Source organism: Helicoverpa zea, chromosome 2 (genome assembly GCF_022581195.2).
Source record: "Helicoverpa zea isolate HzStark_Cry1AcR chromosome 2, ilHelZeax1.1, whole genome shotgun sequence".
NCBI lineage: Eukaryota > Metazoa > Arthropoda > Insecta > Lepidoptera > Noctuidae > Helicoverpa > Helicoverpa zea.
The window spans coordinates 10682957-10790750 of NC_061453.1; the positions used below are offsets into that span (position 1 = coordinate 10682957).

General features: G+C 35.6%; 8 protein-coding genes across 9 annotated transcripts; 6 read left to right on the top strand and 2 right to left on the bottom strand.

Annotated features, from left to right (window-relative positions):
• The first annotated feature begins 4398 nt into the window (after positions 1–4398).
• Positions 4399–12600, top strand: LOC124644796. Its single transcript, XM_047184362.1, has 6 exons — positions 4399–4557; positions 8672–8814; positions 9203–9297; positions 10445–10578; positions 11298–11447; positions 12121–12600. Exons 1-6 carry the CDS (start codon positions 4479–4481, stop codon positions 12273–12275), a joined length of 756 nt encoding a protein of 251 aa, XP_047040318.1. The 5' UTR covers positions 4399–4478; the 3' UTR covers positions 12276–12600.
• A 7255-nt stretch (positions 12601–19855) lies between these two features.
• LOC124644810 (protein takeout-like) lies at positions 19856–35927 on the top strand. The gene is made up of 5 exons (XM_047184403.1): positions 19856–20026; positions 22660–22751; positions 29156–29304; positions 31200–31333; positions 34698–35927. The coding sequence occupies exons 1-5, from the start codon at positions 19972–19974 to the stop codon at positions 34994–34996; spliced, it is 729 nt and encodes a 242-aa protein (XP_047040359.1). The 5' UTR covers positions 19856–19971; the 3' UTR covers positions 34997–35927.
• LOC124644766 (polysialoglycoprotein-like) lies at positions 24198–26779 on the bottom strand. Its single transcript, XM_047184300.1, has 2 exons — positions 26606–26779; positions 24198–26200 (listed from the first exon to the last, which is right to left on the bottom strand). The coding sequence occupies exons 1-2, from the start codon at positions 26654–26656 to the stop codon at positions 24716–24718; spliced, it is 1536 nt and encodes a 511-aa protein (XP_047040256.1). The 5' UTR covers positions 26657–26779; the 3' UTR covers positions 24198–24715.
• Positions 35928–43141: 7214 nt separating the features above from the next.
• On the top strand, positions 43142–49965 carry LOC124644800. Its single transcript, XM_047184378.1, has 5 exons — positions 43142–43272; positions 46470–46710; positions 47420–47559; positions 48726–48869; positions 49281–49965. Exons 1-5 carry the CDS (start codon positions 43215–43217, stop codon positions 49445–49447), a joined length of 750 nt encoding a protein of 249 aa, XP_047040334.1. The 5' UTR covers positions 43142–43214; the 3' UTR covers positions 49448–49965.
• A 2610-nt stretch (positions 49966–52575) lies between these two features.
• Positions 52576–54928, top strand: LOC124644816. Its single transcript, XM_047184413.1, has 5 exons — positions 52576–52684; positions 53098–53341; positions 53681–53814; positions 54152–54292; positions 54777–54928. The coding sequence occupies exons 1-5, from the start codon at positions 52576–52578 to the stop codon at positions 54926–54928; spliced, it is 780 nt and encodes a 259-aa protein (XP_047040369.1).
• Positions 54929–57799: 2871 nt separating this feature from the next.
• LOC124644823 (protein takeout-like) lies at positions 57800–61234 on the top strand. The gene is made up of 6 exons (XM_047184424.1): positions 57800–57875; positions 58497–58586; positions 59348–59495; positions 59653–59786; positions 59955–60107; positions 60952–61234. Exons 1-6 carry the CDS (start codon positions 57800–57802, stop codon positions 61101–61103), a joined length of 753 nt encoding a protein of 250 aa, XP_047040380.1. The 3' UTR covers positions 61104–61234.
• A 142-nt stretch (positions 61235–61376) lies between these two features.
• On the bottom strand, positions 61377–77205 carry LOC124644789 (protein takeout-like). Its single transcript, XM_047184348.1, has 5 exons — positions 76721–77205; positions 66234–66474; positions 64606–64739; positions 62809–62958; positions 61377–62482 (listed from the first exon to the last, which is right to left on the bottom strand). The coding sequence occupies exons 1-5, from the start codon at positions 76821–76823 to the stop codon at positions 62331–62333; spliced, it is 780 nt and encodes a 259-aa protein (XP_047040304.1). The 5' UTR covers positions 76824–77205; the 3' UTR covers positions 61377–62330.
• A 1892-nt stretch (positions 77206–79097) lies between these two features.
• LOC124640182 (MFS-type transporter SLC18B1-like) lies at positions 79098–90290 on the top strand. 2 transcript variants are annotated; one of them, XM_047177852.1, is made up of 11 exons: positions 79098–79234; positions 82507–82676; positions 83237–83384; positions 85010–85196; positions 85606–85721; positions 86077–86270; positions 86595–86690; positions 87707–87875; positions 88274–88425; positions 89050–89133; positions 89519–90290. In XM_047177852.1, exons 1-11 carry the CDS (start codon positions 79121–79123, stop codon positions 89685–89687), a joined length of 1599 nt encoding a protein of 532 aa, XP_047033808.1. In that variant the 5' UTR covers positions 79098–79120; the 3' UTR covers positions 89688–90290. The 2 variants fall into 2 exon arrangements, with proteins under 2 accessions (XP_047033808.1, XP_047033815.1); XM_047177859.1 differs by lacking the exon at positions 89050–89133.
• Positions 90291–107794: the final 17504 nt, after the last annotated feature.

A 107794-nucleotide genomic window follows, 5' to 3' on the forward strand; every position in this document is an offset into this window, starting at 1 on the left:
GGCGCGGTTTTTGTTATTATGTTTTTGTTAGAAATAGGTAATTGTAACTTGCTGTGGTAAAGTGTTGGATCCATTCGTGTTTTTTCATGTGTGATGGGATTTCTAGAATATCTGGTGGGTGTGGAGCATAGAATTCTAAATAGGAGTTCCTTTATGAGGCCGGCAAAGGATTACATGAGCGAAAATAAGTAACAGAAAAAGCAGAGCAAGTTTTTTAATTTAGTCACACAGTGCGAGTGACTAATCAGTTTATATGGTAATTATTTTTAATTTTATTGCAGGATTTTGATTGCGAAATAATTTTTTTAAATGCTTTCTAGATATTTGTATATCTATTTAACGTGTGGAATGTACCCAGAGAATTGTTCTTTGGAATCAAAACTGCTTAACCGTTTCCCAACTTTGTAGCCAGATGCATCTGAGTACCATAGTTTTACAAGTTAATGTCTGATCTGACCTGTTCAACTCAGTTATCCGGGTAACCCTACCAAAAGGCTAGTTATCAGATATCGCCTCTGATGTTCATCATCGTCTAAAAAATCAATCATAGACAGTCATAGATTAAGGCATAGATGTGATGTGTTGTTTATATTTACGAGTACATCAGTTTCAGGAAACGTGTACTTAAAAGATCCGAGGTGTTTACAGCTAATTCAGTAATTATTCCAACTTTACGCTGTACCTATACAATCATTAAAGTTGTTGTTTTTCATGGTTTTTCATGAGGGCCTGGAAATTTTCACAAAAATAAAATGAACAAAGTTTTTGTTGCCTGTAAACTTGATTGTCCCTTCAAAATGATTTCAGAGATAAGACAAAGATTTAATAATTTCTTAATTCACAAAAAAACTAAGCAAAAAAGTGGGATTATGACGAGAGGAGATTAAGGGGCTGTAGGCAATAGAATAGAAGGACATATCTAGTATAGTGTATAGTTATTATAGTTGCTATGTCTATTAAAAGCAATGAATTATCAATTCACATCCAGTTTGATCTATCACACGTCACTATAGTGATTCGTGCAAGGACTTACAAAAGGAAACCGCGAATAAAATTATTATTATGATCGATTATACGCCATTTAATATTCAAATAAAAAAACTAAACATGTTTTTTTGTAATCGCGTAAAAAGTTGCATCTTAATTCGTTGTCTAGTAATCAAATCGAGACAAGGAATAGGTTTCATTATATGACCTTAGAGTGTAATAAATATAAATAATCGTTTATAATCTTCGGCCATAAAATATAAAAATAGATTTGAGAATTTTGTACGGATACGAAAACTACGTTTCAAATGATTTTATTTGAAAACCGGTGACTTGCTCTGGCTTCCTAATAAACCACTCTACCTGTTGGTGAAATGTGTTTTAAACTAGTTTTGACTGAATGAGTACTTATGTTTTTATTTTGGGATCTTTTCTTTTTGAAATTCATTATGGATACCGGTATCCGACTTTCCTTTCGACTTTATCTTCGTCACTTATTTTCCCATTTATTTTTATTCTCGCGATGCTATGGGTACTATACCTACCTCAACATTAGCCCAGCTTGTTTCCAACTATGTTGGGGTCGGTTTCCAATCTCACCTGATGCAGCGGAGTACCAGTGTTTTACACCGAACTGTGTAACTCAGTTGGTTTGAAGAGGCCCGGGCAATCTGATACCCCTTGGTAAGGTTGGGTGCGGATGGCGGGTCCAGAAAAAAAATGACTTTGATATCATGTAAATTGTTTAGACATACCTAGCATACTATTTTTATATACAGACCTGTAATGTGCTAAGAATTTATATCATTATATCATGGCTAGGAATTTTATAATTACATCCAGCTAATTAAGATGCTTATCAACAAGAGCAGTTACTATGTGATATTCATGAAGACCATGAATATCTGTAAAGTATCGAAAACTGGCAATGTAAATAGCGATGAAACTATAGTTCGGCCATTCAGAGAATGCGTTCCTGACACGTCGCGATTGAACTGACGACGTAACTTTGCAATGGCGTTGCAGTTACGATAAAAATATTTTTGCTGGTTGTTTACCGTTTTAACAATTGAGGAGCATTAAAACAACATTATTATATCAATAATCAATGAATGTTATAATTTTGTGCCAAACTGAGTGTCAAATAACTTGGTAAACAATATTTTTCTAAATCTATACTGCGCTATTACAAGGTTATGTCAGCGGTTTATATTTTGTAGTGCTGTGCTAAAAATAACAGGCAAGTATCGTAATCTGTTCTTATACAGTTATAATATAAAATAATACGTTTTGATTTTCTTTTTAAGAATTGGAAAATAATGGACTATAAGACTTAATTATAACTTTTATGAAATATAAAAATAAAACTATGACCAAACCGCATTTTTATACTTAGATTAAAAATGGTAACCCCAAATGGCGTTATGGGCCGCCATTTTGTGACGCTAAAACAGTCGTCCGTTGTCGTTTCGTGCGCATAGACCACGTTTTTCAAGTGTTTTCGATCTGTTTTTATTTGATTACCCGGCTTTTGTTAGACCGAGATATCAGGATTGATTCTGTTATTGATAATAATATAATTATACATGTAGGCGAAGATGATGATGAAGACACCACCTCCTCAAGCAAATCGGAGTCTGATTAATATTCTGTTCGCACATTCAATTCAATGTACTTGTAACAAAGAATAAATAAAACAATTTTATTATATGAATATTACCTTTTTTTGGTTTCCACTTAAATAACTAAAATATAAAACAAATGATTCCGCCAATTTAAAACGAAAATAATCTTAAAATAATGCGGCGGTTCATTTTGAAGGAACGGTAACGAACTCAGTGTTATGTTGTGCCCATCACTAGTCGTGACTAACTGATAGGTGTCAGGAACGCATTCTCTGAACGGCCGAAGTATAACATAGGTTTATTTCACGAAAAGGTTTTGAAGTTGAGGTCTGTCTGAAGACCGGGTTACATGATAAATGTTTAGGTAGGCCCATATATGTTGATAATTAATTGGTTTATACTGGAGCGCTACGAAGGCTTGGCAGATGATTATAACCTTTTAATCAGGCGTCAGGCAGGAGTTAATGATGCAATTTTCATAAACTCAAATGAAATGAAATGGCAAAATTCAGTTACGTTTTAATGATTTAAATGTTTAGATTGAAATGATCCGATTAATAGACATTTTCGATGTTCGTTATATAATTAAAATAATAATTCATCATTGGGTGAGGTGGAAATCCCTCCTGTATAATTCTTTATAGATAAGCAAGTACGACAATGGATCTTATTGATAAAGAAACAAAGTTCATATTAGTTAAGCTCGAACTTTTAGCACAATTTTGTACTTTACACTTTATTTATTATGAATTAAAGTTCCAAACTGATTAATTAAACGTGAATTTTAAGTCAGTGCAAAGTTTAGTCACGTGGCCATCGAATAGTGAACTTGATTTTTTAAAAGTTGTTCATCGATATTATTAACGGCCAGTTTCTTCATCAATAGTAAAAGTCAAAGTAATGTCTAAAGTAAAAGTAACGGTCAAATTAGTTTTTTCAAGGCTAAAGTGACAGCAAAACTAATAGAAAAAATGAATTTGACCGTTACTTTTACTTTGGCTTTTACTTTTGATGAAGAAACTGGCTGTAAATAAGCTTTGAAGGCTAGATACAATGCTTATTAAGAAAATATTCTTTGTGTTCGCAGGTAGGATGCAAAGAAAAACAAAAATTTTGAGAAGGGAATCAAAATAATATTTTTAGGTAAAATGAACCGCTTTTTGTGAAAACATGAGTTTATGTGATGAAATGATTAATGGGTTAAAGTATGAAAAGGTTCTGTTACACTCATAGTTAAAGCGATTCGTGTACGTCAGTCACTGAAATTCAGACAGACGCAACGGAACCGAGCGATACGAATAAATAGAAAAATGTGACTTCTCCACTTTAACGAATGTTTAATAAATCTAACATCAAAAAGTTTATATTGTGATTTAATACTGGTATGACTCAATTGAAAAAGCTTTGTACGAATGTCACATAATAGAATTTTAAAATATTTATGCATTCAGAAATCAAAACCTCGTTGGTGAGCATTGACATCTTTGCTTATCATTTGGTTGCACGTGTGTTAACTTAATTATACTTTATTTCGAAAAACAATGAAGAAGTTTTGTACCTAATGTAATTAAACCCAAAGTTGGTCCTATTACACAACGTTAAAGGACCAGTTCCCAAAGCAGTAAACACGTCAATATTTATTCCAAGTTTTTACGTGTAGGATTTTTTCGGCAATTTTTTATGTTGCTAGGTATTTTATAGTTACGTTTCTAAGTCTGGTCACCTTGATTTTCGCAGCCGGTGGCGCTTGAATCTTCGTTCGTAACCGAGGTATATAATATCTTTGGTCTTCGTGCAAGGGTTAGTGAGGTCCGAGACTTCAGACGCGCTAAATAGAACTTTGTGTTAAATCCTCCTTAGTGAATCATGGCGTCTTTACATACATTTTTGACGTCTTCTTTTGTTTTCTTTTGCGTGATAAATGGCGGCTTATTTAAAGAAATTCGTGAGTATTTTATGTTTTATTTATCAGTCATTAAATTATAGTTGAAATCATTTAATTATTTCGTTACTATAATTGTACAAAAGGAGATTAAACAAAGAATGATTTATTTAATAATTTAAGTAGAAAAGGTTACCTATTAAGAAATTGAAATAAGGAATTCGTTAGTTTTTAATTAGAATGTTCGGACTTCAGGTTAAAAGTCTGTATTGATTTAGAACTGTCTACGGTTTCCCAAACAAATTCAAATCCGTATTAAAATTATTAATTCGATAAAAAATATGAATAAGTAAGTCATTTGAAAAATATTAAAATATTGTCCTATTATATTGTCCTACATATAATTTACCTATTTCGAAATATGACACACTGATTAAGCATTATTATTTCTGATTGCGTTTGAAAAGCATTATGAGTAGGTAGGTACTATGGTAGTTTAGATGTTCATTATTAATTTTAGTTTGTTTGTGGTATTCATCAAAAAGTTTTAGTTAGAACAAAACACGAGCGAAGAATGTTTGTAATATTTTTGTATATGTCTATCAAATCTATCCCTTTATTTTGTAAATCTTATTATATTTTCGCATTAATACTGTACCGGGAAAACTGTAATATTTCAAGGTAGGATAACATAAACATTTCTAATATAACTAAATTGTAAAAACAAAAAGTTTACACCAAGTTACGCCAATAAATGGCATTGTCAACAAACCCACTGTACCTAATGGTACCTATAGTTATTTCAATCCATAATACCAACACCATTATAACAACAAATGTTCATAATGTTTATTATTATTATATATCACGACCTATTCCAAGAAAATTCATCATAAGCTCATTGTATCATATTGATATTACGATTCTATGTAAATTTTATATCATAGTGATGGAGTATATGCGTTGATAAATGCTTCCGTATGAGAATGAAATAAAGTTAAAACTTAATACAGTCGACTCTCGTTAATTCGAAACTCGAGGGACTCTTAAAATATTACGAATTATCGAGTTTTTGAAATATTAAATGGTTCGAAATTTGTGAGAGAAAATAAACAAAACTTCGAATTACTAAGTATTGATCAATTATTATTTGTTAACTGCTATTTTATAACAATGTCAAAAGTTTAAAGACACATTTGTGTGCATACATGTATTCATAATGTAATTAATCTTTCGAAACAGCTCCGTCATACTGCTTCAAGAAAAGGTTGCTGCTACTCAGACTGCTCTCTGACTCCTGACTTAGAATCTTTCCGCCTCATTCTCTCTGCAACTTTGAATTCTCGACTGTTGGACGACTAAGAATTCGAATTAACGCGTCGTTTTGTTATAAAGCAATGCTATTTTCGTTCGAATTACTAAGTGCATAAAAATGTATTGATTTAGTTCGAAATATAAAGAGATTTTGTAGGGAACTTGTGGTAACTTTGAATTAACGAGAGGTTCGAAATATCGCAGGTTTGAATTAACAAGAGTCGACTGTAATGAATACGTACATAGTGCAAATTGTACTATAAATAAATAATGTTTTAGCTACTGCCAATGGTTTCACCAGCGTCCCCAGGAAACTTCTACGGGGATTCAGATAAAATAGTAGCCTAAACAGCCTTCCCGATGTATGGGCTATTTTGCAACGACGAAGGGCAGATCTTGTGATTAACACGGTTAAGAAAATATGCAACCAAACTCTTAGTAACTCTTCACTTTCATCCTACTAATATTATAAACGCGAAAGTTTGTATGTATGTATGTTTGTTACTCTTTCACGCAAAAACTACTGAATGGATTTTAATAAAACTTTACAATAATATAGCTTATACATCAGAATAACACATAGGCTACAATTTGTAAACATATTGTTCTAAATACTAAACCTGCGCAGACGAAGTCGCGGGCACCAGCTAGTAATTAATAATTATTTAGCCTTTCCCCTAACTAGCCCCTCTCCCCCCCATAACTCCTAACCGTTTCGCACAAAAATCGAAATCTGTTACCAAAATAACCTATTACTAAACAAAGTAACTTCCGTCTATTGACCCTAAACATAAATAAATAAATTTTCCATTCGATAAAAAACCGTTTATTTTTTAAGTTCAAGTTCACAGATGGATGAGAACAATTATTTTATTCAAATCAATAAGGTTCCGGGCGTTAATATATTCATATAGGTAGATAAAAATATAAATGCTTCTAGCATAATCCTTGCTGACATTGAAAGAATTTAACTTGTTGTGTGCTTGTGCTAAACGGGTTATCTCCGAAACTGCTGAAATATTTTCATTCAACGAAAGCCTGAAATATGAATGCCTCGTAGCATATAATGTCAGCAGCGATAAAAATATTTAGGTATACCATTCAGTATTGTGAACGATACATATAGATATTACTTGCGGGATTCAACATAGCCATTTATTCATTGAATAAGGAAGTAGATCCTACTAAAAAATCGACACGAAATTCCCATTTCTTATTTACAATGTATCATAACAATATTAAGACTGGAAGCCGACCCCAATATAGTTGGGAAAAAGGCTCGGAGGATGATCATAACAATACAATCTAATACCAGACTTTAGGAAACACAGCTACGAATAGTGACCATATCCGTACAATATATAATAATAAGCCATTGTCGTATATAATGTGCGGCTTGACGCGAGTAGTACAGCATTAGACGTTGTGAAGTGCAATTACCGCACAAGTCATTTCATTGTATGTGTCATAAGTACATGGACGTTGCAATGTTGTCAAGTTTAAGGTCTATGGTGTCTGTATTAAGAGCCTACCTATAGAGCCTTTTTAGCCTTTTTTTTTTTTTTTTTTTTTTTGTTGTCGCTGGGCTAAAAATGCTATTACGCATCCCCTTCCCGTCGGGGGACGGGAGAGGGGTATGTGGGACTCCCCGGTAAAATCGTTTCCGGTATACCCACTAAAAAGGCCCAGCGGCACTCCGACCTCGCCTGAGTGGAGGGGGTCTGGGAATCTATGGCGTCCAGTCCCCCACCATCTATATTTAGAGCCTGCTTTTACAACTATGGTATCTATACATATATTAATATCCGTTTGCATGGCCGTATTTACATCGCGTTTGGAGTTTTTACGCTCGCGGTTGGCGTATTTTTTACGCCCGTGTTTTGATGCGAGGTTTGGTATGTTCTATTTTCAATTCTTCCTTTTACCGTCCAATGCCCGATGCTCAAACAAAATAGAACGCTAAGGCTTTTCTGTGAATAGGCACTTGGAAATACATTTGTCTTAATTCAGCGTATTTTACGGGCGAAAAAATCGCACACTTTAAACTTTTAGTCGGCCGACAGTTAGTATGGGTTCATAAATAAGTGTGGAAATTAATATTAGTATAAGCAAATAAGTAAATACCTGGTATCAGCCCGACTAAAAATTTTTCAACTATCGGGCCAGCTATCGCCCGACTGTTCAGACTCCAGTGGGTGGGTTCTCTTAGTGACATAATCACGCATGTGTTAATTGATGAGTAGCCGTTTAATGAGTTTAGTCACTTGGTATACAGGTTAATAATACGCTAGAGTTACTTAGGTTTCTGTTGTCGCATCGCATTTCGTAATCGTGATTTTTTTAGTCATTTTGCTCGTAAGATTGTGGTGCTGTACATACGTATTGCTGTGCCGTATGTAGATATTAAATAGAGATTAACCTTCCCCAAAATTTGAGATATCTCTATCCATGATAGGTCAAACAATATATTTTTATCGAGATCTCTAGATCGAGAGCTCGGGTCGCAGCATTATGCTGAGCGAGGGCCGTATTGCGCGCTTTGGGACGCATATTTTCCCTTAAATTTGTTCTATTGTTCTTTTTTATCTTTTTATTTATGTTATGCTCATTTTGTTAAGGGCATTTATGCGTCTTATATTCTGCGCAATAAAACTTATTTTCTTTTCTTTCTTCTTCTTTTTCTCTACCTACACAACCTTAAACTTAACCTTTAAAACACAAAAGAATTATACAACGTCGTGAGATTGGGATAACATTTTTAGGGATGAATGTAAAAGAGCATTTTTTTTTTATCCAATAGATACGCATATGTAGTGATACCATAAACAACTACATATCTATATGCAATGTTATCTTTTTTCAGCGAGTTACATCCAAGTGTGCAAGCGAGACCCTGCCACAATCAACGATTGCGTGAAGAAGTCCATCGAAGCGCTGAGACCACAGATATCAACTGGAATCCCCGAGCTGGATGTGCCTAGCCTGGAACCCTTCTTTATTCCTGAGGTGAGTAGGTCATATGAAGTACAGCAATTCTTCATATTCAAAGGAGACTGTTAAACATGAGCTTAATGGGTTTCAAAAGAAGTACCTATCAATTTTTTGGTATTAGTGGCAAATGAAAACGAAGCACTTTGAAGTGAAAGTGTATCGTGCCACTCTTCCAATTTCTTTTCATTCATCTGCAAGGTTATAAATGATGGGTGTCATAAAAGATGAAAGAATAACATTGTCGCGTACGTTTAGTAGGTAGCCTAGTGATTTTCTTCAGCAACTGACGATCGCTTGTGAAAAGTAAAACTTTTACTACTTTGTGCTTTATTATCATCGCCATCTTAGGACCTCATAACCCTGAAGATTCAATATTATTCATCTACTACTGTTGACGTTTCAGATCAAAGCCCTGACAGCTGACAACACGCCTCTTCGTGCCACAGGTCACAACATCAAGGTCACTGGTGCTGGCAGCTTCGTTATCAAGAGTTTGACGTAAGTACTCCTTTAAACATTTTTAGAAACAATGTGAATAAAGAGCCCTGGTGACCTGTGTAATGTATAATGATTGTGCTGGTGCATCAACGTCAGGCACCAATCTCTCGCAAAGTTAGCAATGTCAAATGATTACATTCTTGGCATATATTAAAACTTGTATATTAAATAGGAATTGTTTTGGTGAGAAATAAATGTGATAGTAAGAGGGCTTTCTACCTGCGGTGGATTTCAATAACCTATCTATGTGAGGACTTGCTTACTACGGACAAGAAATTGACATTACTCGTATGGAGTGTTTTTCATGTCAAAATTCTATCTCTAATAAGCACTAGTAACTCCACAGATAGTTTGTTGAAATCCGCAGTAAGACAAACAATTTATAGACGTAGTAGATACCGTTGTGATTACGAGATTCCGATGTTTCTAGTATAGACACAATGACGGAATACTGCAATTATTTTAAATTATTAGGCAAGGTTGTGCAGTCATGATTGTCATATCCGACTCCCACAACCAAGATTTGCATACCGTGAAAAAATAATGACGTAAAGATACATGTAGGATTAAGTATTTTGGGGTGATTTTTTCTTTGTTGAGGATGTTTCTGATTCTGTGAAAGATAACAAAAAAATAATCATCTTAATTCTTAATTAAGCTTTTGATGATGATAATATTTCTAACATAGCCAGCGCCATCTAGTAACAGAAGCGTTAAACAAGAGCATTCGTGTTGCGTAGCGCACGCGCTTGAATAAGATTTATGATCAAGACCAGGTTGATTTAATTTACAAGTTTTAATCATTTAAGACAGATGGCATTTAAGTTAATAATAAAAATAGCAGAATATTATTTGAAAGTCATTGATAGAGCCTGATAAAATAGTTTTAGTAATAACGCTCTGAAGCGTATTGCCAGAGCAGTAGTAAGGTCTAATAGCAATAAACTTCGGCCAGTACATATTTTGCTATGCGTGTAATACACGTAAATGACTACTTTGCAAAGAGAAAACTTCACAAAATTCTTGCATGCTATCAATAACCATCTCAAACCTGGTTTCATTTTTTACAAGGCCAATTAGTTCAGCCCTCTCTTATCCAAGATTCTTTTCAGCACGAAATATTATATTTTCCTATAACTATTTTCAGGGTGGATCTCGACACGTTGAAGATTAAGGCTCGCGTCCGCTTCCCCAAGCTGCACTTCGAAGGCCAGTACAAACTGGACGGTCAGGTCCTCATCGTGCCCCTGAAGGGAGAAGGAAACCTTAATGCTGATGCTGGTGAGGACTTTATGAATAATCTATTTTATATATACATAGATCATATATACATAGATCGGATTAAGATGAAAACTGGAGAGGAGGTAGTTTACTCCCGGGAGAAGGACAAAGGATAGTTTTTGTAGGTAACAATCCGGCTACGGGGAAGCAGTTATCTCGGGACGCAGGCGAAACCGCGGGAGGAAGCTAGTTTTATATATTATTTCTTGCTTGCGTCATTGGTATTAAGTGTGTGTGTATTAAGTGTTTTTGGCAATTTGAACGTGTTAGACATCTTAATTTGCTCTCGGTGGATAGGAATACGTATGACGTGATTGGTTATGTACGGAAAATCGGAGTCACATGGTACTCGCTCGTCAGCACGTCAGTACAGAACATTTGCCAACACCTATAATAAATGAGGAAAATTTGCTTTACGATGAATACCAAATGATTTACATCTGCCAAAGATTTCCCACACCCTTGACGACGTAAAGATTTCTATTGAGTATCAAAAACGATGTCCGAGCAAACATAAAAATGAATTGTATAATAAGCATTCAAATTGAGTACCTCCTTCTTGGGATCGATCAAAAAGAAGAAATAGTCTAAAAGAAACTCTAAAATAGCTATCAAATCTTACATTCTCCTATTCTCTATAACTCTAAAAGAGATCAAGGTAATTATAACTCCCAACCATCTATATATTCTGCATAACATGATCGTTCTCCATGTTCCAGTGAAATGCGACGCTGAGCTGGTCCTCCACACGCAGATTGTCAACAAGGACGGAGTAGACTACGTGAAGTTCAAGAAGATTGACACCGACATCAACATCAAGGATTACAGGGTCAAGCTCGACGGACTCTTCAACGGAGACAAGAACTTAGGTTAGTTTGTGGGAGTTTTTACTTTTATATGATTATTTATTGAAATAGGAATGTTTAATTAAAGGAATGCTCGTCTTTTCCATGTCACTGTATCAACCCTCATGATTATTTTTTCTTAAAGTATAAGTCTTCTTGGCAGTTGGTTGAAAAGGCTTCCTCAATTAGAAGTTGTGTTATAAATCGACATATTCCTTAAAAGAGGTTATGACAGGGATTTTAACATATACAATTTTTTTTTTGTGGAAATAAGGAATTAGTTATTACACTGACTTTATATATGTTTATTGCTGATGTGTAACATTCATTGTAGATATTGATTTAAATTATTACTTCAGTTAAAGTTACGATTACATAACCTCGTTCGTGCTCGGCCCCCTATGCCACACAAAAATTTTGATTAATTACGTGCCATGGTCAAAAACTTGTCATTTCAAAATTATTATGGCAAAATTCTACAAACTATTGATTTCAAAAGTTTTGTTTTTGTAAATCATCACCCTATGTTATGCCTTATAACGACCTTCCTCATGGGTTTAAAATTCTATTTCACCAGTAGTTTTTGAGTTTTTCGCAAACAAACTTACTGCCGTGACCGAGAACTTCATTATGATAAAATTTAAATAAATATCGTATTAAATAAACGGACTGATAAAACTTATTTTTACTTCTCTAGGTGAGGCTGCAAACCAAGCCATTAACCAGAACCGTGGCGAAATCCTGAGGGCCACCAAACCTCATTTAGAGAAGACTGTCTCAACGAATCTTCTGGAAGCCGCCAACAACGTGGTCGAAGGTCTAACGTTAGACCAGCTGCTGCCCAAACCTTAGACTAGTTCCTAAAGTACGTCTAACTTAGATTTATGAGCTCACTGTGATTTTTACTCGTTGATAAAAGTGTTTATATTATTCTTTTTCTACATTTGTGAACATGTACTTAAAGTCCTATTATTAAAAGAAACTTCAGAAGTCATTTTGCCTATTAATGTGTTAGCCGAAATGAGTAAAGACGTCTTTGAAAAGTGGTTTAGACATGTCATTCGCAGTTTGGTAGAAAGAGATTAATGTATTAAAAATACTATTTCATTGAAGTTGTAGCGCAATTTGTATTTCGTTATTTTTTATGACAAATAAATTATATTTGAAGTAAAATTGATTTGGTAATTTTATTTTTGATAACACTCCCATGGTATAACTTGCATAAATAACTATCTTTATAACGAACTATATATTACGTAGGCTGGCTTTATATATTATAGTTAGACTAGTTTGTAGTAAACTTCTAGCGGTTTGGCCCCAGTTAAACCTTACAATAGGTATATCATTATATTTTTAAATTATGACAGGTTATATGATCTAACCTAGAAATTAACGTCCATAATGTATATTATTAGCCACAGGTCAATGCAATGGCCTTTTCTTATACTTAAAGTAATATTAGATATACCAGCAAAGTCAAGAAACTCTTGATAAATAGTTGAGTAGATAATTAATTAATGGTAGTCAGAAGCTCGAAAGTCTGACCAATCTTTCGTCTTACCAAGGGGTTATTGGGTTGCCCGGGTAACTGGGTTGAGGAGGTCAGATAGGCAGTCGCTCCTTGTAAAATACTTGTACCCTACAGCTGCATCTGGATAGACTGGAAGCCGACACCAAAATAATTTGGAAAAAGGCTAGTTATTTATTTCTCAACATATTACTACTTTTAAATAAAACTACTTTTACGGATTTTATCGCGTTATATTAATAATATTATTTAATCCCGACGTTTCGGATCCTTTACAGCATCCATGGTCACGGGCAGACTAAGGTGTTGGTCGTCTTGATATATTAGTTACAAACAGCTACCCTACATTTTGTGTTTGTCGCCGTTCCAGACAGTCAGCAGTTTGTGAACACACACTAGACAAGGCCCAGCATTACATCAGATTTGATAAACCACAAGTCCTTGCAAGAGAAAACCGATTCCTACCTAGGATGATTCGCGAGGCTATTGAACTTAAAAAACATCCAAATTTCAATAGAGAAGATGGCTGGTGCATACCTCCTGCTTGGAATCCCATCATAGAAACTATTAAATCAAAATCCAAGCCTACAACTGCTCGACCTATGGATACAGTGAGCTCGTTTTGCGTGAATCGGATTGTCAATAATAATCAACAAAATGTAGGGTAGCTGTTTGTAACTAATATATCAAGACGACCAACACCTTAGGCTGCCCGTGACCATGGATGCTGTAAAGGATCCGAAACGTCGGCATTAAATAATATTAATATAACGCGATAAAATCCGTAAAAGTAGTTTTATTTAAATGTCTAATATTCGCGTAAGTGTCAGAAATCAATATATTACTACTTTACAAAAAATCTTATTATAAAAGCTTTATACAACAGCTTTTATTATTACTTGAACCCACAGAACAGAATATACTTGGTTTCAGTACTGAACATGTCTAACAGTGCCTTTAATAATGACCGACTTCTTCTAAGTGTGCGTGACATAGTCCATTAGTGTTACATACTTGATATAATTTCAATATGATGGTGGTTAAATGAACCTACAGACGACATAATACATATTATAAAATAGCTTTTACATATTTATTTCAGGTTCTATTTGAATTTTGTTGCTGCTTGGGATGAATGAAAATTGTATTCTGTGAATGGATTTTCAATTTTCCAAACATGTTGCCTAGGTGTGGTAAACAAGTTCGTTTTTCATATGAAATTGCTCGAAGTCTGGAAGTTGGTGGTTGATGCACCCGTGCATCGGAGAGCACGTAAATGTCGGTATTACCGATCTCTCTCCGGTCGTGTTGGATGTCCGTCCCAACGTGCTGTTTTTTTGCAGCTGGGAATGTTAATGTAAGCTGCTGTGACCGCCAATAGGTCTTCACGCCATTTTATCGCCAGTAACGTGGTTTATTCCCAGTCCCAGTATAACCGAACCCAAACATTACTCACCAGCAATTATAAAAAAAAAACACTTGTTTTAATTTGATTATCGGTTGCAAATAGCGGAAGATAGAAACTGGTATAATCGTAGGTTGCGCACACGCAGTTCCTAGAAATTGGCATCCTCTGTCCGGCTGCGGCGGCGGGGGAACAACCTGAGGAACCTTGGTTTGGTTTAGCTAATGATAAATATGATAGACTCAAGACTGTATTTTCTAGACGCCTGACTAAAAATAATTATTCAGAGTTGGCCAAAAGCTAATACAAATAATTAAAATTAAATAATCACTTTTCCGCTTACCAATTTAATGTACTAATTTCTATACTGTCCTGATTTCATAGTCTTATCTCATAAATGATTCGTCTTTGCAAATTGTTTACCTTACACTTTCAATGTCTAGAGTTGCTCGTGTGAGTAAGTTGGTCTTTCTTAGAAGAATCAAGTTGGTATAGTGGATACCATGTAGTTTACAAATCTTTAACCGAACCACTCAACTCAATTGTGGACCTAACATGCATGTCGTCTGTCCAAAATAAAATAATTGTTAAGATTGTCAAGGGTACGCTTTTAATTAATAAAATATTCGATGGAAACATCCAGAAAAGTATCATTTACTATAGTATTTCATAAAGTATTGCCACTCTATCACATGCCAGCCGGTAGATTGACGACCCGGTGAAGGTCACTAGTATTTATTATCAATTAACAAGCTCTGCTTCTTATGGGGTCGGCAGTTCCAAGGTGTCTCCGCTTACAGAGGGGTTATTAGAGATCGTGCAAGCGGTAATAGGTACCTGGTACCTAATGGCCATTTTTAGTACCTAACAATCTTCATAGGTATTTCGGTGGAGGGACGGTGCACCAGCACCAGCCATTCAGGTAGGAGATAATTTGTAAAGTTATCATAAAGTAAGTCGCCCAGATAAGCCAGTTTTCATACTTGGGCTGTGCGTCTTGTCAAAACTTTTTTTTTCTGAATAAAAAAGCATCTTTGAACCTAACTGGACAAACATTTGATTCAAGTGTTGTTCATAATGGTTCTGGCTGCCGGGCGGTGTCGAAATATGGTTCATATTACTAAAGACAACACTTCTGAACCTTTTGTGGAAATCAGTAGTGATGCTGCATTATATCTCATTTCGCAAATGGATCCTTCATAGATATTTGTGTGTTGGCAATTCGTGCGATATGTCAAGAGGTGCAGATCGCCTTGACCAATGATGGTTGCTCAACTCTCGCGCAGCGCCCCTATACCTCTCTCACCTTTTAGTGTTTGTCATGCTGTTACCCGACTGCGGGAGAGTTGAGAGATATTTTAGGTTATGGAGAGATGGGATAAGTCGACTTGCATGGAAGAAAGAATGTTCAATTTTTTTTTGCAAAAGCTACTGTGGGATTAATTTAAAATTGGAAAATCCCATTTGGAAATATCCCTTTTTGGATCATAATCGAAACAACGCGTTTCGAAACGTATAAGATGTATAGAACTGTAGATAAGAATGTCTAACATCTAATTAGCAAGGCATTTACCAGCAAGTAGGTTTGTTAAAAAAACATTAATTTTCATGTATAGCAATTACAGAATAATTAAAAATAATGATGTCTTGATTGATTTGCAATTAGTCTCACACGTATGTATTTTAAAGTAAAACGCCTTAATTAAAAGATTTAATCACAAATCAATCTTGTTGTAATGTTACGTGATTAAAAAATTATAAGCTTATTAGTCTAGTATTTTTTTTAATTGTCTACATGTTTGTATTAATAACAAATCTATAGCAATATATTCAACAGAAGAGTTTGTTTATTTGTCTGAACGCACTAAGCCCATGAATTGCTGAACTGAATGTTTTTTTTTCAGTTTTAGATGTCAATCTCGATTTATCAATAAGAATCGAAGAAATGACTCATTAGACTAGCAAAGTTATTAGACAAGAGCTAGACTTAGTGCTTTGTTTGAATTTACTAACGTGAAGTTGCTATAGCAGCAAGCTTCAGAGGGGCAAAGTTTGTAAGAGAGAGCACCATACAATGTGCAAACTGCATTTCATCGAATAACCTTGCCGAACAAATTGTTTGTCTGTGTTTCGGACAAGCGTATTTTTTTTTTAACATTAGGTGAACGACTTCATTATCTCTGCCATCAAATTGTTTTGAGTGTCTGAGCCAAGCTACGAACTGACTTTAGATTTTGTGGCCCGTTTCCTTAAGATGGTTATCAGTTCTAGTGACTCAGTTACTAGTGTCCAAGATCCATTTAGATATAAAAAATAACTTACATAACATACCTTTATACTTGCCTGACCTGAAATCGAGAACTAAGAACTTTAACCCACCACAGAATCGGAAACCACAATATCGGAACATGATAAGTATTTTTTATCTCAACTAGCTTAGGACGTGGGTGAAACCGGGAAACAGCTAAATAAGTACAAAGAAAACAAATCGAACTAATTTTTTCAACATAAATGTTACTTAACTGTGGTTTTGTTGAACATAATGATCTAAGAATAAGTTTGTTGTGTCATACGCTGTAGTTGAGTCAAATTATATTTTAATGCAGTGTTATGCAAGACTTGTATGATAGAATGTGCATAATCATTATAAGTAGTAATTTCACAGTTCCGGTCAAGGACAGATTTGTTCTTATTTTGATAATAATTTTATGGGTTTTTCTTTACCAAACTACTAGTATCTTTTATAACAACCCTTGTAATAAAAACGCGTCTAAATAAATGGCCGAAAATAATAAGTTTATAAACTTTCCTGACATTTATTTAGATCACTCTATATGTGATGTTGTTTATTTAAACGAGTAAGTATATTAAATAGTTATTGCATTAATTGTATCTTAACACCATTCAAGTATCAACGGATAAAAACACACACAATAATATTAATATAAAAGATCAACAACCTATTTGGAAACATTTCGGGACGTCTGGCAACGCATTTCATCTTGCGCATTGAGAAATCATCGATGGTGTTGCAATATCAAAATTATGTATAAATAATGCACAAGTAACCTTCTACAGCCCGAAGCACTTTAATAATAATAATAGATACTGTATTTATACAGTGTTTACGTTGCAATGCAACACTCGCTGTTCATTCAATGTTTTCGTTTTCACGCTTCGAAAGTACGATAATTATATTTTAAATGTTAAATTACTGAGCAACTGTTATGTTACAAAATATGTGTTTTATTATTCACATTCCTGTACTTAACGATGTCGCTGGAAATAATGTCACTTGTCAGAAAAAAAAGCATGCAGCCCCGACTCTAAATAAAATTAGAATAGAGGCAGGTGAATGATGCCCATATGATGCGTCGAAAATGCTTCCTCCATGTAATGTGTTAAAGACAACTTAACATTGCCGTTGCAAAGTTATTGCGCCCACGTATTGTTATATATGTCGCAGGGATATGATAAAACCAGGGATTTGATCAATTCCCTAAGGGATTTGATCAAATTACGGAAGATGTTAAAATAACAACACGATTGTATCTTTTCACTAAACAAATCTAGTGAATTGAACAAATCCCTAAATTGGTTCAGTGAAATGACAAAAATAATTTTGCATTGATATTAATTATTAAGATATTATGATTGCGTAGATATTAAAGGTTTATTTGGTAAGATATACCTACATAATTATGAAAATCAGGTGTGTGTGTAATACAAGGAAATATTGATATAAAAATTCACCATTAGGTACTCGGAACAATTTTTTTTTAAGAGTGAACAAAAATTTCTTTAAAAAATAAAAAATATTCTAGTTGCGTATGATATGCCTATTTGTAATAATCACTTATTAAAACATGTAGCTGATTTGTGACAACGTGAATTACATAAAGGAATTTCTTACAGGCACAAGACAAGAACTGACATGTTTTTTGTCATTTCACTGAACCAGTTTAGGGATTTGTTCAATTCACTAGATTTGTTTAGAGAAAAGATAAAATCGTGTTGTTATTTTAACATCTTCCGTGATTTGATCAAATCCCTTAGGGAATTGATCAAATCCCCGTTTTTATCATATCCCTGCGACATATAGATCTCGGCTAGAGCGGAAAAGAGATTAGACCTGACTCAGCACATCGAAGGAAAAAAGAAAGGTACATTAAGACGTTCTTACCCCAGAATGGCATTATTTTGCAAACATTGTTTTTTCGCTACAATGCGTAAGCGTTGTGCCTACTTAGTGCGTAGAGTGCGGGCCAGCTCCAACAGCATGTTGGCCGTGATTGCAGACAGACTGGACTGTCCTTACCTGAGCCGTTGCTGTAAAGTCTCGCATGGGGTTGAGCAGCGATGACTCGGGTTTTATAATATGTATATAATATGTTGAGTGTGATATTGTGTTCCTAGGATATATAACTACTAACATAGGGTAAGCATTTTGTATTACTAACAAATTTGAGTCTTGTTACTTGAATAAATGAAGTTTATTATTTATTATTATTACACTTCCTAGATTTTCACGATTTTGACGATAGCCTAGGAACTTACTTCAACACAATCCAATTAATAAAACTGGAGCACAACACTTAGATGTTCAAAGAGGAAGGTGAACTAATGTAATCACGTGAGGCAGCGGAACGCCGCGCATCCAGGAAGACCAGCTCGCCCGAACATCCCCGCAATGGCGCAACCGCGGAACTGTGTTATCATGTGTTGTGATAGACTGGCTTCCACCCGTGGCTTCTACCGAGAATGAGTTCCCGCACCCGGGTATAAGGCAGCCTACCTATTTATATGTTATTCTGAATACTGTAAAGTTTTATCAAAGTTCATTCAGGGGTTTAATAGGGCAACAAACATCTTCATATGCATCCGTACACTCAAACTTTTACGTTTATAATATTAGTGGGGTTGTTATACAGTATTGGTTTGATCGATCTGCCCAGCTCTTTCCAAGTGTGTTGGGGATGTTGGGGTCGACTTACAGTTTAGCCAGATGTAACTGAGTGCCATTGTTTTATATGAAGCCTATCTGCCTTCCTCAGCAATCTCAGCATTTCCTGTTTTGGACACTTAAGAGGTTAAATTGAAAGCCGGGATATTTTTCTTTGTTGTTAGGTGTATATTGGAGGCGTGACCTTGTCATAGCAAAACTATCAGCTGTAAAATGGTATTTATTATCGGTCATTCGTAAAATATTCACATGTCACTAAAATAGGAAGAAGAAAAGCCACTTATCATAGTTAAATGATCCTTATTCTGAAGTCAAATCAATTACAAATTAAAAAGCAAGAAAGACGAAAAAAAAAAATCTCTTCCTAACTGAGAAAAACGTCAAAACACGAAGCCTGCACAAACAACCCTCAAACATTTTTACAAGGAAAGGAAGAATTGTTAACTTCAGATGGTCAAAGGACAAGCTTATAGTACAGAATAGGGCTGATGCATTCACACGTCCTTAGTAGCCGAGTGGTGGTGGAGTAGCGAGGCTCGCCAGTGCCGGCCGACACCGCGACCCGGCTGGCCGATACCACGGCTCTTCAACCGTTTCCACACCAGTGCGATTTGCGAAACATTTCTACGTACATTGTGCAAGCTCTATCGAAATGTTGCCTACTACGGTGCTCCTGTTTGTGCTGCATTTTGTCGCCGCTGATATTCGTAAGTTCGATTTTTGAAATTGGCGCCTTTTTCACTTTTGTTGATGGCCTTTTTGGATAGCGTTTGTCTATGTTTACTTTTAAATAACGGTCATTATGAGTTCCAAATTCATTTTGGTATTTCACGAAATGAAATAAGAATACTTTTGAATTTATTGTGATTATTCAACCTACACTTAACAGTACGCTGCAATTTCGAGACCTGTTCAATTTTGAATTGAATTTAATACCTCATTAACCCAGATACTCCTAGTATTATTGGCACAGACACGTTATAAGTTATCCAACCTGCATGCTTGCAAAACAAATTCCATCTTAAACAAACCATTTTCAACGTACTGATTCTGCAATACTGCAGAGTGGTCATTTTCAATAAATGTTGACGCAAAAGTAATTTTATCGTACGTATAAAAAGTGCGTGTACTTAACGTAGATCGTGGTTGGTCGAGTTGGGACATTATTGCAGAACACAGTTGCGATAAACGACGGTTTTACTGACATAGATGCTGCTTGAGTAAAACTACACGTTACTATTGCTCAGATTTACTTGTATTCCTATAAAAGTACTTATTTCTATCTTGTTTTGAATTATGTTTCTGCGTGAGTCGGTAACGAGGTTTTTCCAACTTTGGGTTAATTAATTTTTACTACTAACTACAACTACTGATATGTGATGTTCAATTGTTTTCTTCCCAAAATTGCTAACATGGCTCAGGGATAGAAGAATTCTGCCAGGGGCTTTACCCGGGTCTTGTAAGAACTACTCAAGGCATTCGAGTAAAAAGTAATCAGTTTAATACAGCCTGAGATAAGCAGATTCAAAAATTTAAACAAACATCTATATAAAGTTAGTACAGATGATTTTTTATTGGTGACTTCAAGAAAGTAAATATTATGTGGATATTTCTTATGGCTAGGGTCATTATGAAATGTCAAAGTGTCAATGTGTGTATTGTCATCTATGAAAGAAGAAAACCATTTTCTCGAAATCGCATTTTCGTAATGTTTGGGATGATAAGCTTGATCTGTGGTTAGCACATTACTATCTACCAACATTTTTGTTTGCATAATGATTTAATATTCTGAACTGTGACCCCTTATTAGTTCATATCATTTAATATATACATACCTAGATATTCATCATCATCGTCATAATGCGACATATACATAGATATTCATCATCTGATGAATATCTATGTATATGTCGTATTCATCATCTAACTGCCTCGTTGGTCTAGTTGTCGCAAGTGTGGCTGCTGAGCACGAGGTCTCGGGTTCGATTCCCGAGTCGGGCCGAAATCGCTTTGCGGGTTTTAGAAGACTTTCACAAAGCAGCCCGAAGCCTGGAAGTTGGTGATTGATTCACCCGTGCATCGGAGAGCACGTAAATGTCGGTCCTGCGCCTGATCTCTTTCCGGTCGTGTCGGATTCCCGTCCCATCGGGCTATGAGAGTGAAGGAATAGGGAGTGCACCTGTGTCTGCGCAAATGCTTGTGCACTATAATATGTCCTGCGCAGTTGGCTAATCTCCTTACATGAGAACAGCCGCCGTAGCCGATAATCGGCTAGGAGGACATCATCATCATCATCATTCATCATCTGCTTAGTCTTTTCTTAATAATGTTGGTAGCTTCCAGTCTTACCTAATGACCTCTGGTCTCCTCAACTCAGTAACCTAGACAACGCCATACAGGATCCACAATACAACAGAAACAGGGAGGAACGATGAAAAAATAAATATTATATGATTTTTTACAATTCCAACGGGAACCGCGTGAACTTCTGGTCACAGTACATAATAACTCATTGCTGTGATGCATACTAAATAAATGAAAGTTTTTGATCCGCAGTTACATTAAAAATCTCATTTTAGGGTAAATTTGTACAAATGTTTGCTTTAATACTCTATGGGAGACATTTATATAGGTTCTGTGGTCCCCAAACTAGGCGCTGCCTGTATCTTGGGGACGTTGGTTGTAATGACATAAAGCTTCTTATAAAGGTTCTTAAGTTTATCGTTAGGTCCGATAATGATATTGTATTAACGAATATAAAATAAGATCAGAAACTCCACAACATAGTAATTAGGTTCCAGGTTTTTCGAAGGTGGGTGTTTAAAAGTAACCTAGTGCAGTACTCGAACGCGCGTGCGCCTTTTTCCGAGCGGCGCAGTCTATGACAAGCGATGTAACTCGGTGACATAACTCAGCCTATACCTGTTCTCAATTCACGAAAGCGGGATATCTAGACTTTAACTTCTACTAATCAATTAACAAAAATAAAAAGTGTAATATAACATCACGAAGTCAATGACCTTTTTCATACAAAGTAGGCAGGAAAATTTGACCATCACATTGTATTTTAAAAAGAAGCGTATTTAGAAAATTGTTCTATCCAGCCACATTATTGGTGAGTGACCTAGGCTAGACTTCCTTGGAATGTAGATCCCTACAGATTTGGGTAAAATCGCGGAAAGCAGCAAAGCCGAGACCTATGAGAATAAACCCTGAAAACTGGGAACTTGTTTTACTTGCATAATCATCTAAAGTAGAGTAACAAGAGATGCTACATATTGTCGTAAATACACAATATATGTTTTTCAAGATATTGATCAACGTGTTTGTTTTATTACAGCGTCATATATAAAAGTATGTCAGCGGAACGACCCCCAAGTTGACAAGTGCATCATGAATTCCGTGGATTTGTTGAGGCCAAAGATGATTGAGGTAAGTGTACTTCGCACCTAAAGATACCCTTAACTGCTTGTATTTTGCTAATTATAAAATAATCGAATATCAATTGTGTCTCACGGATACAACGGCATACAACGGGTTAATCTTAAATATTAGATACGATTTGATTGGTTCCTACTACACCATAATTTTCCTAGACTTTTCCTAAACACATTAATGTCATGATCGGATGCTAGACTCGCCGACTGTACCTATATTTTACATGTAGTGACTCTGATCTCCACGACCCAGTTACCAAGTAACATGATATCCCTTGATAACAGCGTAGACTTTTGGATTCTGGCTGCTCATGATATACAAATGATAGCTTTGACTGACTTGAAACGTTAAAGTTTCGCCTGGTGCCCGATTCTCCTAATTTTACTTAAGCAACGTACGATTCACATTCGACTGCGATCCAATCCCGACTCGATTACGATTGAAGCGTATGTGGCATTCCGCTATTTTTTCTTTGAAAAAAAAACGTTTTTATCCTTTTCTGTCATTCAATAATGAATCATTTTGTCTGCAAATGATTTACGATTGCAATATGATGGTAGAGCAAACTACCGTGTAGACCAAAATCACAAAAATTGCAGACCAATCGTATACCAATCGAATGTCGTTAGAATACGATTGGTCTTATATTAGTAGCAGAATGCCCGATATGGCTAAAACTGCTATTGCGATCATATTGCGATTCGATTTCTATTCGATTTTGACATTATTAACTTAGGAGAATCGGGCCCCTGTCCGTCCGTCCGTCCGCGCTTTATCTCAGTAACCGTACACACTAGAAAGCTGTTTGGTACCAACATGTAGGTATATCAATCACGTCGACATTAAGTTACTGTGTTTTTTTTTTCATTCCAACCCCAATCCTTGAATAGGTATTTAAAAACTTTGGGCTACTTCCCGCTAATAAGATTGTTTCTGAGTTGATTATTTCGGGATAGGTGCAATCGGTAAACTACAGCCGGTCTTGGCCGTTTTTCCTTCTATTAATCGAATCGTGTAACGCTCCTCCTTATTTGAAAATGTGCGTTTCCATATTTTGAATTCACACTATAGGTCTGTATAGGTGTACTTACCAAGTTTTCTCCCATTAATATTGAAGCCAAAATTATGCTATCCGATCTTATAAAACATAAACGTACCCTGTTCACCGAGCCGTGAGCCAGAATGTAAACAAAGAATGACACTTTTTCAAGATAGCGGGTATAACCCCCCCGACCGATGACAAAACGTCACATTTTTATGTCACAATGTGTTGCATAGATGCATCGAGCTTCATAGATGTAATGTGTTGTCACAAACGTCACATAAAATGTTCGCAGTATCTGTGGTCTACAATTTAGTAGGGTTCTATGTTTGACAGTCAAGTCTTTTAGGTTCTTTTACATGTAAACGATTTAATACACATTTAATTAAAATAAAGAAAATAATTTACGGCATTTATTGTATTTGACTTCAAATAAGTCTGAAAGGATAACATAAGTTCTGCAGACATAGTTCTAAAATATCATTCTAACGTTGTCAGTGTATTACTTCCGAAGTTATTTTTAGAAAATATATTCACTACTTCAATCGTGACTTATAAAGAACCCTTTTTATGGTTTGATTACTCATGGCCTTTGGCTCATGGTTCCGTGAATAGGGTATAGGTTCATACCCAATAGACCAAATGAATAAACTTCGGGAACACGCAATTCTTCAGGGAAAATGTTCCAATTATAAAAATCTTAATTTATTGTCCAGAAAAGGTTATGTTTTGTGCTTATAATACTAGCCTAGTTAGGTTCTTTCAAATGTGAACAATTTTATGGTTTAACAACTTTATGTTTAATAGGTTACATTATATTTTTCATATCCTTAATATTCTACACATACAATAAGTTATGATCACAGGCAGGGAATGTGGTATATCTTACTCATCTCCAGGTTTTTCCGGAGGGTTATCAATCATCATTTGGCCGGTTAGCTCGGCCGCGGTTACCATTTCCGGCATCGTCTTCTTTAGCTGGCTCGTTGGCATCATTTCCGGCATCGTCTTTTTTAGCTGGCTCGTTGGCATCATTTGCAGCAGCGTCATCTTCAGCTGGCTCGTTGGTATCATTTGCAGCAGCGTCATCTTCAGCTGGCTCGTTGGCATCATTTGCAGCAGCGTCATCTTTAGCTGGCTCGTTGGCATCATTTGCAGCAGCGTCATCTTTAGCTGGCTCGTTGGCATCATTTGCAGCAGCGTCTTCTTTAGCTGGCTCGTTGGCATCATTTGCAGCAGCGTCTTCTTTAGCTGGCTCGTTGGCATCATTTGCAGCAGCGTCTTCTTTAGCTGGCTCGTTGGCATCATTTGCAGCAGTGTCTTCTTTAGCTGGCTCGTTGGCATCATTTGCAGCAGCGTCTTCTTCAGCTGGCTCGTTGGCATCATTTGCAGCAGCGTCTTCTTTAGCTGGCTCGTTGGCATCATTTTCAGCAGCGTCTTCTTTAGCTGGCTCGTTGGCATCATTTGCATCAGCATCTTCTTCAGCCGGCTCGTTGGCATCATTTGCAGCAGCGTCTTCTTTAGCTGGTTCGTTGGCATCATTTGCAGCAGCGTCTTCTTCAGCTGGCTCGTTGGCATCATTTGCAGCAGCGTCTTCTTTAGCTGGCTCGTTGGCATCATTTGCAGCAGCGTCTTCTTTAGCTGGTTCGTTGGCATCATTTGCAGCAGCGTCTTCTTTAGCTGGCTCGTTGGCATCATTTGCAGCAGCGTCTTCTTTAGCTGGCTCGTTGGCATCATTTGCAGCAGCGTCATCTTCAGCAGGGTCATTGGCCTCATTTGCGGCATCGTCTTCTTTAGCTGGATAGTTGGTATCTTCAACTTTAGCATCGCTTTCAGCTCTTGCATCATTGTCATCATCTGCGGCATAACCGACACCAGTCACTTCTGGTTTATTTCCGTCATTATTTTCATTATTATTAGGTTCTCTAACGTGAACGTTAACTTTGAGCTTGTTCTGTGAATATTTTGCTATGACTATAGACTTCATTTCTTTACCATTTTTACTCTTAGTTGCAGATGCTTCACTTTCAGCTTCAGGTTCATTTTTATTGTTCTTATTTGTCTTACCCAGTTGTACATAAACATCTATATTAGTGTTTGTTGGATTGACCGGTTTATTGCATTGAGAACCATATCTATTGGGATTTTTGGTATCGAGTGTTATGTGGGTATATCCAGATTTTGTGGCAGTTGGAACCAAAATCTTAACTTCGCTTGGTTGAACTCTAGTATTTGTATTACACCCTGGAGTGTTACAGGCTCGTTTATTTCCATTATTAGCATATGGGTACGGTAACGGGAAATAAAAAGGATAATTTTGATAATTGTCCAAATTCGGTATTCTAAATTGCACAGTAGTCGGTATGTTGCAGTTGCATCTTTGAGCTTCATATAAAGCGCACTGTAACAATGAAATAAATTGTTTATAAAATATAATGTGATTGCCTAAGTAACGTCAACCTTACAATAACAACCCCAAAATATTGAGTTTTAATGTCCAAGTAAAAACTTTAATTCAAAATTATGAGAAACAAATATTACAAATAATAGTAGTAGGATATGTTGTTCATATTATAGGTATGTATGCATATTTAAGAGTTATATTCATTCATAGCTTTTCATTTTTTTTATGGAATGAGCAAAGTCATTGTTACCAAAATCCTATTCCCAATCTGAATTAAAATTTGAGTTTTTATGTTATTAATTTTATTTTCACGGTAAAATGGCTGCAACGAGAAGTTCTCTGGTATACAATCACTAGTGCTAAAATGGCACTATAATAGTTTATTCAAACTTTGAGACTTACTTGTAGTAGTCCTATAAAGGTCACCAACACTATTGTTCGACACAAACCCATATTGCTTAAATGAAATGCTGACTTCTTACTAACAAGCTTATATACCTTCGCTGTGAAACTGATAACTTTAAATTGACTTATTTGTCACAAACTTCGGCCATTGTTGCTATCAAATCGGGAGCTAGAAGCACGTAGGGCTCGTTTGGTTTTCACTAAAACAGATAAAAGTGTCAGGTGTTTAATAAATGCTCCACCATTCTTCTTTTATCTTCAACGGGCATTATAAGGAGGAATTCCATGTTCCGCTTTGTTGGAGTAAATAGGTTAGTGTGCTTTGCATTCGATTCATAAAGGCGAACAGACACGTATTATGTGCTATAGTAACGATTTCCAGCTGACTGGAATGTTGTACTTATGTGTGTTATTTATTTTGTGTCTCTGCTTCATTTTATTCAGGGTATAATTTTGTACCATAAAATATCACGTACTGACCCGGAAAACTTCGTAAGGCCCAGTTTAAACATCCTATAGATATTTTAAAACCAACATAAGCCAAATCGGTTTAGCCATTCTTGAATTTAAGTGAGACAAACGAAAAGCAAGTTCATCATTTTTACATATATGAAGAAGACTTACCAAAATGAGCTGATTTAAATAACTAACTCCTAAATCCTGTGCAGTACACAAAACCGCTTGATTTTATGAAAGTAAACATGTTGCAACAGCGAAGGGACAACACACAGCATCAAGTGCTGCGGAGTTTCGCAAAATCAAGTAGTACGCACATATCCTTGGGCATTGAATTAGGGTGAACGGCTAGACCGGTCTCTTGGGAAACATATCGCACAAACGTACTGGGAATTTGATAATTTACTCTTTGGGGGATTGATTTCAGTAGCTTAACTAACCTTAATTAATTGGTCTCTGTATGGAGATCATGGAGTTGAATGAAAGTGCGCAGATTACAACGATCACGTATTTGGCCAGTATAAGGCGGACGATAAACTTTGATTGGATTCAACAAACATAATTGTCGGTCGAATGCTTAGTTTGCAGTGTTTGGGAGCAAGTCTTGTTGACGTTTCACACTTTTTTTTTCACACTTGTTTTTCACACTGTGCAAAACCTTTGCCTATAAGCCAATGTGTAAAATATGTACATCTTCCCATGAGAACCTCTAGGCTTTTCTTCTTATTTAGGATTTCGATTTCCTTTCCCATTTATATTATATTGTTTTTTCATTCACAGCGCTTCTTAGAGACCATAATTTTGTAAGTAAAAAAATTGAAGCTTTCAAAATTAAGGATCGTACTTGAAGTTACCTTGTTAACCACATTCGAGGAATTTAATGGAAAAAATATTAGCTTAGTATTGAATCTGAAAGTATGTCATTGTCAGTAGTTTCTAAACAAACAAATAAGTGTGTCAAGTGGATGGTGGGCACAAAATGTAAACTAAGCACCTTGTTTGTCACGCCAGTGAATTTTGTGAATCATCAATTTGATTGCTGAATCGAGGGTTCAATATGTAGAAAAAAATATTTCAAAGCTGTGACAAGTTACTTTGATTTTCTAAGCATTTAAAGCTAGACCATACTATTTGTCTTTGTTCCACGTCACTCAGTAGCTTCAAGCGTATTTTTTTGCAAAAAGAAACTTATTATTGTCCTCTCCTTTGTTTATTTTCGCGTCACATATTGAGTGAATAATTTATCGTGTTACCACATAACCTAGTGTTTACTATTTGTTAGAATAAGAATCGAAGCTCATAGCTCCGTCAGTATCAACTTCGATTGCATTTTTACAAGGTCTCCGAATTTCGTAACTCACGCTGTAAAATTCATCAATCAAATTGTTGTGGACGTGTAATTAATAGAATGTGGTGATTAATTACATGTTATTTACTATTCATAGCAGAACTGTTTGTGTACGCACTGAATAAAAATAGCCTTATATGCATTAAGCCAGGGTAATGTGTACTTTGTATGCTCGAACTGTTCATGTAGATTAGGTGGTCTGTCATGGTCTTCTTGCTATAGTTAGAATTGTCTTCAGTAAGATAAATCAAATTGTGATTCATCCAACCAGCCACCTTATAGCATATTGGATAAAGCAGTGTGATTCTATAAGACTTCACTCTAAACTTCGCATCTGAATCCGCCGTGAGTTACTACACTAGCGCTACTCTTGCGAGCGTGTTTGCGAGTTGAACTAAATTAAACTCGAGATTTTGACGGATAAAGTATGAGATGACTTTTAGAACGTTTTGAACCGAATGTGAAGTGAGAGTGAATAGCGAAGTGAAATGCGAGTGTTGTCTGAATTTTATAGAATCGACGTACAGCTTTGGGTGACCAAAGGCTAATTCTGCGTTTTCTTTATGTTTTGAAATTGTTTTTTTTCTAAACCGAGTTAAATAAAACATAGCTGAGCAGTCTCGCAGATACGAATAGGGCCTACTTCAAAGGTTTTTGGAAGACACTCGTATGTCATAAAATGTAGGTACCTATTACCGTGCCTATTAAGAAGTGAAGTTGACAAAATTGACGTTAATTTCCAGGGTATCCCAGAACTGAATGTACCAGGAATCGAACCTCTAAGCTTGGGGCAGATTGCTCTAGCTCGCGGCCCTCAGGGTGCCAAGCTGACTGCAGTTGTGAACGATGTCAAAGTCCGTGGGCCCAGCAACTTCATCATTGAAGAACTTAAGTGAGTAGACACTTTATTTTTGAAGAGAGTTATATTTTTTTTAGAATATAAAGCAGAGTTTATTCATGTTCACAATGAGATATTTACATATTTACAATAAATAGTTAAAAAACTGTCCTAGTAAAAACGAAACTAAAACGAAAAATCATCAAAAAATTCATCCCTATGCCTGGGAGCGTACCCAAGAGGCTGGCAGCATTACCTCGTTTTAACGCCATGTAGGTGTAATATATCTGGTCTGCCCCATTGCGGTCTTCCTTCAATGACGGCGAAGTCTTACGAAACCAAAATATCATGATTTATGATTTTGCATATTTGAAATCCATAATTGTTGGGCAATTTAATACAGAAGCATTACAACATTTTAGGTAGGTTAGTGTAATATTTTTGAATTTTTGCCTTGCCTTATTAAAATTTTTATTAAGGGTCAGCGCGGAGATTCTTATAACTTTACAGCTTACTAGCGAATTCCGCGCGGTTCCACACGCGTCCTGTTGGAACCGCTACACCGTACCCGGATAACATATAGCCTATGTTATTCGGGGATAGTGTAGCTGTTTAGTAGTTTCTGAGCTTTCAGGGTACAACAAAAAACCCCTTTTTTATATTAGGATAGATATAGAAGTATTGATAAAAAAGACAATGTGTACACAGAAATAATGAGTACAGTTAGCTTCCGCGTGTAAATGATTATCCTTCGTAAACAAGCAGCAAGTATTTTCCCTTATGAAATGTGTATGTATTACACATATATTACAGGAAATTATTGTAGGTTTCAGCACCTTATATAAACGCTTCCTGACTTCGGTCGGCAAAGGATCTGTTCACATTTCCGATCGTAAACCTATTAAAGTGAATTATTCTTCGTTCATTATCGAAGGTCGGTGCAGGAGGAGAAAGCTTAGCGATTAAGTCCTCTTACGAAATTAGGGTCAGAATCCTCGTAGTCTGTGACAGACATACCTATGTTTGTAAAACATTACAATAAAATCCAGTTCTTGAAAGGCTTAGCTTTTTCACGAATATTTGGTTTCACTCATGCCTCATTGAAACTACTCCGCGAGTCCCGATAAAAAGTAACTGATAGCCTTCCTCGATACACAGGGCTGTCTTATAATTATAGAACTTTTCAAATTGAGCCTGTAGTTCCTGAGATTTTAAGCAAACAAACAAGCTTTATAATATGTACAGATTGAAAAAGTCATCTCCATATAAGATTTTCCAAATCTTTGCGGTGTGTGTCTATGGTTAGTTCCAAGGGCTAAAAAGGATTATAAAATTTTAGATCTGAGCAACCTTTGTCCCAGATAGAGTAACCTTCTACGAGTTTTGAATAACTTATGAATTTACTAGGTAGGTATTTATTTTGTGGTTTCGCGTAAATATCACGTTGCCAATGACCGAGATTTTGGAAACTGGTGGATATATACCCATATTTATATATTCTAACATATACGTCACACACTTGTCTCCTAACCTTGAAGTTAAGACAATGTAAGGTCAGGATCCTATGCCACAAGTTTTTTTTTATACCGCTAAACTTGTATGTGGTTAAGCCTATTCTAATTAAACGAGGCCCGTTTACATATATTTTTTTATCTATACTACATATTACAAACACGGACTAGTAAATTACAAACAGAAATATGACGAGTTCGCCTGTTTGCTTGAACGTTATAATCTCAGGGACTACTGATCCAAATTGAAGCATTATTTTTTAAGCCAGCGTGTTAGGCTACTTCTACTTCGGGTGCACGAAGTCGTTAGTGAAAGATAGTCTCTATATATCTGATACATTAACCTATATTAGCTATATAACTAGACAATCCTTATTGATACATCTCCAATGTCTTTAGTAGTACCTAGTATCTAACAATTTATTTGCATAATTCCAGATCAGATCTGGACAAGAACAGGTTTGACTTCAAGCTGCTGCTGCCGAAGCTGGACTTCGCCGGCAAGTACAAGATGGACATCCAGGTGCTGCTGCTGCGTCTGCAGGGCAGAGGAAACATCACGGGCACCTTCAGTTAGTAGAACATTTTTAGTACCTACCTATTTACATATTAACTTCAAGCGTAGGATATTTTGAGGGTTATGGTATATCAACGTAGGCAGTTTATTGTTTTTACTAGATGTGTCGAAGCTGAATTTGAAAGGTTTACTTTAGCTTTTCATGATATATCCGATACTATTCCTAGTTACAGTTTACCAAAAACGTGGTTTTTGTGAGTGAGCTTTAATTCAACATAAGGAAACAACAAAATCGATGTCACACACATCTCTCTGTGAACCTCTGCAATTTTAGATCTTAACAAAAGTAGTGGCCACTTTTTACACCTAAATAAAAAAATTAGTGTATAGTTAGGTACACTTTTTGTCATCAAAAAAACAAGTTTTCTACATTGTTGCATTGGCGTAACCAGAAATAAACTCGATCATGAAAGAAAGTTATTTAACAGGCTGATCGCATGAATCGATTGCGAATCACATTATGTAATAACATTTCTATGTCAAGATCATTCTTCAAAATAAAGTATCTATGACCAAATCACAACACGATTATGTAGACAAAGTATTTCGTGTTTGTCCGTTTGTTCAACAAGAAACTCAAAGAACACAGCGGATTTTCATGCAGTTTTCGCTAATACATAATGAGGCCAATGAGCAAGGGTGACATACCAAATTCGACCTATGAAATCTTCGGCCGTACTCCATAGGTATCTCTGGTTTCTCTGCTCTCTGAGTAGGTATTTTATAGAATTTATTGGCATCAGTCATTCTAAACAAGTTGAATAAGGAGTGAAGGTATTCCAAGTTGCCTCCGATCGTCACATGTTTGGCTAAAGCTTTGGTTTCCTAGGAAAGCGGTGCCGTCATATAGCCAAGCTTTACTGAACGTGGTCATGCCTCGTTTGCGTCTTAATTGCTCTGCCAAATGGACGCTAGCGGTCACGCACGTGTAACTCTATATTATTCAGGAATTCAAGAATGTATCTGGTACTGCATTAATTGATTTATTCGGTTTTATAATCTGCCTATTTTTCAATTGCTATGGGCTTTGAATGTTATCAGGCTTTAGGGTTAAGAGGCAGTCGAATGGTTTGAGAGAAGGTCGCAATGGGACTGTCCTAGCTAGTATAAATGTACCTTAATCTCAAAAATTATGTCTGTAGGTCGATCTATGAATAAGCAATATGAGTCTTAGGATACGGTGATAAAATCCAATATAAAAAAATATGTTCAAAAGATATACTATACCTATGATTAAATACTAATTTAAGAACTCAAAACCAGTTCTTATATTACAATTGATCTTTCATCACAAGCATTCTAGTACAAGGAATTGAGATTTCATAAGTGCATTAGTAAATAGTGTAATGGCAGAGTTTGTTGAACTGTGTTGCATCGGATGACGTATGACGTTCGCTGGGTTGCACCTGTCTGCGGCACCGTTTGCACGCATTGCGGTCACCAGGTGCAAGGGATGGGAGACCGGAGAAATTTACTACAGGACAGTAGATTGTAGACTGATAAAGAAAAACAAAAAACAATTGACGACAGTATAAATTTTGAAGAACGAAATTGCTTGAGCCAAGTTTTTTATAGGATTGAGATGGATATAATTTCTATTTAAGTAATGTCCACATGGATCAATACATTGCTAAAGTTAAGCTGATAGTGACGGTTAGTCAGGTAATGGATGGCCATCTTGACATGGCGAGATTGCTGCATAGTAACACTCACGTCTTTGCCAAGTACGTTGGCGATTTTTTGTTGACCGACGGTTTCTTTAAAATGAGTTTAAAGTCCAGTGTAAATTTTCTATGTGTTACTTAATACAAGGCTTAAGTTCCTTTCATGTTGTAATTAATCAAAAGATTAGTACCTTGATCTTTAATGTCAAGTACATTTACAAGAAAATGTTATGTTAGTCTAGTAAATATTGTTGTAACCATAGTTCTTCATTAAATAATAATGACTACGTAATGTAAATGAGTTGGCTCAGACAATACAAAAATATTTATTTAAGTAATATCCTTGTTAACGGGCAGTTTTTCCTTGGCCTTAGTTTTTCCCGCTAGTAATAAAATTAAAATTATTTACACAGTTATTTCAATAATGGATATATTATGTACTATTATATTTGCCAACTCTGCTGCCCTCTTGAGTTAAAATCTACTTTTCCTCATATAAAGTTTGTCGGCGTATTGTTTTCCATTCCACTCTGTGACTCCTTGTACCTACGTACGTCATATTCAAGTCAATACCATCCATCCAAATTTCTTCAGTCTTTATCTCCCTCTGCATTCAATCAAATGGCCGTTCCCAATAATCTACCTATCTTTTACTTTGCTAACTAGAGATAGAATTTTGACATTGGCTCCATACAAGTAGGTAATATTGGGACCGGCTGTAAGACTTTGGTACATTTCAAAAAGATTCGTAGCTTTTACGAAACCGAAGTTTACCTTAAAAAAATGACGCTTTACAACAGAATCCTACGCACAATTTATAGTACAATTCGTTCTTCGCTTGCACCGTACACCTCCGCTTACTATATAATGCGCCATGCAATGCTTAGCATAGGTGTAAACGTTACACGCTGCACGTGCATGCTTACTGGGTTACCATGCCGCTTTATGTAATCTTTATCATTGCTTATCAAGAATTCGATGTTGTGGACCTGATTGACAATTTAGAGGTAGCTAGATTCAATATCTATTTCATTATTGTCTTCTTTTGTCAATTTCGCGGTTTATGGGACCCCTTAAATGAAAAATATTTTTGTAATAATTATTTTTGGTCCAAAATTAAGCTCTCTTTGACACAACTAATATGAACCTTTGAAGAATCCCCAGATAGATGATTGGTAATCTTATCTTCTGTGCAATTTCTTGTCGTTGGTGGACATAATTATGTACTTCCGATTTGCTCCCTCTATTGCAGCACACAGAACTACAATATTGCTTTAGTTGACATATTCCCGAATATTTCACGATACTATCTTATAGCTATCATGTTACCTTAAGGAAGAGGAGATAGCACATCAGGAACTATTGCGTAGGCGAAACAAGACTTCACACTTATCTAACTGCCACTTCCTACATTATGTGCGGACTAGATACCACTCAAATTACTCACACGGGTATAATATACGACGTAATTATTAGTTGGCGTGGAGATAGCTGGAAGAAATATTTTAACTTACTTGTGTAATATAATCAGTGAAGATGTTATTAGATACTATGATTTTTATTTAGTGCTTAGTTAAACCCTAGTTAAATTATGGCTCTGAGACTTCAAATATTTCGCTAGAGGTGAATCAATTGCGAGAGAAGTGCATAAAGACAGTGATTGGTGTAAAAATTAATCAAAAACTCTCATTTCAGGGGACTACGCTTGCAACGTCACAATGAGGGGACACAAAGAAAAGATCGGAGAAGACGAATACCTTCAGTTCGATCCCTTCAAAGTGAAGCTCCGCGTTGGCCAGTCCTCCATCTACCTGACTAACTTGTTCGACGGCGACCCAGTCCTCGGGCCCGCCACCAACAGGGTCATCAACGAGAACTCACAAGTCTTCCTTCAAGAAATCAGCCCGGTCCTAGAGAAGTCCCTTGCGGACCTCTTCACAGAAATGGCGAACAAAATAACGTCAAAGTTTACTTATAAAGAACTTTTCCCGTGATTCGTGGTCATTTTGGTTTAACCTGTAATTTTAAGTTGTTTGTGATTTTGTATGTACGTCTGTCTATGTTTATGTGGGTCGTTAACAATGTCGAAGGCCTGTGGAAATTCGAAAAATATTTTAGGGTTGGTTCATTAAATATCGCTTCCATTCTTATCATCAAATGTAATAACAACAATCTCATAATTAAAATATTTCATAGTTCTCATATTACTTATTCATGTGTCATGCCAGCCCTTTACGGTTATATTGTACAGTGATTAGTTTCAAAGTGTTAACACAGATACTAGTTGTAAGGTATTGGTTATTTAAGTGGTAAAGTAAGGTTGTAAATAAATAGCATAGTATTATTTAACAGAACACGTACCGGCTGACGCAACTTCAGATTGTGTAAATAAATTCTTCTTGGAAACGGATGAAGTGTTCAAACATATATTTGCATTATGATATAAACACATCAATAGTGTTATTATGATCATTCGTAAAATTTGATCAATGCATGTATCATCTTCATCAGTCATGGTCTTCATCCAAAGCCTTGTTCAAAGTATATAGAGTAATTATTTATACATCAATATCATTGTTAAATTACATTCCTGTAATGATTAGCACATATTTTCTTATATCAATGGATACCCATATGGCATATCCATGCTAACTGGTAACTTTGCAAAGGAGGATATTACATATTGTACACTTTTCTACTGCATCCCAATCAAATATTAATACCGATTCATCAACTTGGCTTCTCATTTATTAAATCAATGTATCTGGAAGGCGTTACAAATATTGTAGGTCTAATATCATTTGTTTCATATTCATCTGTTTTATTCGGAATTAACTCTGTAACTACGCTTGCAATTGTCATTACTATATCATTGACATGTGATATCAGGAGATAATGTAAAAATAAATATAATTCGTCAGTTCATTGGTTTTTGTTTCCTTATGATTAACCTAAATATACTTGGATTTACCTGCATTGGTAATGGGAGGGCTTACTTTGAATGAAAAAATATGAGTTCATTTCCGGAAAAATGGCAGCTACTTGGTACCCAGCTCCGGAAGAGCTAACCCAATAAGTAGGAAATAAACGGTTGCAGAGACTTTATACAAATTAGAAGAACCCTACGTAATTATTTTATTCAAGGCTAATCAGGGTATAAATAAAATTAATTTAATTGACATATAACAGGAGATTAATCAAGTAAAAATATTTATGTTTTTTATGAGACGCTTTTCTTAAAAGTTTCATACCTAAACGTCAGCTAATAAAGTAGCGATTGATGATCAATAAATCGATACAGTTATTATTTCTTTGCCTTTTGGATTGTGATTGAAGCGCCACCTAAGCGTTGTTTTAACGGTACAACTAAATGGAGACATACTTTACTTAACTAAGCAATTACTTTGGTCAATGTAACTTAATGCGGCTTAAGTAATCTAAGTAATAATGAAGTCTGGCCTGCCACCGACAGATGGCAGCAGTTGGTGGCAAGAGAAAAATGACTGAAAAAAAAAACAAGTATTTTAATGCAAACATTATTTATTTGCCTTAAATATAAAAGCAGATGATATTCTTTTAAGTTGAAATTATACGGACAAACAGCGGTCGAACTTATATCACTCCCCCTTTTTGTGCGAGGAGTTAAAATGAAATACTGAACTCGTAATAATTAGGCCGCGTTTTTTTTATTTTTGCTCGTACTTAATAATTTTAAAATTTCAGATCTACCTACTGCTCTATTTGTCTCAACAGACAAATAAAAAGTTACCTATATTTACAAAAGTTTCCTTATTTCGTAAACAAAGTTTGAAATGCTGTTGTTATTTAATGAATGTCCACCATAATCATCATTAGATATGTGTAAGTCATAATGAAACTGACAGTTTAGTTCTTAACTTTATTGTAGCAATAAAATGTCGGGTACCAAACCTATGTACATAAGTCAACTAAATGTAAACCTTTCGCGTTTATAATAGGATTCAGATTTCTGTGAAGATAGCAAAATTAACATTGATGTACGACTATAGGTATTGTCAATAATTTCGTCTAGACATTTAATTACTTTTTGTGCTGCTCATGGAGGTATCGATGAGCCGAAAATCGATCTCAGTGGCGTGCACTTGGAGAGGCCCATGTCCAGCAGTGGACTGATATAGGCTGATGATGATGATGATGATTTAATTACTTAACCTTACTCAATGAAGGCTTAGGTTGTTCAATTTATTCAGAACTGCTAATCAAATCACTCTGATTGTAAATAAATATTTTGAAATAAGTAAATGACTACTAAGCAAATATTCTATTACGTGTATTCAGAAAATAATTATAGGTGGTAAGTAGGTGTATGCCATTTTACTGTGACTTGAAAAATAAAATTGGTGAAGGGAGTAAAATATACATTTACTTCACACTAGCTTTTTCCGCGTTCCTTTCAGTAGTTTCGATGAATATTATTAGAGGTAAATGTAGGCATAGAATTGTCTTGTATGACGCTGTCAATTCTGAAATCGAAATATATTTTGAACTTGTACGAATAAAAACAAAATCTCAGTATGTGGAATCACCAACGAAATACATAAATTTCATAACGCGTGTCCAAACATTGTGCACGTCAACTCTGTTCAATGATCATGTCCGTTTTGTAAGAGGAAAACATATTATTACGACTTTTGTTTACGTTATGGTTACGTTTACTCTAGTTTCAAAAAGTCACGGCTACCGAAATGGCGGACGGATCTGTGAGAATTTTGAGTATATACGTCATAAAGATAAATCAAATTTTTTATGACGTGTTATCTGAGTGGCCGAGTTTATAAAGCATCGGTAAAGGTTTTTTTCCTCTACATAGATACCTAGTGCCTGTAGGATTATTTCAAAACAGTAAAAAATAATCAATGGGTTAAGATCGTAAAACAAACCATGTAAGTACTGATTTAATATTTGATGTTTTTCCTTTTTCCTGTAGGCACAGACACTTTCCTCGAACATACAACGTGTAGAGAATTACAAAAAAAAATTGAAATTCAATCTTCCTTCCTTACTAATTTTCATTGGAAACCCGTAATTTTCCTGCACACATTTGACAGAGACGTCAAAAGGTTTCACCATAGTATAATTTGAAGAGTATACCAGAGGTCGCTAGTTCCTGATAACGAAACGGTCAGGTCTTTTAATATCTTTCGTAAGTGATGTGCAGAAAGGAGGATGCATGCGCTTGCGACAACCGGATTTGTTTTCGTGTTAAGAATATTATTGTGAACTACGTGACCTTTGAAATGGCAACACTACGTAAAGACTTGATTAGGTATTGAGTTGATGGGTTCTAAGTATGCTGTGTTGTAGGGAAAATATTGTCTGCCTAAATTTTGATTGGAGGAAAAGTCGATGTGTACGTCATTGTTAAGTTTAGCGTATAGGTACTATTATTGGGATTCTTATAATTAGAAATATGTTGAATACTTTTAAAGCTTGCTACCTGAAAGTAGGATAGTTTTTCTTATTCTGAGCATATTCCCCTGAAATAAACAACAAAGAGGAAAGTTACACATTAATTACGGATTTGTATGCTTTGGTCATGAATAACACATGTCATTAGCTACTCTTAAAGAACGCTTGAAAGATAGTCGATACATGAAAGGGCTTATTGAAAGTAAATAGTACCTACTTTCAATTTTTATTAAGCACGAAAGAAAGGCTATAGTTTGCTCTTCTACTCATATATAAAATGTCGCACACAGACTTGTTACCAAAACAATCTGGTTTATAGGACACAAGCGCGCCGTTCAAAACTTGGTGAGCTAAGGCTCCTAACTCACGCATTTTCTTGTAAAAATAACTAGGCATAAATTGTAAGAACCCGTGTCGGATATTGCAGCACTTGAGCACGACTTACCAGTACTTGCTTCCCAATCTGTTTACGGTGAGATAACTGTTAACCGTTGTGTAAGAGTAATTGACCACAGCGGTCACAATTTATGCAATAGATCGCGGAACTGACTACCGATAGTGTTACGATTGATCGTAGTGTTACAGGACTAGCTATGAATGAGGCTGATGTTGCTTGAATGTTGTGAATCCGTGAGACCGAATTGAAGCTGAAGTTCAAAGCAGTTTCGCAGCCGAACAATTTGTTTATTAAAAACTACATTCTGCTCGCGTTTGTCTGCGTTATAAACGCAGTTTTATGAAAAGACAAAGAAATAATAAGCTGGTAAATGCTATACTGGCCTATCCAATTTAAACTTGAATGCCTACTTATAGGTATACCTGTGTCACAATTTATGTCTGCCAAAAAAACGCGAACAACTAGGTAGGTACAATTGAAATATGCTTGTGTAATATCACACTTATATTATAAGTAGTTTCGCATTTATAATTTTAGATAAGTAAGGATTGGAATAATTAATTGATGAGTTGACGTCGATCTGACGCATACGTAGCCATCCCGTAAATATTAAGTTCTGAAGAGAGGTAAAACTAAAAAAATAACTGATGGTTTTTCAGAAACAGAAATAAAATCGTTTCTGCGTAGATATAAAACAGTCATTTAGTCATAGTTCATTTGTATTCAGGCAGCAGCTAATTCTAATAACATGATGTTAGTAAGTTTAAAAAAAGCGGTAAGAAATTTTGCTATCCTTACTTCTTCAAAAATGCGGCTTTCGTGCCAGAACTGCTTAACCGAATTAAATGTTAATTACTCGGATAGTTTAGACTCTAGAGCCTGAGAAAGGGCATAGGCTACTTTTTTCCCTGGTGCGGGAAGAAGTTACACAGAGAAATATTCATTTTTCTATAAATAGACCAAATCTTTTGAATGAGCACGAGTATATTTCATGGTTCTGACTAAAAAGCTGATTGTTCTGAGTAAAGTTCCCGTAAAAAGTTATTCTTGATAAATTCATACGATTCACGCCACGATCGGATGCGGGCTCATAATAATACAAAGCCTACCTCGATTAAATATTCCTCATAATTACTATGCGTATAAGGCTTCTAACCATGCGACAGTAAATTAAAATATACATGTAAACATAACCATTTGCGTTCACATCATATCCGCAGCTAAACTAATTAGTAGTTAGGCGATGCTTGCATAAGGGAAGCCTCTTCTTCCTAGTTTTAATAGGCTGAATACCTTAGCTCAGCCATTGTTAATGGCAGCTTACGTTATAGTCCAGTAATGACACGATGCTCCTTGGAACCTCTATGGTGAGAAAAAAAAATATGATGTTCGAAATTTGAAAATGTTAGAGCAGCCATTTTTACTGGCAGTTTACATTATAGTCCAGTAATGTCACGATGGTTTTGGAACTTTTATGGTGAGAAAAAAAATATTCAAATTCATTTAATTCAATTGAGTTTGCTTACGTATGTTAGGTATTTCCAAAGTTTCTGAATCTTCGGAAGAGACTTGGGAATTTTCATTAATAAATTTATTTCCACGTTAAAAATGGTGAGTTGTTGTCAATTCGTTGTTATTCCTAAAAAGTCAAAGTATTACGAACTACTAATATCTACTGTTAAGAAAATATAACATCTGGTGTATCTGGCGCAGTTTCTTATATAATTTTTACAATGGCATGTCTATAACTGCCAAGATATAACAGATTCGGTAAGTTACATATATGTGTCTATAGCGTGATTATCCGCTACAGAATAATTATAAGCAAAGTCACGGTTAAATCTAGTAATTATGTTGGAAAGCAGATCTTTATATTTCCGCTAGTTATGTATGTTAGGATATCATGTCAGATTTTATCACATGCTTAATTGATGCTATGTATGTGGTACATAATAATAGATACCTAGATGTAGATGAGTGTCTTATTACGTACATTATGTACTAGCTTCTGTCATGCGATGGTGAGAATTTATCACCTACGCCCATAAAGAGCCTGGATAGAAAGCCTTCTTCAAAAATAACTTAACACTGAAAGAGTTTTCCAAATCGTCCCAGTATTTCCTGAAGTTAGCACATTTAAGCAAACCAAGAAACTCTTTAACTTTATAATATATATAACTATAGATGAACCTTCTTGCAACTCACTGCAACAAGTAATAAGTGCAGCAAAAGGAACATAAAGTTTTCATTTTCGATAATTACTTTGTTTACACTATGCCTTCGAGTAAACTGCAGACTAAAAAGTCGGTCAACTGACGGCCCGGTGGTGGGAAAAAAATGTTTTTGTAGAAAATCGTGAATTCAATCAAAGCTTTTAATCGTTTTGATACTTACCGGACAAATACCTAATCGTTGTTACGTGTATACTTCCATTCATCTTCGTACTGATTTACGAAGCCATACCAACATCGGCCGACTAAAAGTTTGTAGTGTACCCGTGCTCGTACTTTAAGATAGACTTGTAGCGATTATCTCGTCCAACAGCTCTGATAACTGACCTAACCTAACCAGACCTGAATCCAGACCAACGACTAACATTAAAAACCTTAGTTTTCCTCAAATGACATTTAACTGCATGATATAACATAGTTTGTGTTAAATTACTGACCTAATAGAAACGTGGTTAAGTTGGTAGCCATGACAGTATGGTAATATGAGACGATTAGGTACAAATTAAAGGCTGAGTAAATAAATATACCAGACCCGTGAGCAAAGGGCTGGCCTATACTTCGGCCAAAGAATATGCATTGCCATCCGGCGTGGCATTTTGGGCACGATCCCCGCTGACAGCGATGCGGATAAATATTTTGATACATAGTTTGAATTTTTTACCCCTTTTTTATTTTTGTAAATAGGTAAATGTAAATTAGGTTACTAGTAAATATTAAATTACCAGCTTTAATTATTATGTTAGATCATGTGGCGGTTAGTTCTGTAAAAAAGTATCCGTGAATCTTCACAAAACTTGCAAAGAAACCCAGTTAACAAAAATACCCGGTTCCTATAATCATGAAACGATTCGTTTTGCTAAGTTATAAAGCGTCAACCAATCAATTGTTTTTTTTTGTCTATGGAGACCAGTCTTAATTTAAAAACTATTTGGGTAGTTCCTATTTTAAGAGTTTTCAGGCCGTAAGATACTTATAGAAGTATAAAATATTATATTGGATATGGAATGTTAAAAGTATCGCAACTCAGTTGCATCTTTTGTTGATATTACGCATGAAGGTTTACCTGTTTATGAGATTTAATTTAATCTTTTAAAGCAACAATTCTTTTTTCATGTAGTCAAGGGCACTAAACCGGGTGTACCCGGTTTTCCTGTGGAAAGTTACGATTACGAATATTTAGACAGTACCGATATGACCATTAAAACATTAATTAATACCATTAATGTAGGAATGATGACTTTTCGGCAAAAAATGGTTTGTATCAAAGGTTTGTGTAAATTGATGGAAATCTCTTTAATGGAATGGAAATTTTGAAACCCACAAAGATAAACTTAACCTTCATTCTAAAGATAGACTTTGTTTGATGACGTTAATTTAAATAATAAAGTGACTTTAGTGAAATATCCATTCAGATAACGTATTCCAAATTGCAATATTTCTGAGAAAATATGAATAAAATTACGAAAATGATTAATTTACGATCCTATTCGTTAATCCAAGTACACTGCTAACTTGCAAGGAGAAATGTCATCATCTATTAAGGAGAAAATTGAAAAAGATTATGACGGTGATAAAGGCGTTAAATCTGGGATGATAGCTTGAACCATAATTTAGGCATCAAAGAATCACGAAATTGCTTGAACTGTCTTCTCCGGTATGGAAAATTTGCCTACCTCTATAAATAATTTATCTTTTCAATAGGCACCATGGTAATAATTCAGTGGGTACTTGAAGCAATTTTCAGTCGTCAAAACAAAGCGTTTTTCTTCCGAGACGTCACAGATTTTATCTCCTTTCGCGGGCAAAATATCTTATTTTGTTTTTAGTCTTCATAAACAAGTTTTTATTAGATTTTTAAATAAAATCTCAATAAAAAAACTGAGCACGTATTTTCGTAAATGAATGACAGGAAAATTTCAATTCATTCTCTTCTCATTATCATTCGTTTTTGAATGATTCCTCAATAAAAAAGTTCAGCCCGTATTTTCCCATTAGGCAAGCTTCAGACTTCGGGGCGGCGTTCGCGCCACTACAAATATGAGTTATTTCGGCGCTGGCGCACATTCGCGTGGCACTTGCCGTTGCAACCTCACCAATAACTGCACCCTGTACTATCGGTTATCGGACAAAGACATAATGAAAGTGCTGTACATTTTTTTGTTCTGTGTTGTCTGTGCTCAAGCTAAAGTGACGCGTAAGTGTTCTATTTTTCAATTTGGCGGGAATTGGACTAAGTTGGTTTTTGTAAATTGAGTTATTTAAGTTATACATAAATAGTTATTAGTTTTGTAGTTTTGATTTGAGTGATAGTGTAGTTAAGCACCGAATTAGTCTAGTGAGAGTTTTCGACAATAATGAATAATTTAATTAAAATTTCCAAGCAAGTGATTAATTATACATTTATTAGATCTGTCAAATAATATTGATAAGCATACGTTAGAATTGTTAACGTAATGAGTGCGTTAGTTCCGTAATTCTAACAGTTGTTATCTTACTAAGCCTTTCACATGTAATACTGTAACAGTGCCGGTTTCATTAATAATTGGATCACCATTTGTATTTAAGTATATATGAATTATTGTGTAAGAAGAGTAATGAGTAGTTATAACATTTAAGAATAGAGTTTTTTTTTGCAATATATTAGATGAAGCTGTTTCATAATTTGTACATAAACTATTTTAGATAAGCTAGTATATTCACAAATGGTCGCTATTCATTTTCCGGTGACACCGGCTTCCTACTGCAAAATCGTGAAGCCAAATACATTTATTGCAATTAGGTTAATATTTGCACTTTCAAGTCAAATTCTATCGGACAGCAGTGTTATGGAAAGATAAAAAAGAAACGGTGATGAACAAACTTCCCAGCAACACTACAATTACAATTAAATGAAAAAAGAAACATAAACAAAAGAACATTCACCTTTACACAAGGAAGTTGAGATTATCTTAAAATAGTCAACAGAAATAAAAGTTAGTCCTTGCAAAATAAGTAAAATGATTGTTTGTACAAAGATTCGATTACTATTTCGGGTTTTATATCCGTACAAAATTGTTTTGCTCTATTTATCAGCTTCGAGCCAAAGATTGCATTGTCGTTGTTACAACACTGTTTGTGAAAACTAGATTATATCAACAATAATCTATAGTACAATAGTTTGGTTTACAAGACTTGCAATCAGTTGCTAGATGAAGACCACGGTTTCACCTGCATTTTTTATAAAAAAGCTTTACATATTTTGCATAAAACCATCATCGAAAGTTAGAACTGTTTTCCTTAATTTCCATCTGTGTATATTGGTTCAGTCCAAATACTATACATACTATGGTTCAGTCAATTAATAAGGTTGTGTTACTAAATAAACATAAAAAGTTATTCTCAATTTCATAACAGTGACAAGGATATTTATTTGGTAAACTTTTAGTGGCAGCGACGTTATTTATTTACTTACCGGTATTTAAATGTCAAGCGGCCTAAAGGTAGACGTTGCGTATCTTTGTGTTAAGATATAGGCCCATGCGTATGCTAATCAATGATTTCGAAATGCATAATGATCTAATTGATTGCTTCATTTTCACTCTTTGGTAGGTCATAAATTCTAGGTTCTATGGAAATTATGAAAATAGGTTCTATCACGTTTTATGGAAATTAGAAAAAAAAACGATCGATATGTAGGTACTTTAGGAAAGAGGACTGGAATTTCTAGGTAATAAAAATTTACGACTGTGCTTGAATTACTTAAATATATTGAAAGATAGCACAAATATGTACACTCATAAAAATTGTAGTTAGCCTTGCATTTCGCACGCGCCTTTAACAGTTACGTCAATCCGTAAAAAGAAAAAGAAGATTGACAATAACAAAATACTCGAGTTACGTTTACTTATAAATATGTATAAAATTATTTCAATTATGCTCCACGAGTCGGGCTTATATTCACAATTCGGGAGAAAATTTAGAATACAGAAGCATATATTCTGAGAAATCGGTTTTTACGGGGAAAATCTTAACATAATATTTTTTAAACCCCGTAACAGCCCCATTGGTCTTATGGTCACAAGTGCGACTGTGTGAAGTGGCTTTCGAACCTTTCGAAAGTTTCATAAATTAGCCCGGAGTGTAGAGGTTGGTTAATAGATGTTACATGTCCTAGTCAAATTAGATTTAAATCTAATTTAACCACTGAATGGAAAGACATCTTAAAATTCAGGACGAAATAGGTGCGAAAGAACCTATTTTCCAAAAAATGGCGGGGAACACCTCGGAAAACAGCTGGAATTGCCTAAATATGCAAGGAAAACCTCGGAAAATAACTAGTTAACTACTAGTCTATAAATATATGATACGTTTTAATATCAAGGATAACCGACAAGTGGGCCAGTAACGTATATCAATCGTTACGTGCTAAGACATGTAAAGTATGCATTAAAGGCGTTATACATAATGTGTTGTAAAACAGACGTTATTGTCAGTAGTAATGTTTATATGGTAATATGTTTATTGCTTATATTGTTATTTGAATTTAAAGTATGTTTTGGTAGACCACACATGGCACAGTCATTTTGGATTTTTCCTTACCATGTCCATGTATATACATAGTAACACGTGCGTTTTCTATTTTTAGCTCATTTTATGCTTTTTTTGTAAGAAATAAACTGCTTTTGCGTTTTGTTCTAGTTGGTCTTGTAGGTAACCTCTAGTAAGCTGAGCCCTTCTTCGTCAAATCTTGCTTAATAAGATAAGAAATAAGAGTCTTTTCACTGTCATGTATATCGTCTATCAGTTGCGGATTGACTTTGAGGAGTTCCCAGCTAAGAAACAAATACATGAATCGATCATAAACAACGAATGCTTGTAATTTTCAACATGCAAGTACCATTTGCCTTATCGATATGAATTCATGCGTATAATCGCATGTATGAAACGGGCTTTACCCAAAGGAAATGCATCTAGCCCAAGGCTGAATCCGTTCACTTTGGCCCTTATTAAGTTTTGGGCAAACCTTACGATTAAATATTTGTCGCGAAGTCCGATGACAGGATATCACGGTCGGATGCGTTTGGAAATTACGTGTTTCTACGATTGCTAATGTTACGATGCTTGCTATTGTCTTAATTCTGTTTTTCCGTTACTAAGCCGGTATTATCTAATTTTGAAACGATTTTCCTCTTGAAGGATTGTTGACTCATGCAGTTATTTCGGCTTCTTTAAAATCAACACACATCGGTTAAGAAGCTACTTAAACTATATTTGGAATAGCGTTAACAATGATTTGATAGGTAAATACTACGCTATGGAATTCCAAAGACATACAGGATCTCGACCATTAAGTAAATACGCATATTAATTCAATTAACATTGAAATAAATTCTCACCTTTCTTACTTCACAGCGGACTACTTCCCATCATGCAAAAGGAGCGACCCTCAGATAGAGAAGTGCGTCCTGAACGGGCTAGAAGCTATGAGGCCGCACCTCAAAGAAGGTATACCTGAGGTGAACATCCCCGCACTGGATCCCTTCACCGTGCCAACGCTGAAGCTCGACAGAACTGCTCCCAATTTGAGGATAAAGGCCACTGTGAAGCAGGCGAAGGCCTACGGTGGCAGCGACTTCAAGATTGAAAAGCTCAAGTTAGCATCATTTTTAATACGCTTATATAAGATTCGCTTGCAAGAAAATCTTGTAATGTTAATTTGACTGCTTTCCCGGTCTTCGATTAGGATGACATTTTTCACGCGCTCAGTTTTAATGATAATTATATGACTAGCTAGGAAACGTTATTACAAATCCAATAAATCCAAGAAAGTTCGGTTTAATACATGCTAAACGTGTTTTTTAGTTTTGTAAACTATCAATTTTATAATCTTTTCATCCAGTCTTTCTGTAAGGGGAAACGGACTGCAACTTATACCGGTTGCAAAATAATATCATTGCGCATGGCTGTTAAATGCTGTAATACTACTTTTACATATGAGATAACATGTCTAGTTGACTTAAGTACGGAAACGATTTGAGTTAAATTATTGGCCGAATGGTTAATATTGCAGGATTGTAAACATATACTTTAAAATACCGTACGTCATTATCGTGAGGCTTTTTAATATCTCACTGTAGGTCACATGCCACTTCTCAAACTGTGAAGGAATCTTTTCATACTTTCGAAGCATCAACTTACTTCTCTTTTTTTTATTAAAAGCTTCAACGAAACAGAAGTACCTTCCACTTCTGAAGAATGACAAAGCTCAATCATCAAAGGACATGCACCCATATTACTTATAGTACATTAGAATCAATATAAAAATTTCGCTCAAACTAATGATCTCCTCCTGTACCTTCCAGGTTGAACCTTAACAACAAATACGCGGGCGAGATGAAGATCACGCTACCGAAGCTGATGGTGGTGGCCAACTATGACGTGCGCGGCTCCCGCCTGCTGGCTCTTGATATCAACGGCAAGGGACGCATCCGAGGAAACTTCAGTAAGTAGCCTGTGTTTATAATCTTGTTAGCTTAATCTAGACCTACTTTCTTGCTGCGGGATTGTTCGAAAGAGTTATCGGTTTTTAGTCAGTAAAAGTCTCACCGCTACTAACCCACAGCGGGCTACGACCCACAGCTAACACACATCATTTGATGATTTTTGGCGTTGTTAAAAAAATATCTACTTTCTTCGTAATAAGTAACTAAAAATATTTATGGTGGACGGTTTAAGAATATTATAAAAATACGTAGTTCGAAACCTACTCGAGCATGTGGAACTAAGTAGGAAATGTTTTTGGAGTTCTAAGTGCTAACTTTGATAAGATCAATAGTGATATTAATTTGGTTACGACATGGTGTCTTTATTGTATGAAAATGAATGAGCTCGATTAAGAATTAAATTAGGGGATTTTCCTCATAAATAAGGCAAACTGTGTCATTAATTGTAGTGACACAGCAAGTGCTTATGAAGATGGTCAAGTGATAGGTCTAACGAAAATCGAAGATGCAACAAACAGCTAATGCAATTATGAATGTGATGACTTTGCAAAAAATCTTTGAAGCCATTGAATATTAGAGCTACTTGAAAGGAATTGACATTTAAAGTCTGAAGTTCAATTAAAGTGACTTGTAACTGGGTAAACCACAATTAAATAAAGGTTTTTTTTTGTATTCTTATCTTCCTTATTGGATTTTAATTACGATTAATTTTATTTGAGCTGTAAGGATGTTGTTGCCTATTTACACAAATAAATAAATAACGCAGTGATGTAAGTAGGCTTTGTAATAGTCACTAGCAGACCTAGGCATCGATATTGCGAACTGCTTCGATACATTATTTAAAGCATTGCACAAGCACTGATGAAACAATTGGCAATAGAAATGTTCCAACGGAATTTAAATGAGAAGATAAAAGTAATATAAAATAGGAGGAATTAGGATTCATGGAAAATCTTCGGTATCTCACAATACACAATACCTACTTGAAAGTTACTCATGTCCAAGATATGGTACAAGTTATTGAAGAGTTACGTTGCAGTAAAAAACTAAAAACGTGCATTACCTATATCTTATTCATATAAAAGCAGGACATAATATGAAAGAAATGAAGAAAGAAACATATTCACGTAACGCATACTAATAAAGCAACATTTTTCCATTACAGCTGGCATCACAGTGGTAGCGAAGGGTTTCGCTAAGCCTATCAACAAGGAGAACGTGGAATACCTGCAGGTGGACAAGCTGGTCTCCAAGGTCAGGATTAACCACGCACAGATCGCCATTGATGAGACTGAGAGACCCGTTGCAGGTAAATATTATTTGTTTATGTACTATGAAATATTATATTTTTATAGTCATGCCCGAGCTAATTTAATTTTAGAAACTAATAGACCGATTGGGGATAGTGGACCTGCTGGCCCTATTAGTCAAATTATTTCAAATATTACATAGACCAAATAGTCTATTTATTTATATAATTTATTGATTAAGGCTTACTTTTTATCTGCGATGCTTGGATTAGTTTTTATATGACGGGGTTAGTTTATTTATACATAAAGAAATTGGACCTGGTTCTACAAACGTCCACTACTGGAGAAAGACCTCCCACAAGCTAGCAGAATTTACGCCTTCTCACCGCGCTGTAATGTGTCCAATTCTATACACCAAATATTTCTGTACTATGCAACATCAAAATAATCTTAATTCTTCTCCTCCACAGCGGCATCAGCAGCCTCATTCTTCAACGCGAGCCCCAACGTTGTCTTAGACATCTTGAACCCCCTCATCGAGGAGACCACAGCTGCCGTCATCAAGGCGTTCGTCAACAAGGTGCTGGGCAGCATACCTATCTCGGAGGTGTTGACTGATGATGTACCGGTGGCTTAGAGATAAGTTTGTACTGTAGGACTTATGTAGTGATTGGCTGAAGGGTTGTGTTAAAGTATTATGAAATTGTCAATGTATATAGATGTCCTTACTACTTTTTCTACGAGATTTTAATTCTTAACTTAAAAAGTTACTGGATGGAATTCGACAGTGGTAACCATTGTATTAATAAGTATTATTGAAAGTATCTGAACTGTTGAGTGATAATGGTTATTTGCTAGGTATGGTTATTTGCTAGATTTTACTTAGAATACAAGTTTCCATCCACAATATAGGCAATCTAAAATTTCCCTAACAGGGTAAGGCTGAATCTGGAATCGAATAATTGATGATAGGCCTTGTTTTATCACGGCTTACTTATTTTAAAAAATACCTGTGAAAAAAAAGTATCTGCCTATGTAGTAGTTTGTAACTTAAAAAAGCAAGTTATGCAACCCTTCTCACATAATATTAAGTTAGTTAAGTAACTGTAGGTAGAATATTTATTGATTACAAATATATATTGTCAACTTGTCAAGGACCAGAGTGCTTAGTGCGAGTTTTCGTGAATTTTTTTACGGACTCACATGAGAGCGCGTATACTAAGATTTGTATGCAGTGTTGCCAACTTAGTGGATTTTCCACTAATACTGGTGGTTTAAGTCCCCTATTTAGTGGCGAAATGTTGAAAGTACTGCGGGTCAAGTAGCGAAATGTAAGTTTTGTGGTACAACTTTAAGGAGTTACTATGGAGATTTGAAGTCTCACGGAATGTCAAAAAAGCATCTACAAAACAAAAAGGTGAACGACTACTATATAATTATATTAAGTACTCATTCATTGGTCAAATGCGTAACTAAACAATTTGTGAAACTACTACGCCGATTATAATTTGTGAAGGATTCGGATCGGGTCGGATGAATTGCTAAACAGATGTAATGCTTTGTCTGTTTTAATTTTCTATCGTTGCCGAGTTACATCTTTGGATGATTAAATTGTTTTAGGTTACAATAAAATATAAACAATATTTTTTTAGTGGTGAATTTGGTGATTTTAAGTGTGGGATAAATTTTTGTTAGTGGTTTTCTGGTGGTTTTAAAAGTTGACTCTGGTGGTAAGCTTCTACAACTGTTGGCAACACTGTTTGTATGGAACAAAAACAGGTTCCAATTTTTGACACTAGGTGGAGCTGTTTTTGTTCCATACAAATCTTAGTATACGCGCTCTCATGTGAGTCCGTAAAAAAATTCACGAAAACTCGCACTAAGCACTCAGTTGGTAAATAGTTGCGAGACCATGACGTTAATAATTAATGTTAAAATAGTTCTAGTTCGAACATTTTTGTGCAATATTTTTTGCTGTTGTTGAGCAGTAGCCATCTTGGATTTGGCAATTAAAGGACGGGAGAAGAAACGACAATTAAACAGGATGTCGCCAGATTCGACGTCAATTTTTTTGAATATATTTTTAAAGCTTTTAAAAAATCTATTACCTAATGTATATGTAACAAAAAACAAAACTGCAGGTAAAATTACTAAATACTAATGTTAAACTTAAACTAAAGAAGTAATTATTTATATTCATCAATAATTCAGCATTATAGTTCGGCCATTCAGAGAATGCGTTCCTGACACGTCGCGATTGAACTGACGACGTAACTTTGCAATGGCGTTGCAGTTACGATAAAAATATTTTTGCTGGTTGTTTACCGTTTTAACAATTGAGGAGCATTAAAACAACATTATTATATCAATAATCAATGAATGTTATTACGTCGTCAGTTCAATCGCGACGTGTCAGGAACGCATTCTCTGAATGGCCGAACTATAGTATCGTACCTGCTTGATTTGATCAAGGCTGTCAATTAAGTTAAGTTTGTAAATAAAACAAAAGAAAGAAGTGGAAATAATGCCTTTTATTTTGTCTTTCACATACCCAATATGTCAACATTGCATTTATATTAGGGCGTTTACAATTAAGTTATATGACAAAGATAACAGATATGTTATAGCTACCCAGCTGTCCCAAACATAGTTGGGAAAATACACAAGAAACCATACTATAATGTTTGCACAGCTACGGTGAACCCGGTTTCTAAAAAAAAATTCTCGTTTAAAATTATATAATAGAATAGTATGAAGTGGCTTGATTTTAACCAAACAAACATAAATATAAAAAATAAAAGAAAATGTGAATGCAAGTGACGTCACAGAACCTACCTAGTCAATAATAAGGATGTAAACACATCAACTGCAAGACAATCTCGAGTAAGGTTGAGGTCACACTGCAACTCTTTCCTCGTTTTATTTGCAGTAATGTACTGGCACTTCCTTATGCGATCTACATATGTGAATCAGGACTATAAATATAATTGTTGTTTTATTTGTTTTAATAATAAACGTTATTTGTTTTGTTAAACTGAGTAAGTATGTTTTTTATCGCAGTAACTCTAAAAATACCAATTGGTACATTTTTCCCTAAAAAATACGGATTCAATTTAGTGCAGACAACTTGCAGAAATACTTAGATTTAGTTTTCAAATTGTGAGAGACTGAAGGATTGAAATACCCTAATTTGGCTACTATGTGCGAGTCCCACATAACCACCTCGTTTTTCCCCGAGAGCGCTCGCGGCATGATGTGTGCGTAAGTATTTTCTATCATCATCATCATCATCATCATCAGCCTATCGCAGTCCACTGCTGGACCTCCAAGTATTTTCTTTGCTTCACAAAAAAAGGTACCTGCTATACCAAGTCAACATAATTATTAAATAATGAGGACAACAACAAGACAGGTCTGAATTATCACGTTGTACCTAGGATTACAATTTTGATAATACAGACATACAGAGAAATTAAGGTTCTCTTCTTCACACTTAACAAACAACATAGCCCAACTAACAACTAAATAGTTCACCAGCGTCAACCCATACTTTAACCGTGATTATTAAAATATCTAATCCATGCATGCAAGCATTTAAAATGTTTCTATAACTAGAAGATATTTGCAATGTAGCCCAAACGACCTTATTCGAGGTTTTGTCCACATAAGGCAACTTGATACACCATCGGAACTAAGTATTATAAGGGAGCTTTTTACACTTATTTTCTTAGATATAGTGAATATCTAGACTAAAGAGGTTGCAACATGAATTACATTAAGTTAATTTTGTTAGTGATATATTTTAACTGTGTGGTTGGTCGGCGTATTAGTAGAAATGGAACTGTTTATGATGATGAAAATAGTACTGAGATATGTGAGTTACTTTTATCATTATATTTGGTTTCACAATTTAATAAAAAATCGACTCATGAACTTTTTTATCTATCGCACTGACTTGAACCACGCGCCTTATTTGTCAAATTGCAAACTTACCCTTTGGGATCTTCTATGTAAGATAATACTGATAATAAGTAGAACACAAACTAATGGCAAAATCCTATAAAATATAATAAACGCGAAAGTTATCTCTTTCACGTAATATCTCCTGGATAGATCTTGATGACACTTGGTAGAATCACATAGGCTATTTATGTATATCTATATGCGGGAAGTAGTTCCCTCGGAATGAGGGTGAAACCGCACGCGGAATTTACTGTAAATATAGGAATTAGGGCTCAAGAAATATCACAAACCTGAAGAAGTTTTTTTTTTATCAAATTATTGCAGCAAAATCAATATGCCACTACTCTGACCCCGATATCGCGAACTGCATCCAACGCGTGGCCGAACAAGCGAGGCACCTCCTCGCGCAAGGAGTGCCCTCCCTGAACATCCAGCCGCTGGAGCCGCTGAAGGTGCCCAGCATCAGGCTGCGGCAGCACAACATGCCTAAGAACAGCTTCAAGTATGATGCTTGGCTCTCCGATGTAGCGCTTGAGGGTCTTACCAATTATAGCTTTAACAAGTTGGAGTAAGTATCGAACATGTCTTTTGTTAATTTCTCTAGATTACTAGCAATAGCGTATTTAGATAGTCGTATCTATTCTAATATAATAAACTCAACTCCAGAACCGATTTAAAAATTCTTTCACTGATACGGGCAGAAGTTTACCGCCGGATGTGAGTGTAGCCGCGGTAAATAACTAGTATACAATATAGATGCTATTACAAAACCTTTGGTGAAAGTCATGAACACATATACATCCATTCATTGATATCGAAAATGAGTTACAAAACTCAGAAGTTAAGCGTTGTAGAATTATACTTTATCGTTTTTGGAATCTTCCAACATAATTTTCATTTATTGCAGCGTATATCCAGAGGAGTTGAAAGTGACAGCTAACATCAGTTTGCCACACTTGATGATGTCGGGTGACTACGTGGTGCTCGGAGACTTCCAGATGTTACCCGTTGAGTCTACCGGCAAGATGGCTGCCAACTTCAGTAAGTATACTAGTTTGTTTACGATATAGATAGCGCATGAAGTCATAAGGATCCATTTTATAATTGCATGTATTATGCGACTTTTATTTCCGCTCAGCACACAGCAAACTTATCGTCAGCAGATAGTTTGATTGGGCACATAAACGAAGTGCGCACTGCATATCATTGGACCAACTATCGTTAGACAGTTTGGTTTCACATGCGAAGGTTCTAACTAAAGCCTTTAATAGGTTACTTTGTTCACGAGAAAATAAGACAGGCGCATAGGAAAGGCATAAGATTTTTTTTCCACAGACAAAGACATAAATTATAATGGATACATTTCTATGTTTCTTAGCACAATGTACGGCAGCTTTAGAAGCATTCGGAGCGAGAGTGCACAAGAGGATGTTGATCAAAGATGCAAATGTGCACCTGAGATGCACCGGGCCTTTAGATGCAAACCTCATGGAAGCACACTCTACTACTGGGGAAATGGGTAAGAAATACTTACTACTAGTTTCAGTCAATATTGGCATCTACGAAGATGTTCGATTGCTCCATCTTTCTTTGTTAACTTAACCTAAATGTATTTTAGTATCAAATATGGCCTTTTGTTTTCACAATGTATCGTTAAAGTAAGCTTACGATTTCAGACCACCTTAGTTTAAGTATGTAGTAAATGCTACATTACTGTTATAATTGTCAGTTGCGTTAGTTTAAGATAAATAGCCATTTAGCCTAATGCTAGCAAATACAGATTAACGGCGCTTTCACAATAGCATATTTTCTGGACGATTTTTCCCATGTGGTGTGAATTTTTAAACGATTGATAACCATCGTTTCAAATTAAGACAGCTACAGGATTTTTGCCCCTTGGAAGCCATGAAAAAACTGAGCGAAAAATTGCTGGCATGAAAGCTCTGTAAGTTTCTACTTCTAAGTAAGTTGAGATCTTGATAATAATTTATGCTGGTTTCCAGAAATGATAACGGACCACATAGCACAAATGCACTCGATGGAGATAGCTAAAGAGGTGCAGCCTGCCGTGGAGACAGCTCTCGCGATGGTGCTGGAAGATATCGCCAACAAGTTCCTCAGGCATATTCCACCAGACATGGTCTTCGCTAACTAGGAACTGAAGTTTATATTACACCATCTAACTAATGTCTCCACAAGGAATCGAAATTTAGTAGGTTATCGGCTATCGGGAAAAGACCGAAGTGCTACTCTTAGTTTTATCCTAATATTAGTTTATACACTATTTATTATTTATTTTAATTTATTGAACCACTAAATATGATAACTAGTCTAGTAGAGTTTATAGTTAGTGTGAGTTTGAATGTGTAGTGTATTTATTATTATGTAAGTAGACCGAGGAAGTACATAGTTTGCAAAAATTACATAAGTAAGTTATTTGTTGTAGTTAATTTAATTATGTATGTCTATTGTTGTGATTATTATTTACTAAAGTATAACACTTTATTATTAAATTATACCTATTTATTTTTGATGACAACATCAATGCGCCGTACTTCATTTATGATTATTTACTTCCGAGCATCAAGTAAAATAATGTACGTAACTATTTAGTATTTTCGGAATAGTGTAATGATGATTGTGATGAAATTGATGATGAATAAAATTATAATTTACACATGTTACCTTTTTATTACTCAAAGATTAATTACAAAGTATGGTTGTAACAGTTAATGTTAAGAATGGGTTCTACGTGTCTTCACGTTCTAATAAACATTTAGTTGAAACTTGAAAATTCGGTGTTGTACCTCTTTTCCATCTGGTAAAAAAGAACGGATGTAGTTTCGTGATTGTGTACTACATTGGATCATAACTGATAGTTTTTGCATTATGATTATGGCTCTTGGAAAAGCAAGGAAATTAAGTAACAAAATGTCTAAATAACTATGTCTAAATCCTTACCTACTAATATTAGCTATAAATACGAGAGTAAATCTGTCTTGAAATCTTTGATACAAGATACTGTAAAGCTTGAGATACTTACTATTTTTCCCTTAAGACATGGGTGGAACTGAATACTGTAAAGAAATCAAGATTTTTTCATACTTGGTCTTGCCAACATAGAAAAAATATATATGACATCTATAAATGAAAAAGACTTGCATTCACTTTGACAACTTAGTTATTGCATCGTCTGAAAAGTTCACCAGTCCGATTACTAGATTTGACGCAATGTAAGCTATTGTTAATGCTTAGAGAATATATGTCATACTAGTCATTGCAAATATGTTGTAAAACTACAAATCAAAAGTTAACATTACAATTACATACTTAATTTATTGTCTAACTAGCTACCGCCAGCGGCTTTACCACCGTCCCATGGGAACTTCTCTAGCTATTGAAATAAAAAGTAACATAATTATGGCTTTCCGCGTTAAATGGGCTATCTGACACTGAATGAATTTTACAATTCAGACCAGTAGTCCCTGATATAAGCACGTTCAAAGAAAACAAACTCTTCAGTTTATTAACATGACTAGGTATTGACTTTGGTTCCGAAAAAAAGTGCATCTTTAGATCGTGCCATTTTAATCTGCACTTAATTCAATTTCAATTACGTCTGACATTTATCTATGAATGCTGCTGAGGTTTCTTCAACAAAAAGGCTGTTGTGCAACGTGCCTAAAGTATGCCAATATGACTGGGCCACGCGGTCAGGCCTGCCACTAATTACGTCACAATCACTTACAACATTATCATGACAACCAGCTAATTTAATATTAACTTTATTTCTATTGTAGTAGGGTTGAAAGTAAAGCGGTTGTGTCAGAGGTTTTTAGGTCAAAGGCCTGTCGTGATGACGCTAAAATGCAAGTTGCATTGTCACATAGTTTTGCTTTTGTTTTGTCACTGGTGATGTGAATTATTTAATGTTTAATTAGGTTTCATTTTCCTAAAAAGTTGCAATATTCATTAAAATATAGTAAGTTAAGTAACTAAGTTGTCGACTCTCTTACACTGTTAAAAGTCAACGAATACACTGCAATTGAATACATGAAAACAATGTTTGACATGTATAATTCCCCATCAAACTAGCACATAAAACTGTGGTCCCATTTAGGCACAGGATGCAACATGACCAATGAACCCATTAACATTTTCATACTAAGCAAAGTCAAAACTGTCCTGTGTGTTAGTATGCCGCAATGTGACATTGTCTTAACGATCTATTGATTGATCGTTTTAGATCACTATCAGTTCTCCTACCATAGCTTGCCTTATCTCTGTCGTCATAAAGGGAAGATAACGTCACTCAGTTTATGTGTCTGAACAGTGAAAGCAAAAGTACACGACATTGCAGAATCTTAGAGCGCCTTTATGATGATTCTAACTTCCTTACGTGGTTTTACCTGCATCATGGGGTAACTGCCTCCCGCAACTTGATAAAATATACCTTTAACAGCCAGTTTCTTCATCAAAAGTTAAAGCCAAAGTAAAAGTCAAAGTAATGTCTAAAGTAAAAGTAACGGTTAAATTAAATTTTTCTATGAATTTTGCTGTCACTTTAGCCTTGAAAAAACGAATTTGACCGTTACTTTAACTTTAGACATTACTTTAACTTTAACTTTTGATGAAGAAACTGGCCGTAAGTATGTTACTCTGGTGTATAAATTATATTACTGAAGATTCATAAAGATCTGTTCAGTAATTTTACGCAAAAGTAACAAACAACCACACATACTAACTTTCATGGTTACAATTTTTATTGTCATGAGACCTATGTTTTCATTTATACATCTGTGTATTGGAATAGAACAGAGAGTATTTAGTACAAACTGATTAAAAGTAAGTATTGCTTAATATTTCTTATGAGTACAATCAATCTCATCTGTAATGATGTTGTAAATGATCATACGTTATCTTCCAAAGAGATGTCGATAATATAATAGTAATATGCTATCATCACGTCCCCATTAATATTTAAATAAGAGCTAAAAGATTATTCTTGCACTATTTAGTTAAGAAAATGAAGATGTGGTCGGGGTTACTCTGTTTGGTGTTGGTGCCTTTAGTTGCTGGGTTTGACAAGTTCTTTATCAATTGTAAGTAATTTTCTTCTTTATTTATTTTTTGCTGAGTACGGCAACTATGAATGAGAATCAAAATTAAAAAAAAATGTCTGTCTTTTTTACTCAGCGTAAATTATAAATGCTTACGTTAAAAGTTTAATAAAGAAAATACAAATCGGTAGCATTATTATTCGATAGTTGTTTAGTAGTGCTCGTGGAATAACAATAGCTTTAATAGTTAAACGGCCAGTTTCTTCATCAAAAGTTAAAGTTAAAGTAATGTCTAAAGTAAAAGTAACGGTCAAATACGTTTTTTCAAGGCTAAAGTGACAGCAAAACTAATAGAAAAATTGAATTTGACCATTACTTTTACTTTAGACATTACTTTGACTTTTACTTTGGCTTTAACTTTTGATGAAGAAACTGGCTGTTAGTCACATTTTGTTTGTAAATAAAAAGCTAAAACGACTGTCGTCCGGAGGAAAATTGAGGAACTAAATATTTTTAATGTAATGTCAACGGCACTATTGCCGCGTCTATCGGACTTGAGTCGTGGCGGGGATTCTTGATTGATACTTTCCTAGGCTTTTTTCGCAATATACCATGAGCCTATCAAAATGCTTTGCTAATGAAATCCTATGACATTAATTGTAGTTGGTGGCTTCGTGTGTCCTAGAGAAGAGAAAGCGTTGGGCAAGTGTCTGCGAGATGCCTTGAACGCCTACATACCACAGCTAGCAACAGGTAAGACTGTGATTGGTTTATGTTTTTGCACTTGCGTCATTTTTAAACTCAAGTTAGCTATTTTTAAAGAAAGCACAGTTTTATGTTTGCTTCTACATAATATAAACAAAATACAAACCTATTCCTTTTTCTTAAAAAAGTCGGTTAACAAAATAAATCAAGCTGAAATATTCTACAAAAAAAAATTGGTAGAAGTGTCATTTGTGGGTGCATGTCTTGTATCCAACGGTATTGACATTATATTAAGGCGAGGAATTGGTCAACAATAATTCCATACCGGCACGCGCATCTAAGGCGCCAAAAGGGGTCGGAGCGTCTGAGCGGGGCGAGGATAACAATACGCGCGCTAGCTTATAACTAAAAGTCGTAAGTGACAAAATGGTTTTGTAATTTTATTATTTAGAAATGATAATTTGATAAAAAATCCTTCTACAATTTCAAAGAGAGATATGTATATACTCAACTACTAAAAAAGTTTAGAGGCTTAAATCGGTCCCGTTTGCCCATAATATGTGAATCTCTTTTTAAAAAGAGGTATGTTTGATATATTTTTCTCTGTTATAAAAGTTACCTAATCATGTTTCTACGTCTAACAAAATAAGGTTTATATCATGAACTTCCAGGTAACCAAGTTGCATTTTGATCCGTTTTGTATTTACTGAGAAAAATTGAGATCCTTGGCGCCAAAAATTCCAATTCGTCCTCTTAATGTATGCATTTTTAAAACACATACTTTAATTATCAACTGTTTTTACCTTTAGGAGTGCCAGAATACGGAGTGCCACCATGCGAGCCTATGGTAGTGCCTGCTCTATCTATCCAGCAGTCCACGGGACCCATCTCTGTCAAGTCCAGCTATTCTGACGTCACCGTCAGGGGCCCGTCTTCTATGCGGGTGAAGGATGTTGAGTGAGTATGCATGTTTTTTACGGAGCAATACAGGGTGACTAAAGCTTTCTTAGATTATCTTCGTAATATTTATCTTCTACAAGTTACTACATCATTCTTTCCAATTGTTTTGACAGTAGATAATACCCATACATGTTTTATCGTGGTTTTGTTTCAGCGTGGATTCACATCAGCACCGAGTGGTCGCGAGGTTGTACATCCCTGAGCTGAGGATGAAGGGTCACTACAGGCTCGAGGGCAATCTGCTGATGTTACCTATTGATGGAGAGGGCCAGTTCTCTGCCAAATACGGTAAATTCATCATAGCTTTTATCTCGGTTCACGACAACACCAATAATAGCGACAATGTGTCCTAAGACTTTTTACACTCAGCTTTTCACGAGAGCAGAAATTCGTCAAATATGCCTTCAAGAATATCATTAGTCGGACTTTGAAGATAACGTATTTCCTTATCCACAGGTGAAATAGACGCAACGGTGACCATAGTGCTGGGTCGTCAGCCGCGTCATAATGACGTGGACTCCCTCAAGTGCAAAGAGTTGGATGTCTCCTTCCACGTCGGGTACGCCTCCATGAAGCTTGAGAACCTGTTCGGCGATGATGGCGATTTGAGTAAGTACAATTTTTTTTCTGGGTCATTTACCATTTTAACTGGTATTCTGAAACCTAGAATATAATAAATACTTGACAAAAAAATTTACCTTCGTCTATAAGGTCTTTGAAAAGTTCAGATCCTACAAGTATGTTATTGTTTAATCCCCCACATCAAAATACATAGGTTTTAATTGTTACCAATAATTAAGTTAAGTTCTTGTCTAAACCCATAGATATGTATCCCATAATTAACAGATGTACGAGTATTCAAAAACTACAATGAATATAACCATTCAGTCATTCGAGACATCTTAGAGGTAATTAAGTTAACAACCTTGTATTTAACAGACCAACTCATACGTGTGAAATTGATGTTACGTTATATAAGAGGTTAAGAAATAATACTCTTAAAGGAATTAACAATGTAGCAACGAGTCGAATTAACATTTCTTCATAAATGTTATATTCTGCTGCAATAGCTCTGTGTTCGCTAATTCTTCGAAAATAAACTGTCGAGTCATTCATAAAACTAGATCAGTAACATCCTCCTTTAATTTTCGAAAAGGATATGTTGAAAACTTTTTAGAGTGAGGTCAACTTTTAAGTGTAATTTCTCAATAGCAACATTACATATGGAAATAGTAACACCTTGTAGGTAAAAGGGGCTTTAACTTCACTGTTATGTGTGCGAATGGTTGCAAAGTAATACATGAGGCTGAGTGTTGCAAAGTTTACATACATGAGGTGTAAGAAAATCAACAAAATGTGGTTATATGTATATTGCATATCGCTGAAGAGAGCACCATTTATCTGTACATATATGAATGACCCTTATAATGAATGAACTTTATTCGGTTTCCAGGCAACACAATGAACCAGTTCCTCAATGACAATTGGCAGAAACTACTGGAAGAGCTGCAGACTCCAATGGAAGACGCTCTGAGAGACTTCTTGAAGCCGCTCGCTGACCACGCATTCTCTACACTCAATGCTGACGATATTCTGTCTCAGTAGTTGCTAGATAAGTAGAATTTGGAAGCCCGAGGTAGTTAACTAGTCAGAAATAAAACGCAATGATTTGGGATATTCAAAGAATAGGAAATGAAATTTTCATTATCTTAAGATATTCTTGAAAATTACTTAGGGCTTCCAAAACAGATAAGAGCGAGTGTTGATTTTAATTTAATTTATAGTTAATAATAATAATTTATTTTTGTTTTACTTATTTTGTTTTATTACCTCTTCATAGTCCTTCTTTTTGTAATATATTTAAATGAAACAACAAAATAGAGTTGTAAATAATAATATATTTTTACAACTACAAGTACAATTTAGTCATCACAATCGTTATTACAAATATATAACCTACTTAAGTACAGAGTTAAGTTCGTCTACAAAGTATCGGGTGATCACTTAGTAACTTAAATAAATAAAGCTTACTTATGCCTTATAACTGGCTAATTACTTAAATACATAATGACCCAAGTTTAGCATTCACTACATTGCTTGTATCGAAGAAATATTAAGGGAAGTAACTGATGTTCCAATGTAGGATAATTTGCAAAATTTTAGCCATTATGGACATAAGTTCGAAAACTAAAACTGGTATTAGGATTGATTTAATACCGTCCAGATATTAATTTGGACACAAAATCGTTATATGATATTCACACACAAGTACAAAATACACACAAATTGTTTACGATCAAGATATGGATAAGATATGACAAAAAAAAAAAATCTTATTTGACAATTTTATACAAAACTGTTATTATCTGAGATCTTTTATCGAAAACACAAGAAACACACGGTGGATGAAGCAGAAAAAAATACAAGTAAACACAGTCTTGAAGAGTATCTATCAAACAAATTCATACAGAACACAAAATCTTCCACTTCAACTTAATATTTGTACTATTATACATTCAAACGAACTTCTATTGGTACGAGACAAAGTCTATGGAGAAGTAACAATACTTACTGAAACATTCACAACTGTAGGAAAGTCTGTATTACTAGAGAAATGTCTTTGAGTTACAACCGTTTCAAATATTCTATGCACCTGTGGTTTTTCAAACTAGAGATAGAATTTTGATATTAGCCCCACACTACTAAAGTCAGTAGACGTCCTATGGCTGAGATGATGATGATGATGAACTAATGTCAAATGCCTATCTCTAGTAAGCAAAACCACAGATAGATAGTATATTGAGAAGGGCCGTTAATGAGTCACACACTGGTTTAAGACTTGAGCCACACGTCGATGGGGATCTTGGAGAAGGCGGCGTTCACGAACGCCTGGAAATGCTTCGCGATTGATACTGACGCTGCAGGTCTCATCTCCTCAATGATTTCAGCTGCATTGTTGTTTAAAAACTGGTTCATCGCTTCACCTGGAATTTGGAAAAGGTTTTTGAAATTTTGAGTACTTTGGTGAACAGCACTTAATATGTACATAAGGACATATACTATTGGAACCATCTATTAGAGGATCTCCTCTTGATAGCTTCTAGATTAGAATTCTTGTAGAATAAACGATGACCTAAGTTTATCATTATCATCTCATGTATGTACCCAAACATAGAAGGAGGCTCGTTGAGACACAAGGTTCATAATTATGGAAATATGCAATTCTAGAATATAACGTACCAAAGCAGTTTTTGGAGTCTTTAAATGTGGAATAGAGCATATAATAAAACATATCGAAAAGTTAACCTACCAATGACACTTCCATGGTTGACAGTGTCCTTGACCTTGAAGCGAGAGGTCCTCAGCTTGAAGTCCACCAGCAGTCTGTCAGCCAACATGTACTTGACGTTGTCGCGAGTCGTCTCCTTGCCGAAGATCTTTGCGATAGCAACCACGTCACCTTTAATTTAATGGTAATACGTTTTACGGATTACAAGATTCAACATAAATAAATAATAATGTCGGGGCACCTTTTAACACACGGTCGGTTAGCCCCATGATAAGTTATTAATCAACTTGTGTTATGGGTGCTAACACAAGTGATAAACTACATATAGCTACATATACACTTATTTTTTTTTTTTTTTTTTAGCGACGTAAAATCATCAAATGACCCCTCCCGCTGTGGGTTAGCAGCGGTGAGGGAGTGTCAGACTCTTACTGACTAAAATCGTCGTGTTCCGTCATAGACCTTTTATGTACCAGGGCCGCGGTATCTCTTTCGAAAAACCCGCAGCCCCGGCAGGCCTTGGCCCTGCTGGGCCCCGCTGGGGTTGCTGACATCTCTTTGAGGAGCGCGTGGAACAACGCGCGCCGTGGACACGGGTCTGTCGTCTAGAAAGACAGAGGGACGATGAGCCACCCGAACTCACCGCCCACAGACCCACGCCTACGGTGGCCGGGAGTCATCTCGCGACACCCGGCGCCCATGGTGTCTACCTGGTCCAGCGCGGCGGCCGGGATGAGAGGTGCGAACTCTCTGGCGTTCCGCCTCCTCCTTCTCGAGCATGACCGCTTCGCAGAAGGAGGCGACGGCATCCCATTCCCTCTCGCCCCGGACCATGGCCTGAACCAGGGCCGGACGCGAGAGGTCGCCGCCGCCCAAAGCCTCGACGAGGACCCGGCGGTGCCTTTCCCAAGCGGGGCACACCTGGACTGTGTGGTCCACCGTGTCCTCGGGGCTGTCCGCACAATGGTGACACCCGGGCGCCTCCTCACGACCGATGCGGTGCAGGTACCTCCCGAAACAACCGTGTCCGGTGAGGACCTGCGTCATGCGGTACGTGAGGGCGCCGTGACTCCTCCCGAGCCACTCCTCAAAGAGGGGACTTACCGCCACGATGGTGGCGTGCCCTACATATACACATATTTATAAATACATATTGTAACACCCAGACCACGGCCAACAAGCATGCTCATCACACAAATGTCGACCGAACCGGGAATCGAACCCGGAACCTCAGGTCCGGCAGTCCGGCATGGTGACCATTGCGCCATCGAAGTCGTCGAACATAGAAACATAGGAATCATTTAAAGAAAAGATTGCATTTTTATTTGCCGTAACGAAAGAGAGTTTTTTTTGTAAGTCCCCAACTAGCAAAATGCCATATCTACTATCTCAATTGTTTTTTGCGATCTCTGGTTCAACAAATTCATGCAAAGCTCAAAGGTGAATCGAATCCTTCTTGAGGATCCTTGAAGACTATTGAATATATGTATATAATATTTGAACAAAAATATGCTTGTTATTAAACAAAAAACTACCTCTACATTGAACTTAAGATCACCTTCCATTCCATTACTCGCTCAAATATACTTATTTAGTTCAAATATTTGATCCCATACGGAAATAGAAAACCTGACATTGAGTTTATTGAACAATTTATTATTGCCATTGTTTTTTGCCAAGGTCTTTAGTGCATTTAATAATACACCTTGCACGTATTCTTTTATGTCGTGATTTAACCTCATACGAGCCAAATGGCATAAACCACTGCGTCATTTATACCTACACATGCTAACTATAAATCATCTTTTGCCTTCTTACCAAATGAAGCCCAGAAGTCTCCCTGAGACCTGACAGGGAACAGCAGCACTTGCCCTGAGACTTCATATCTTCCTGTGATCTCGATGCGTGGGAGCACCAGCCCCATGTCAATTCGGAGCTTCTTCAAGTCTGACCTGCAGTTCAATTCGTTTAGATGAGCGTATTAAATAAAATAGCGGCAATTTTTAGTAATTGTTTTAAGGGTCTATATTTGTAATGAATCTGTTCTATTACCTACAATAAGTTCTTAAGCTTGCCATGTCATTAAGTTTTTGTAAAGGTATACTTAGAAAGGCATTTGTGGTTTCCAGCTACAATAATTTAAATGAAGTACCCATTATAGCATTACCGCAAAATTAGCACGAATACTACAATTCCCTTTGTAAACCTTCAAGTTTTAAGTTACAAAATTCGGCCTCAACGCTTGAATTGTCCCACAGTACGTACGGCTTGTGAAATGTTTTGTGCTCCTAATTCTGTCATTATGCCAAACTTCCCAACGTTTTTAGACATCTAATGATCTAATGCAATCCTACGGAATGGTAATGAGACCAAAATGACTATTATTATTGTACTTACTTGTAGAATCTGTGTCTGTAACGTAATTGGAAAATTCTTGTGAGAAACAATTAGTGAGAATACAAATAGAGTTAAGTAATATTATGGGATCTTTCTCGTGTCTTCAAAATGTAGTTCTTACATTTTTGGAGAGAAAACTACCTTAAGAATTATATCACCATGAAGTAGTTTATTTCCTACATCAAATTTTTAAAGGCTTCATTAATCATCTTTCTAGAAACCTACTAAAACGTACTACTGTAATGTAAAAGGATGTTCTTTAATGTCAACAATAGTTGAGCAACATGTCTTCTCAGCGCGTATTGCTATTTTATTGCCTTTCGACTTGTCGAACAATATTGTTTGTGATTCTTGCCCAATAAGTTAATTATCAAAGAACTATTATTAGTCTACTGTAACTTGCTTTAGACATAACATTTTTGTACCTATACCTAGTATGTTTGTGGAACTTCGGACTGCACTACATTTGGGTATAGAGGGATCCTGAGGGTGCTGTCAAATGATTGTTATTGCCTAACCAAAGCTTCCAAAGGAGTCTGGGTTTACCTTCTAGCTAAAACTTTATGCCAATGACTTGTTAAGCTATTTCTGATTATTGATCAACATACCATACAATTCCTTATTCAACATTTTGGTACAAGTAACAAGTGAAATGATTATGTGTTGCGAAAAAATATTGCGACGTCTGGTCACATAGCTATGAAGTTGTCTCTTACAACATTTTGGCAATTTTTATACTTATCTGTTCGCAATAGCGACAACACAGACTTGACCTCGTTTCCTAGTTCTTAAAATTTTCAGCTTAAGATAATGTTTCTAATTAGAAGTTTTGAAATAACGCCTTGTAAGTGACCCACAGATCTAGATTGGCGAATAATTAATTTCAAATTTTAGATAAATAGTTCTAATTAAAAAATAAGGTAACTGATTTTACATAATTTGTTAGGTATAGCTTGCGTGAATAGTTCAGAATTCAAAGCTGGTGCAAGGAGCCTCATATGTGTGTGCAATGAAGCCAGATGAACTCCTAACCCAAACGACAGTCTTACCTGATCTTCGTAATGGTATAATTACTAGGTCCGACAACGGTGATGTTGTTGAATGCCGCTGTTACTCTCACTGGCCCAGCATCGTTGGCCATCACTAGTCGGTCGATAAAAAGGGGTTCAACTGGAGGCACTCCTAGTTCAGGAATACCTCTTGACAGGTACGGCCGAAGGTGGTTGAAGGAGTTCTTAATACAAGTGTCCAGTTGAGGATCGTTTTGGTTGCATGGTAGGATGTATTCCGCTGGAAAGACAAAACAATGTACAAATTAATAAAAATGAAAACAGAGAACGATAAACTACTTGATAATGGGACGAATTTTAACATCGTTTAAAGATAGAATAGACTTATAATTCATAAGGTAAAACATAAAAATCTGAACAGTACGTAGATACAAGGCATCAATTGGAAATTCATACCGCAGGGCATGTTTAATGAGCACACGTTCTCGACAGCATACCACCCAAATGCTTGGTACGTTTCAAAACATATTTGCATACAAACATAAACAATGCGCACATAAGACAAGTAATGTTACGTAAAGCATACAAGGCTGACCTATTACCGAACTTTCCAATATTTGGGAGTTTGGAAACAGTATGCCAAATTGGGATAGTAGAAATTCAACAGAAACCTTAATAGGTACTCTATTACCAATAATGGCGTCCACGGCCGATTTCGGCCACGGCGGCTGTTCTCATTTAAGGAGATCAGCCAGTTGCGAAGGACATATTATAGTGCACGTGCATTTGCGCTGACACAAGTGCACTCCCTATTCCTTTACTCTCATAGCCCGATGGGACGGCAATCCGGCACGACCGGAGAGAGATCAGGCGCAGGACCGACATTTACGTGCTCTCCGATGCACGGGTGAATCAATCACCAACTTCCAGACTACGGGCTGCTTTGTGAAAGTTTAAGAAAACCCACAAAGCGATTTCGGCCCAACCCGGGAATCGAACCCGATTAGTAATAGCATCGACCATCGAGGCTATTACCAATAGGCTACTATCAATAGGTTTAGGAAAAGTAAAAATGGTAGCTATATTTGTAAACATTAGTCTATTACTTCTACAGATCAGAAATAAACAGAAAACATCACAGACAAATATTAATACACTTAACACAATCTGCTAATCCAAACACAAAACACGTGTATCAATTAGAAAACAGCACAAATGATCATAATTTAAATAACATTATGATGTTTGATGCAGAAACAGACTGTAATAATATTTATATATGCTAAGCTTGTGAGCTATTCTCATCACGATTATAATCCCTAGCTAGTAAACGATTCCTAATCAAGTCATTATAGAGAATTCTTGGCAGGACAACGCAATTGCATACCAACATGATAGTAGAATGTAGATTATACAAAGACCAGGAAATCATGTTTTCTGAATCCATAAGCTGATGTCCGTCACGAAGATTAAATAGCCCATTCACGTGTATACAAATATTGTGACAGAGGTGTTAATGAACCTACACAAATTATTTCAGATGATAAAAAATTATATCTCATACAAGAGAAACAAGGCCTTTGAAGAACAATGAACTTATAAAGTCAGACAGATTGAGAGGGAGCCAAAATGATGTTGGAATTGGTAACAGTGATTCAGATATACAAGTAACAGCGTGTATTACAGAAAACGTAATCCACAAAAATTACTCAACAAATAACATAATCAAGAAACCAGAATATTGCAATACAAACAGAGACTACTTAGACGGCAAAATACACAAACTCGAATACAAATATAATAAAATGTAAGCTGAACTTGAACGCTTGGCGGTTGTATTTCACAAGGTCATTTCTTACATAAGACGTTATACAACTGATTGCCGACCCGCTAACCTACTTGGTACAACAGTGTATTTTGAGAAACACCCATAGAAATTGTGGAATTCGAAATATGTACATAATCAAATTGGGTGATTTTTGTGTGTATTTTAGTTGCATCACATCTGGAATGTAAAGATGGAGTTTTTTATTTTGTCTGCAGTTTTTACCGGTGTATCTTGGGTTTGATAGATTTTATGTTATGAACGACGACCTTAAGCTGGCTTACCGTCACCATTTTTTGAATATGACATCTATTATTCTTTTTTGACAACTTTCTTTGGACGACTTGTATTAAAATGTAGATCACTGTTGCTTACGGCAAAATTATTCTTGTCTAGAAAATTGAAGATATAAAAATAAAGGTGTAACAGCCCATAACATCATGTCGTTTTTCACTTGAAATGGATGTCCAGTTGTCTACCTTGGATGTCATCTTTTTAGGCTACAGCGGTATTTAAGTTTGAGTACTCATGGTTCTTCCAATATTTATTATCTCTTTACCTATGCCCTTGGCTTGGGAAGACGGAAGTCCGCAATGCCAAAACCCTTAGTTTATTTATGAAAACAATAACAACTTCTGACCGGTTAGGTCAGGTCAGAGTAATCACCGATATTGATTGATTCTTTGGAAAAATATTTTTTTGTAATTGATGGTATTTGTTATTTCGTGCTTATATTGGGTATTATCATCACAACATTAGATCTCTAAAAATGTTTTTAGTTTATCGATTTTTTCTGATCGTTCGTCAATTATTGTCTAACCAAAAAATGGATGAATAGATGCGATAAATAGTCTGCAAGATTATAACTTTAGTAATAGTTAGTTCTTAATATTTTTTCTTGCTTTCACTTATCGCTCACTACGATTCAATTAGAATTCACTTCTCAACACACGTTTGTTGCTCTACATTTGTTTATATTTACTTTTTAGTTCGACTTTCGATATGTAACAAACAGCTGATCTCCGATCTGCCGGTCAAAGCGCATGTCGCAACGTTACCGTATCGTTCACGTAACAGCGTAACGTGGTATCAAATGTAATCGTACCTAATGTAACAGTAGACGGTTCCTCTCTCACCTTGTGAAACTGCACTGCAGGGTAAGAATTAGATAATAATGTCTGGCCATTTACATGTGTGAAATGTTTTAGGTTAGATTGATAATGCATTGCCTGAAACGTTAGATGTGACTGTGATGCAGTCAGGATTTATTTCTATATTTGTAGCTAGTTTAAACAGCGTGTGAGCAAAGAGATGAAGGACCCCATCAGAGAAAGCGTAGAGATGGCAAGAGCTAGAGCGTCACCCAGGTCTTAAATATTATAGAAAAATAGTAATTAACATCATTCTACATATTAAACTAAAACTAAAAGTTAGATAATCCTTAACTTGATGGAAACTAATACTACTAACTACGACTAGCAAAGTATCAAGAATCATAAAGGCAAAACTTTACATAAGGACATAAAACGCATCACTAACTCCAAGATTATGTTTCTTGATTAAAATGTATGTGAGCACATGCTGGCGATCTATGCAAACGTGAGTCACCGAAGTTAGACTGCACACATATTGCAATTCTATGTAGTTATCTAACAGTTATACACAGTTCCTTTAGTATAATCAGATTAATAAGTGATACAATACTGTGCACTTAAATATAATTGACACTTTTAATAAGTACAAGCGGTTCCCCGCAATTCCACCTGCGTCCCGAGCTTAACTTTCTTCATCAGTTTAAAAATAGTACTAATATTACGTACAGGGTTTTGCCTTGAACTGAAAGCAAGCGTCTTGTTTGTAAAGGGTCCTTATTTTCCTCTACCTTTACAGCATCCCAACCACTTTTATCACTACCGAAAGTTTTGTGCAATAAATGCCTGCATTCCTCTCCTCAACATTAAAACCGCGTGCTACTTTCTACCGGCTGTCGAAACTCTTGAGAAGAGAACGAAATTTCCAGAATATTTCGCAAAAGCCTGTGTACCAGTAATGTCATTATGTGTAATGAAGGAGAGCTCATCAAAATGATTGGGCTCGTAAGTCCTGCTGCAATAGATACAAAACCATTGATTGATGATTTTGTGGCCGTGTGCAAGAGAGTGGTGCAAAAGCTGTTAAATTGATCTTAGCTTTACACTGTGCTGATGAAATTAGTCTGTAATAAGGTAATTTAAACTTACACGCAGCATAAAACTTTAGAGTCTTCCAACAATTAGGGACTTTTGAGTATTTTGAAGAAGTAGATAAAATACTTAAGACCCAGGTGTCTACAAATGCCGCACAAAGATCTGAAGTATTTAAGACACGCTAAAGTAAATCTAATCTTAATATAAAAAAAGAAATAACAACATAGGAATTCATAACGATCGCAATAAACTTGAGATTTATGACCAAACCAAAGCCACAATTAATTAGTAATCGGTTAAAAATGACAAATAGAGACTACAAAACCGATTGACCCACTTTATCTCGGTACGGTATATGTTCAGAATTGTATTTGGCGTGTCATTCCTCACCCACTCCATTATATCATATCAGGAGTCCAAGGTTGAGCATAAATAAGGGAGATCGTGAGGTGACTTGTGACAGGATGTCGCAAGAGGTGATGCAACGCCGGTCAAGGCTGAACTCCGGCCACGAACTGACCGGTTGCCTACGTGAATTTTGGATTTCGAAAATGCGTCATTGTAGTGTGTAGCTGAGGAATTGTTTGTTTGGTTTAAAAATGACAATAGGTTCGATAATAGCGTTACTCTCTCTATGTCCACGGTCTTCTTAGTTAGTGGTTAAGTTTCATTGAAATGCTTTCTGTCACTGTCCCAAACTATTCTCTGATAATTGAAGAGGAATGTATTAATGGGCACAATTCACACACAACAACAATATGTATTAATATGCAAAAACCTAGCACAGAATAGTATATTGAAATTGTATAAGGCCATTTTACTGCTTTTCCGAACTATAAAACACTATCGCGTGCGCCAATTGGTGATTCCAATGGAGCCGTTAGAAATAATAGAACTCGTATTTTATTAGTTACAAGTCAATTTAAATTGTTATAAGGTCTTACTTGTATTTAATTTAAAACAACTGTCTTGAATGTTACATCACATGACAAGTAGACGTAACCTATGAATTGTTGTTTTATATGATTTATTAACATGATGTAATTACCTATTTTGGTCCTCCAAAATCGCACATAATAAATATTTTTGTCAAAATCACCATCGTATAATTATGACTTCATTATGATACAGTCACCTCCAAAAATAATTGGCATGCGTTGAATCACGGCTAATTCCCTGAACCTTCGCTCTTCAATCCCCATGCGTCAGACTAATCAACCAGCTACTATTGCCCAATCTACGTCCATTCTAACCACGTAAGGCGCAACCATTAAAATGTTATATGTATCACAAAAGGCCAACCAAGGCTGTACCTGACTATCTTCGAGGGAGTATATCGATATGTTATGCGAGTCATGTGTTCGTGGACAGTCGCAGCAATCTTTCATTGTCAGTCTATTTTTCAAGGATCGTACGTTTGTTTGACGGATTATTTGCTATTGTTTTATTTTTAGATCAACGATGACAATGATGATTACAATATTTTATTACACGAGTAAGTATAGTGTATGTATCGAGTCGCAAAACAGCTATGCGAGAAATACATCCGCACTAAAATCAAATATCTATACTTAAAGTTTAGTTTCACGTAATTTTTATAATATTTTCCCATACGCCACACCTACTAGAACTAAGACGATAAAACAAGTATGATAAATAGCTACAGAACAATGGTTGCCAAAAATACAAACAGCGGCAAAACTTTAGATAAATTATTGATGTTTTGATTTATACGCGAATAGTTATTTACCAATTCCCTCCTAAACGCTTATATCACCAATTTTATAATAATGGTAGTGTCGTCATTGCTATTTTAAAATTAAAAACAAAAACTAAAAACGCAAGGTTTATGATCATCATAGCTGCCACTGCTGAACATAGGCCTCCCTCCATGAGCGCCATACATCCCAATCTTAGGCAGTCGAATCCATCATAACAATAGCCCTAAACCAATTATATTGTGGAGTCGGTTATAAAAATTCCACGACAGTTATTGAAAATGATATCTACATTATTCGCAGTGTTAATTAATTATTATCATAAGTTGTATCTAACTGGTTATTGACCTCTAGTTACTCACACATTGACAATGTGTTCAAAAAGAACCAGCAAATTCAGAGTTGTTCATGAACGTTATTTGGTTACCATGGTAACTGATGTTGTCTTATTAAATTGGAAGATAACATCAGTTATTTAAAATGCACTGGCCAACTAGAGCCTTAACCATTAATGCAAGGTGCACGTCGTTCTTTGCATACCAAGTAACTAAATTCATAGTTATCCGTTATTTAAATGTGTACCAAGAACAAGCATTTATCATTCAATGAAGTCGTTAACGGATGTTCCAATTTTTTCAGATTCATCCGGGCTTTTAGTTAAGAAAAACACGTGGAAAGTTCTTGGAACGTACTTTATAAGTCAAAAGGGCCAAAGGACCATTGTAAGAAATAATTTAAACGTATCTGTAAATATTTTATCAAAATAGATATCTATTCATAGAAATTGAATACTTCGGAAACAGATTGTGAAGGAAAATTAATTGGACATCAGAAAATATTAAGTAACTTGGATACGCAGTAGATATCTGTTACTTAGGTCATATTGATAAAAAAAACTCGTAGGTTCTTTGAATGAACTGTGACGACCTCGCATGTACGCACATTTGTACATTCTTTTGCGCAGTGATTGATAACGAAGTTACGAACAATTTAATTTTAAAACATTTAAAAGTGACTGGATTAAGGGCAGTTTTTAAACTAAGAAGATCCCATCAAGAAAAAAAAATGAAAGTGATCTTAAAAAGCTGGCAAAGGGATAACAATAAAGATTTGAGAAGCATCATTCCTTCAATGGCAGAGGCAAAAGAAACGGAAGACTTCGCATCGAGATTATCTAAATAATTTATCCTAATATATTTTGATCAAATCAGTTTCCGATACAAAATGTTTATAGGCAAACAGATTCGAGAACAATTTATTCTCGAATCTGATATAACTCAAGATTATACGAAAAATAATTCTGTTCCTTTTGAAAAGCTCAAAATATAATTTACGACAACTATTTGGTATGCCGACTTAGTAGAACGGAAAACCTCGTATGTAATATTAACAAGGAATCGCATGAGCATATGTTTCACAAGTAAGGATATGCAGAAAGATTAAGATCTTAAATCTTCGTATAAATGCAAAGTTGATCACATCTCGGAATCGGGAACTTGAATATTTTGATAGACTGTTTTGAATTATTTATAAATAGCTCCTTAGGATAGTTTATTCTTAACTTTGTTTCACGGTATGTTATACGGTGGATGGTCACCAAAATTTTAACACTACAACAAGATTTAGTAATAGCTAAGTGTTATACCATTGAATCTAATCTCCAAATCAAAGCTGAGGTTAACAAGCAAACGCAAATTAATAAAGTGTAAGATAAGAAGTAAGAAGTTACCCAAGAGGCCTTGAGCAACAGCACTGCAATAAGTTCACGCCGTCACGCCGGCTACCATTGTATAACTAGGAAGACGATGACTTACAAAGAAATGTCACGCGACATCGGGTTATATCAGACTAAAATATTCAAACTATATTTTACAGGTTTCATTGGATATAGGTTTACTGTTTCCTAGTTGGAAATAATTGGGAGCGGCTGTTATCGTAACAGCGTAACGTTGTCGCTGAGTTTCAATTTATTAACAGCCATCGGGGCTCCAATATTTACGTCTTTTACGGATGTTTCATTGAGTTAGGATTTTTACGTAGATTGAACCACATTAACAAAAAAGCCTTACACTTTCAAGACAGGTATTTTCTGTTCTATTCAATTAGCTTTACCTTCAACAAAAGCCCTTAAACCAACTTCCTACAACCGCCTTAACACAAACAGGGATGTATTTGCAAACATGAAATTAACAGAACCAACGGACGTATTAACATGTTTGCTAATTGTCCATCTTTGTCGGTGTCGACACCGGACAGTGGGCACACATGGACAGCCTTGACACACTTCACACAAACCACACTTTTGACAATACCTGAACGAGTGTCATTAGTTCGCAAGCAATTTTTGACTTAATATTTAGTATAATTTGGACAATATAAAGCAATTTCATGAAATTGTCTTCGTTATGAGGTGGCTCGATTGGTTCGGCCTTGGCTGAGTCACGAAGGGTGCCTGAAGCTGGTAAGATGGTGATAACGGCTTGTAGTGAAACATAAAGTTGCCTAGCCTATCTTCTATCTACATTGTTATCTGCGTGCACTACATATTATCTGGATACTAAGTGAAGCGAACTAACCGACTGAAAAGTTCACATCCTTATTCAGTATTCTTCTGCCCTATTACCTACTTTACAGTTAACAGCTAACAAAAGCATGCTTTTTGATATACTTAATTGATGAAAAAGAGATAATCCACAGCTATCTTTTGTTAGATCGGGGGAAACACTTTTAGACTTGATTGTATGTACCTATCTATCATCACACGTGGTCTAAGTAATCCATAACATTTTCAGCCCGTAGTCGTTAACAACACTAAAGTTATCAATACTTGCGCAAGTCATGGCGGAATTCAAAACCATGAAAAACGATATCAAATTAACCCTGTTAATTGGCATGGTTACAGATAAGAACAAATTATGATCAAAAAGAACTTAACGCCACGACTTTTGACATTGAAATATTTTATGTCCATCTACGATTAATTAGGCTGTCGAGAACGATAAACCATGAATTTTATTCGATAAAAAATATATATTTTGTCTACACTTAGTTGCATAATCTGTGGCTGTCCTTAACCCTGGCGCCGATGTCGATAAATCGAATTAACTTATTTGTATGTTTACTTAACATTGATAAAATGCAATTTGTTTTTATCAAATCGATAAGAATATCCGACTTTGCTTATCAGTTTTTTTTGACAACGCTTTTTTTGATTAATTTAAATTGGAACTAAATAAAAACTTCACACTTAGTAACATAAAATTGGTAAAAACTGCTTATTTGAACTCATGAGCGTCTGAAACTAGTTGTTCAGTTAGGAGAACTGTTTACAAACGAGAATAATTTATGTATAATTGATGTTCCGAAAATCACAAAAGGGTTTAATATGTTACAATGAATTATCAAACTATATGTATTTTACACATGATTTTTGATAATTTATCAATACATATAAAATTCAAATATATTCAAGCATACGCACAACTTGAATGAAAGCTATTTATAGTCTATTCAAACAGTGCGAGAACATAAATTCGCAGCCCAAATACTCGTGCAACATCTAAAGGTCAATATTTTCGAAAAGAAAAGTTGCAACATTAATGTTTCACCATACTTGAACGCGCAGTCAAATCTGATCCATAGAGTTTCATAATTCTTTGACTACAGCTCTCGGCTGAATAGAGTTGTGGCCGTTGCTTAAAGAAAAGAATGCAAGCGAGTTTATGGATAGTGTTTGATTTTGTTCTCCATTTCGATAGCAAGATTCTACTTTAAAAGTACGCGCACTCTACAAACTTTTAGTGGGTCGAAAGTTGGTTTGTGCTCATAAATCAGTATGTAGATGAATGGAAATACGCGTAATAGTAATAAGGTACTAGTCCGGTACCAGACCGACTAAAACTCTCATTCAATTCACAATTTTCTAAAAAAAAAACACCGGACCAACAGTCTGTCGACTGTTTAGTCTACTGTGAACCTACTACCCACTACTATATATACTATGAAAGGAGACAATAGCTAGAGCTCGATTAATTGTGCTATTGATTATAATGGATATTTCCCCACGATTAATAATATATCATACAACACACAAAAATAAAAGTTTCACAAGCTCACGGAATGTATTTGATTGGCACAAAATAATCTACCTAAACAAAATATTTCGCCACTGCCGCGCCAACTTTTTCTTTCATCTTACTTTACAATTTACAACATAGGTACATACGAGAAACTTTTATTAGTAAATCTGCAATAAAACATGAGAGCATTACATTTTGATTGCCACACAAACTATTATTACGCATTCCGTAGTTGGTTGTAATTTATGTTAATAACATCTTGGACAAAACCGCGGTACGAACTAGGCTAGTTTTGACACTCATATTATGTCACGTAGTGGCTTGTCAACAAATACTAATGGCTGCTAAATGCTATGCTTTTAGCTGGTATAATAAGATGCATGAATGTGTAGGCATAGTTTACGCAAATATTTTTGCTAATTCAATGTCATCTTGATTGGATTAATGTCTGCATATCATAATCTAGTTTAGCTTTTTTTAGTGCTTGGAAATGTATAAATATAGGTAGTTTATTTATTTAAAGTTTATTTTATAAATTATACTTTTTCAGATATTTGTGTATTTTTGTCACATAAAGCCAAAAATAAATAAATATACATAGAATGAATTCATAAATGCAAGTGTTGTAGAAATACAGTTAGGTATTTAATTGACTCAGCTACATCTATATTATAATTATTCTCCTAGCTAAAGGAAAATAAAAAGTAAGAAAACTTACGTATGGCGTCTGGATTGACGCTTTCCGCAGCTTCTCCGGTGTGGCATATAACAGTCAAACATAACATCAACAGGGACAAAACACAACGGTCGGCCATTTTCATTTTTGTTAAAAATTAATTTCAATTTTATTAACTAACAAAATGATTTTTGAATTGAAATATTTTTTACAACTTTTTTTATTGTTTCAAACAATCCATTTTTCACTGAACGTTCGATTTTCGAGAACTCACTTTTCAAATTGAATTATTATTTTTTAAATAATATTTTTTTAGTATTCGAATTTTAAATTTGCCCGCGTCCGTTGTTCGGCGGTTTTAGTTAGCAATAGGCTCGCGCTTGGATGGTAGGCGGACGGGCGCTCGACTCATTTTGTTTGAGGTGAAAGCAAGGAGCTATGTGTTTTATTCGCTCAAGATTTTCGACATCCCTGAGTAGACTCCCCACCGCCTTCGAACTATTTACTGAGTGTATTCGCCAGGACTAAGAAAATATAGGATTAGTTAGGTTCTGTATGGTATGTGAGTGAGTTGATGAGTAATTACGATTATGTCATGTGAGCAAGTGCTTGAACAAAGAGGACACGTCTTGGCTAATAGTGTTCGCTTCCTACAGTTTGTCATGCCCTAAAAGTACAGACAAACATCGTCAATTTGCTCGCTATTTTAATGGGCGATTGTTTCATTAATATTCGAGGAATTTATGAGTGTATGCGATTACCAAGGTATATTTGTATGTATAGGTTGAAAAGAGGTTAAGGAAAATGGTGAATTGATTTGGACGATTTTCCGCTGGAATAATTTCCCGCAACACGCCAGGCATCCCACGCTGGCCAGTTCACAAATATTTTTATGTACTTTTGTCTCCTTTTTGTTCAGTTTTAGGACATTATCGGAGTAATTCGTCAATATCGAGACATATCGGGAGGGTCACTTGACCTCTCCAGATTTGCGTGTAGAAACACGCGGCGCACTAATAACTGTGACTTTTTATCAGAAAATGGCTTGAGACGTGTTTTATTGTTTGCAGATTGCGAGCAGCCTGCAATGCAATTTTTTTTTTAATGCAGAATTCGATCTTATGTACCGAAAATTTAATCTCTGGAAAGAAATATCATCGATTTAATTAAAGCCTCTCTCTCCCAGTCTTCAGGTTTCTAATAAAAAAAAATACTTAATCCTTGGAAAGTATGTACGTAGGTATATATATGACAAGTGATAGTTAATTACTACCACCAATATACCTAGGTATTATGTACCAAATTTTTTTATAGTTCCATTTTGAAATCGCCTTTACAAGCAATAACTTGAACAATAAAAATACATGCGGTAACATATGTTTTCAGATACGCTTACACGTGATCCCGATAGTTATCGCCAAAACAATGTTGTACTGACCAATGTCAAGAGCCATGTAATGAGGACTTCAAAATCTTAACTTCGAACTTTTCCGATTTTTAACAGGAAACTTTTTGTATTAAAAATCACCAAATTACCTCGCACGATGTAGTTGAGAGGAGCGTCAGTTTTCCTGCCTTTTCGAAGCCTTCCGTTTTTTAATATAGGGGACGAAAAACCAACTTTTCAAGTGTGCATCACCGTCGTGAAGGAATAGCTTAGCTTTCTAGATAAAGCTTGAATTATGACGTTTGCGAAGGGTCCCGACTATAGTGCATCAACATTGAGCCTCATTATTCTTTATCGTGAAAAAGGAAAATCGATAGTTTGACAGTTCCCAAAAAAGCTTTTTCATAAGTAGTTCAGTAAAACAACATGAAGATCAATAGTTATCAGAGAACCTTATTAACCTGTATCTAAAGTTATCGTCACACATTTACGTCTTAATTTTACGAATCAAATCGATTGTTTACAAGAAGTCTAATTAACATAAAAGTATTAATGACAATATTATTATCTGTCGCTGATATTTTAGTCTCGTTTATCGTAAGCGCGGTCATTACTTCTTCACTTATTACCCCTACACGCTTACTGACCTTGGTCAGGGCGGAATCTTCTAGAATTTACGATACATTACTGGCGTTCTTCCCTGGGTGAAAAGACAACTGGATAGTCAGCAAGCAATGTATGCTTACTTAAATAAAATTGTTTAACGCTAATTTTGTAGTAATTAGCTCATAATAGTGACAATGTTATAGTAATAATTTACTTGTTATCCAGAAATTGATACGTGTAGAGTTAGTGTCGGTCCCGCCTTCCAAATAATAGCTCCTTACGGGTGTTTTTATTGTGCTGTGATTTTCGACATTTTCTTTTTTAATTTAAAATAATGGAGTTGAAAATAATTTCTCTATTAAAACGGTGATAAATATTTTTCACAAGTGTTAAATAAATAAAACTTTTCTTCAATTTATTTTAAGTAGACTTAAAAACAATAAATTAAAATGGGTCTCGCCGACTTTTCGCGGAGACAGTGGTTGACGATAGTTGTAATATCGATAGCTGATTTTTGTAATGCAATATGTGTTGCACTTCAAGCACCGTTTTATCCTCAGGAGGTAAATATTTTTTTATATTTAAGAGGATTTGCGGTCGTCATTTTCTTATGGGTAGGTAAACTATAGGAACCTTTGAAACTGACCTTTGGCTATTTATTAAATTAATGAATGTTACGCTGACTAACTTATCTTTAGGGTTTGCAATTGATTGATATATTACAAAAATGTTTTTTATTCGTCGTTGAACTATCCAACGGTTTAGAAATAATTAAAAAATAACACAGTAAGTAGAATGATAATTACAAAAAACATCCCATAAATCTTGAGTTTTAACTTAGTAGCCAGTACCATTTCCTTTTTTTTTTAATGATAATTTTCAAAAAAATGACAAATATGACAAATAAAGACCAGTCTCTTTCTGTGATCAGCCATTATCAGTATCAGTAGGTACCTATAAGGCAAAATTCTCTACTTTCACACTACTTGCAAAGTTCCTTGACTCTTCGTCAAGGAACCTACATGGGAAAGTTACGCGGGAGGAGTATCCAGAGAGAGTTATAAAAAAAATTACCTCTTTGAACATGATTAATTGATAGAAATTACTTGGAACACATAATATTATTACTAATATTTTGCATATCTTATTTTAATAAACCGTCGTTAGATGTTGAAATATTAGAGTGTGTCCACCGTACTCTCAAGGAGGAATTGTAGTGAATACGCACCTTAAAATAATTCTCAAAAGTGTTTTATAAAGATGTGCTTACATATGAATATGCACAACCGTATTTAGTTCTCTTTATTAAATACTTCATTTTATCTTATTTATAATATATGGAAGCCGACCCCAACAAAGTCGGGGAAAAGGCTCGGAGGATGATGATTTTATCTTATTTCGAATAAATTACATAAAGTACTGAAAAAGACAAAAAAATCAAGTATAAATGACTGCCAGGTCTTGAAGCAAGTCATTTTGGCATAAAATGGTCACCCTGTCCTCGTACCTACAGCAAAACTAAACAATCAAAAATATTCTATAAGTGACGGATTGTTTTTTCAAGTTGTATAATTAGTAGGTATATTAGGTGTATTATTCAGATAATATTTTCAAAATTATAAGTATATATCCTTTATAAATTATCACCATAGTAACCCATTTCTCTCAACCAACTTCTAGCTCGTGCAAATCACAGCTATCTCTGGCTAGTGTCTGTGGACTGGGTATCCGTGCGATAACCTTCGAGCAAAAAGTCGGCCCTTATCGACACGACGCCATCACTAGGCGCGAGCGCATGCGTCTACCCATGCGTCGGCCTTTATTACTTGCGTATCAAAAGTTTTTAACTTATATCTCATAATGTTTATGTCAAAACCAATATTTTATTAGCATGAAGGAATTTGAGTTTAAAAGTGGAGAAATTTGAGGTGAAAAAAAACCCTAGAAACCCTGCATTATGAATGTTTTTAAACAAATTTTTACGAACTTCAAAAATGACAATTATTAAGATAAAAATGTGATCAAGGGCCCAATGAATGAATCCAATCAGGTTACGAATAAATATATATAAAACAAATTATATAATAAAAATTGATATCCGAAATCTTGTAAGTAAACAGAATAGGTTCTGGATACAAAACTAATCTAGGCGTATTTCTGACCGTGATAGTCATTTCTAAACTGTTTCAAGGTTAAGCTGTTATATAAGCGGTTACAGCCTATTTGATTATAATTTACGATCAATTTCACTCTCTTGATTTTCATTACCACACTGATTAACAATTTTGTGAAGTCATAATTTTGACTATTTTTGTTGATTAATTCCTATTGAGATTTCATCAATCATACCCAGTATGTATGCCAACTCACGTGTCGTTTCAAAGATTCCTAGCTGATTGAGGAATATCGACTTTGGGCACACAGGCATCTTCAAATTCAACTATGAAATTGTAATAAACCCTGTTTTTGTAAGTTTGTAAGTTTTTGCTAATTGTCTCTGACCTCGCACGCACGGGTGGGACGATGGAAATCCAGTTTCTAACTAGCTTTTATAATAAACCTGAACAAAATCAACTTGAATAAATGTTATTTATACTTATTCCTAACAATAATTCACAAGTGCTACTGCATGGATAAATTCAATATTATTTGAATTTTAAAAATTCAGAAAATCTATCCTGAATACTTTTCTATTAGAGTTTATTAGTCGCATTTTATGTATATGTACACAATCAGCGGTGAATGTTCGAGCCCCTTCTATTATGTAATGAGTAAATAAAACCAGAAAAATAGCTTATCTTATATAAAAATAGCCCACAATAGCTTATCATTCATAACTTCTGGAATGAGACAATTAGGACACGTTCTTGAGTGATAACGAGGGATCTTCATTGATCAATTAACACATCAATATTTACAAATATTATAATAATGAGATCACATCTGTTTCGTCGTAGAATGCTTCAATGTTCTGTCGGGGCTTCGGGATTGTTCGAGAACCAAATTGGATTGGATACCTCTTTCTGCTCGACAAACATTATCATAATAACCCCAGCATATACTTACTCAACAATTTCCTTGTACTTTTTCACGTAGATCTACGTTATTCGTGACGGAATCGACTGGTTTCTAAGTTCTGAAATTACTTAAAGAATTTCAGAACTTCATATTCTCGTCAATATGAATAAAGTCAAGTCTAAACACAAACTTATATTTAAGTTTCTTCCAGTTGATGTCAATTCCGAAAATAGTTTGTAAATAATCCGAACCTTAAAAAAGTATGACTACTAAGACTAGATATCGTTCTTAGTTCTTACTTAGGTAGTATATACTTACCAGACCACTTAAGTAGAACACGGGTCATTTAACTAGGTAAGTATACTATTACGCAATCAAAGATTAGCTACTAAAGATAATCCTAATAAAAACAATTTCTCGAACCTATAACATTGACATAACAAATTAATTGATTTAAATGCAATTATTAATTGATTAGTAAGTCTTGTGACTAGAATTTATATCAACAAGTATTACATGGATGCTGTTACTCTCTGGCTCTTGATCTTTGAGCTGGATAATGTAAGACGTCATTTTAAAAACATATGGACATAATGACATAATTCAGAAAAAAATTAAATAAATAAATGCATAGCCGTGATGTGGCCATATTTCTTTGCCACAAACGCAGACGTAAACTGAATGTTGTTCTTTACAAAAATACAAACAAAAATAATAATTCGGTTGTTTGTACAACAAATGACTTCATGTCCATCTCCAGTACTTATAGGTATCAATTTTCTTATATTCCAAATTTTTTTAATCTGCTTTATTTCAGGCAGAGAAAAAAGGTTGCACAGCCACGGAGTTTGGGCTGGTTTTTGGAGTATTTGAGCTAGTAGTGTTTCTAGTCAGTCCTATTTATGGTGCTCATCTAAATAGGCTAGGTCCTAAGCTTCTGTTCAATGGAGGCATCCTCACTACGGGAACATGTGCCATTTTCTTCGGGTAAGTTGATCTTTTGATATAAAACCTGTGTCCAAGTATAAAGGCATAAATTAAAAGTACACTAATCATTAATTGCCGAATGTATAAATGATATAAATGAGAAAACACACCTTAACAAACATTCAATAAAACAAAAAATATTTTTACCACAAAAAAATCCATCCATCCTCCGAGCCTTTTCCCAATCATGTTGGGGTCGGCTTCCAGTCTAACCGGATTCAGCTGAGTACCAGTGCTTTACAAGAAGCGACTGCCTATCTGACCACAAAAAAATATTTTCTGTAAAAAGTTTTTAATTCAATTTATAGTCTCGAAACTGGCTGAAATTGCACGAAAAAATTAACACAAGCCATTTAAATAGTGAAAAAGAAAATATTAAAAATAAACTCTAATGGCATCAAACATTTTTTTCGTGCGAAAGTGGCCAGCTACCGCTTAAATATTTTGATTGTCTGCACCAAAAAGTTTTCATATCAGATTTTATTTTTATTTTATTACTACGCTTACGTTATTCTAAAAACTTTTGCTGTTTTAAAACATAGTGTTTGTTTATTTTAAAGGATGTTGGATAAGGTGGAAGGTCATGTACCGTTCATCACGTTGAGCTTCATCATCCGAATTGTGGAGGCGATGGGTAACGCCGCCTTCCTCACTGCATCCTTCGCCATCATAGCCAAGGAGTTTCCCAACAACGTGGCTACTATGTTTGTAAGTCATTATTAATTAAACAAGCATAATATTAATTGAAATAAATATCATGACAATAACGTACTTTTCAAACTCTTCTTTTTTAGGGTTCCGTAGCCAAAATGGCAAAAACGGAACCCTTATAGTTTCGTCATGTCCGTCTGTCCGTCTGTCCGTCTGTCCGTCTGTCACAGCCGATTTACTCGGAAACTATAAGTACTACAGTGATGAAATTTGATGGGAATATGTGTTGTATGAACCGCTACAAAAATATGACACTAAATAGTAAAAAAAAGAATTGGGGGTGGGGCCCCCCATACATGTAACTGAGGGATGAAATTTTTTTTTTCGATGTACATACCCGTGTGGGGTATCAATGGAAAGGTCTTTTAAAATGATATAAAGTTTTCTAAAAAACATTTTTCTTAAAGTGAACGGTTTTTGAGATATCAGCTCTCAAAGTCGTAAAAAGTATGTCCCCCCCCCTCTATTTTTATAACTACGGGGTATAAAATTCTAAAAAAAATAGAGGTGATGCATGCTAATTAACTCTTTCAACGATTTTTGGTTTGATCAAAGTATCTCTTATAGTTTTTGAGATAGGTTGATTTAACTGTAATTTACGGAACCCTTCGTGCACGAGTCCGACTCGCACTTGGCCGGTTTTTTTAAGAGATAATTTTGTATTGTCAAACATAATATGACCTTCTTAATTAGAATAGGGCAGAATAGAACAGGCCTACCTGAGCTTTATTTTTTTTTATCTGATTGGTGATTAAAAAAAAGTTTGTTAGGTTACTTGAACCAAAAATTTGTAACAAAATTATTTGCTGATATTTAATTTTACTAAAACTATTAAATAAGTCTTCGTTAAAGTTTTAAATTATAAGGTTATAAGGTAAGTAACTCTTGACAACAAATAATTAAAGAACAGTTTTTTAGAATAGTTTGAACTATTTTCACAAATAACTTTTCTCTGCCCTACGTGTCCTAGATACTGCTTTCATCATCCAAAATGACAGTTAAAAGTCAAACAGAATTACATCAGATGTAATACGCAACTGCTAAGATTAACGTTCGACTGCGGGTCGTGATAATCGCTCTAAACATTGATCCCAGTAGGACTTACTGATAGAGTGTTATTGACCTGCCTTGTGTGTTAATAGTTTAAATATTAATATTGATTTGTACTTTGAATTCAAACTATAAAAGACCCCAAGACATACTTTTTTTTTAAACATCACGAGTAGGTACCTACTTGAATGCACTGAGCTACATTGCAAACATTGTTGTTGCCATATTCTTTGAATCATGCTGTATTATTTGCGATTTTAGTTTTGTACGCATTTTTTTTTGTATAAGAACTAAAGCGTTATGATTACATCGAAATGAAGCTACAATGAATATTACAATTTAATTAGCGAAATGAAAACGCCTGACATAATTAAATAGCAAAGTTGTAAATCCACACTATAAAACACCTTCTCGGATGAAATGCAGAAAGTCAACAATACTTATTCATACTGCTTCAGAACAAAGATTTAACTAATAGATTTAACTAGATAGATCTTTAAATAGGGTGTGGGCATATAATTGTTAGCATAATTAAGCACTAAATAAGTAATTAGGTTTTTCTTTAATTCCAGGCATCTTTAGAAACCTTCTTCGGTCTAGGCCTGATCGTGGGCCCAACGTTGGGTGGTGCTCTATATGACTATGGAGGTTACTCCTTGCCTTTCGCCGTGTTGGGTTCAGCGCTATTCTGTGCCGCTGTCATGAGCTGCCTCGTGCTGCCGAGGAACCATGATGATGAGGATCTTAAGCCTGGTGGACGTAAGTTCAAAGAATTTATTAAGTTTGTTACTATTTACGATTTCAATTTTAATGCAGGTACTTATTTTTCTGTAACTTAAAGATGAAATATATTATAAATAGGTACTTTAAATTGCTGTATCTGTCAGTAATATGATATTGCTTTAAGACTGTTTGATGCATATTTGCAAGGAAGTAAAAATAACGTACCTACTGTAGTATCGTACGGTTGTATTTCACTATCATATATTTGCTAGGAGTTTTCAGTAGATTCCCAGTAGGTAATCTGGGTACATTTTTTTTCCCAACTGCCAAGAAAGGCTATTATCATGTAGGTATTTTTTCAGTTTCTCAAAAATTTATTAATGTAAATGTCTGTTCAATTATTCTGTTATCTATTCATATACATACATTCTATTATCTTTCGCAGCCTCAATGATCTCCCTGCTGAAAGTGCCTGGCGTGTCGCTGTCGGCACTCAGTATCATGGTCACCAGCATGAGCATAGGATTTCTGCAGGCGACGCTCGAACCACATCTGCGTCAAGTAAGTTTTAGCTTGTATTTAGTAGCATCATCTTTCGCTGTTTTCCATTTTACCCGTATTTAGAGTTTTGTACCTAAATCTATCCCACCTCGCCTATTTATCTTAAAAAAATAAATCTTTTTTATATATCTGTGCGACTGAACGGGTCGACCAGTTATAATGACATTTTGATTACCAATAACTTGAATCTTCGAGGAGGTCGCTGTGAAAGCTTTAAGTAAAAGGATATTTAAGGAAAGGGAAACTACATTGCTGATTGTAACGTTCATAAATCTAGACCCCCACAATAAGGACTTCATCAATCTAATCTTTTGCGTCTTCTTCAGTATCTCTAACTTAATACCTCTATTCCCAGTTCCAATTCTCATCCATGGTCCTTGGGCTCATGTTCGTGATCAACGGCGGTCTATACGCGATATCAGCGCCCGGCTGGGGCTGGCTGTGCGACCACCCCGCCATAAGGCCTAAGTACGTCATCGCTGTGGGCTGTGCGTTCGTGGCTGGTGGCTTCTTACTCATAGGACCTGCGCCATTCTTTGATATGAACACGTAAGTATTCTTTTTTCTTGGAAGAATAACTTATTACTGGTAGGTTAATGTAAGAAGAAGCTTGCGTCCTGCCTTAAACTGCTCGGGGGAGTCCATAAGGGTCATAGATGATGGGCAACTTGAGAATAGCTTAATGACGTCAAATCATCAAGTAAAGAATCTCGGATTATGTTATGTTTTAACGCCTGATGAAATTGGCGCGGCAATCTTACGAATTACTGTTTTAAAACTTAGTTCAAACTTATTTCTTTCAAACACAATTTAAAAATTAACGATTTATAAAACATTTCAGCGTATTTTTATGTCAATTGCGTTATATTACAGGCAGATGTGGGCAGTAGTACTAGGTCTGATCCTTCACGGGCTGGGTATGGGCAGTCAGCTCGTCGCCTCCTTCTCAGATGCACTATCTACTGCTATGTAAGTAATCTCATTTATTTAGCCAATTATTCATTATTTGTTGGAAAGAATAAAAAATTAGGACATGCCTTAGGAAATTCATAAAACTATATACTAGATTCCAAGATGTAAGATAATGAATCTAATCCAAATTATGCCCATAGCTTTTTAAAATATGCAGGTCCATAGACGGCACCTCTCCAAACTATGTCCCCGATGACGTCATTCAAATTATGAAATTCCAGTAGAAGCATGCCGTCCTTATTTTAATAATAGGCTGCAAACACTGCTACTTTAACATTATTATCTGTGACAGTACAAAAGAAACGAAAGAAAATATAAATGAGTAAAGAAAAAAACAACAGGAATTCCTCTCTAATCTAAATATAATGATGAGCAAGGAGCAAATTACTCACATTTTTTGTTGAATATTCACCCAAACTCCCAATAACAATCATTTGTTTCTTTCCTTGTCAACTTAAAAAACCGCTGACTTTTGCTTACTTTTTGCAAGAGGAAAAAGCAACCTAAATAATGACGGATTAATTGCGGTGTCTTTTTCAAAATCAAAGTGTGTATGCCTAATCGTTGAGGGTCAATAACTGAGATGTTTAATTTGGATGTAGTAAAAAAAAACTCGATGTAAATATGCAGAATTACATCTACCGTGAGTAATGTTTTTATCCGTTTTACAAAATATATTCAAACATCTTTAGGGTTTCTCAAATAACAAATAAAAACCCAAAATTCTTGAATACCACACATCATCACACTTTTTTCGCATATGGAATAAGTCCGTGCTTACAAGAATTTTTTCAGACCCTTCTATCCTCCCCACTCAGAGACATTTAATGGTTACTTAAGCCATTCCTTAGTAAAGGATTTGTATGACATTCCGTCACTAAGGAGTGACTTAAGTAATCATTAAATGTCTCTGAGTGGGGAGGTAAGTATATCATTTGCCTAGCCTTTTCCCAACTATGTTGGAGTCGGCCCTTCTAGGCTTCTACGTATAACCAACACTTTATCTCCCTCAGTGCCAGTGGTCTTCCGAACTCCATAGAAACGTACGGGCTGGTCTCGGGGATGTGGACATCAACATTCGCTCTGGGCGCATTCATCGGGCCCACTGTGTCTGGTCTTCTGTTCGACTCTATAGGCTTCCGAAACTCTACACTCTTCGTTTTTATTCTGCATGTGGTTACGGTGAGTCAGTCTTTTTAATTACAGCGTTACGATTTGTGATTCTGAAAATATAGTATATCGTACCAATAAACAAAATCAGAAAACTTGTGTCCTACTCAAGTTTACAAATTAATAACTCTATTCTATTCTATTCCGAGCATCTCTTTTACTCTATTCTCAAAACGTGTGAATTTTTTACAAAGCTCGTGGATGATATAAGTTAATATTGTAGTTACTTTAAGAATACTAGCCCTTATTCCTTCATGTCTCAATAAAAAATAAGTTAATCAAAATTCGACAAATCATAAATAAAGTGTTTCGGGTACGATTCTTAAATATTTCTACTGAAGCTAAGATAACTTCCATTTACACTATATACCTACCATTTACGACACTTCCCATTTACATGTTTGTAACAGATGGTGATGATGCTAATGTTCACGTGGACCTGCGACCGCTCCTCCAAGATGGATGTCTCAGTATCCGCCGGAGATTTGCTTCAAATTGACGGAACCCTTGACGAGAGTGTACTCATTGGAGACAAGTTCCTACCACCTCCTAGGACTAAGAGGTAATTATTTCACGTTCATACATTTTCGAGACATTTTAAGGATGCCGATCGCTGGTGTTGTGGGTCATCCATGTTATCATCATCATCAGCAGGTAACTTTACAATATAACCGTCACGTCATGAAAAAGCAACCATCATTATGCCCCTTTTTGGGAACCTTTCATATGACATCGATTCCTAACTGTTATTTAAAGCTCATGGTATGTCGAATATTTTCCTAAAATCAAGGACCCCGCCCAATTACGCTATAAAATAATGTTACATCCATTGAAGTTTATCACCTTCCTATCAGAATCTCTTTCACCGAATTCAAGTACTCTTTCACCAAACATATAAGATCGCGTCCATCTTGGTGGTGGTTAAAATATCACAATAACACGTATCGTGTTGTATTATTTCATGTTCTTCAATCTTATGAATCCACAACTGGTGTTTAGTCGCGAGCTCTGCGTATTTACTTCTATGCTAAACGCAACAGATGTAGAAAGATATTTGGTCCCTTTTGGTCGACGACACTTAAACTGTTTTAAATTCCTGTAGGCAACTTCTACTTTTTTAAACTATTTATTTTGAAAGATTAAAGACGTGACGGTTATGTATTTATTTGTGTACTTAATGTCTAAGATGGTCCAGCCGATGCACGGTGGCAGACCCACTGGTTGAAAACATGATCGTCGGTGACGCTCTACAGCAGGATAGAACTAGGAGGTAAGTTCCATGTTAGATCGCAGTATCATTTGAATTAGATAAGAAAGAGTCCACAATAGTGTCAACAGATAAATCTTAGAGGAAACCAAATAATTAACCAAACAAAAATAATTAATATGATTACCAGTAAAGTTCAATCATTACTATAAGATTACAATAACACAAATTTCGTCTTGTTTATTATACTTAAGCTTTAAGGTTCCTGAACAAATAATAACCGCTCAGTTTCTATCCTTCCCATTGCTAGGCACCCATTTAAGGCATAATTCTTGTCTTAAATTCACAAAATCCTCCACACAACTATATTATAACACCATCTTTATCCACACCCACAACCATCTCACAATCTCTAGAAACTTCCACTCACTCACTTCACCTCTTCCAGCCGTCGTTGCGGCATCAGCGTGGAACAATCCCGTCCTCCCGCTATGAACAGCCTCATAGCTTGCTCCAGCTACAAGAACAGGCGCAGTCCTTGGAGTCAGCGAACTCCTCGTTACAGACCCACCTATGGAAGCCTCGACCACAGGTACAGAGGAGCTTATAATACGTAGAGTTGTAATGCCTAGTAGGTTAACGTTAGCTGTAGTGTCTTTTTAGACTGTGGTGTATATCTTTTTGTGACAGCCTCGGCTATAGACTTGGTTAGATTAGGAAATTTTAAGTAAGTTAAGATATTTCAAGTTTGCTTTAAGAAAATAGATATGGGTCTCATATGACTGTGCACCATTTTGAGATTGATCGCCTCGGCCAGAGTTCCTAAGAATGGAACAACCACTTATGGTACCCTTGGCCACAGATGCTCAGGCTTTTACAATATTCATGTAGGACGAGAACTTCAGTAACATATCGTTTGAGATAGCACCTGTCATAGACAGAAAGGTTTATTTCTTGCATTTAATCAATATTTATTTTCTTCTTCATATTATGGTGAGGCTGTCATGGAAAGATATTCTGCATTAATGTTTTTTAATTATAATAATGGACATCGCTGTTTTCGATGCAATGCGAAGTTTTATTACTACATCTTTGTTAATAAACTAGTATGTTTTATTTGTATGTATATTAGTACCCTAAACTAAGTTTAAAATAAGTAACTATGTAGGTAGCCTTCAATTTCCTATTACTTATGTTAATTTGTAGTTTTATATGTTGTAAATAAATTATGATTATTTTAATAAAAATATTATTTCTAATTCCTTGTTTCCTTTGTCCAATGGCAGCTATCCCCTTCTGTTAGACATTATTCTTAATGGGCCTCTTCAAGAGGTACACACATTATTAAGTATATCCTGACTTAATATTAATAAGCTAATCATAAACTACATTCTATAAATAAAACCTCAAGAACTCGTCCCTACAACACCAGAATTTCCAAAGATATCTATAAATACCAAGTGATCTGGTTTTCAACAGTTATGCAACTTTTGTTGTCGCTCTTTGACGCAATTTTATTAAAACTGTCTGCATGCCGGTTCGAAACAGTTGTTAAGCCGAAGTACACCAAAACAAAAATGTCAGTTTCCTTAAAATAACTGTTTAGTACAAATATTCACGTTTAAGTTTGAAAATAAATAGTTGATTTAAGAAAAACGGACGTTTATGTAGGCGGTGAACTTGGGCCTTGTTATTATTGTACAATATAAATAAAAGAAAAGTTTTATCGTATTTTTATCCTTACTTAGTGATTGTTTAAAAATGTATGTTATTTTATGAGTTGAATTAATATTAACTTAATTTGATGTAGATTTTAATTGCTAAATAATTTCGAAATGGTCTTAAACCTTCAGTAATAAAATTGAACTATGATGATTATTTTTGTTGAAGAGTCTGCGATTCTGACGAGCGCCAAAAAAGAAATTGCCTTTATAATTTGGTATAAATCCTGTAGGTAGGCACCTACTTATTTATATTGCCCCCACTCTGTAGTACAGATCTTGATCAAAATGAATTCGTTTTAATTACCTATTTAATATTGATATTCTTTTACTACGAGAAGGTCAATATGACAAGGCTGCATTCGTTTTGGTTGTATACCGAAATTGAAATACTTAAATGCAAACCTGATATATTCGCAGACGTAAACAGCAGTCGATACATTTTTCTTATATTGTTTATACCTACTTAAACTTATTTAAAGATACCTATATTAATGAACTTAGGTAATGTTAAATAGGTAATGTTACCAGGATAACCTGAGAAGACTTTTTCCTGTAGATATAGTTATCGGCACGAATCTTGAGCAGAAGTAATTTATTGGGTCCCTTTTGTGGTATGAAGTGAGGCGCGGGGGCGGGCTAAAGCGGTGATTGGCCCGCAGTGCATCGCGTCATAGCCGTCACTCGGGATTGGTTCTTTGCTAATAAATCACTTCTGCGCAGATGTAGGTCAGAGCTCAAGATTCGTGCCGATAACTATACGATGATAAGTTTTTCAAAACTAGTTCCACCATTTTTAATACAAGCATGTTATGATTAAGCTTAAAAAAAAACCTGCTTTCTCTATAAATGATTGAACTCAAACAAGTTTCCAAAAACAAAATGCATCATTCGAAAATCCAAAATGCAGATAAAACTGTAAACATTTATTGATTGAAACATGACACGGGCTGTACGACCAGAAACACAGCGACAAAACGACAAAACTAAATAGTTGTTATCCAATACTGTCCAAAACCAGCGTTATGTTTACTGATCTCAATAAAAACAATCAGTGTATTTTAAACAAAGAGTTTGGTATTATAAGAAAACTATTTCAAATCCAGTCCAAGTCTTGCATTTTTTGAAAGCAAGGCCGCTGTCTCTATTGGCAAACTGAGTTATTTACAATCTAGACGTTATCTCCTAAACAGGTTGATAAACTGTAGCATTGTTTATGGTAGGTCCAGCATTAAGATTTTCTTTATGTCGGAAAAAATATATGGGAACATGCTTAGAAAAAATACTCTCTGTGAAATTCGGAAAATTTTAAACTTAATTGGCCTTACTACAAAAACTTTAAACCCTGTTTTACACTTGTCTAATAAAATTTTGGCTGCAAAATGAACCATATGTCAACGTCATAATTTGACATTTTTTTAGACAAGGCATAAACTGACGTTTAAAAGTTTTTGTGGTAAGACGGAGTGGCTTTTGGACTGTAACTTCTACTTTTCTATGTATACCTAAGTATGATAGAAAAGTTTTCAACAAAACTGTGCCCTGAGGCGTAACAAATAAATTGCAAATAGAAAGCCAAAATATGAAATTCGTCGCCAAGAATTTCATAATGATTTTGGTTATTTAATGTAGGCATTAGATATCAAAATGTATAAAAAAATCTTGAGGCTACTTATCGATTCCTAATGAATATCAAAATAAGCATTAACACATAACTAATGTTATGCTACAAACGTAAGAGACTTTGTAATGAGCAGTAAGAAAGGTTTGCAGAATATATCTATTGGAGCAACACTTCATTATGCTACTTAGTTAATATTCCATTTTGAACACCACACTGACCAGTTATACATTCTCATTTATAAAGCAATTGACTTATTTAAATAAATCTATAAATTTATAAGACAAAGTCTCGCCGCGTCTTTCTGTCTGTTTGCGATAAACTCAAAAACTTTGTGGAATTTGAAAAGCAAAATAGAATCTTTTGAAAAAGACGCTAAGAAAAGTAGAAAGAATTACCCTTCTGAGAAACTATGGCAAACCCAAAAAAAATACATAGCATATTCACGAACACTAGGAAAATCTCCAACTCTTTACATTGCTGACTACACCCACTCCATTTACAAATTCTTCATTCAAACCCAGAAGTGTATATCCAACACTAGTTTGCTACAGAAGAAGCCACGGAGTTCCCATGCACAAAGGTCAGATACCACCGTGAAGCGAAAAGGTCGGACCACTTGACACGATGCTCGATGCTCAGCCTCTGAACTTTTAATGTACATAATAATAGGATAAGTCTGCCGTGAAAGTTATTTTCGTAGCCTGTAAACGGCGACTTACAACTAAAATGCTCGCTAAGTTTAGCTTCTGAGTTTTATTTTTGGAAATATGTTTCGAACCAAGAACAGCCATTGCCAATCAGAAAACTTAGAAACCTTTTTGGAAATTTAACAACTTATAGCGTTTAAGTTTTAAAAAATCCTTAGTAACCCGTAGTTAAGCACATCGGCTGCTTATAATAAGAATAATAATATCGATGCATATGTATGTACATACAAATTATTTTGTTAATTTTAGTGACCATCTCAAGAGTACATTTCGCTACCTTGTACTTCTTCAAGCAATCCAACAAAATGAATTAAAAAGTTTTTTTTATGGGGTATGGGGTCCCAAACAACATCTTTCGGGATCCAAGTCAACCTCTCCTGCTCGTGGTGCACCCTGCTAAACAACAGACGAGGCTCTGGCGACCAACCCACCAACCGTGCACTGGACCAGCATGGTGGGACACGGTCCAAACCCCCATGAGTAACACACCCACAGTTCGGCCCCAAGTGCCCGGCGGCCCCAGTGGCCGAGCTGCCTCTGACGGAAGCCAGCCCGGCGCTGGGACCCGGGGCGTATACAATCTCCGGGCGAGATCGACACCCCGTCAAACAACCACAGCTAACGTTTTACTGGATACCGATAAGCTTGACGTCTTAACCTATAATGTCCGAACACTACTAAAAGACGAGCGCTTAATAGAACTGGAAAACTCTCTTAAAAACATCCGTTGGGACATTGTAGGTCTTTCAGAAGTGAGAAGGGAGGGAGAAATAACCGAAGAGAGGGATGATAGTATATTTTTTCACATTGGCACTGGGGGCGGTCTCCATGGAGTAGGTTTTCTGGTTGCCAAAAAGTGGAAAAATAACATCTTAGAATTCAGGGGCTATTCAGAGAGGATTGCAGTTCTTAAGTTCAGGTTAACACAAACCAAAACTTTAACACTAGTCCAGACGTATGCACCAACATCTGCCTACTCTGACGACGACGTTGAAGACTATTACGACCTGCTTAACAAGGCTTGCGATGACAACAGGGGCACGTTTAATATTGTCCTAGGCGACTTCAATGCCAAGATCGGTTTTCGACAAGAACAGGATAACGACCAAATAATCGGCCCACATGGCTTAGGAACTCGCAATGAGAGGGGCAATCGTCTTCTTCAGTTCGCCTTCGGCCAAATGTTGAGCATCAGCAACACGTACTTTACAAAAAAGCCACAGCGTCGATGGACATGGATGTCTCCAGACGGTAGAACAAAAAACGAAATTGATTTTATATTATCTTCCTGCAAGCACCCAATAAAAGATGTTGGGATTATAAATAAAATAAAATTTTCTTCCGACCACCGACCTCTTCGAGCAAGACTAATATTTGACTTTAAAATTCATAGACAACAACTATTTTGCAAGCAAATAAAATCTTTAAGTAAACAAATCCTACTTGGCAACTGGGAAAACTTTGAATTAGATCTTAAAAATAGTTTCGATATACTGGACAATAGAACACATGACCCACAAGCACAATATGATACCATTAAAGAATGCATAAAAACAGCAACAAACAAAATAAAAACAAATAGGCAAAAAACAAATAAATTGAGTAATGATACAATATCATTGATTAATAAAAGGACAGACACAGTTTGGCAAACAGATGAATACAGGAATTTGGACAAGCAAGTAAAAAGAAATATCCGCAAAGATATAAGAAATTATAGCACAAAATTAATTAAAACTGCTTTAGAGCGAGGTGGATCACTTAGATCGGCAAAAAATGGCATTTCTAGGAACAAAACATGGCTGACATGTCTGCGCGACAAAGATGGTGTTAAACAACATAGCAGAGATAAAATAACCCAAATATGTACTGAATTTTACAAAACTTTATATACAGATTCTTCACGACCCTCAGACCCTATTGAATACCTCTGCCCTGACACTATCCCACCCATCACTAGGGGCGAAATCGATATAGCTTTAAAAAGCCTAAAATATAGCAAAAGTCCTGGAGACGACGATATCAGCACCGAGATACTGAAACTATTCAAAAGCACTTTAACACCCCACATCACAAAATTTTTCAACTCTATTTTGTATTCCGGTCAGATACCAAAACAATTCGCCCACTCCAATATCATTCTCCTCCACAAAAAAGGCGACAAATCTGAAATTAATAACTATAGACCTATAAGCCTAATCTCCCACCTATATAAATTGTTCATTAAAGTTATACATAACCGCATAAGAGGCCAACTAAACAAGCATCAACCAGTTGAACAGGCTGGATTTCGCCCTTCCTTCTCCACGACCGACCATCTCTTTACACTAAACCAGATAATAGAAAAATATAATGAGTACCACAAACCGTTGTACCTGGCTTTCGTGGATTATTCCAAGGCTTTTGACAGTCTCAAACACACGGCGATTTTTACATCCTTACGCGCACAAGAAATAAATGAGACATATATAAAGCTTCTGGAAGAAGTCTACAGGGCCAGCACTGCATCGATTAAAGTACTTTCCTCTGGTCCATCATTTTTAATAGAGAAGGGCGTAAAACAGGGTGATCCGCTCTCCCCTAATCTATTCACCTGTACACTAGAAGAAGTCTTCAGGAAGCTCACCGTGCCCTGGACATCTAAAGGCATCGTCATCGGTAACAAAAGGCTGACAAATTTGCGGTTTGCTGACGATATCGTTCTTTTTGCGTCTACTTCAGCAGAGCTCCAAGAAATGCTCCAAGACCTGAGCAGGGCAAGCCGAGAGGTTGGACTTCAAATGAACATGAGCAAGACACATACGATGACTAACAGCACGAAAGGTAGGGTTGAGGTAGATGGGCAAGCTCTACACTATGTCGACGAGTACATCTACTTGGGCCAGTTAGTTTCCTTCGATAACAGGCAAGAGAAAGAAATCGATCGCCGCATCGAGAACGCCTGGAAGAGCTACTGGTCCATGAAGCACTACATGAAAGGGGATCTTCCCCTTTCACTCAAGCGAAAGTTAGTCGACATGTGTATCTTGCCCGTCCTAACCTATGGTGCGCAAACCTGGTCCCTCACCGAGTGTCAGAAGTCCAGGCTCAAGGTTTGCCAAAGAGCGATGGAACGTAGCCTTTTAGGTATTAGACGAACTGATCGTGTACGAAATACCGACATACGTTCCAGAACGGGAGTCGCTGATGTGGGCCGAAAGTCGGCAATATTAAAGTGGAACTGGGCCGGACACGTCAGCCGAATGCATCCGGAAAGATGGGCCACTATCGTCGCTCAGTGGACACCTCAGGATGGACACCGCAGGCGGGGTAGGCCCCGGAAGAGATGGCGTGACGACCTTGACGCCTATTGTCGAGACTGGTGGGCTCGGTCGAAAGATCGAGAAGTGTGGAAGCAAGATGGGGAGGCCTTTGCCCAGCAGTGGGACAGTATGGGCTAAAAATAATAAAAAAAAAATAAATTTTTAGAAATAAAATTATTTTTTGAAATCTAATCGTCAAATTAACATGATTTTCGTTACTTTTATGCGAATAATTTCAAAATAAAAAGTTCGATGGTTCGTCAAGTTTCAGTTATTCGAACTACTTAAAAAAATACAAATATACAAATATTTTTTTTTAATGATTTAGTAAAAGTTAATGAATAATAATTTACTAATAATAATATTTTTTCTTTCTAAACTTGCTTGTTTATCACGTCATACTAAAGCAACTGAGTCATGTAGAGATACTTATCCGTCTTCAACTTTGTTTGGCAGTCATTGTACGAAGATTATTTGTTCTGTGAAATCGGTCGTTGAATCAGTGCTGCTGAATTTAGGATGAACCTGATTCAACTTGTATAATGTAGACATTTGCAAGTGTTTGAGATCAGCCGCATAAATTACTTACTGTACTTATGTAGCTAGTGTCTAAGAAGAAAATGCATGAACATTATGGAGGGAAATAGCTTTTTCGTATAATTTACTTCAATATATTGCCAAAACTGCAATAAATTCCGTCAATTGTATGGTTTTAAGGATTCTTATAAGCGTCAATACAAATTGTACATATCAAGCTATATCAAGAGTAAACATCTAATACGGTAATGTTAATACAAAAGTAGAGTATTTATGATGTGACTCAATAGATTCCAAACGTTAATTCATGAAATTAGTTTTTCAAAAACTAAGTAGGTCATCTATACTGATATTATAAAGAGGAAAACTTTGTTTGTTTGTTTGGTTGTAATGGATAAACTCAAAAACTACTGGACCGATTTTAAATATTCTTTCACCATTAGAAAGCTATATTATCTGCGAGTAACATAGGCTATATTTTATCCCGGTGCGGGCAGTAGCTCCCACGGGACGCGGGTGAAACCGCGGGAAAACGGCTAGTTTATTTATAAAGCTGCTGTGTATATGTAGCATGGCAAAATCAGGGTCTTCTATAAAGTCGCGAGTACCTACCAGGGAAGTAGGAACAGCAAAGATATCATCAGTGAAGACCCGCTATGTGGGGCGAAGACACCAATTGTGCACCCAAAACTTTTCACAATTAATTGTAAAACTGAAATAAACTTTTGAAGTGAACTTTGTTATAAAATTGTCTTACTTACTATACGGAGACTTAATTTGAATGAAAAAAAATATCTTTTGGGCCAATTCCATATTTATAATCAAGGACAAAAATAATATCTAAATATATGTCGTGGTGGCCTAGTGGGTAAAAGACCAACCTCTCAAGTATGAGGGCGCGGGTTCGATCCCAGGTCAGGCAAGTACCAATGCAACTTTTCTAAGTTTGTATGTACTTTCTAAGTATATCTTAGACACCATTGGCTGTGTTTCGGATGGCACGTTAAACTGTAGGTCCCGGCTGTCATTAAACATCCTTGTCAGTCGTTACGGGTAGTCAGAAGCCAGTAAGTCTGACACCAGTCTAACCAAGGGGTATCGGGTTGCCCGGGTAACTGGGTTGAGGAGGTCAGATAGGCAGTCGCTTCTTGTAAAGCACTGGTACTCAGCTGAATCCGGTTAGACTGGAAGCCGACCCCAACATGATTGGGAAAAGGCTCGGAGGATGATGATGATGACAAAAATAATATCACTGACGTCATAAGTTACACCCAATACCCCAAAATAAACCTTCTTATACAAATCGAACAATTAACTCGGAAGCACCAAAAACCCAGGGTAGTGTCCAGGGTCGAAATAATGAAATAATATTTAGTCCGCTTTTTAGATAATCAAAAAATATTGGATACGTATTTTTTCTTTTTTTAATTAAACATAAAATGACAAAGATAATACACTTCAAAAATTAGGAGTGGGGGCCTTTTACGTCACAGTGTCCTGAAAATTGTAGCAACTTGTGACGTCACACTCAACTTTAACACGCTATATCTTAACAAGTTCTGATCCAATTTAAAAAAGAAAAAATACGTATCGCTTAATTTTGGACAATCTACAAGACGGACTAATTATTATTTTTTAGGAAACTAGCCTATTTAGTCAATATCATTAAAAACGCAAGGTTCGATTGACCGCCATTAAAGTTGTGCACCAATCAATTATAGTGCCGACATTATTGCAGTTCACCTTACAACTGTGTCGGCCATATTGGAACCCGTTTGACGAGACCTGAGTCACGAGTTCGGGTTCAAATTTCGAGCCGTTTAGACCCTAAGACTAAATAAACCGCGAAACGTGCAAAGGAGTAAAACAGTAGGCTGTTTAAACTACCTTAGGATTAAATACAGTAGTAAATGTACCACTTTATATAGGTTAAGATGGTAATAAAAGTTCGAAATTGTGATTTGATTATTGACGACTTTCTTTTGTACTTGCAGTAAATGTTAATCGAATGGTTGTTCGGTTATCAATGCATGTTGAGTTGTTGAAAGTTGCTTGAAATATTGCTTTGAAAACATGTTTTTGAGTAGGCGACAGGAATTCACGCAGTGAATTTTGATTGTAACTCAAGCGGAGTTAAAACTTTCAGGACATTTACTACGACACCGATTTTGAAAAATATTCATCGGTTCTGACTCCTGAAGATTCAGAATAGGCTTTATATCTCAAAATTATGCTTGTTGCACAGAATGCTTTTAAGTATACATATTATGTATTGAAATTGCGACTTAGTCTAAGTATGCCAAGTTTGAAATGTCCAAGAAAGTATCAGAGAGAGCTCCATTTCTCTAATTAACAAAACAACAAGAAAATACGATCATTACTATTCCATCACTTCGCAAGCCTCAAACAAAAGTGAATTCTTGAACTTGCGCCAAAAAAAAACTAACTGAAGGGACTTTGAGAACGGTCAGTGTAACTCGAAAGTTCAAGGTGGCATTCTTTGCCAAACGTAAAGTGAATCATATGTCTAGGGCAATACAGTTGAATTTAGCTTCATAAGTTCTAAGTTCCAAGTTGAAGTGGACATTGTAAAACATTGTAAGGAGGTCAGCTTGAATGAAGTATTTATTGGATATCAGTCAAGCCGTGATCGAGAGTCAAGTGTGAGTAATAAGTCTGGAACACCTGACATGTGACGGGTCTGTAACTTTCCTCTTACAGGGATATTGCACCTTTCGTTTGTTTATTTATATTTTGGCAGATAAAATAAAATGTTTTGTATTTTTTTCATAATTTTAACGATCCGACTTTCAACAAATAAAATCAATTTCATATGGACAACCCACCTTAATTGTAAAAACCTATGTGTGTAATCAGACTTGTTATTATTATGCTTGGAGGTAGTGGTGGCCTAGTGGGTAAAGAACCAATCTCTCAAGTATGAGGGCGCGGGTTCGATCCCAGGTCGGGCAAGTACCAATGCAACTTTTCTAAGTTTGTATGTACTTTCTAAGTATATCTTAGACACCATTGGTTGTGTTTCGGATGGCACGTTAAACTGTAGGTCCCGGCTGTCATTGAACATCCTTGGCAGTCGTTACGGGTAGTCAGAAGCCAGTAAGTCTGACACCAGTCTAACCAAGGGGTATCGGGTTGCCCGGGGTTGAGGAGGTCAGATAGGCAGTCGCTTCTTGTAAAGCAATGGTACTCAGCTGAATCCGGTTAGACTGGAAGCCGACCCCAACATAGTTGGGAAAAAGGCTCGGAGGATGATGAGACTTGTTATGTAAATCCTAACACACTGCACATAAAAACAATACATGCTTGTTCAAACATTGAATTATTACTATATATGTCGCAGGGATATGATAAAAACATGGATTATATATATTGCAAAGTACAAGTTACAAAGAAGTTGCAATTAAAACGTGTTGCATTTCATATTATTTAATTAGTTTATGCGGGATCTATGACTAAGAAACTATTGAACGAATGAGTTTTTGTAGCACCTACTTGTGTGGATTTGCATATTAATTTATCTAACACCGTAAATTGATGAAAGATAAAATCGTAGGTATTATGTATTTTTTATTACGTTTTTCCTGTAGACAATTTTTTTAATCGGATAATTCTGATATAACTTGAATATTTTGAAAATCTTCATTCCGATAACGAGGTTCTGATTTGGTTTCTTCAACACAAGAGAAATAAACAGTACTTCGATCTTTCTAACGCAGCTCTTACAAGATATAAAACTACAAAGACCGGGCTACAAAGGGTTAAGAACAGATTTATTTCTAGACATAGATTATTTGAGATTAATTGGACATCAATAATTACCTAAACAATTAATGGACAGAATAAGTACTGCCTCAGTGTTGTCAAAAAAAAGGCAATGCGACAATTTGTCGCTAAAAAAAATGCTAATTCCATATTTTAATTAAGTCAACTTTAATAAAAAGCTGCGCACGTCATATAGCTCAGAGGTCCTCTCGACCGGTTTAACGGACCCAAAGATGTTTAAATTTCGGCCTTGACACTTCTCGCAAATGTCAGCCGAACTATTGTAACAAAACTGTTTGGTGTTTTATGTGGAAACAATGTGGGATGAGCACAGTTATAGTGGTTTATATTTAAATGCCAGCTATATATTTATTTGAGCTTTTGGAAATTATAAGTATATGATTCTGAAGCATGAAGAAAATTCTAGAAATAGGAGATGATCTGACAAACTCACAATGCAAGAGGTTTTTACAGACAGACACATGTAAAACCACTATTAAGATGGTTTGTGTGATTGAAAACAAAGAACCTTACCTAAAAGATCCATTAACTCTTGACTTTAACTAAAGATAGTGATGGTGAAGGTTAAAGATGTAAAAATACACGAAAGATCTAGCTAATAAGTAGTGGAAAAAGTCAACAAAAATATCAACGTATTACGTAACACTTTTATTAATAATCCTTTAACCGAGCGCATCTCACATAAGTACACACTTTTCCTACACAAATGAAATACTAGTACAGTGTAACATGCATAAGTGAAATACAGTACTCATAGGTACCTGCTCCAAATGTATGAGATTTTTTCATGCGCTCCTTCATAACATAAACTGCATATTATAAGACATGAATCTAATATTTACATACAAAACGCTACCACGGCTTTGAGCGTTTAGTTCTACTATTACAATTAATTTATTCATACACGTGTAAATATGTGTGTAGTTTTTGTGAAGTTAACTGCTCAAAAGCGTTATACATGATAACATACTGCCCATGTTTTTTTGTCAATAACGTTTTCGATTGTTGTTACATTGTATGCTACATCGAACATTAAAACAATATGATCATTCTATCTGTATAAAGCACCATATTGAACACTTATCAGAAAAAACTAAAAGGCAAGTTACATAAATATATTCATCCTCTTTTAGATTCTTTTTTTCTTTTTGTTCTTGTACCCTAAAAGACCTATTGATCTCATGAAAAATTATTTCACTGGAGGAAAGCTACACTGAGTAACTTAGGATTTTATCTCGGTACTGGCAGTGGTTACCACGGGTCGCGGGTAAAACCGCGGGAAAATTACTAGTTCTATTAATATAAAGCGTCATATTAACAAACAGGCAAGTACTACATACTCAACTTCCTTAAAAAATTGTTTACGTCAATCCTTTGTCCAAAGGTTGAGCATCTCTGACAAACAACTTTGCAACTTTTTCTTTTCATTTTTTTCGGTGTCTTGGAAAGGGCATGACGTAATCGCGGATTCAAGGACTCGAAAGATCCAGAAAGTACTCAAAACTGCGAGTTTGATTTTGAACACAATTACTTGTAGACTGATAGCCAATTGTTTTATTACTTCCTCCAAAGCATTAAACGGAGTACAAGTCATGAATAAAACGAACAAAAACTATCAAGAAGCTTAAAATGGAATGAAACTTCTTCATGATTTATTTGAATGGATATATGCTATTATTATTAGACTTAAGACATCACTTCACAGCACCGTGATCTTTTAGAGTTCCCGCACACTGCAAGCTTCTAGTCGGCCGATAGGTTCTTTAGGCTTATAAATCAGTATGAAGATGCAGTGTAAGAACGCACATAACAAAGATCAGATATTTAACCGGTATCAGACCGACTGAAAACTTTGGATAGTGGACTGATTGGAATTAAGACGTTCTTTAAAAAAAAATTACAGCAATCTGTTAATTCAAGCAAATTCAAGTCTGTAGTTTGCTAAAGTACTTTGTCTCAATTATGTTGAATAATAACCATTAAAGGTTATACAGGGAAGTACGTGAACCAAATGAGTGCACAATAAGCGCAGTACAGGATACGTCAGCTGTGTCTCTCCTACGCAGTCACAAGTTAACAGATTGACTGCTTATTGCAGTGTGGGCTGAGCGATGCTCATTTGTTTCGCAAAACAAAGTATACACGGTCTTACAGATTGGAGCAAGTCTAGATAATGTAAGGTTAACGTATGTTAGAGGTGCGAGTCAACTAAGTTTTCACAAGTCATATAACGGTATTTAAAATATATAAACGAAATAGCACATGTGTGAGGTTTCAGATGACTCACAAAGTGCAAACACGGCATTAATGAGAAAAAGTATATTCTGTATGGCACCCATTGTATACAATAAACTGCCAAAAAGTTGGAAGGAAGAAAATTCTCAAATATTTAAAAAACAACTGCAGAAATTCCTAGAAAAGAAAGCATACTACAATATCTCAGAATTCTTAAATGATAAAGTAATTGCCTGAAACTTAAGACTGTTTGCCTGGTAGATTATTTATTATATTTTTAACCTAATTTTAAGTACAATTTTAAGAATGTTCCTTATTTTAAATTTTATTTTTTTGAATATTTGTACGCCTAAGAGGCCAAACATGAATGGTAACTTTATTTTCTTGTATAACAACCTGCATAACTATATGTACACCATGTTTTTTACAAATAAAGTATCTTGTATCTTGTATCTCACTTCAGAAGTGCAAAGTTATTTGACGAAAACAGTACGCTCCCGCTGTGATGAAAGATCAATTTTCGTGAAAGAAAACGGAATGCTCCGATAATTTAATTTGCTGCTCAACTTAACTAGACCAAGAATGAAATAATAAAAACTGACTATAGTATGTAATAAATTAATTAAATAATGGGTTTTCCATAACTTATTCAAATGATAAAGGATAATCCTAAGGAAACTCCAATAGATTACACATTCCATGCATGTTTGATGTCTAGGTCGGCCATAGGTTACATATCAGTTGACATGATCAAGTACATTAACTTAGTACATAGGTATTCTAAATGCCAAGCATTACAAGTAGGCACCGAGTTATTTAATCATGGTAAATCTGTGCATATGAGTAGTAAATAAATGTTCTTTGGCATAGTATAATAATTCAATTTTTCGATATAAAGGTGAGTTTTTTCTTAAAACCACTCTTTGATTTGGCATCCGTTACGGGTAGTCAGAAGCCAGTAAGTCTGACAAGCAATCTTAAATTGGGTATGACGGTTCAGTCGATATATCAAGTCTGATCTAGTGCGAAGTGAGCGTAACATTGGATCAAACAAATAATTGTACCAATAAATTGTTAAATAAATCAATACTTGTTCGCATTAAGGATACACACTTTCTTTTGTATCGATTTATTCACACATACACTTCAGGCCACAAAACCGAACTCTCTTTTAAGATAAAGCTCATACAATAAAGAGTATCGTACCACTCATAACTTCTTTTCAGCTTCGATAAAGTTGCCAACAATAAATACGTGAGACTTACGATGGCAACACCCTTTCACCTTTAAAAGCTCTCCAGTGACGTCACGAGATACAGGCTGTCATTTTTACATTACAGTGGATTTTATAGCTCAAGTGTATTGAGTCCCGGCGACCCTTTTGGAAGATATGACAAGCTCGTGAATTGTGTATTGATACATGGTTTAGACTTCAGATACTTAGACTTATATCCTAAGCGACGACCGATTGATAATGGGGTGAAAACACGAGGAAATCGCTCATTCTCCTTTGAAACAAATTGGCAATAATAGTAATAGTTCATCGATGGAAGGTTGGTGAGCAAACCTCACAGTCAAGCTTGACATCTAAGAATGAGTGCAGCGCTCAATGTGATCCAGTAAAATTAAATGGAACTGAGTTTCTATCAATACAAATAACTTTAGCGTTGGTATTCAAGGATACAATACAAGTTATAGTTACTCCACTTATGAATTACTTATTTCCATTGAACCGGAAGATAGAGCTACAAGGCAAATCAAGAATGAATTACACTTTTTCGTTTCTAACCTTGGTGGAGGACAAATTACTTTTAAAAACCAATCAAGTACTAATGTGTCATAAAAGGAAGTTAAGGGTCATTGACTGTTGAAACAAATGCTGCCTTCAAACGTCACTCTGTTTATACTAGCTGGTCACCGCGTTCCGAAAACTACTTTGTGTACCCCGATGAACTTTGTCAAGATCCAAACTGTCTGTGTACCAAACTCCATTTAATTCGGTTCAGTAGTTTTGACGTGGTAGCGCTACTGACAGACAGGGGTACTTTCTCATTTATAAGTACCTACTTAGTATTTTTAAATCTGTGGTCAGGATATGTAAATCTGATTAATGACGTTGCAGAATACTTGGGTCAGTCCCTAAACACTTGAAGATCCATTGTCATTGTTTTGAATATGTACCCACGCAAGGAAAAAGAGCTGTTTACCCTTGCTAGGTAAAAGGGTATTACCCTTATATTATTATTTACCTTGTTTAAGCTTCGTGATATGTCGATTAACATATCCTTTACAAATAGGTTGAAAAACGACATATACATGGATCAAAATCATTGCTTTTGGTTGCCATTTTTCAAAATGTAAGTAAAAATTTAAGAAGTACTTCAAAGATTATTTTGCTGTGATTAGTAGAACTCAAAGTGGAAAACTAAAAAAAACCTTGCTTAAAGTAATTAATAATAATAATTGATGCAAATCTTTGTGATTCAAACAGAACCATGAAACCCTATTGTCAGGGGAATACACGGCGATGACATCACAAGCGCCAGAGATGAATCATTTCAAGGAAACCTTTATATATTGTAATAAGCACAGGCAATCAAATATACAACCTCTGCCTTGAGCCTCTTTAGTGAATCATTAGGACATAATAGAAGGGGTGAATCCGTGAGAATAATGCTTCTATAAAAAATGCTACAAAACTAAGTGCGTATGATATGTACACGCGGTTGAATTGTGAACATCCTTATTGTTAACTAACTTATTGTTAAGAAGTCGGTTAAATATCATCTGAAAGGTCTTTCTTTTTACAGCAAGCAAGAATATGACCAAATAATTTAAAATTTCAAAAAACGTTCGTTATTGCTTAAAAGCAGTCTATCAAAAGGGTATTGGGTTGCCCGAGTAACTGGGTTGAGGAGGTCAGATAGGGCAGGCGCTCCTTGTAAAACACTGGTACTCAGCTACATTCGGTTAAACTGGAAGCCGACCCCAACATATTTGGGAAAAAGGCTCGGAAGATGATATAGCTTAAAAGCTACTGGATTGGTTGGATTTATTTCTCTTAGTAACAGAGTCAGCTAAAAATATGTTTCGCTCGGTAAAGTATTATGCAAGGTATTATGCATACCTACAAGGCTGCCAACTTTATTCAATGAACAAACCTAAACACACAACATTCATCACTATTCTATTACTAGATACCTACGAAATTCCTCAAAAAAAAATACAAACAATCTTCCGGTAAAAACACAAAGAGATTTGTCGTTTCCAAAAAAAGGTTGCAAAGCAGCGTTGATCCTGCGACGCGATGGGCGATGAGTCACCGTCCGTGAGGCTCAACCGTCGGGACCAGACGGAACAATGGCCCGTTTTTTGTGCCACCGAGTGTAACCGCTTCACTTGTCTTGTCTTGTCTTATGAAAGTGTTGAAAAGGTATTGTGGGTGAGATAATTTAGCGAATAGACCGTGTATTTAATTATATTATAGATGTGTCTCCTATAAGTAGGTAAATATTGAAATTAATAATTAAAATCACTTGCCCGTTAGAAGATTGAAATCATTGTATTCAGTGTTCAAAACGGGTCCGATTGGAGTATTGGTTTATCGATCCAAAAAAATAAACAATCCCATTACCTTTTTTTACTGTTAAAACGGGAGCTTCAAAGATTCACACGGAATTTCTTCAATATCTGGGAGTTTAAGTTGTTATTTTGAATTTACCACTGTGAACAAGGAAGGAAAATATAAACTTACCAAAGGGAAAAAATTAAGACTTTGAAAAGCTTTAAGGATCTTTTCGTATTGATTAAAAACCCAGTTTTATCCTTAATATGATCATTACACTTTTGAAACATGCTTTTCTGGTTTATTAATAATTATTAAAAAGAAACTAAGAGAGTATACCTAAACCATTACCATTATAAGTGTTTTTATGGACTAAAACGCCACTGTTAGGTAAGTCGGTGGTAAAACACACACATACCTGTCAAACGTAAGTAGATAAACCTTAAACTCAAGAAGATCGATTTATTTCGCAAACTTTTCACCCACTAGTATTTTTATGATTGTGTTTTGTTTTTTTTTTTCACTACTTCTTGTCTTATAAACAAAGCAGCAAAACGGTTGACTGGCGATATCATTGAGGCTGTACCTACATAAGTACGTAAGATTCGCTCTCCTGCACACATCCTCTCATTCAAGCCAGGTAGATAGATGCGTCGGATATGCGCCGCGGGTTTATTGTTCCTCCACAGGTAGCCTTAAGCCCTGAACACACGTTCGACCATGGAGAACGAAATGACTAGCGGAGGTCCCATAACGTAAAATCGCCTTCACGCGGGTGAACGGAGGACGAGGAACGTTACGGTTTTGACTTTCTTTGGACCCGGCCATTTTTTGGAAAAACAAAAATCGTTGACAGAAGTCTGAAATAACTCAAATGCCTCGTTAGTTTACTCGTAACTGATCGTTTTGGTCATGCGCCTAACTTACCTGCATGGCATGCATTATGGCATCTCCGCTCATCTTTCCTTACTCCGTACCTTCGACTAATTGGGCTTTTGTTGCAAATATCCATGTGAATTTGCACCACTTTTAAACTTGACCGATCAATTGTGTCTGCTTTGTAAAGATTGCGTGAGAATTTTGTGTTGTAAAAAATTGGTTGCAACTTGCACTTATCCTTTCGAGGAATTTGTTCTACTCGGAACTGCATTGATAGTTATGCGATTATTGTTCCGATTCTTTTTCCATGTATGACTTGAATTTGGGTAACGGTAAGTGGATTATCTACT

Excerpts from the sequence above, each read along its gene's own strand:
- LOC124644766 (XM_047184300.1), bottom strand. The coding sequence starts at position 26,656 with ATGGGTTTGTGTCGAACAATAGTGTTGGTGACCTTTATAGGACTACTA. Across the intron at positions 26,201-26,605 it reads CCTTTATAGGACTACTACAA|TGCGCTTTATATGAAGCTCA; the intron begins GTAAGTCTCAAA and ends TCATTGTTACAG.
- LOC124644816 (XM_047184413.1), top strand. The coding sequence starts at position 52,576 with ATGAATTACATTAAGTTAATTTTGTTAGTGATATATTTTAACTGTGTG. Across the intron at positions 52,685-53,097 it reads TGAAAATAGTACTGAGATAT|CAAAATCAATATGCCACTAC; the intron begins GTGAGTTACTTT and ends AAATTATTGCAG. Across the intron at positions 54,293-54,776 it reads CTCTACTACTGGGGAAATGG|AAATGATAACGGACCACATA; the intron begins GTAAGAAATACT and ends GCTGGTTTCCAG.
- LOC124644800 (XM_047184378.1), top strand. The coding sequence starts at position 43,215 with ATGAAAGTGCTGTACATTTTTTTGTTCTGTGTTGTCTGTGCTCAAGCT. Across the intron at positions 43,273-46,469 it reads TGCTCAAGCTAAAGTGACGC|CGGACTACTTCCCATCATGC; the intron begins GTAAGTGTTCTA and ends CTTACTTCACAG. Across the intron at positions 48,870-49,280 it reads GACTGAGAGACCCGTTGCAG|CGGCATCAGCAGCCTCATTC; the intron begins GTAAATATTATT and ends TCTCCTCCACAG.
- LOC124640182 (XM_047177852.1), top strand. The coding sequence starts at position 79,121 with ATGGGTCTCGCCGACTTTTCGCGGAGACAGTGGTTGACGATAGTTGTA. Across the intron at positions 86,271-86,594 it reads CCATTCTTTGATATGAACAC|GCAGATGTGGGCAGTAGTAC; the intron begins GTAAGTATTCTT and ends GTTATATTACAG. Across the intron at positions 89,134-89,518 it reads CAGCAGGATAGAACTAGGAG|CCGTCGTTGCGGCATCAGCG; the intron begins GTAAGTTCCATG and ends CACCTCTTCCAG.
- LOC124644823 (XM_047184424.1), top strand. The coding sequence starts at position 57,800 with ATGAAGATGTGGTCGGGGTTACTCTGTTTGGTGTTGGTGCCTTTAGTT. Across the intron at positions 58,587-59,347 it reads CATACCACAGCTAGCAACAG|GAGTGCCAGAATACGGAGTG; the intron begins GTAAGACTGTGA and ends TTTTACCTTTAG. Across the intron at positions 59,787-59,954 it reads CCAGTTCTCTGCCAAATACG|GTGAAATAGACGCAACGGTG; the intron begins GTAAATTCATCA and ends CCTTATCCACAG.
- LOC124644810 (XM_047184403.1), top strand. The coding sequence starts at position 19,972 with ATGTTGCCTACTACGGTGCTCCTGTTTGTGCTGCATTTTGTCGCCGCT. Across the intron at positions 29,305-31,199 it reads TTCATCATTGAAGAACTTAA|ATCAGATCTGGACAAGAACA; the intron begins GTGAGTAGACAC and ends GCATAATTCCAG. Across the intron at positions 31,334-34,697 it reads AAACATCACGGGCACCTTCA|GGGACTACGCTTGCAACGTC; the intron begins GTTAGTAGAACA and ends CTCTCATTTCAG.
- LOC124644796 (XM_047184362.1), top strand. The coding sequence starts at position 4,479 with ATGGCGTCTTTACATACATTTTTGACGTCTTCTTTTGTTTTCTTTTGC. Across the intron at positions 8,815-9,202 it reads AACCCTTCTTTATTCCTGAG|ATCAAAGCCCTGACAGCTGA; the intron begins GTGAGTAGGTCA and ends TTGACGTTTCAG. Across the intron at positions 11,448-12,120 it reads CAACGGAGACAAGAACTTAG|GTGAGGCTGCAAACCAAGCC; the intron begins GTTAGTTTGTGG and ends TTACTTCTCTAG.
- LOC124644789 (XM_047184348.1), bottom strand. The coding sequence starts at position 76,823 with ATGAAAATGGCCGACCGTTGTGTTTTGTCCCTGTTGATGTTATGTTTG. Across the intron at positions 64,740-66,233 it reads TATACCATTACGAAGATCAG|GTCAGACTTGAAGAAGCTCC; the intron begins GTAAGACTGTCG and ends ATTGAACTGCAG. Across the intron at positions 62,483-62,808 it reads CAACCATGGAAGTGTCATTG|GTGAAGCGATGAACCAGTTT; the intron begins GTAGGTTAACTT and ends TCCAAATTCCAG.